General features: G+C 32.9%; 18 protein-coding genes, 1 long non-coding RNA gene and 1 pseudogene across 30 annotated transcripts; 6 read left to right on the top strand and 14 right to left on the bottom strand.

Annotated features, from left to right (window-relative positions):
- Window positions 1-4,254: 4,254 nt before the first annotated feature.
- Window positions 4,255-8,141, bottom strand: LOC123914554 (glucan endo-1,3-beta-glucosidase 5). The gene is made up of 2 exons (XM_045965758.1): window positions 6,731-8,141; window positions 4,255-5,418 (listed from the first exon to the last, which is right to left on the bottom strand). Exons 1-2 carry the CDS (start codon window positions 7,078-7,080, stop codon window positions 4,329-4,331), a joined length of 1,440 nt encoding a protein of 479 aa, XP_045821714.1. The 5' UTR covers window positions 7,081-8,141; the 3' UTR covers window positions 4,255-4,328.
- A 1,504-nt stretch (window positions 8,142-9,645) lies between these two features.
- On the bottom strand, window positions 9,646-10,245 carry LOC123893684. Its single transcript, XM_045943465.1, has one exon. It carries the CDS (start codon window positions 10,243-10,245, stop codon window positions 9,646-9,648), a length of 600 nt encoding a protein of 199 aa, XP_045799421.1.
- Window positions 10,246-11,434: 1,189 nt separating this feature from the next.
- Window positions 11,435-12,894, bottom strand: LOC123914548. Its single transcript, XM_045965753.1, has 7 exons — window positions 12,788-12,894; window positions 12,511-12,705; window positions 12,306-12,410; window positions 12,138-12,204; window positions 11,950-12,045; window positions 11,764-11,866; window positions 11,435-11,636 (listed from the first exon to the last, which is right to left on the bottom strand). The coding sequence occupies exons 1-6, from the start codon at window positions 12,880-12,882 to the stop codon at window positions 11,774-11,776; spliced, it is 651 nt and encodes a 216-aa protein (XP_045821709.1). The 5' UTR covers window positions 12,883-12,894; the 3' UTR covers window positions 11,435-11,636; window positions 11,764-11,773.
- Window positions 12,895-15,177: 2,283 nt separating this feature from the next.
- On the bottom strand, window positions 15,178-18,432 carry LOC123893674. Its single transcript, XM_045943454.1, has one exon. The coding sequence runs from the start codon at window positions 18,430-18,432 to the stop codon at window positions 15,178-15,180; it is 3,255 nt and encodes a 1,084-aa protein (XP_045799410.1).
- Window positions 18,433-22,671: 4,239 nt separating this feature from the next.
- LOC123893665 lies at window positions 22,672-23,836 on the top strand. The gene is made up of 3 exons (XM_045943441.1): window positions 22,672-22,749; window positions 22,884-23,098; window positions 23,581-23,836. Exons 1-3 carry the CDS (start codon window positions 22,672-22,674, stop codon window positions 23,834-23,836), a joined length of 549 nt encoding a protein of 182 aa, XP_045799397.1.
- Window positions 23,837-27,764: 3,928 nt separating this feature from the next.
- On the top strand, window positions 27,765-29,007 carry LOC123914532. The gene is made up of 3 exons (XM_045965735.1): window positions 27,765-27,854; window positions 28,353-28,573; window positions 28,710-29,007. Exons 1-3 carry the CDS (start codon window positions 27,765-27,767, stop codon window positions 28,948-28,950), a joined length of 552 nt encoding a protein of 183 aa, XP_045821691.1. The 3' UTR covers window positions 28,951-29,007.
- Window positions 29,008-30,492: 1,485 nt separating this feature from the next.
- LOC123914523 (protein arginine N-methyltransferase 1.5-like) lies at window positions 30,493-38,919 on the top strand. Its single transcript, XM_045965728.1, has 23 exons — window positions 30,493-30,858; window positions 31,100-31,226; window positions 31,606-31,715; window positions 32,340-32,429; window positions 32,526-32,588; window positions 32,933-33,012; window positions 33,097-33,172; window positions 33,266-33,355; window positions 33,737-33,788; window positions 33,949-34,040; window positions 34,127-34,162; window positions 34,407-34,475; window positions 34,882-34,950; window positions 35,054-35,107; window positions 35,186-35,260; window positions 36,049-36,141; window positions 36,226-36,329; window positions 37,019-37,067; window positions 37,148-37,234; window positions 37,475-37,580; window positions 38,313-38,400; window positions 38,482-38,575; window positions 38,673-38,919. The coding sequence occupies exons 1-23, from the start codon at window positions 30,721-30,723 to the stop codon at window positions 38,754-38,756; spliced, it is 1,926 nt and encodes a 641-aa protein (XP_045821684.1). The 5' UTR covers window positions 30,493-30,720; the 3' UTR covers window positions 38,757-38,919.
- A 2,889-nt stretch (window positions 38,920-41,808) lies between these two features.
- Window positions 41,809-47,160, bottom strand: LOC123914516 (serine/arginine repetitive matrix protein 2-like). The gene is made up of 3 exons (XM_045965721.1): window positions 46,960-47,160; window positions 45,729-46,078; window positions 41,809-44,373 (listed from the first exon to the last, which is right to left on the bottom strand). Exons 2-3 carry the CDS (start codon window positions 46,058-46,060, stop codon window positions 42,147-42,149), a joined length of 2,559 nt encoding a protein of 852 aa, XP_045821677.1. The 5' UTR covers window positions 46,061-46,078; window positions 46,960-47,160; the 3' UTR covers window positions 41,809-42,146.
- A 1,624-nt stretch (window positions 47,161-48,784) lies between these two features.
- LOC123914505 (protein arginine N-methyltransferase 1.5-like) lies at window positions 48,785-59,903 on the bottom strand. 2 transcript variants are annotated; one of them, XM_045965712.1, is made up of 24 exons: window positions 59,586-59,903; window positions 59,294-59,417; window positions 58,264-58,387; window positions 57,651-57,760; window positions 56,588-56,680; window positions 56,423-56,482; window positions 56,173-56,252; window positions 56,008-56,083; window positions 55,820-55,909; window positions 55,044-55,116; window positions 53,784-53,875; window positions 53,662-53,697; window positions 52,788-52,856; window positions 52,148-52,216; window positions 51,996-52,049; window positions 51,816-51,890; window positions 51,388-51,480; window positions 51,202-51,305; window positions 50,842-50,890; window positions 50,666-50,752; window positions 50,395-50,500; window positions 49,727-49,814; window positions 49,261-49,354; window positions 48,785-49,160 (listed from the first exon to the last, which is right to left on the bottom strand). In XM_045965712.1, the coding sequence occupies exons 2-24, from the start codon at window positions 59,357-59,359 to the stop codon at window positions 49,074-49,076; spliced, it is 1,875 nt and encodes a 624-aa protein (XP_045821668.1). In that variant the 5' UTR covers window positions 59,360-59,417; window positions 59,586-59,903; the 3' UTR covers window positions 48,785-49,073. The 2 variants fall into 2 exon arrangements, with proteins under 2 accessions (XP_045821668.1, XP_045821660.1); XM_045965704.1 differs by lacking the exon at window positions 59,586-59,903 and having other exon boundaries at window positions 59,294-59,434.
- Window positions 59,904-60,879: 976 nt separating this feature from the next.
- On the top strand, window positions 60,880-61,866 carry LOC123914496. Its single transcript, XR_006811835.1, has 2 exons — window positions 60,880-61,033; window positions 61,543-61,866. It is a non-coding gene; the product is annotated as an uncharacterized LOC123914496 (long non-coding RNA).
- Window positions 61,867-62,718: 852 nt separating this feature from the next.
- LOC123914465 (protein arginine N-methyltransferase 1.5-like) lies at window positions 62,719-75,280 on the bottom strand. Of its 7 annotated transcripts, none has more exons than XM_045965681.1 (26): window positions 75,021-75,087; window positions 74,867-74,936; window positions 74,695-74,787; window positions 74,314-74,429; window positions 73,780-73,903; window positions 73,338-73,447; window positions 71,975-72,067; window positions 71,822-71,884; window positions 71,288-71,367; window positions 71,086-71,161; window positions 70,906-70,995; window positions 70,004-70,091; window positions 69,522-69,625; window positions 69,401-69,436; window positions 68,369-68,437; window positions 67,390-67,458; window positions 67,235-67,288; window positions 67,069-67,143; window positions 66,070-66,162; window positions 65,884-65,987; window positions 65,430-65,478; window positions 65,257-65,346; window positions 65,024-65,129; window positions 64,036-64,123; window positions 63,292-63,385; window positions 62,719-63,173 (listed from the first exon to the last, which is right to left on the bottom strand). In XM_045965681.1, the coding sequence occupies exons 4-26, from the start codon at window positions 74,377-74,379 to the stop codon at window positions 63,087-63,089; spliced, it is 1,908 nt and encodes a 635-aa protein (XP_045821637.1). In that variant the 5' UTR covers window positions 74,380-74,429; window positions 74,695-74,787; window positions 74,867-74,936; window positions 75,021-75,087; the 3' UTR covers window positions 62,719-63,086. The 7 variants fall into 7 exon arrangements, with proteins under 7 accessions (XP_045821637.1, XP_045821645.1, XP_045821629.1 ...); XM_045965689.1 differs by having other exon boundaries at window positions 74,749-74,787; XM_045965673.1 differs by lacking the exon at window positions 74,695-74,787 and having other exon boundaries at window positions 75,021-75,280.
- A 1,574-nt stretch (window positions 75,281-76,854) lies between these two features.
- Window positions 76,855-79,739, bottom strand: LOC123914459. Its single transcript, XM_045965626.1, has 8 exons — window positions 79,585-79,739; window positions 79,357-79,441; window positions 78,469-78,699; window positions 78,157-78,265; window positions 77,864-77,909; window positions 77,509-77,594; window positions 77,246-77,304; window positions 76,855-77,153 (listed from the first exon to the last, which is right to left on the bottom strand). The coding sequence occupies exons 1-8, from the start codon at window positions 79,586-79,588 to the stop codon at window positions 77,039-77,041; spliced, it is 735 nt and encodes a 244-aa protein (XP_045821582.1). The 5' UTR covers window positions 79,589-79,739; the 3' UTR covers window positions 76,855-77,038.
- Window positions 79,740-80,232: 493 nt separating this feature from the next.
- Window positions 80,233-84,234, bottom strand: LOC123914450 (ribosomal RNA small subunit methyltransferase H-like). Its single transcript, XM_045965613.1, has 5 exons — window positions 83,824-84,234; window positions 82,504-82,746; window positions 82,170-82,238; window positions 81,664-81,859; window positions 80,233-80,755 (listed from the first exon to the last, which is right to left on the bottom strand). Exons 1-5 carry the CDS (start codon window positions 84,187-84,189, stop codon window positions 80,343-80,345), a joined length of 1,287 nt encoding a protein of 428 aa, XP_045821569.1. The 5' UTR covers window positions 84,190-84,234; the 3' UTR covers window positions 80,233-80,342.
- A 1,233-nt stretch (window positions 84,235-85,467) lies between these two features.
- Window positions 85,468-86,625, top strand: LOC123914440 (guanine nucleotide-binding protein subunit gamma 2-like). The gene is made up of 4 exons (XM_045965602.1): window positions 85,468-85,879; window positions 86,022-86,074; window positions 86,190-86,234; window positions 86,398-86,625. The coding sequence occupies exons 1-4, from the start codon at window positions 85,676-85,678 to the stop codon at window positions 86,483-86,485; spliced, it is 390 nt and encodes a 129-aa protein (XP_045821558.1). The 5' UTR covers window positions 85,468-85,675; the 3' UTR covers window positions 86,486-86,625.
- Window positions 86,626-87,748: 1,123 nt separating this feature from the next.
- Window positions 87,749-92,518, bottom strand: LOC123893660 (annotated as a pseudogene).
- A 2,320-nt stretch (window positions 92,519-94,838) lies between these two features.
- LOC123914429 (pentatricopeptide repeat-containing protein At5g24830) lies at window positions 94,839-99,628 on the bottom strand. Of its 2 annotated transcripts, XM_045965588.1 has the most exons (7): window positions 99,439-99,628; window positions 99,014-99,260; window positions 98,713-98,874; window positions 97,004-98,613; window positions 96,387-96,493; window positions 95,424-95,739; window positions 94,839-95,266 (listed from the first exon to the last, which is right to left on the bottom strand). In XM_045965588.1, exons 2-4 carry the CDS (start codon window positions 99,184-99,186, stop codon window positions 97,164-97,166), a joined length of 1,785 nt encoding a protein of 594 aa, XP_045821544.1. In that variant the 5' UTR covers window positions 99,187-99,260; window positions 99,439-99,628; the 3' UTR covers window positions 94,839-95,266; window positions 95,424-95,739; window positions 96,387-96,493; window positions 97,004-97,163. The 2 variants fall into 2 exon arrangements, with proteins under 2 accessions (XP_045821544.1, XP_045821536.1); XM_045965580.1 differs by lacking the exon at window positions 96,387-96,493.
- A 1,423-nt stretch (window positions 99,629-101,051) lies between these two features.
- LOC123914407 (uncharacterized protein At2g24330-like) lies at window positions 101,052-106,970 on the bottom strand. Of its 3 annotated transcripts, none has more exons than XM_045965569.1 (6): window positions 106,434-106,970; window positions 104,814-104,958; window positions 104,082-104,191; window positions 102,556-102,982; window positions 101,413-101,778; window positions 101,052-101,379 (listed from the first exon to the last, which is right to left on the bottom strand). In XM_045965569.1, the coding sequence occupies exons 1-6, from the start codon at window positions 106,710-106,712 to the stop codon at window positions 101,351-101,353; spliced, it is 1,356 nt and encodes a 451-aa protein (XP_045821525.1). In that variant the 5' UTR covers window positions 106,713-106,970; the 3' UTR covers window positions 101,052-101,350. The 3 variants fall into 3 exon arrangements, with proteins under 3 accessions (XP_045821525.1, XP_045821518.1, XP_045821511.1); XM_045965562.1 differs by having other exon boundaries at window positions 101,052-101,389; window positions 101,423-101,778; XM_045965555.1 differs by having other exon boundaries at window positions 101,052-101,778.
- A 2,490-nt stretch (window positions 106,971-109,460) lies between these two features.
- Window positions 109,461-114,623, bottom strand: LOC123914398 (putative RNA methyltransferase At5g10620). 2 transcript variants are annotated; one of them, XM_045965535.1, is made up of 7 exons: window positions 114,324-114,623; window positions 114,196-114,230; window positions 113,382-113,524; window positions 112,702-112,768; window positions 111,792-111,869; window positions 110,337-110,482; window positions 109,461-109,783 (listed from the first exon to the last, which is right to left on the bottom strand). In XM_045965535.1, the coding sequence occupies exons 1-7, from the start codon at window positions 114,391-114,393 to the stop codon at window positions 109,744-109,746; spliced, it is 579 nt and encodes a 192-aa protein (XP_045821491.1). In that variant the 5' UTR covers window positions 114,394-114,623; the 3' UTR covers window positions 109,461-109,743. The 2 variants fall into 2 exon arrangements, with proteins under 2 accessions (XP_045821491.1, XP_045821500.1); XM_045965544.1 differs by lacking the exon at window positions 113,382-113,524 and having other exon boundaries at window positions 109,551-109,783; window positions 114,324-114,622.
- A 3,185-nt stretch (window positions 114,624-117,808) lies between these two features.
- On the bottom strand, window positions 117,809-121,231 carry LOC123914389 (probable plastid-lipid-associated protein 8, chloroplastic). The gene is made up of 4 exons (XM_045965523.1): window positions 120,982-121,231; window positions 119,504-119,627; window positions 118,528-118,707; window positions 117,809-118,176 (listed from the first exon to the last, which is right to left on the bottom strand). Exons 1-4 carry the CDS (start codon window positions 121,186-121,188, stop codon window positions 117,989-117,991), a joined length of 699 nt encoding a protein of 232 aa, XP_045821479.1. The 5' UTR covers window positions 121,189-121,231; the 3' UTR covers window positions 117,809-117,988.
- Window positions 121,232-125,890: 4,659 nt separating this feature from the next.
- LOC123914381 (glycosyltransferase BC10-like) lies at window positions 125,891-131,428 on the top strand. The gene is made up of 11 exons (XM_045965511.1): window positions 125,891-126,290; window positions 127,115-127,587; window positions 127,774-127,872; window positions 128,611-128,711; window positions 128,805-128,876; window positions 129,025-129,115; window positions 129,249-129,329; window positions 129,457-129,519; window positions 129,604-129,726; window positions 130,678-130,716; window positions 130,818-131,428. Exons 2-11 carry the CDS (start codon window positions 127,189-127,191, stop codon window positions 130,944-130,946), a joined length of 1,197 nt encoding a protein of 398 aa, XP_045821467.1. The 5' UTR covers window positions 125,891-126,290; window positions 127,115-127,188; the 3' UTR covers window positions 130,947-131,428.
- Window positions 131,429-133,079: the final 1,651 nt, after the last annotated feature.

Raw genomic sequence — 133,079 nt, 5'->3', positions numbered from 1 at the left:
AGGAGAAGCAATAGCAATGCTAGAAGCAATGATGGAACTACATCAAAGAGGATTTCATAATGTTATATTTGAAACAGATGCTCAAAACATAGTGACTGCAATCCGGCATAGAAGTACCGGTGTGTCTGAATTTAGCTCTATCGTTCATAAGATTAAATGTATGTTGTCTTTAAATTCCGGCTTTGAGGTGAAGCCTATAAAGCAATAAACGAACATGGTTGCTCACACATTAGCTAGAGCGGCCATTTCTTGGTCTCGTCGCCATGTTTTCAATTTGATTCCGGCTTGTATTAACAATTTACTATATAATGAAATAATGTGATTTTCTTGTTGTCAAAAAAAAAAAGTTAGGCTAGAGATATTTAAGGCAAATGAACTGAATCAGATCTCAAATCCAAGTGGCTTCAAAAAAGAGACAAAAATACTATGTTTTTTTCGTACAAAAGCCCCACAAAGGTAAAAGATAAATTGAATTCAGGTTGTAAATGACTCATATGGCAATTCAAAATTTGAAGATGAAGATATTCACAACATTTTCCTAAGCTACTTTCAAGACATAAGCTAATAACATCAGTGATATCAATTCAATAGTCCTAGGTCCTGATAGAGTCACACTAGAGATGACGAGTTTTTTTCGAAAAAGATTTCACAGTAGAAATTGGTAGCCCTAGGCCTTGATAGCCTTCTAGCTATCTTCTACCGAAGGTTTTGGGAAATCACTGGTATATGATACTAGTTAACAAAGTTTTCAAATCAAAGTAAGTTTTAAATTTGCGTCTTAGTAGAATATGAATCAAATCCTATAAATAAAGAGGTTATGGTCGCAGGTCACACACGGTTTCTAGCTCTTATTGGTCGACATCCCATTATCACAAAGATACAGAGAGAATAACCGACTAAAAGTTTTCTCATGGGAGACTGAACCACGACATTATTCGTTCATCATTAAATTAGGTACGCTTCCGCTTATGATTGACATGATTGATTCTAAAGTTTAATAGTTCTAACAATATAATCATTAGATTTAATTCAACCGATGAGATATTAATTTTTCTTTGCCCTAACGTGTCTGTCCAACTCTCATTCTCTTCTCTCTTTTCATGTAAAAAAAAAAAATAGCACTACACTTTGTTTGTTTAGGTAGATTTACAAAAGAGAGAAATAAGAAAGAGAGAGATAGCAAAGAAATAGATTATTTCTATAGTTTGGATGAGAAGAGAAATAAGGAAAGAGAGAAATATAATTGGTTGTAACTGTAAAAAACAAATCTCTCAATATTATGAGCGATTTGTGTGGAAAGAAGTGAAATAAACCATTTTACAATAATACCCTCATTCAACTAGTTTATTTTATTGTAAAAAAGGATAAATTTGTTATTTTCCATTTTTATTAATTTCTCTCTTCTCATTTTTCTATTCATCCAAACCATATAAAATTTCTATCCAATTTCTCTTCTATCTCTCTTCTCTCTTATTTCTCTCTTTACTATTTCTCTCTCCACTATCTCTTTGGCATCCAAACATAACATAAGACTTTTCTAAAAAAATTTAAGAAAAAACGTAGAGAAGGCATATATTAATGTTGTTTGTGATTGTCTATTTGTTTACAAAAATTTCTAATTTAATTTTTAAGCTTATTAGTTGCTTTCGTAAGTTCTTCCAAAGGGTCTCACAAAATTTATGTCAATAGATATACTCAAATAAGTCAATCCAAACAACCCCTAATTTAGGAAATGTATTTATAGAATAGCTTATTTGAATTTAACTTAGGTTCTGTTTGGTTAAAATTAGCTAATGAACTTACAATGGAGAAGCTAGCTGACAAAACATAGCGGATAAGGCAGCAGGTTGAATTTGTAGTATTTGTTAAAATTTTGTGGTTGAACTAGCTAATAAATATAAAATGACATAATATATTTCTATTTAATATTTACGAAAATAATAAGGATAAAATTGAGTGTTGAACACTTAGTTACAATGCACCAATTACTTGTTGCACAAGTAATCTACTTGTAACTAAGTTAACTTCATGATTGAGAGAGAAAATGAGGAGCTATAAGCCATCAATTTAAACGTTACTTGAAATGACTTATCAAATAACGATATAAGTTGGTAAAAAATATTATAAGCTTGTGAGAAGAAATTGTTACCAAACAAATCTATTTTAATCATATGAGCATATAAGTTATATGCTATAAGCTCGAAAATTAGCTTTGCCAAACAAAGTCTCATTATACAAATACTTGCATGGTACTTTTGCAGTGTATGTGAAACATATAAGTTGCATGGTACTTTTGAAGTGTATGTGAAAATACTTATGATATTCATAGTTTTTCAGTTTATCTTTTTGTAATAAGTTTTATTAAATAAGTGCCTACAACCCAATATTTGAAAGATATTGGATTGATATTGTTAATTGGGTTTAGTGTATTCTTAAATTTTATCAAATACTTTAGTGTATTCAGAGAGCTAAATCCAAATGGCTCCAAAAAAGAGACAAAAATACTACTAAAGTAAGTTTCAAACCCACGTTTTTTGTGAAACGAGTCAAATCTTTATAACTCTATTTTTGTTTTTACCAATATAGGACAATAATTCTGTTTGCATGATTTAGTGTTTTCAACTCTCTTGTGTTTGCATAATTTAGTAATTTAAGTTGATACGACCCATTTGGTGCACATGATAAGAGACAGATAGGATAACTGTGTCATATCCTGTCTCAATCCAGTATTTGGTAACAAGACAAAATATGATAAGTTAATCCTGAAACTTATTATATTTTGTCTCTCTAGTTAAAATATTTATCCTGAATTTGAGTTGGATTACCAGCAAGATAGGATAAGAAAAAAAATTGCTCATTTATTCTATAAAATATATTTTAAAATAAAAAACTGAAAATTAATAAAATATAAATAATAAAATAATTTGATAGTAAATTAATAATAAAATAATTAATTTTTAAATATATAAGAGATTTTCTCACATGGGTAATTTTGTAATTTATATAATCTAAAAAATAAAATTCTACAAATTACAATATTTTAAAGTAAAATAATTATTAAAAAATTGCAAAATAGGGATATTGATTTAAATTTATAACAAATTAATTAATTAAATATAATTTTTTTTGCAATGTTAGTTTTATTATTTATGTATGAGATATATCATATATTTATTTAGCTTATCTATCATGTATAATTGAGTTATTTATTTGATCATGATTCATATAAAAAATTTAATTTGTTTCTTTTCTCGTGATTTTTATTTAAAATTTTATAAAGTTATTTGATTACTTATTTATATTTTTATTTATAAAATTCAAAGTATTGCAATATAATTTTAAAAAAATAACAATTGTTTTACAAGGATAATTTTGCCATTTAAATATATTATGTATCTTATGATATTGTTATGAGCAAGTATGTATTAACAATATGATATAATAGTTATCATGTTTGTTATCCTGTGTGCACAAAACACAGAATAGGATAACGAGAAAAACTGTTTTTCTGCTGATATCATATGCTATCATTATCATGTTATCATGTTGAAATTTGGAATCCAGATTTTAAGGGAATTTTGTCAAATATTGAAACACTGCACGTTCATCAACATGCTTTGTCTTCATCATGCATCCAACATGTTTTTTTTTAAGATGCAAAGACACTTCTATTAAATTGAAAAGCACACCCACAAAGCACAAGGATACTTGACTTGAGGGATACTAACAAAATTACATAAACCTGCAAAGGAGATAATCCAACCACAGCAGCCAGGCAAACAAAGCTAAAACAGCCTCTAGCACCTACAACTACTAGCAGAGATCACCTGAACGATTTACACAAATTTTTTATTTAGGCTCATCGCTGGTTCCCCACGAAGTGTCCTAATGCTGACGAGGTAAGACTAATATCCGTTCCCCCGGAGACTAACTAAAGGTTGGGCAATGGGCAACACATTTTTTAACTCTACAAGAATTGAATCTGGGAGCACCAGGGCGACTGACCCCCCCTCCCCCCCGAGTCCCAGGTTACTCCACCGTGCAACAGTGCAAAATCGGTGTTGGTTAAAGAATTCCAGAATGGAGTACAGTTTCTAATATAAGCCGCCCCAACTGCTAGCCGCCCACAAAACTGAGATCAAAACAGATACAGCCAGCCTAACCTCACCTCATCAAATCTGGATTTAAACAACTATATTCCAACGACCCAACCCAACATGAACGTTTTTGAGTTAATGCATCCAACATGTTGAATATGATAATCAAAATACACAGTTTACTTTATCCAAAATAAATAAAAAATCCAGAATCTTTATATTAAAGTTTGATTATAGAAAAACAAGAAAAAGAAATACAAACTGTATTATTCTAAGAGACCCCATTTTTCCAGCAGAATCAGTCTGGATCATGATTTGGAATGTGCAATCTGGGGTTGAAGGATCTCTGTCAGTAACAGTGGAAAGACCGGGAAATTTGCAAGCACCATCGACCTGATCATTCACCTGATAGTAGCTATTAAACGCATATGAGATATTACCGCGAACATCTAAACCGCCGCACGAAGTGCCATACCCAAGACTAGTGCAATCTGCATTCTGACAAGCATAAGACACACTTGGCGCAACTTGATCACTGTTCAGGTTCGCCGAGGGTTTCAAAATACACCACTTTTTGGGAAGATGTGCTACTCCGGTAGCACCTACTAATCCAGTGATTCTTGATCCAATGCTGAGCTGATATTTTGGTCGTCCGTCAAAGTAAAACAATCCCCAATGTCGTTCAAAGTTACCAGGCTGAATGCTTTTGTTGTCTTCGTCTACTAAACTAAACAGGTATGCGTCTAGCGGACCAGGTCTCATTGGAGTCCCCTTTCCAGCAATAAACCGAGTCATGAAGCCTTGGTTAAAACGTTGTGCGAGTTGAAGATTTCCGTTTCTGTCTCCGTCTGTAGGCCAACCAATTTCTCCTACAATTATAGGCATGTTACCGAAACCGTTCTTGTTCAATGCCGATACTAGAGTATCGTAGTTAGCATCAAAGACATTGTCGTAGATCTTTCCGTTGTCGTTTAAAGGCGCACTAAAACCGTTGAAAAATGCAAAGTCGGTAGGAAAATTGGGATCTTCATAAAGACTGATAAAAGGATAAATGTTCACTGTAAATGGAGCATTGTTCTGACTCAAGAACTTGACAATCTGAATCATGAGACCACGGATGTTTGCCCTGAAGTCGCCATCGGAAGGGTTACTTGATAGGCTCTCATACACATCGGCATTCGAAGGGACAGTGACTTTGACTGAATTTCCCAAACCAGCTTTTACAAGAGCTGATTGGATATTTTGAAGAGCAGGGAATGTTGTGGATTCGAAGGTGCCGTTGTAAGTCGACAAAAAAGGTTCGTTTCCCACAGCGACATACCTTAAGAAATTGCAAGGAATAATGTTAAAAAGAAAATACAAAAAATTGCAACACTGAAATACAAAAGAACGGTAATTAATTTGACAGAGTATGAACTCCGATAATACTATATGTTACTTTAAATCTTCATTTCATTACAAATCGGCAACAGAATTTCGGATCATACCTGAATCTCACCCTTATAAGGCTAATTTAATCTACTGAATTAAGTGCCGGTAAAAACATTTGTTTTAAAGCAATAATGCAGAGATAATGTGTAGCCAAAAAAGTAGTCGAAAAACTCTTATGCTTTAAATAGCACAGTCTATTCATAAATCTGTTCTTCTGTCATTTATATATGATGAAGGATAGGGACATGTTCATTTTGGCAGAGAGGGATTAACACTCAAATACCATTCATGAAGAAGCAAATAGAAAAACAAGAAATTTAGAGATAGATAAATCCTAGTCACTGATTCCAAATTTCCAAACACATTGCATTGAATTCCACTTAAGTATTCCAAAGGAGAAAGACAAGAAACTTCCATCCATTGGAAGTCTGTTCTAAATTCTAACTGCAATGCTATTTTCCAAAATTGATCGATACAAATGCCTAATGCACTGAACCAAATAAAACTGTCTTTAGTGCAATAAACCTACCAAACTCACAGCTCGACAAACAGAAGATAATTTCACAGCGTCAAATGCAGAAAAAGGACAGTAATAACAAGGAGCTGCAATCTAAACCAAAATAACTTCTTCCACAACATGAACATTTTGTTTTCTTGGAGAAACATAAAATGGAGGGAAAGTAACTGTTTTAAATCTTACATGAACCCTCCCCTCCTGACTCAAATTTTAAATGCACCAACAAAAATTCTTTACTCGAAATGTAAGAAAACATTTATAAGAGTGTAAAATGTAAATTTTCTCTTTCCAAATTCTCTCCTCCTCCTTGTGAACCAATCAACAAGAGGGTTACTTTTCCTCTACTTGCCACTCTTCTTCTCAACCTAACAAAACATCTAACTAAATCCCTTTCCTTGCATCTACTTGATGTATTCAAGATTAATGACATTAATAGAATGTGTCTGTGTGTGATTGACATTGCAGAACCATTACTTTATTTGTAAAAGTTAAATATGTTTTTAGTATCAAATTTTCAAGTTAGTCCCTACTCCCTACAAATTTGTCCATTTTTAATCCCTAAGGCCTAAACAGCATAACTAAATAGCTGAATCACTCAATACAAGAATTGAAACAAAAACTGCACCAACCAATTGTTGACTCAACACAAATCAGTCAACATTCAACAAAGAGAAAAAGGGTTTACCTGATATCTACTCCACCAGATGAAACATGTGCTGAAACATTCTTAGCAACCCATTTTTGAGCTGCTTGAAAACTATTAGCCATAGTATAAAGCAAATCATTTGGTATACCAACCATAACCTGAATCCCAGATTTCTTCAAAGCATCAAGAATATTAGGATCAGCATCAAAAAGTTTAACTTTTTGAATACCATTGTCCTTTAGCATTTTCACCACAGTAGATGGTGGTAAAGGGTGTGTTGATTGTGTTCCCCAATTTACTCCAATTCCACCAACTTCCAACAATGATGTATCAAAGAAAATAAGAACAACAAAACACATAGTAAATTTTCCACCTTCCTTCAACTCCATGAATGTGAAACCAAGATAACCAGATAGCTAGATATCAAGAACAACTTAAAAATCAAAACTTTACTAACTTTGTAACCAATATGAAGGTAAAGAATGCTTTTTTATTACTGGGTTTTGCATATAAAGCTAAAAGGTGACTTTTTATTCATGGGTTTTTGACAAAATTTGTGGATTTATTCCTAGGAAATCAAAGGGATGTTTTCTGGGAAACAAAAAAAAGAAATTGAATAATAGTTGAAGTAAAGACTGAATAGAAATTTAGAAGATACTGTAATAACTAGGTGAGACAGTGATGGAATAGTAGAATCAAAAGTAACTGAAGGAAAATATGAGAAGGACTCAAATGGAAATTCTCAAAAAGAAACAAAAGTTGAAGGATTTTTAAAAGGCTGTGAAAAAAACCAGAAAGAGAAGAAAAAGGAAAAACAGATCTCTTTGGATGGGAGGAACCTATTTTGTTGTTATGTGCTTTTTTCAGCTGCTTCAGCAAAACAGTGGAGAGATATGGACATAGTAGATAGAGAGGGAGAGTATTATTGGATTATTTGAATGGTTAATGGTTGATTTTTTTACTTTATAAAATTATTTTTACTTTTCCTTTGGATGAAGTGTGCAGACAAGCATGCTCAGCACAGCACAGTGGGCACTGGGCATGTTCGAGAAAAAAAATATAGCTACTCTACGATCGGAGACACACTTATAAAGATGACTTAACTCAAAAGGAATTTTAATATCGATTCTTACAAAACTCTTGGGTAGTGGTGTTGGCTTTGAGTCTTTCGAGTATGAAGCTCTCAGGTTCAATTCGTTCTGGTACCAATTTTGTTTGACTGGTCCATACAAAGCAAGAACTCTAGCTTTAAATGGGGTCACCACAAGTGACAATGAAACTGATCTCCTCAAATTAGTCAGTCTTAAAATCAAATACCAGTTTTCAAAAAAAATATATGTATTCTTACCAAAATCAGTTACTATATTAATATAATATTGGAGCGGTGTGACAAATTTGTGAATAAAAACAGGCTGTTTATAGATTTCCTATTGAGTATAGATTTTGTGGTGATATGAACATAGCTTATACTGAGTATAGATGATTTTGGAAATGTTATAGATTTTCTATTTAGTATAAATTTGGTGGTGATAAAAACATAACTTGGTGGATATCAGTGTTCTTAGTGTTCTTTTCATGACATAATTTGTTGGTAGTTGTGTGACCGTTTCCCAAACAGTACTTTCCTTCAATCCATAGTCTTCAGATGTCAATTGCTGAAGCTATGCTATTCATTTGTTCAACCAATATTTATTTGATTTATGTTGATTGTTTTTTTTTTAACCGAACAAACTTAGGAGGTTTATTGAATTGAGATTTTATGAGACAATTTTGCCAAAAAAAGTCTTGATGATTTTATGAGATTTTGTTGGACTATATTGATTTTGTGAGATTTTAAAGACTTTTTTACAAAGATTTTTTTACAATCAAGATTTTTAACACATGATTTGAATGAATTTTGAGAGATTTTTTCAAAAAACTTTTTTACAATCAAGATTTCATAATACTTTATATATTACGAAACTTTTGTATATTAAGAAAATTTTAAAAGAATCAATAAATTTTAATAAAAGAAATTATATTTTTTTGGGAATCCAAAGATTTAAAAAAAACCTTACATTTTTTTTTTACGTGTATGTTTCTTTTTTTTTGGCACATTTTTAGGTATATGTTTCTAATTACCAATAAAAAAGTTATCACCACTACCACCATTGATGGAAAATAGAAGCAGATGAATGTGTGACGAAAAAAATTTGTTTGTCGTTGTAATTAATCAAAACTTTGTAAAAAAGATGTAGAATTTGTTAAAATATTTTTTTGCAAAAAAACATATTTGATAGGTAAAGAAGAAGAAGAAAACCGGTATAATGATGATGAAAGTAAAAAGTCTTGAAGAGTTTGAAAAATTCTCAAGGATTTTGGGGAGATTGTTGAAAAAGTGAACAAAGAAAAGAAGAAAAAACCGGGTGCACTGATGATGAACTGTGAAAGTAATAAAGAAGAAGAAGAAATTTTATACACATGAAAGTAAAAAGTCTTGGAGAGTTCAAAAAAGTCTCAAGGCTTTTGGTGAGATTGTTGAAAAAGTCTGTCAAGAATCCATCAAAATCGGTAGACTTTTGAATACCAATAGACATTTTAAAAGTAGGAACAAATCTCAATTGAATACCAACGGATTTTGTTGCCCTGAAAAAAAAATCTTATTTGTCTTGATTGAATACCACAAGATTTATTTAACTTTTTTAAAAGTCTTGATTGAATATACCTCAAGATTTTTTTGTCATAAAAAGTCTTTTAAAATCTCATGAAATCTCAATCCATTACACCCCCTTAATTCATATCATTAATTAATAAATGTTCAATACATAAGAGAATAATCTCAAGTATATGGAAATTAGCGCAAACATTGGCCGCCCTAACAAGAGTGTGAGCAACCAAATTCGTTTGTCTCCTAATAAACTTAACCTCAAAGTTTACATAAGAAAATGACATAAGAAGAATAATGTCGTTAACAATTAAACTAAATTCTGAATTGCCTCGTCTTCTCGAATGGATAGCGTCAACCAACAACTTTGAGTCACTTTCAAATTAAACTCGCTGATTGGATAGCCTATTTCACGATGGATAGCCTCTTTCATAGCATGTAATAGTGTCCATGTTTCGCCTTCCACTATGGAATAAAAAGGTTGCTGCCATTGAGTCAAACCAGTCACAAAATGCCCATTGGTATCACGAAAGCAAAAACTCATAGAAGTAACACCAGACTCAACTACAAACGCAACATCAACATTACATTTTATCCATCTCACTCCTGGTTTCTCCCATCGAACCGGCCTAGGATCCTCAACATGAACAACATTATGACGCTGCAGTTGGTGGACGGTAAACCACTCATTCCAGACGACGAACGACATGCTTCCAACTTGGCTCGGGGACTGAATATTGTCATTCCAGATCTTGTCGTTTCGATTATGCCAAATGCACCAAAATAACGATGCAACCCGTCCTATCGTTGCAATGTCCTCATTTCTGCAAATTCGAAACACCATGTCTGCGATTGTTCCATGTTGGTAAGCTGTATTCTGCAGCAACTGTGACAAGCCTGCGACCGACATTCGCGGGTTGCTACGCATCCAAAAAACACATGAATATCATCTTCTACCTCAACATTGCACACAAGAGAATTTAGTTCACATTCTACATAACGTTGTGTTAAGCGAACCCCCGTCGGCAGACACCCCCTACACAACCTCTAGAGTAAGCGACGCGTTTTGTGAGGAGATTGAGTTTTCCAAATATCATTCCAATTAATTACCCTCTACATTGTGCCAATCGCTTCGAACAATCACTAGTGCAGAAAGGGGATTCCACTACCGGCCAAATAGGGATTCCACTACTGGCCGCGGCCGGTAGTAAACACACTCGTCGTTGTAAGTCAATACTTTCCACGACGGGTCTTTTTATACCCGTCGTGGTATGTCAGGTTTCTACTGTATTATTAATTAAATTTATGAGGATTCCACGACGGTTTTTACAAATACCGGTAGTGGTATGTATGAGATTCCACTACGGGTATTTTCAATATCCGTAGTGGTATGTATGGTTTTCATTTTTTTTTTTTAGAGTCTGGGATTCCACTACCGGTATTTGTAAATACCGGTAGTGGTATGTATAGTTTTCATTTTTTTTTTTTAGAGTCTGGGATTCCACTACCGGTATTTACAAATACCGGTAGTGGTATGTATGGTTTTCATTTTTTTTTTTTTAGAATCTGGGATTCCACTACCGGTATTTGTAAATACCGGTAGTGGTATGTATGCTATTCCATTTTTTTCTTTAGAATTGAGGATTCCACTACGGGTAATTACAAATACCCGTAGTGGTATGTTAGTTTTCACTACTGATTGTTATAAATATCAGTAGTGGTATGTTAGTTTTGTAACATGACCAAATTACAAATATCCTGTGCCTGCATATTAGTAGTGGTGTGTAGTTTTGTAACATGACCAAATTTCATCACAGACCCCAAAGAATGAGCCATTGCTGCTAGTGCTAAAGCTATATGTTAAAAATCAGTTGCACTAGCAACCAATAACCACACAACAATTGCCTTTAAATTTCCAACATCTTGATGCAAATTAGATAAGAAAGTAGCAAGATCATTTCCATCAAACAATTCATGTGCAGTTAAACTATGCTTCTCATGCAACAGCATCATAAAATTCCATCACCTGATAAACAGTCCTAATTAAAATACCAATTCCTAAAATACCAATCCTAAAATACCAATTCCTAAAATACCAATTCTAAAATACCAATCCTTCATAAAATACCAATTCCATCACAAAAATACCAATTCTAATACCAATTCCTTCATAAAACCATCCTAAAATAGTCCAAAATAAACAGTCCAAAACAGTGAGATGCACATCCGAGCCAAAATACCAATTCCATCACCTGATCTGCTTCCAAGACTCAAACTAAAGCTAATAACCAATTCATCACCCTGCAGAATCTCAAATTTGACAGAAACAAAGTTCAAATAAACAAGTGTAAACTAAAATTGCTGCAATGTATTGAATAGACCAATTTGCAAAAACAAAGTTCAAATAATTAACTATTCTATAACTCACCAGATAAATCTTAACCCTCCAATAACTCCAAAAAATATGTTGACCAACGTAATCGCAATTCATACATCTCCTCAGCTGTTAACTCTTTTGGGTCATTAAATACCTACAATAAGTAAATAATAATATAAAACTATTCTTGACTCGGTTATAAAAAATTATTGATGTATAAAAAATAAAAATTATTACCTCCATCCAAGAATCAGTTATCTTAGCAGTGACAATGTCCAACATATTTTTCATTACATAGTATCCACAGTCATTTGAATTATATTGTTTCCTCGCCTACAAATTATATATAGTAACATTTGATCAAAAAATACCACACTTACTTATCAAAAAAGTAAATATATATAAAGTTAGAATACCACACTTACTTGTGGATAAAGCCATACGGTATTGTTCTTTCTATTGCCATTCGCCATTTGATCAACCGTAAAAACACTAATTCATAAGAAAAAAAAGCCGCATAAAATCATATAAAATTTGTAATAATTTATGTTTATAGTATATAACCAAAACCCCTAAAGTATAAACTTAATTACCTTGAAACAATTTTCTCCATTATTGGATTAAGTTTCCAATGTAGTGAACAAATAACAACCACGGTATTTATCTTTGGACAAAGTATTATCAACTGCCAATGTCCTCTGTACGCGTGCGTGGAAGAACAGTATTATATTGTTAATAACTATGAGTTATAAAAAATAAATAAGTATTAAAAAAATACACAAATTCATACAAACTTACCCATGGTTAAATGGTAATAATTGACACTCTTTCTTTTCATTTTGTAACTTATGCTGGATGTATTTCTTGCATTTACTTTGAGATATTCTCTGATCACTTTTTTTCCCAGCATCACCAACAATGTTCAGAAAAGTTGGTTCCAAAATTCCATATACATTTGTGGTGTTGTTTTCAATGCATAAACGATGAATGTACCTGAATATAATTTTAAAGTTAGGAGAGATATATAACATATTAGCAGATATTGAGATAGTAGTAAATAAGAAAGTACACTTACGAGCACCAAACACTTAGAGTACTCATGTCGAGCCAAATAAAACCCACCAACAACTCTCTTATACACTTGCAAGACATGAGAAAATTAGTACACATTGAACAATGAATTAATTCTACATTCAAATGATCATCACCCCTTTTCAGAACCATCATTAACAATTTCTGAACATCGTCCATGTTATCTTGAGCCTCTGCTACCGGTGCAGGAGAACGACTTCCTTTTGCGCTTTCAGTGACAACAACCTCCTTGAGTTCATTTTGCATCTTGACCGGTGCAGGAGAACAACTCCCTTTTGCGCTTCCGGTGACAACAAGTTGTTCAGTTTGCGCTTCAGGTACCATGACTCTATTATTTGTATCAGAGGTTTGGGATAAACCCATGGACTTTAGTGTCTCCATAAGAGAATCTTGCATCATCTTACGCTCTTGCGCCAACTTTTCCTCAAACTTAGCTTCCAAATCTGCTTTAAATGCTGCTAGTTGCTCTTTGACATCTATACCTTGACTTTGACGTGAAACCTTTGATCTTCCCCAGTAAGTGGTAATGTTATGTTTTTTTCCAACACCACGAACACTACCACCATGCTCAGGTGTTCCAATGGCTTCTGTTAGGACATCGTGACGTCTCGTTGGAACAAAGTCACCCTTTTTTGAGTCTTCAACAATTTTCTCCTACAACATGCACAAACAAAGTCACAATATAGTAAATAATTGTGTTACTTGAAGCAAAAGCATGATTATAATGTTACTTACAATTTTCTCAGCAACTTTTTTTACAGGCTCGGATGTGAATTCTCCCCCTTTCTTTTGTCGTGCTCTCGTCCATGTCTCATAGCGTTCCGGTGGAGATGGATGACGATCATCATCAGTTAAGCCAGAACTATCTTTCGATAAGGACAATCTCTTTTCATTGATCATCTGCTCCTCGAGCCTCTTATACCCTCCACGGGATAATACATGTGGGTAAACATTCTTTGCATGATTCTCCCTACCCTTTTGACTTTTTTCCTATTATAAACTCAAATAATTAGTAATGTAAAAATCACATTCAGCAGTTTCAGCAGTTTCAGCAGACTTAGGCAATGTTAAAGACAGTTTCAGTCAAGTTTCAGTCAAGTTTCAGTTTCAGTCAAGTTTCAGCAGACTACCAACAATGTTAAAGACAGTTTCAGTCACAGTTTCAGCAGTTTAGGCAATGTTTTAACGCAGTTTCAGCAGAATCACAGTTTTAGGCAATGTTAAAGACAGAAACAGCAGTTTTCGCGCGGTTTTAGCGCAGTTTTAGCGCGGTTTTAGCGCAGTAGCAGCAGTCAAGACATAAAAATCACAAAATCACAAATCACAAAACACAATATTTAACACAGTAGCAGCAGTAGCAGCAGTCAACACAGTTTAATGATTTTGAAATTACACTAACCTTAAAATCAGAGGTCTGTCGATACTTCACAAACTCTTCCCATATATCTTTTTTGATGTAAGGATACTTGACGTATGGAGGAACGTCATCTGGTTTGGGGTCTGTGATATAAGTTCTAGTCAACCGTGATTTAAAATCTTTCCACCGCTCCGCCGCATAGTGAAACCATATTTTCTTAAAATGATCATTCCTTTTTGCATCATCAAACTCGGGTATAACAAAAATAGCCTAAAATATTTACATTAAAAAATTTGGTGTTAGCATAAGATGTATTTGATATGATAATAAAATATAACAAAATGTTGAATTTCAAATACCTTAATATCTGTCCACATAGCATTTTTTACTCCTTCAGGTATATGTTTCCACAACTCTTTCGCAATACTGCATCTTTCTCGAGTAAGAAGTGCTACGTAACTCTTAAAATGGGAGGCATTGTTACCATAACACTCTCCAGTTTCTAGATCAAACTGGAGAGGGATCTTTATACCCGTTTTACGAACGTTTTCAATTGCTTTCAACATAGTGGGACCTCTAACACTTTTTTTATTACGTTGACTAGTTTCAGCAGAGTTGTCGGTTGAATCAGCCATATCGTATCTGTTTACACAAAACACAAAAAAGTTATATTGTCGGTTGAATCAGATTATGCAGAAAAAATTATGCAGAAAAAAAAATTATGCAGAAAATGGTTCTAACCATTTTAAATATCAAATTATGCAGAAAAAAAAATAAGCACAAGCTCATAATTAAACATAAGTTATATTGCCCAGAATCTCAAAACAGATTTCTTAAGGTTCAAGTATTTAAACAATACAGCAGTAGCAGAAGTTTTTTTTTCAAAACATAAAAGCTAAAAACTAACAGTACATATTCAAAACATTACAGATGCATTACATAAACAGCACATCAAAACATAATCAAAATAAAAGGAGAAAAGCAATGATATGCTAGCATCTGCAGCTTTTTCTTCTCTAATCCCATATTCCTTCGTCATGATCTAAACGAATAGCTGCATGCACATCATCCTCTTCGTTTTCTTCAATGAAGGTAGGCACATCTGATGAGAAAGGAGGAATTTCGGAAATATCAAGCTCTTGATTTTCATAACTACCATGCACATTTTTTCCTTGTAGAACCACCGACCACCGTTCATTAGAAGGATCTTTGACATAAAACACTTGTTTTGCTTGGGATGCCATGATGAAAGGTTCGTCTTTATAAGCTAACTTGCAAAGATCAACTATTGTAAATCCTAATTCATCAATTCTCACACCATTGTTGATATCAATCCATTTACATTTAAATAAAGGCACTTTAAACACAACGTAATCAACCTCCCAGATCTCTTCAATCACCCCAAAGTAGGGTGTAGATGCCATAACCGGATTTTTATCTTTGGAACTAGAGAAGTGCATGGACTCTGCCACAATCATAACCCCACTATTTTGCATGGTACTGCGGTCATCCTTTGATTTTGTATAAAAGGAAGTTTTGTTAATATCATATGCACTCCAAGTCAATATGTTACATTTAGGCTCATAGGACAACCACTTTATTGTATCGGAAACACTATCATCTTGGCAGACCTTTTCTTTAAACCACTCTGAGAATTTCTTATTATGCTCTCTTAACACCCATTTTTCATTCATCTTATCGTGCATTTTCTTTATGATGCTTTTGTGAGCAGACAAGTAAGGTTGAACTTCATCAGTGTTATTCAATATATACAAATGCGCTTGAAGAATTATATCAATATGCATGCTCTTGACATTTAAACCTTGCGTGCCCACACCGTCACATCTTCCATCATGACGAGACTTGGGAACCCCTATAGCATCCACTTCTGACAAATAGTTTGAACAAAACTCAATAGCTTCTTCTGCAATGTACCTCTCAACAATCGAAGCTTCCGGACGGTGTGGGTTTTTTGTATACCCTTTTAGGATCTTCATGTATCGCTCTATTGGATACATCCACCGTAAATAAATTGGGCCACACAATCTAATCTCCCTTACTAGATGAACAATCAAATGAACCATAATGTCAAAAAATGAAGGAGGAAAATACATCTCCAATTGACACAAGATAACTGCAGCTTCGTTTTCCAACTCGTCTAACTTCAATGGATCAATTGCTTTACAACATATTGCATTGAAGAATAAGCACAACCTGCATATAGCTTTCCTAACATTATCGGGCAATATCCCACGAATAGCCACAGGTAGTAGTTGTTGCATCAAGACATGACAATCATGAGATTTTAAGCCGATTAATTTGAGATCTTTCATTGATACAAGGCTCTTGACATTTGACGAGTAACCATGTGGCACTTTGATACTTTGTAAACACTTGCAAAAACTTGTTTTCTCGTCTTTAGACAAAGTGTGACACGCGGGAGGCAAATATGTCTTGTCATTGATTTTTTGTGGTAATAACTCTTGTCGTATACCCATCAAATCCATATCAAGACGAGCATGTGCACCATCTTTTGTCTTGCCTTTAATGTCGAGAAGTGTTCCAATTACACTATCACATACATTTTTCTCCACGTGCATCACATCAATACAATGTCTTACATCAAGACTAGACCAATATGGAAGATCAAAGAACACTGACCTCTTTTTCCATATACTTTTCACAACAGGCTGCTTTTTCCTTTTGACACTTTCACTTTCGGCTTTTGGCACTTTCGCTTTTGGCACTCTCCCTTTTGGCTTTTGGCACTTTCCGAAGACAACATTAATGTCTCGTTGTCGTTCATAAACTTCCTCTCCAGTTAAGGGCGTTGGAGCAACACCATTCTCTTGGTCTCCGTCAAAAGCTTTTCGCAATCTACGATATGGATGATAACGATTTAGAAATTTTCGGTGGCCAAGATAAACAGTCTTCTTTCCATTTTTCAGTTGCTTATAACATGTTTCTTTTTCACATATGGGACACGCATTATGCCCTTTAACGGAATACCCAGACAAATTGCCGTATGCCGGAAAGTCGTTGATGGTGCAAAACAACATGGCACGCATGTTGAACTGTTCACCAGAATACGAATCAAAAACATCCACTCCTTCCTCCCACAACACTTTCAAATCATCAATTAGTGGACTTAGATAAACATCTATGTCATTTCCTGGTTGTCTTGGGCCTGAAATCATCATCGATAACATAATATATTTACGCTTCATGCACAACCAAGGAGATAGGTTGTAAATCATCAGGAGAACAGGCCATGAACTATGGTTAGTACTTTGATTACCAAACGGATTCATTCCATCAGTAGCAAGTCCAAGTCTAAGGTTTCTCGACTCTTTGCCAAAATTTGGAAACAAAGAGTCAATTTTCTTCCATTGCAAAGAATCAGCTACATGGCGAATTTGGCCATCACATTTTCTCTCTTCTGCATGCCATCTAAGATTCTTTGCGTCATTTGCATTAGCAAACAATCTCTTGAACCTTGAAATTATTGGTAGGTACCATACGACTTTCGCGGGAGGACCCGTTTTGGTCACCTCATCATCACTAGAATCACCATCTTTCTTTTTGTAGCGAGACGCCTTACATGTCGGACAATGATTATAGTTTACAAACTCTTTTCGGTATAATATACAATCATTAGGGCATGCATGTATCTTTTCATACTCCAAACCCATTGGACACAATACTTTTTTCGCCTCGTAATAACGATTTGGCATTACATTACCTTCTGGAAGCATTTGTATCAACAATTCAAGCAATTCAGTGAAACTTTTGTCGGTCCACCCATTTTTTGCTTTCAAATTAAACAATTTTAACACCGCAGACAAACGGGTAAAATTTGTGCATCCCGGATACAATGGTTCATCCTTGTCACTGCATAAAGTTTCATACACATGCGCCCTCTTAAACGAATCTTCTCCAATATCACGCATCATGTCTTCCAGTCGATCATCGATATCCACACTACCACTTTCTCTATGGGACACACTTGGCGTTGCAACTACTTCACCGTGCCATATCCATTGTGTATAATTTTGACAAATCCCGTCACAAATTAGATGATTCATGATTTCTTTCTTAGTACGTTTTGGTTCTTTATTTGCACAATTTATACACGGACATAGAAAAAGTGGAGGAAATTCAGGAGGAGGACGTTCTAGTTCAGCATTACTTTCCGCAAACTGTAGAAATTCCATCACTCCATGTCTGTACTCAGTACTTAATCGATTAGCTCTCATCCAACTACGGTCCATACCTACGTTTCGAAATTTATGCATTCTAAGTTAAAGGAATGACTAGGTTGTTACTATTGCGAAACATTCTCTCGCCCTATTTTAATAAAAATTCATAGCCTATAACAGAATGACTAGATTATGCATTCTATTTTAATAAAAATTCATAGCCTATAGCTTCTATGTTTTGAAATAGAATCGGTACCTGTAGATGAGACCGTGATTGAACCTTCTAACTTCAAACAAAGATGACAACACCAAAAAAGAGCAACACCAGCCCCTGCACAGCACAAGCAACACGCAGGAGCAGCAATCACCGCCTAACGCAGGAGCAGCAATCACCGCCTAACACAGCAACCCCTGCACAGCACAAGCATTGATAATTTTATAAATATGTTTATACAAAAAGAATGAAAACCCACACAAAAAAAACACAGACCCACAAGCAGAAGAAGAATGAAAACCCACACAAAAAAACACAGACCCACACAGAAATGAACATCACAGACCCACGAAAACGACGTGAATGAAAACGAATGAAAACCCAAGCGAATGAAAACGAATGAACAAGAATGAAAATGAATGAAAACGAAAACGAATGAAATTTGGAGGAAGTTTGATTTATTCATACCTTTACCGAATAAAAACGAAGAAATTTGGAGGCGATTCAAGCATTCTAGGGTTTGGAGAATGAAACCGAATGAAATTGGAGAGATTGGAGAATGGAGAATGGAGAATGGAGAGATTGGAGAATGATTGGGAAATTGGAGTGTTTGATTTGAAGAACTTGGGACGATTTGGAAGAACTTGGGACGATTGAGAATGGAGAGTTTGCAGTGGGAGGGAGATTGAACGCGTATGAAAATTGGGAATGAAAATAACAATATGAAAAATATAATAACACTATTAGGATTCCACTACCGGTGAATCCTAGATCGGTAGTGAAAAGTGGGAATATGAAAAAAATAATAACACTATTAGGATTCCACTACCGGTGAATCCTAGATCGGTAGTGGAAGATAATTAAAACAAATTTGTACGTAATTACGACATTGCCACCGTGTCTACTTTCCACTACGGATTTAGCAAAGCCGGTAGTGAAATCCCTTGTCTCTGAACTTTCCACTACCGTTTTAAAAATATCAGTAGTGGAATCCTTTGGTCAAATGTATTTCACTACTGGTATTCACATACCGGTAGTGGTATCTCCAAACCAAAAGTCATTTTTCTACTAGTGAATAGATCTCATGGCTAGATTGTACAGATTTAACTGAATAGCACTCATTCATTTCCTCCTCTCAAACCACGTTATCCTCTTTAACCGAACTAATAAGAGGGGTTGCAATAATCTCGTCCACTACCCGATCGACCTGTAAACAAATTATGAATTTAGCTATATCCCACACTTCATAATTCTCAAGTAACAAGTCTTTAACAACTAAATGATACACATCTTCCACTTGAGGTGAAGACACCCAGCGATCACCCTTTCCACGAAGCCATGGATCATACATAACACGGATTATGTTGCCACTACCAATGCGCCACCTACACCCACGTAAAAGAATTTGTCTAGCCTTCTAAATACTACGTCACACAAAGCTAGAATTATAACCCAAAGATGTTTCGAGTAACGATGAGCGCGGGAAATACCTTGCTTTAACTAGTTTAGCCGCCAACGAGTCCGGATTTTGAATGATGTTCCATGCTTGTTTTGCCACCATAGCCATATTGAACTCTTCAAAATTACGAAAGCTTAAACCACCCTTCGCCTTAGGGCATACAAATCTGTCTCAAACTAACCAGTGAATCTCTTTATTGTTGTTTCATTGCTTTTACTTTTTTTATTAGACAGTCTAGTGGTTAGAAATCTCACATTTAAAGTAAATAAGTGAGGTGTCTGAAATTCTAACCCTAACTTTTACATATAAAATACGATATTCAACCGATTAAGTTAAGTTCACGGGACAAGTTTGTTTATAAACAACAAATTTATTATATGCTGGAATGACAAGTTTGTCTATTAATTATTATTTAAATAATAATAAATAACAATAAGAGGAATAAAAGAAGGTCGTGTGAAGGACTGAAGGTTGATGGCATTCTTTCCAATTCTATATATGATGATGAATGAGACATGCTACGTGCATACATACAGTCATTTTCTTAATGTTTAAGACTTTTAAGTTGTTTTCCAACGCATCATTGTCCCAATGTTTTATCCAAACAAAAAGTGTCTTGCTCTGATCCAACACCCCCCACATTGGGTTGTATTTCCAGCACATCCAGACACCCCTTTTTGGATGTGAGAAATAAATCAGCTGAAGACAGAGATAGGTGTGTGCAATCTTAAGTTAATTTTTTATTTATTTTTGTTCAATCTAAAATTTTGAAATATAAAGTTAAATCTTCCAATTTTAATCGAACGACCTCAAATTTGTAGACCGCATGACTGCGTAGCTTTTTTGATAAGATGAAATTTAGTTGTATGCATTTTGTATACAATTCACATGTTTCACAATGTAAGACAGTTGATGGCATTTAATTTTATTGTTTATTTTCACTGCATCTTTAATACTTTTAGGTATTTTTATTTTCTATATATTTGAGAGAGTATAATTTTTTTATCTAGAGTACAACTTGATATAGGACCTGGATACGTTGAATTGTTGAAGTCGATCAAAGGTCACTCCATGAAGCGAGAGGGTAACATATACATGCAAATACTATGACGATCAAGTCAAATATTGGACGACAACATGAGATTTTAGAGTTTAGAGAATTAATGTATAACTTGACTCGAGTCACATGTTACCTTAAATTAATAGCTTTTGTAAGAGATAATTAGGATTTTCGAATATAGTATACTTAATTGGGTAATTGTTGATAGACATGTGTATGGATATCTGTATGAAAATCATGTTAGGTAAAGTTGTTTGTTTCTATTTTTAATTTATTTTTAGCATTGTTGTTACTTTTGAGTAACAGTCATACTCTATATTATAGATATATTTGAAAGATGAATGTGCACTACCTCCTATGAGAAGCCTCAACATGATAAGAAGGTTATAGACCTCAGAAAGATTCTGGGAAAGTTGAGAATGATAGTTTTAATTTCTTGTTCCTCTTGAGTATAACTCAACCGGTAAAAATGATATTGCATGCAATATGTAGTATTGAGATTCGTATCATAATACTCTCACTTATTGATATTAAAAAGTGAAATTCTACTTAACAACAAAAAAAGAAGATAGATATTACTTTAACTCTTAATTTTCCTCTTTACACTTTACTCACTTATCTCATCCCATAGATACATGTGTGTTTTTTTATTGAGCGTTTCATCGAGCTGCACATTGTTATTCATTATTCCCTCCGTTTTTTAAGTGTCTATTAACGTCGGATAATTTAGCGTTCCTATTTAACTGTCATTTTTTTATTTTAAGGGTACAATTTGTCGATTGTACTCTTTGTCAATTACTCTTATCTTTTTCAATAAAACTAATTAATATTATATATTTGGGAAACTAATTAATGCTAATTACTCTTATCTTTTTTTTAACATAATATAATAAATTTATTGAAAAAAGAAAGTGTATGCAAAAAAATAGAAATTTATTGATTGATTAAAGTTAAGGTATAATAAAAAAATAAAAAGCAAAATACAATTTCTTAATTTAATGTTTCTATTCTAAAATGACATGGAGGGAGTAACAATTCTTTGGTGAATATTTATTCAGTCATGTATATTATATAGCAGAGTTATTATCCCCCTAAAAAAAAACTGAGTTACTATCTTTTTTTTTTTTTTTTTTTTTTTGAATAACTGAGTCACTATCATTTGTACGTATTTGAATTTTTTTATTTTTTTGACGGAATGTATTTGAATTTTTTTGTACTAGGTTTGTATTTTTTTTTTTGTTGACAAAGTACTATATATATTTGAATTCTTTTTTACCAAATGTTTTGTATATTTCGATAGTTACCGGTATTTCGATAGGCACAAGCACAACTTTATTTAGGTGAAAGTTTCTCTAACAAACTTTGTAAATCATTATTTATCTTGTACCAAAAAGACAGAATATTATTACTAATCTTATTAAAACAAAAAAAACAAACTATCTCTATATTTAAGGATAAATTCAAGTTGCACTCTATATATAATAAACCAAATAGAACTTATAAATTCATTAAAACTCTATTTTAGAAAATTAAATGAGTTGAATAGCAAATTTTCTTTGCAGCATCATGGAGTTCACCATGACAAAGATGTCTATTATTGTTATAATATTTGGACTAATTTCTTTTCTTCTTGGCATCGTCGGTGAAAACAAAAAGGTACTACTATTTCATATATATACGGTTCAAAAATAACATTTTAGCTTCAAATTTGTATATAATTTGATTTTGGTAACCATGTTAAACTTTTATAGGATTATTTTGTCACTATTTTCTTATTTTAATTTTTTTAGCCTTCAATGGGAGTTCTCGTAAAAGGGAAAGATGCTATGATATGCAATTATCCCAATGATCCAACGGTGGTATTTGGATATTCTTCAATAGGATTTCTTGTGGCATCATCTTTAATGGGTTTGGTATCTATATTTTACTCATACAACGGTACCACTGTTCCTCCTTCAGTATTGCTCAAATACACAACTTTATCAATCTTCCTCATCTTAGCTTTGTAAGTTTCTCAAATCCCAATACTCTTCTTAATATTGCTTTGTATCTATTTATAAATATAAATGTTGTTTTATCATATATAGAAGTGAATGAGCTGGAATGATTTAATAAAATATAATAATTTTTATGTGTAATGTCCTACATCCAACTTTAGAATTTATAAGTTGTAGGGTAAAAAAATCTTAATTACGATGATAAGGAAGAAAATCGTACAACCTGTTCAATTTGTTATTATCGACACTTTTTTAATATGCATGTTTTCAAATTATATATATTTTTATGGATTTCAAATTATATATATTTCTGATAATTTTTTGCCAGAACATAAATTTAGTCTTTGACTTCTTTTTTTTTTAATCAATTTAGTCTTTGACTTAGTGTAATTATATTCACGTGTTATTTCAATTTGGGGTTCATAACAAAACATTATTTCCTTTATTTGTTTAGTCTAAATTGATTATGAATCATCTTACTATATTTCAGGACTTGCAGCACATTGGGTGGAGTAATGACATTATGGCCAACAGTGACTGAGCAACACTACCATTGGAGACATAATTTTTATTCAGCTAACGTCACTACTTCTACAAAGTTAAATTGTCCTACTGCCAAGACTGGTCTCATGGGTGGTGGGGCATTTTTGTGTCTTATTTCATCACTCTTCTGGCTATCATCTCTAATGCTGGTGAAAAATGCAAGAGAGGACTATCTTGAAGAGGTTGTGTCTCCCAATGTTTAGTTTTTTACTTCAATTTCTAGACAATAAACATATATTGTCTTTTATTTTTCATTGTTATGTATGAATATACAACATCATAACTTTCATCATTGTATTCAATTCCCGTGGATTTTGGAGTAATATAATTCATTCGGAATATATTGAGATGCTTGTATCTAATTAATTAGACATGTTTATATAATTAACCTGGGGAAACAATTGAGAAGTTATGTATTCAATGAGGGTTGTGAGGATGTCCAAACATATTTATAGACTCAATAGTTTGAAACACTCATTAATGTGAAACTCCAAACAACTTTTATATTCTTATCTAACAGGGTTGTTATGATAAATTTTCATCACTATGCCGCGTTCTCGTTTATGCTCAACATCTATCCACATATATAACTAGACACAAATCAAATAAGTTTTTAACTTTTTTTAATCTCTATTTAAATTTTTAAAAAATAATCTCTATTTACGCATCAAAATCACTTTTATTTTAATTTATAACAAGCAGACTCTTATATTTAGTAATAAGATAAGCATTTTCATAAAAAAATTAGTGCAAGTGTTACTCTCGATGTGCGGGTTGGATCTCGAAGGGAGCTTGAGGGACATTATACGGGATCAAGAACAACCATGCAAAGAGAACTTTATACTACATTTAAAGCATTAAATATATAAGTCTGCACATTCACATTTATATGTCGGTTAACGTTTATTTTTCTATTCAATGCGAGATTTCTAACTCACATTTAACACACCAATAATCTTCTATCAATATGGGTATGCTTCCCTTTAAGCAAAATCTATTTCATTGACATATACTTGCATTGTTGTTGGTATCCCATCAACGGGGCATACCAATGACCCAACCATTGTCAGGATAATTTTCTAAATCAAGAATCGTTAATTAATATTTAGTTGAATTATCAACTCAGACACTGCCGTTGAGAAAACATTAAGTGAAATTATAATTCTCCACATAAGAAACAAAAAATAAACAAAAGATACAACGATAATTTTTTTTTTTTTTTTTATGTTTAAGCAAATATTTATCCTTTTTCAAATGGTAAAATCAATAATTAGTTGTTAATATTTTCGCGTCACTAAGGCTTAAACTCTGGTTCTTTTACACTTTAAGTGTTTTAATCCTTAGTTCAAATTAGTTAAACTATCCGGTTTTTTATTTTTATTTGACAAATATTTTTATTTATTTATATTTATAAGTGACTAATATTTATTCTTTCTACAAAATAAAAATATTTGTCTAACTTTCGTAAAAAAAATTATTTGTCTAACTATTTTTTATATTTATTAGTGGTAAATATTTATTTTACGGTATTGATCAAGACAGAACTGGATTCCTTTTTCTCTCTATTCTATAGATGTTGATGTTATGTTGATATACTCACTACATTAGTTATTTTTTCCATTTTCATGGCTAGTCTCTCACTCTCCCTCTCTCTAGATCTGTTTCAATTTGGTACTAATTCCTTCATTATCCATTAATTTTTCCTTTAATTTTTTTTCCTCAAGTACTATTCTTTCATTATTATCCATTAATATCTCAACTTATTTACATTCACGTGATTTAGCCCACCAAAAAAAGGTATGAAGTCCCGCTAAGAAAAAGATTGATGTGATTTATCATCTACTTTCATTCTTCTTTTGGCCGGATTAATTAAATTAACCATTCACACTTTATAAACAACAATTTAATTATTAATTATTACAAGTCATGATATTATAGATTGTGTTTGTTGAGTTTCATTTATTGCATATTGATCCCTAGCTCCTTCTTTATATACTACTACGTTGAGCACGTTGTTAATTGCAAGTTTGCAACAACAACAAACGAAGAGAAAGAGGTATATGTTTTTTTTAATGGTTATATTTTCATATTTAATTTCTATATTTCTCAATGCATGTGTGTGTATCTCTACGTTGAAATTGTTCTATTCAGTACTTCATGCATAACAATATATACATGAACACTAATTAACATTGCAAACTTTCTTATTGATATAAACACATGCATGCAGGATCATTGAAGGAGAGAAAGAAAGAAATGACTCGCAAACAGAATTTTTTCATGGCAATCTTGATTGCAGTTCTTTTATTCTCAAATGGTATGTAGACATGTAGTCATGTAGATGTATATAATTAGAAGAAAAAGAAAAAGGTTTGATTCATTTATTAATTATTTTCTTTATATCCATATTAATTATGTACACTAATTAATTTTACTCTTGTAATTAGGTATGCGCAAAACTGAAGGTGAATCAATAAGTCTTACTTGCATTGATAGTAAGACATGTGCAAATCATCAATCTTCTGATTGTGATCTTGCATGCAAAAATGCTGGCTTTCCCAGCGGGGAATGTCTCCCACCTTCACTTAGTGTATGCTGTTGTGCTCATGATCATGGAAATTAGAGCTCTTTCTAGCTAGCCATAGCTATTATATATTTTGAAATAAAAGATTATGTTTGGCTATTTTGTTCCCTGCTAGTGCAGTGGCGTGTGTGTGCTCGTTTGCCTTTAATCCGGATATCTCTTGTGTCCGGATTATGACTTAATAATATATTTAGTAGTTTGGCGTGTGGGTCATTGTATTCGCCTAGTTGTTTAGGCTTGTATTTTCTTTTATATATCATCTTCTTTGATACTTCATGTACGATTGTTGAGGTTGATTAATAAAATTTTATAAATTAAAAATAAAAAAATTAGTAGTTTTAAAAAAAGTAAGAAATAAGATACTACGGTACATATATCATGAATATTTAAGCTTCATTGGTACTATGAAAACATGATATTAGATATACTATTGTCCATTTGGAAATCCAAATTATAGCAATCCTTCCTTTTATGTACATTAATGTGAGATTTAAACAATTCAACCATCTATTTTTAATATGCCCAATTAATTAGAACAAACAGATTGAGACTTGAAAGCAAGATTAACAAGTTGAAATTAAGATTCAATCTAAAGAATGTGCCAAACTTTTTGTAAGCTGATTCAATGACTATCATAACACCTGTCAATTATATTCAACATGAAGGAAAGTGGATATAACCAAGGTCACCACTGATTTAAAATTGGACGGATAAGATTAATTAATGTGTCATGCATTTATCGTGCAAAATTTTAATTCAAATTTTACGTGTTTGAGAGGTAGGTTTTGTTTTGTAAAAAATAATAAATGATGTATAAACTAATTGATAGTGAATAAACTTATAAATGATACAACGGTACCTCTTTTCCTCCTTCAGCATTGCTCGAATACACAATTTATCTATCTTCTTCATGTTATTTTTGTAAATTTCTCAAATCCAACACTCTTCTTACAATTGCTTTGTATCTATTTATAAATATAAATGTTGTTTTTATTATATATAGAAGTGACTGAGCTGGAATAACTTAATAAAAATAATAATTTGTGTGTAATGTCCCACATCCTATTCTAAAATTTATCTCAAAGTAGGTCAATGGCCTAATCTGTAGGGACATCTTGAGTTGCACGGGGTAAAAAAAATCCTAATTACAATGGTAAGAAAGAAAGAATGGTCGATTGGTCGAGATCATACATGTTTTTGAGAGTTTTTGGCGAAAATATTTGGCGTCACCGTGGAACTGTGATAAAACTCATCTTCTTCGATGAATTACAGAGACCAACAATAGATGCTATTTAATATGACAAAGAAGCATTACAAACACCGTGACAGTGACTATCATTTTTTTCTAAAAATATAATAAAAAATCACAAATTTAGTGTTTGGCGGAAAACACGGGTGATGTTTAATTAGTGTAATAATTCTTGTGTACATAAATAAATTAGTGTAAAAAAAAATTAGTGTAATTATTCCGTCATTTCTGTTCAACTAAATTGATTATCAATCATCTTATATTTCAGAGAGCTTGCAGATCTATTAATGCAGCCATAATGGCCGTCACGGTGAAACATATGGCTTCGATTGTATCGGCGTTCGGGGTCGCATCTTTCATTTTGGGGGTTATTGCAGAAAACAAGAAGGTAACAAACACAAGAATGTGAAATAGAATCTCATAACTAATACTACAATGGAAATATATTTTAAAGGATGAGATATTTATTTTAAAGTTGTTATGTTTTTGCTTGCTCAACTTAATATCAAAAAATGAAAATTTCTCCCATGTTTATAGTAGTTGAGAAAAAATTATATTTATATATGAATGTACCCAAAACAATACATATATTTCTCCCATGTTATGCAGTGGAGAAAATTTCACGCATTTGAATTAGTTATATGACCATCAGGTCAAGATTGCATACGTTTGCAACCCTGATCAGATGGTCATATCATCAAATGTATGATCACGCATTTGATTTTGACGTAGTCGCTTATTACACATCAATGACGCACTATAATTTTTTGAAGCATGTTATTGATTTCTATTACATGTTTTTCTACATGTTGATCCCATACATTGATTATCCTAATATATGCATTGATGTGTATACACATAGATGTTTATTTTTTTGTTGTTGAAGCCCGCAGCTGGAACACCGGTACCTAGTAACGATGGTGTATCGATCACGTGCCAGTACCCATCTGATCCAACTGTTGTGTTGGGGTTTCTTTCTGTAATTTTTCTTATTGCATCCACCATGACTGGGTATATGTCTTTGAATTACCCTTACAAAGGAAAGGCTATTCCACAAGGAGCTCTGTCAAAACACACTACTTTCACGGTATTCTTCAATATTGCATTGTAAGTAGTTTCTTCACTCTCTTTTCTTCAATTTTTTATATTTACTTTAATTTATTTATCTACAAAATGGTATTTACTTTAAGTATCTATATTTTCATTTTCTTATGTATTATGTGGAATGGTTTATTTACTTTAGGTTTACTACTGGATTTGCTGGAATGTTCTTATTATGGCCAACAATCACCGAACAAATTCAGTTGAAACACAACGTGCATCGCGATATCAACTACGCATGCCCTACAGCTAAAACTGGTCTCCTTGGTGGTGGTGCCTTTTTATCTCTTGATTCATCTCTGTTTTGGTTGGTTGCACTTATGCTAGCTGATAATGCTCGTGAGGATTATTTTGAAGAGCAAGAAGAAAATAAGGGTGAATAAGGGTGAAAATAGGGGTGCTGAGTAGCAATTCTGTGAAATATGATTGTAAATATGTTTTAAATAGTTATTCTTCAGCCCGACACAAGGGTAAGTCCATCAAAGTTTTTTTCTTAAGCTCTGTCTAGAGACGGAGCTCAGAGTTAAGAGCAATAGTATTAAAAGAAATTTCACAATTAATATTTTAGCAACGTCATTATATTAATAGGCTTGACCTAGAGAGGGTTCACGGGTTTAGACCTCCACGTTTGTAGGGCCATCCTTGATTGTTTGGAACTATGGATTTCGTGAAGTGGATCTTATGTAGATTATGAAGTGATTGCAAACAACTTGAGACACACCTTGATCGTGAAGCTAATTTTTGTACAGATACACTAACGAAGTAGTTTCTCCGGAATCTAATGAACAACGATTACTTAGAATCAGCTTGCGAATTTGTGACACCTCACGTTGTTTTGATGATTAATGAGTTTTGTCCTACTTTGATTTTTTTAATAATTTTGTTGAATTGATGGAGTTAGCTATCCCTAGGATGATTATTATGTAACTTTTTTTTTTATTTTTATTGTACTTCGACTCACTTTTATCTAAAATAATATTGAATATATCTATAAAATTTAGTGGTTACACACAAAACACACGTTAATTATATTACCAATTTTTTAAATGTGAGTAAAATATGAATAGAGTTTTATAAATATGGAGGGGGAGTACTTGTCTTAAATGTAAGGAGGTCAAATATAGAATCAAGACTCTTTTTATTATTTATTTATTTATTTATTTATTCATTATTTTGACAAATACTTATTTATTTGTTATTAGTTCCGCCTCTAATTATAAGACTTTTCTGTTTTTTTTTTTATATGTTAGTATATTTTATAGTTAGTTATTCTAACATAGATTTAGTTACCCCAAATAAATTTCTTTTACTAAAAATTAATACAAATAAAAAGGACAAACAATTATTATTTGATGGATAATTTGTTTCTTCTTGTTTTTTTTCGGCAAATAAAAAAAACTTCTAATTTTTTTTATATACGTAAGATAATTACACTTGAGTGAAAAACTATGTAAGATAATTACACTTGAATAATGAAAGACAAATGGTTAATAAATAAAGTTAATCAAGACATTGAACTCAAGTGGTTAATAAATTCATCTAAATCCAGACGAATCCGAATTCAATTTCTAGTGAGAACAATTTTTAATCAGTCTTTATCTATTTCGTGATTGAACTCTAAATTACCGGCTCTTCTCTCGAAAATCAAAGGTTGGATACCCAATTTTTTTTTTTAACAAATCAAGTCTTAAGTCAACCATGACTTAGGTCCGTTTGGATTAGCTTATTTTTTGGTTTATTCAAATAGTTTATGGAAATAAATAAATTTTTATGTATTATTATAAGTTAGTTTATAATACAACAACTTATAAAAATACAATTTTTATTAGTGAAAACTTATAAAATAACATAAAATTTATAAGCTGAAAAATAAACTAATTCAAACGGACCCTTAAAATGAGTAAATTCCGCTTTTAGAAGATTCTGGAATCTGAGCCGGAATGAAAAGCGCGCGTAACACTAACACCAATTGAAGTCTGTTTTTTTTTTTTTTTTTGATAAGCACCAATTGAAGTCTGTAGTTTGTTGTAACCGTAACAGAACGACGGTTAGTTAGTTTACAAAAGCGCGCGCTTGAAAAACCAAAACAGTTAGTTCATAGTGTTTCTTTCAATTCTCTTTCTTTTTCCTTTCTTCACACATTGCAAGTGAAAATGCCTCTCGAATCTCGTGAAGGAGATACTAGCAAAGCTCGTTTGTGTGGTGTTGAGATTGGGTTCAGCTACACCATTACAGATTCTATTCGTTTCAATATCGATCAAGGACCCTTCGATTTCATTCTTGTTCCTCTGGTACCTTTTCTTCATTTTCAATAACAGATTTAGGTTTTACTTTCTTATACTAGATTTATGCACTTTACATTTCAATCTCAGAGTTTAATTTGAAAACTAGTTAGGTTTTGCTCTTGAATCTTGAGTTGTTAATGTTAAGACTATAGGACTGAGACATTTAATTGGGGATTTTTATTTTTATTTTTCTTTGATTATATATGTTTCAAAAAGGACTGAATTATATGAAACTGGAAAATTTCAGATGTATCCTGGTTTTGTTCCAACAGAGGATAATGATCCTAATTCTCGGATTTTGGATCATCGGCTTCTGCCATATGCTGGCTCAGACTTTAACGTTTCTTGCAATCGATGGAATAAGCTTGCATATGGTATGAATTACTCTTTTTGTTTTCTTTCTAATTTTTGTTATGAAGTTCAAAATTTTCTTCTTTTTAAATTGTTACTCCTTTGATAGTTTCATTCAGTGAATCAGTACTATTTTATTTTAATATTTGGTGTTATTCATCCAGTATTAACATGTTTGATTGTATTTCATGAAAATCAACTTAAGTGGAAGTGAAAAATGTGTAATTTTTGTGTTGGGTTGATGATTGAAATAGGCTATAAACTTAATTTTAAGATAGATGTTTACAAACATGAATCATATCTTGTTCTTTATTTTTTATATTTCTCTGTCTTGTCAATATCTCCTTTTTTTTGGATGACAGATCTTGACAGCTTCTGATATGATTTATTGCATTTATTCAGGAAAAATTAGTCCGTGGTTAGACTTGGATTCAGAAGATGAAACTACTAGGATGGATGCTGAAATCATTCTTAAGAAACAAATAGAATGGGCCTCTTATCTCTCTATTAAGGTGTGTCATGACGGAACCAATCTGTAGTAAATTTCATATTTGTATTTCTGTCCTTGGTTTCAAATATTTATTGGTTGAGTTTGAAACCACTGCTTATTTTGCTGGAGTCATGAATGCTTGATTTTAAAATACCAAATGATAGGGAACTGCTAAAGTTTTGTGAATACATATTCTTTCACTTTAACTCCAGCTGATTTAGCCGCATCAAATACATATTGAACTTTAAAGATCAATGTGTTCAAGGGAACCAACCACACTGTTTTACTTCAGCTTCTCTTTGGTATTTTGACACTGTAGTTTGGGTACATATATTGTTGTTGTAGACTTTGCCACCGCTAGGGTATTTTGATCGAATTAGAAGATTCTGTTTGGTTGTATGCATGAAGTTGCTTCTTGTTTGTAAGACCTAAAGTAAACTTTGAGGGAGACTGTTTTGCTTTAAGCTAGAGCACTTTTTTGTATATCAAGAAGGCTTTAAGTTGGGTTTTTTTATTAACGAGAGACCTATATTATTTTTAGATAATTATTCATTACTAACTAATTTCATTTGAGGTCTAAAGTCATTACTTTATTAGCCTAAGCCTTGATCCGGCCATGTGTCCTACTTTTTTCATTGTTCTGCAGGCTTGTGTTCTTCCAACTCCTAAAGGAAATTGTTGTGCTAACTATGCTAGGTGTGTGAATCAAATATTACAAGGCCCAAATAACATGAAGGTGACACTTTAAGTTAAAGTTTTGTGACTGATTTCTTGTCCTCCACCATGTCATTTCAACACTTATACTTCTTATATCTGTTACTTTGCAATGAAGTTGCTGGTTAGGTTTCCATTTGGGATGTCTGATGATGACTACAGTCCAGGATCCAATGATTTGGTGAGTAAGAGTGCTAAAATGAAGCGATGAAGTTCTTGTTACTAATTCTGCTAATTTTTTTATCTTTTCTTTTCTGTTCGATCATGCTATCCTTCATGGTTGCACATTAACATTTATTCTCAAAAAGGGATTTGTAAAGTCAAAGCTATTGAATAGTGTGTTTTTGAGCTGATATTCAGCAAGACATGACACTGAAGATTCATATGTGTTCACCTGTGTCTATTCTGTTGATTTTCATCTGAGTATCAAATTGTTGACTGCCCGGAAGATTTAAGCGATTGCCAGACATGAAACTTTATTATCTCTAGTTTATTTCCAACCAATTCTCTAATCCTAATTTCTAGGTTGATTCATGGAAAACTTGGAATTCCTTCCGTCTGCTTTGTGATTATCATAATCAATTGATGGTCGTCCTTGATATCATGTGAGTAAGTGTTTTATGAGTGAGTGCTTTGGACTTGTATTCCTCAAATATCCTCACTCAAATTTTTCAATAATGTGTCATCAGGAGAGTACTGCCTCCAGAGAATTCACAGAAACGCTGGTATGGAGAGCCTGTCACTGCTGCTATATTAGATTCAGATGTAAGGAAATATTTTGATTTGTATGTCCAATATCAAGGATACTGCAGTTGGTTCTTGTCTAATTAGTAATGATTTTGATTGAATTTATGCTAGATGTTTTTAACTAAGACCCGTGGTAATACTTTGTACCTTCCAAAGCGTCATCAGAAGTTGATTGCTGATTTCTTTGACCATGATATACGGGTAAACATCCCAATTCTTTAAATCTTAAGACTTAAGACCTTATTATATTAATATTGAGCCGATAATAAGTGACTTAGGTTAGTAATTAATAAGTTATATGATGTAGTGATGTTGTTTGAAGAAAAAGATTTCACAAACTCTGAAATATGCTGATCACTATTCATCTCTTTCTCTACTCCCCTCCCCCTCTCTCGTTTTCATAAAAATAAGGTCTGAATGAAAAATGCAAACACAATTTCCCACAGTCATTCAATTTCACAGAATGCAATCCCTATATTTAGCATTTCATTTATCCTTTGTCTTTTATGAGCTAGAATAAGATTTAGATAAACTCAATTAGCTTTACATTCTTTTTTTTCCCTTTTTCAAACATGTATTTAGATCATTATATCTGGATTAAAAGTTCTTAATGAAGCTCAATTCACCACTGAAGGTAAGCTCCTATTCTTGTTATATTCTTTTTTCTTGTAAATTCAGAATACAATTCTTTAAATTGTAATACCTAGTATATGGCACTGAAATTTCACAGATAGTTTTAACCATCAGATTTTGATATTTTCTCTTGTTTTGTTTTATTTGTAAATCCATTTTAGGTTCAAAACCACATCCTTTGCTGCCATATCGGGACCAAGTTAGTAATATATACAAACAAATGGTCCCTCCTTCTGAGCAAGAGCGTCTTGAGGTATGTATCTTCACACTTCTCAAATAGAAAGGAATAACATTATCTGCTATTATCTTCCTCTTGACCCTTTCAATGTCTTATGCCAGTTTGGTATGAGGGACTTCTTGCAGCTACCTCTACGAGTACGTATTCTGTGTCCTGCAAAAAGGCACTTTTAAATCTCCTCTTCTAAGTCACCATGCAAAAAGGCACTTTTAATATCAAGTTTGGTATGAAGTCCTTCATACCAAACTTGATACAAAAGTTAATGTTTCATAGCATCCATTGACAAGAATTTTTTTATTGCATATTCTCGCATGTCCTAGCTTCGTGCACATCTTAGAATTTAGTATATTACTGATTTGAAATTTTACAATTCATATGCAGCCTTTGAGGAATTATACACAGGCGAAAAGCTATGACACTTGGGAGAAAGATAAAGTGAAATATATTAATGTATGGCAATATCCATCATCATTTCTCTATCTTCGTCATTTGTTTGTATGTTTTGTCTAACCCACAAACACATTTATGAAACTGTTACCATTTCCAAGTTGATTTGTATGAATACCTAGGTTAACTGGATGTAACTCTATATTGGGAAATTGAGGTGCTTGTAGTGCTTGTTGAAACATTGGACCTGCATTTTTATGTACTCACTTGCGTGGATGTAACCTGTGTACAATGGGTCTGTTTTTTCATATTTTGGGGGTGATTTTTTTAATTTATGTATGCTTTGTACATGATATTCTTATCTCGCAGCTAGTGGATTAGAAACATGTTCTGGGTAAAAACTATGTGAAAAAGGCTGTGGCCCTTCTGTGTGCACTTGCAATCTAATCAGTTGCTTTCTTTATGCTAGTACGAGATAGCAATTTGTAAAGCATTGCGGGATAGGGTTTCTAATGAAAAGGCGTCTGAGATAGCCACGGTAAAATGTTTCTTGCATTTTGTTTTTTAGCTCATGATAATATGTACCGCTTCAGATGTTGTGTAGTTCTGAAAGTTATTGTGTTGCTCTTGTGGCATGAAAGGTATTGGTGGTGGTTGGTGCAGGGCGTGGACCTCTTGTGCGTTCATCGGTACAGGTGGGATTTTATATCAGAATATGTGGCAATTGTTGATTTGGGTGATATATCCTATTCTTTTGGAATGATATTTTTCAGGCAGCTAAAAGAGCTGGGCGGAAGCTAAAAGTTTATGCGGTGGAAAAGAATCCACAAGCAGCCATTGCACTTGATGTTAGTTGTTCTATCATTTATGGTTATTCCATCTCCTTGAACTTATATGCCAATATAATGAAGAGAGATATATATTACAGAAGTAGCCAAATTCAATTTATTTGTAGCCTAATCTTCATTTTGTTTATAAAAAGTAAGTAGGTGTGTAATCTTACAAGTTAGGTCTTTAAGGGTTAACAAGGTTTTTTTTATCACTATACAATTGGAATATTTTGATTTTAGTCCCCGTAAAAAATTTAATTATTCTTATCCCTATATTTAACAAAACATAGTGTGTTTTGTCCTTGTTAGGGACATAAGCACACAGCTTTTGTATTCTCTATGGATTAAAAATGAATGATTTATTTGTAGGGACAAAAATAAAATTTTATAAGGGCCAAAAATATATTTAATCCATTTCTTAATATGTACACGTGTAGTACCGTCAAAAAAATATGTACACGTGTAGTTGCACATGTATGTATATATTTATGCATGGTTGCTAGCTAGTAAGTTAGGCATTACTGCTAGTGTATTGAGTTCTATTCTAGAACTTTAATCCAGAAGAAAATTTAGTTTTTGTATTTAAGTTTGACCAATGTAACATTTTCAGTGGAATATTTTTTATGATAGGGTAGTCCATAATCACTGAATAGAACTACTGGCACTTTTTTGACGTTATATTTAGCTTTTGTTCTTGAAAGTAGGGGGTAGATGTTATTTTATCGTTTACGTTTTTACATTGCTAATGTAAGCTTCCAATCTTTTGAATAATCACCGGCTTGACCATTTTTTATTTGTTGGAACAGGAACTGATTAGGACAAACAACTGGTCTAGTTTTGTTTACATAGTCTCAAGTGATGTGCGTGACTGGAAGGCCCCTGAAAGAGCTGACATATTGGTAATTCGTATAATCATACTTAATACTTAGTCACATGTTTAAAGTTTTCTTTAAGCTGTCTGATTGCTGTTATCTTGATTTTAGGTTAGTGATTTGTTAGGTTCTTTTGGTGACAATGAGCTGTCTCCTGAAAGCCTTGATGGCGCCCAGAGGTTCCTAAAGAAAGATGGAATTTCAATACCATCTTCGTATGTAAATTCTTTTCATTTCACAAGTTTTATATTTATGTTTGTTAACAGGTTTTCTAATTTTTGCATGGTCTTTTCTTTTATCTTTTAGTATAAATAAAGACTAACTTCTGATAGGTTCGCCTTAATTTAATATGAATGACTAGTGAATTTGAGTCACATGGTTTTGAGAGTATAATACATACAATTTTCTGAATATTAGCTCACCGATGCATTTTGGAAAGGGGTTTGATCCTCTAAGAATGTAATATCCCCAAATATGTATAAGTGATTTATAGGAGTAATACATTTATGCCCGCTCTATGATTGAATGCATTTCGTATACAATTATTAGCTTAATAGTTTTGGTAGATGTTTGAGTTAAATTTATCTGGTATAGTTCTGTTTGTAGTCAGTGAAAGCCTGAAAGGAAAAAAGAAAGTGCTTGAATTTTAGATAAAATGGAGTTCTATTATTAAAAAAGACTAGATAGATCGTCATAATACTTACCGAAAAATGATGAAATCACGCCAACAGTAGAATTATGCTTTCATTTTTATTAGTTTTGATTTTATTTCTTTTTCAAAAAGTAAGATATCGCCTCCATGTATTCATACCCATTCGTGCTTTTAAGTTTTCATACTGTTTAACTCCATTGCTCGCATAGTCACATGTATATTTGAGGCTTTGATTATTTGAATAATTTACAGGTACACAAGTTTCCTCCAACCATTGACAGCTTCAAAGTTATATAAAGATGTAAATTTCTAGTTCTCCCTCTATCAAATTTACGTTGTAAATTCAGTACGTTTAACAGGCTTTTATTGGTTAAACTTCAGGCTAAGGAAATAAAAGAAATTTTACATTCAGAATCTGCTTGTGTTGTGAATATGTACAATGTGGACCGGCTTGCACCATCTCAGGAGGTGAGGAACTTCCCATTCAGTTTGCTATCCTTGATTTTCCTTTTCATATTTCTTTGTTATTATCACAATTTTTTCCCATTTGACCAGAATTAGGTATCTTTATCTAAGATCCTATATAACTTCAGTATTGCTGTTTGACAATGCTTTTTTAGTAGTATTTCTGTTAGATTTAAATAGCTTCAGAATGTTGTGATCAACTAGCTTCTGCTGATTCTGTTCGGCTTTGATTAATTTTTTTAGGTTTTTACCTTTACTCATCCAAAGTCCTTTGTTGGAGAAAGCAATCAGCGGTATCAGAAGTTGTGTTTCATGATACCTAATGACACTGGGTCAGCAATGGTTCATGGTATGTAGGGTCTTTCTACTCCTATTGAGTGAATAAGTCTTCATAAAAATGATAAATTATAGTCTATTTTTTTACTCTTAATATCATGCCATTTCTGAGGTCCAATATTTTCTTATATATGGCCACTCTGCACACCTAAAGGTTGTTGATGATCTCAGTGAAGCAGAAGTTGTATATACTGATGTTGTCCTTGTTTGAGATGTATGAAGACCTTGGGGTCTATTTGTTTCATGGGAAAGTGGAAACTTTAAAATATCACAATCTCAGTGTTTTAATTTGGATATAAAGGATAAAGGGGGAAGGTAAATGATGATGCACGCATATACCTTTAAGATATAGGTATTTTATGGGTGTTTCAAACTGGAAATAACATAAAAAAGTACACGAGAATGGAAATATTTTTGAAGTGTTTTGTTTCCTTGAAATGAATCTTTTGATTAACCTTTTTTAATGTTGTGTAAGTAGAATGCCTTTGCTGTTGTCTGTCCAATTAGATTTCAGATGAGTAGGCATCTGATGTGTAAAAGTAACATACTGGATTGTTTGGGACCCGGGCATTCACATATCTTAGTTTCAGGATGCCAGTAATATACAAACTTCCAAATTATATCTATCAAATTCTCTATGCTGTGTTATAGTGCAAGTCATTTGTATAATTAGCTACTTGTGTGAAAATATCATCTGGTAAACCATGTTTGTTATTTTGATACTGATCTTTTGTGCACTTTGTAGGATTTGCTGGATATTTTAATGCGACACTTTATAAGGATGTGTTTCTTAGAACTGAACCGTCAACTGCGACGCCAAAGTTGAAAACTTGGTATTGATCATTGTTACCCTCTTTAGTGATTTACTCGTCTGGGATAAAAGAAGAAATTTAAATTTTGGGGTTTTTTCGCAGGTTTCCCATGTTTTTTCCATTAAGGACTCCAATTTGTGTGGAGAGTGGCTCTCGCCTTGAAGTTCATTTCTGGCGCTGTGTTGGTTATAGAAAGGTTGATTATGTGCCATATCATTTCCTGCATTATCTTCATAGATTTATTTTTCTTTTCATTTCATATTATTGATTTGGATATTGAAAATCTGAAACAGGTTTGGTATGAGTGGTGTGTTACATCTCCTTCTTCATCTCCAATTCACAATTGTAATGGTCGCTCATGCTGGATGGATCTTTAATAGAATGCAAATGATGTCTGAAAAACTACACCATACAGTCCTCATACTGATATTTTGTGAAATAGTATTTCAGTAGTTACCATTTACAAAATCATTTTTGGAAGTCATTTCAGTATTTCAGTAGATCATTAATATGAAATCATTTTTGGAAGTCTTTACAAAATGATGTTGAGATGATTTCTCTGTTTAGTATAAGATTCTTAGAATTGTGATTTTGAGACATGCAAATGGCATTTTCAATCAGGCGGTCAAAACTTTGAAATTTAAAGACTGATTAGCGGCTCGCGCGAGGTCTATCTGGATCTTGTGCAGTCTATATGGTCTTAATCAGACGGTTTAAAATTTAAACACTAAAACTTTACGTTTTATAAAATCAAAACATATGTTTATTATATATCATCCGAACAAGATCGGACGGTAAAAAACGTGTGACGGCACGACTGCATGCAGTCAGTGATTGCATTGGATCTGAGTTATTGAACCTCACATTGTAACTTAGGAACATAACTACTTATGTTGCTTATATTGACATTCATGACACAAGATTTATTTTACCATAATGTCTGAAACTTGGAGGATATGTATTCTACAATCCCCACAACTATCAATTTCGAAATATGTCAATGTCAACATTTTTCCACCTGCGATGAAAAAATTTAGGACTACTTTACACAAGAAGATAATTTGGGAGAATAGATCTTCTTATATATGTGACATGAAAATCAGTCTCCACAATTATGCGCAGATGATACCTAATTTACACAAAAATAAAATAAAAAGTTTACTGTACCATTGATTGGTCAATAGGAGAGATACAAAGGGCATGGACATTGATACTAATGAAACACTTGAGAAGATCAGATTTTTAATTCAAAGTACTGCTATTTTTATCTAAGACGTTATATCACTCCAATAATCCTGAATCCAAATAACATCAAAAGGAATTGCAAATTTAGCTAAACGATGAGTCATAACATTAGCATCACGCTTCACATAAAAAAAATTGGTTCAAACTAAACCGATTATACTGCTATAATTAACTCATGCTGGATTGAATCAGCGGTGTGGATATATTAAATAAATATGGGTCATCTGCGGGCAAGGGTCCTCTCCGGTGCAAATTCCACGGGAGACCCTGCAGTGCAAATCCACACCATCAATAATTTTTTAAATACAAAGTCTGCCAGCACCAAAAAAGTAATGAATGATCCAGATTTTACTGGACAAAAACTTCATGGAGACAATCCCTTCCCGTCATATGCCAATGACACTTGTTAAGCATATTAAAAAAGAAAAATAATAGATAAAATTAATGTTCAAAAGATGACTTTTTATGTTTTTAATGTGTTAAATGCACAAGTTTCGAGGCAAAACTTTAATATTAGTATGTTTAACAAGTGTTCCGAGGTCACCGTTTAACAGTTTCCAATAAATATTACTCATTTTAAAACGGAAAAGGTAAAAAGATGAAAGTACACCTCATAAATGTCGAAGGCGGCATAGTTTAGGGTGGCCCGAAACGATCTATACTTTTGAGAGCTCTGGTTTACAAGTTGAGAATTACTTATGTCATTCTACCAGTTACGTATTTTTCATTTTACTTTTATGCTACTTAAGCAGCAAACGTTATAAAAATTCTGGTAGGGTGTTTTTTCTCAAAATTTCTCATTTTTATAACGTATGTTACTTAAGTAGCGTACAGAATCCGCTAACTAGCTGACATTATAAAAATCTTGAAATTTCTCATTTTTATTAGCACGCTACTTAAGTAGCGGATGTTATAAAAATCTTGATAGGTGTTTTTTTTTCTCAAAAATCTCATTTTTATAACGTCCGATATTTAAGTAACGGATGTTATAAAAAAACATTCTTCTACGTATAATCTGTTACTTAAGCAGCGGACAGAGTTATATTGGTAATTCCCTAGAATTAGTAGATTTTTCTACAACAATGTTGCTAAGGAATCTTGCAGTGCCATTTGGTGTGGCAGTAAGCAGAGATGGATCATTTGTAGTTGTTAGTGAATATCTGGCAAACAGAATTCAGAGAGTGTGGCTGAAATGACCAAGAGCAAATTCATCAGATCTATTTATGCTACTTGCTGGAAGATTTTCAAGAGGAATTCAAGATGATAATTTTGCCAATATCATATCATCATTGTTTGAACATTATAGTCCAAATATATTAGTTACTCGATCTATCTAAAAAGTAAAATTTCTCTTATATTAAAGAACAAAGAGTAAAAACTATGAACTTAATTATTTCTTATATTAATCATTCTAAAAAAAATTGTTTTAGTTATATTAATTATACTGTGATTTTAAACAATATTAATAATTCTCTAAAAAAGTTGTTTAAGTTAATTTTAAGTTTTACTTTGTACTCAATTTTTTTCTTTCATCTTAGTGTCCCTTAAGTTATAAATACTATTATTATTTTTTTCCTTTCATCTTAGTATCCCTTAAATTATAAATATTATACAACTTGACATTTTTTTTGTTTCATTTTGATCGTTTAAGTTATGAATATTAGTAACTTTGATCTTTTAAGTTGCGATCGGAAGGGGATTGGAACCACTTGATGTCAGAACTGACCCCCGAATCAGATTAAACGGGTGGTGAAAACAAAAAAATAAAATCACAACTTAAGTAATCAAAATGAAACGAAAAAAATTTAAGACACCAAATTATCTAATGTTTGTAATTTAAAGAAGAAACCTAAAATTAACTTAAAGAAGAAATTTTTTTTAACATTTCTTTTAACCAACAGTTTTCATTATTCTATATTTGAACCTAAGTAGACAATCATATTAGGCTTGTTTTCATCTTCTGCATAAGACAAAGGTTCAACCCATTGTTTTGATTCACTGTCACAGTCCATTAGCATTCCTGTAGAACAGCTACTCAACAACAATGACTAAATATAAAAACCTGATTGCTTGAGTTGAACACATTTATTTATCATTATGGAATTTATGAACATTTAACCACCATCCTACTATGGTGGCCTTACCTGACTGACAACATTTCATTAAGCAAAATGTCTACTATCATTCATGAAAATAGCACGTTCAGTATTCCACTCTTGAAAATTCATTTAACTCTTAAGAGGAAAAACACCAACAAAATTGACTAGTTGGATGGAACTCAACTTGAAATCTGGGCAAAACATGAATAATAAATAGTTCAAACACACTAAAAAAATTACATGCTTTAAGCAACAGAAACGTAAGACAACAAATAATACTCAGGTCCACATTCAAAGGCTAATAAAGTAGTAAAGAAGCATTCTGAATCCATGGACTGCAGTATTCGGTTTCCATGCCTCTCCCTTGAACTAGAAACATAGTATTTGGTTTTCTCGGAGTAACCCTCATGGCTATCCATCTTCCTACTCCCTTCTGTACCTTCTTTCTCCACGATCATCATCATCCCTTCGATAATGCCTTCTTTCTCCATGATCATCATCATCCCTTCTGCGCTTTCTTTCTCCAGGATAATCATCATCCCCTCTGTGCTTTCTTTCCCCACGAACATCCTCATCCCTTGAGCTCTTTCTTTCTTTACGATCATCCTCATCCCTTGAGTTCTTTCTTTCTTTGCGATCATCCTCATCCCTCGAGTTCTTTCTTTCTCTGCGATCATCCTCATCCCTCGAGTTCTTTCTTTCTTTGCGATCATCCTCATCCCTTGACTTCTTTATTTCTCCACTGCCATCCCCATCCCTTTTGCTTTGTGCTTCTCTATGACGACCCTCATCCCTTAAGTGCTTTCTTTCTTCATAATCATCTTCATTCCTCAAGGTCTTTCTTCCCGTGCGATCATCCTCAATCCTTCTGATCTTTGTTTCTCTATGATCCTCCCCATCTCTAGAGCTCTTTTTCTCTCCACGACCATCCTCATCCCTTGAGGTCTTTCTTTCTCCATAATCTACTTCATCCCTCAAGGTCTTTCTTCCTGTACGTTCATCCTCAATCCTTCTAATCTTTCTTTCTCCATGATCATCCTCATCCCTCAAGTGCTTTCTTCCTGTAGGATAATCTTCATCCTTTCCATGTTTTCTCTCTCCACGACCATCCTCATCTCTTAAGCTCTTTTTCTCAGGATGGTCTTCCCCATCCCTTTTAAGCACTCGATCTTTTGAACCATCCTCATCCCTTAACTGCTTTCTTCCTGTGCGGTCATATTCATTCCTTCCATGTTTTTTTTCTCCATGGTCATCTTGATCCTTTTTATAATCATTATCATTTCTTCCTTTTGTTCTTGTGTCATAATCCTCCCTATTCCGATCAATTCGTCCAACAGATTGTGATTCAACATCCCTGTTATAATTTCTGCCTCTCCGCTCAGTTTCATTATCATTCCCTCCGAGCCTAGCTGACTTAGAATAATCATCTCTTTCTTGATTTTCATTTTGATAAATTCGAGATTTTGACTCAGACTCTGTTTTACCAAACTTCCTATCCTCTCCACCATGCTTAGCCAATTTGACAGTCTCCCTATCTCTGTCTTCATCAATCTTGTCACCCTTTGCCATTGCCTGACTTCTAGAATTTGAACCCTCTTTATAATCTCTCCTATAAGATTTTCTTAAAGAATCCAATCCATCAACATTAGCACTATTTTTCTCTTTTTCTGCAGCATTACCTCTGACATTTATTTGCTCCTTTGGTGGACCTCTCTTTGCTACAACCCCACTTTTTCTAGTTCTTTCATACCTGCGATCACTATCACTGCTGCCCGAATCACTATCACTGCGACTCTCATCAGAGGAAGAGTATGATCGCCTTTTAACACGTTTGTCTTGTCCTGAAGCATGCTTAACACCGACTCTACCAGAGTCCTCATTAATAGAACCATACCTTCTCGTTTTCTGCTTCTCAAGTCTACCATGTTTCTCTTCCTCACTATCAGCATCAGATTCCTCTTCGGAATCATAACGTTTGCTCATCTTCATATGTCCCTCCACTTCTTTAGTCTTATGCCTAGGTAAGACTTCATGATGATCAGAATCACCATCTGAATCATGCCTCTTACTAGCCTTTTCTGGTTTTTTATTACTTTTTCTTGCACGGATGCTGTCATCAGTATCAGAACTAAAATCAGTATCATCACTGTCCTCCACCCTGCCTTTCTTGTGGTGCTTAGATGTCTTTTGCTTCTTTTTGGCCTTGACCTTCCTCTTAGCATCACTATCAGAATCAGATCGATCACTACTGTCAGTATCAACCCTACTGTGCTTCCTTCTACCTGTCTTCTCATCATCCGTACTGCTATCTGAATCGGATGAATCATCCTTGTACTTTTTCTTGAGAGTCCCACCCTTCTTGTGGTGCTTTGTGTCTTTAACACCCTTTTTCTTAGTAGTTTCTTCTTTTTGAATTACCTCCAGTTGTTTCTTCCGACTGAAATCTCTGTCCAAAAAGGAATGTTCAGGTTTCAGAATATGTTTTGCATCAGCAAAAGAAACATCTTTCCCTTCATTGTCAGGCCCCTCATCATTCCCTTCTGCATTTAATTCATTAGCTTCAGATGAAACTATGCCAAGAGCAGCTTTCAATGTTTCCATCTGCCTTTCCTTTCTAGCAGCAATTTGATGAGTCTGTGTATCAGAAACCCTGAAAATCCACAAAAAAAAATTATTGTTCAGCTTTCAATGAGGATATGTATATTTCAGTTTTTTGTCATGAAAATAATTAATTCATTAATTCATAAACTGCCCCAAAAATGAATATGAACCACTTAATTCAAACCCATGGACAAAAACAATGTCATGCTGACCAACAATTCAGAGAGAATGGACAATTCAACAAGCAGTGTAAAGATCAAATCATCAGTCATACTCATACATGAACTAAAACAATCAGTAATCAGTTTTGCCAAATATTCAAGATTAAGACACAAGTTTCTATAATCATATGGAATAAGAAAGACTAGATAGCTGATATACACACAGAAGAAAGAGCGAGAAATTTAACTCAATTAGGATTGCAATTTGACTCATTTCTATCAGCTAATAATCATGTACAACCTATTCCATCAGTTTAGGTAATTTACATCTAAAGCAGATCCCTCATGTTTGGGCAGTCTAGGCTTTCCAGCAAAATTAAGAGTAGAAAAATTGTCCTTCCTTTTTTAGCTCATAATTTCCTGAACATAGGTTATTATTTATCTGTAACTGTATTCTGACTACAAAACCTTTTCTTCAAAATCTACATAAAGAAATCACAACCTAATAAGCCATCATCCAGGTTTAGCAAAAGATTATCATGTCAATGATAGGTCTGTGAAGTTTGTTTATAGGAGGAGGGGTAAAAAAGGGAATGAGGAGCTGGTGGGGACAGAGGGAATAACTAACAGCACACATGGCAGTCAAGAAGTGGAGGGAAGCATGGGAGTGAGTGAAAGAGAGGTGTTTAAAGGAGGAGGTCACGCATGATGCAAGGGGGATTGGATTGGAGTGGTAGCAGGGACTGGGAGTGAGAACCTTCCTCACACCAGTAGTGGTATTCTCATCTTGGGAATATTGTTTTCCTATTTCATGTAATTGTCATCACTGCCGGGAGTGATTACTCCATCCATTGTCTTAATATTATATAGCTATTGTAAGAAGTTGACACTTAATATTCAGATATTATATAACAGTAATTCTATCTTGAGCTTTCCATCCTTCTAGAGTCTATTATCATGTCAATAACAACAGCTGTGGTGTACCTAGGATCCTGCTCTAGGGGGTGCATACTATTCAACTTTAATTAATAATTATAATCATATATATAATCTCCTACAACAACAATAACACCAATAAAAATAATTTCTCCATAATCAAAAACAAAAAGCTATGCACAACAAAAACCAATTAACAATTAATACACTTCAAAAATTTTGGTAAAGCAATGACAGAACCAACAAATTCATCAATTGGAATCATATGTCATACTCATACACAAATATCTAAAATCCAAAAACTCACTTGTCCAAATTAGAATCATTTTCGTCAGCTGCAGCCTCCAAGCTATTGCGAGCCTCCTCGAGTTTCTCAGCGATCTCAGCATCAGTATAACCCTGATCAATTAACTTGTCTTCAAGAATAACAAGTTTGAGCTGAATCTGACGCTTACGATCATGCTCAAGAATCTCTTTGTTAGCCTTTCTGGAAACACCAGCAGTACCCTGATCTCCTTCAAAGCCCTTCATATTCTCAGCAACCTTGGAAGTTCTCGGCTTGACGAAGAACTTGTTGCTCTGAATGTAGCCATTGGTACCAGACCCTCTTGGAGTTTGTAACCCTATTCCGTTATACATATTGTGACAAAGCAACAACTGCAATTGAAAACCCAAAAAATCATATAAGAAACCCTAATATCAACTTAAATTCACAGATTTTAAATAAATAAATACAGTGGCGGAGCCAGGATTATATTGGAGCCTGGGCACAATTTTAACCGCAATATTTTTTTGGCTAGCATGAGTCAAATAAGAAAAAAACAGCAAAACATAATCAAATAAGAGAGATGAAATATAACATACCAATAGTATGCATATATTTCAACAATATAAATGAATGGAAACAGTGTTGTCCAGGGCCAAAAAGAAAGCAGTATTTATTAATTGGTCAAATGGAAGGGCTTTTAAATTTAAAATTACAACTTCTCATAAGTTACCATCTTCTCAAGCCTAACAGTGAGGTCAGAAGCTGAAACATAAACATCTATGGCCAGGTAATGGAAAGTCGTTCCAATCAATTTACCATTCAGTGCTGGAAGAACTTTTCCTACTGCCTATTTTTTTTCCCAAATTCAACACTCAATTGTGAGAAACAACAAAATTTACACAGTCTAATCATGTGTTACTAGGCCCCAGAATCAAATATGCACTTGCTTTGTTTATGAATATAAACAAAAGGAAAGAATCCCACAAAGAGGCCAAGAGATATTCTTTTCTTTTCTTAATAACAGGAGCATTAAAATCTCAATTTAGACCTTGAAATCCCAATTTTTTCTTAACAAATTCACCAAGTTTAGACCTTGAAATCCCAATTTTTTCTAAATAACCTAAAACATGAATCATATTTTTTTCTCATACTACAACCCAACATCAAAGGATAATGATTAATATCATCAAGTTAGACATAGAATAATAATTGGAATACCAATTTCTATGTATTTTATGCAATTTCTCAATTTTAGGGTTGCTTAGTTTACCTGTGTGCGCTGCGACTGCGAGAGAGAGGCTGAGAGCGGCGGCGGAGAGCGGCCTGAGACTGAGAGAATGAGAAATAGAGAGATTTGAGACCGGATTTGAGAGTGGTGCTGCGGTGCGGTGGTCGATCGCGAAACGAATGAAGGAAACAGAGAGAAGGAGAAACGCAAACTCGTTACTGTACTTCTTTTTCTCTTGTTTCTTTTATTAATTTTTTTTTTTTTTAAAAAAAAATAATAATAATTTGGGGTGGGGCAGCCCGGGCACGTGCCAGGGCATGCCGGGTGGCATCTCCGCCACTGGTAACAGTGGACTTGTCCAAAATTAACAGTTTTTTTTTTAATTGACGGAAAGGACCATTTTGATTAACGGAGATGTCTTTAAGGGACCTAGACAGAACTTTTTTTCTTTAAGGGACCAATATGAAACCAAAAATATCTTTAAGGGACCAAAATACTAATTAAGCCTATACTTATTTATGGTTCACGTTAAATAGTACACTATTTAACATTTTCCTATTGAAAACTATTGAAAAATATAAGTGTAATTTTTTTTTGGACTAAATATAAGAGTAATTGACAAATAGTACAATTGACAAATTTTATCCTTAAAACATTAAATGAACAGTTGATTAGAAACGCTAAATCTGATGAAATTAAATATCTATAAAAAAAACGGAGGTAGTAAATTAGTAATGAACATATATTTGGTTCATCCTCATCTTCATCATGTCCATTGTTTTGTTCACTAAATTATAACAACGCTGAACGCTCAAATATAAAAATGACAAGGTGAGTTCTCTAACAAAATTCTTTCCATACGTATGTAGGAGCAAAAAATCGAATCCCCTAACAACCTACTTAACGGGCCATAAGAGATATTTTATAAGTTGTGAGAAATTTTAATTTTTTTGACAATAGAAATCTCAATTAAATACCACAAAATTTATTTATATTTTTTAAAAGTCAATATCACAAGATTTTTTTAATCAAAGTTTTTTAAAAAAATTTAAAATCTTAATTCAATACACCCTCCTAAATTTTATTTTCAAATAGAACATTTTTTTAATCAATCTGGTGTACCGTGTACTATTTTAAAAAGATTCTGCATGCTAACATGCAGCCTTTTAAGTATTTGTCAAAGAAGTTTAAAATTTGAAGTTTTATGTTATCATTTTTAACACTTGGTTAGCATATGCCTTTTACCACTTGATTATGGGTTGGTGGAATTCATAAATTTTAACCAATTAAAAAAGAATGGTTAATGTGTTCTTGTGGGATAGTGGAAGTAATAATAATAATAAAGGGATTATTTGGTTGTCATGCGAGAGGCTTGCATGTCCCAAGGCTAACAGTGGTATGAGGTTCCTTAATTTTCCAGGTTTTAATTAGGCTATGGTGGCGAAACTAGGCTGTAATATTGTTCAAAATCCTAATACTTTGGTTGCAAAGCTAATTAAGGCAAGGTGGCGTATCAAAAGTGGTGATAACATCAGAGTTATGCAGGATCCATGAGACTACTATGCACATCATGACACATTCGCAACATTTCAAGGAACTTTGGAATGTGTAGTTTGGGTTCAAAACCTGGGACCATGAGCTACTTGCTTTACTTTCTTGCTATCTTGTATTTGGCATTAGAGCAACCAATAGTTTTTAAACAATCTACTGTGGTTTACCATGCTAAGAAGAAGACCCGAAAAACTGTAGAAATGAAGGCAAACAAGCTGATGTAACTCAATGCTCACAATATCTATCAGTTGATGTAACACACACAGACACAGATCACCTTAAAATAGTTAAAAAATTCAGGAGTAAAAGATCAAACTAAAAGAAAACTCACCAAACTTTCCTAGAAAAATCCATATTTATTTACAACTTTACACAGCGTACATAGAATGATCATCTCGACAATCTTATAATGCGGCATGATTTTATAAAATGTACTGACAATAAGAGAACTAACTCAGATGCTATGCTAGTTCTGAAAAGCAGATACATGATTTCCCAAATTGAATTGATACCGATACTAGTTCCAAAAATCAATTTATTGTCAGCTGTGAGGACTGAGGATGCTATGACTACTTGTTTGCAGACTGCAAATTATTGAGGTAAATTCAATTAAGCCATACACAGTCTGCACGTGCATTACAGTTGTGAACTAGAGATGTAGAAGGAGATGTAACACCCCACTCATACCAAACCTGTTTTAGATTCCACAAAATATTGAAATGCATGAAATAGAGAATAGATGCAAGGGTGAACAGAAATATGATGGAAAACAACAAATGATCAAAAACCAACCTTTGTAGAATCACAACAGCGCCAGAAATGTACTTCTAGGGTAGAGCCACGATGCACACAAATAGGTTCCCTTAATGGAAAATACATTTCATCCCTGCAGAAAAGAACAACAAAGTATAGGAGGGTTAAAAACCGTGTTCATCCTCGCAAGTCACAATCGTAATACAAGGTGAACATATAAAAAAAGTTTTGATCTTATGTTCTTGCGGTAGTAGATTTTGTTTCAAAATGTTGAGTTTACGAAGCAGGCCAGTAGAGGAGTGTGGACAGTTCTACGATAATATCATATGGTCTATAAAAACTGATGTCATGCTGAGAGCTGTGTGGCACTCTCTTACTGCATTTTAGAAAATATCTTATCCTCTGATCAACCACTTCTATTTTAAATTTTTAATACTATAATTATGAGCATTTTCTTATTCCAAAATAATAAACTAAATAACTGGGGGACACAAAGGTAATATACCAAGAGAACACGTCTGGCGTAGCTTTAGAGGGTTCAGTTCCAAGATGCACATCCTTGTAAAGAGTTGCATCAAAGTATCCAGCAAATCCTATAATCAAATCGCACGAGTGGATAGTATTAGTATAGAAATAATAAATATGGATCAAGGTATAAAAGAGCTGCACAAACAGATGACATCCAGAGCACAGTATAGAATTACTATGCAAGTCTGTAAAAAACACAATGGTATGTACCATCCATAAACAACATAGCAATTAGATTAAATTTCATTCCACGAAAATTCCAGCACTTAGACTAAATTTCATCACTTAAAATTCCAACACTAGATTCTACATTTGAAAGTCGTAAACTAATCAACAAAAATGAAAAACTCATGATTTACTTTCAAGGGAGGTTCCCGGGTTTGAAATCATAAACTTGTCATCAGAACTAAATCACTTTGGATTTTGGGTGGATGGGTTTTCGGATTCAACCCAAACTACGAGAAAAATCAAACAACACGCTTTGGGTTGAGTTGGGTTGTCGGGTCGACCTACACCCATGAACATCCCTCACTAGTGTTGCCAATATGGACCAGTTCCCCATTCCACCCAATAAGAGTAGATTTATGGATAAATCAGTTGCATGACGACTTATTGAGTCAATAAGAGTAGATTAACCCTGCATACCATGTACCATTGTTGACTCAGGGACATCAGGCATCACAAATTGCAATTTCCTATACCGCCGGTTGCTTTCTTTGATAGAGCGTTTTGGATGAGTAAAGGTAAACAGCTAAACAAAGCAAATATAACCAAACAAAATCAGTAAAAAATACATAAACTGGTTATTTTAAGAAAACTAGTAAGCAAAGTATAAATCTCAAATAACATAAAGATTAGATCAGCGGATAGATTGAAGTTAAAGCAAGATCAATAAAACGAATGAGAAGCTACTAACAGGTTGACATGGTGCAAGGCGAGCAACATTGTGCATCTTTGTTACAAAAGCAGTTTCGAAGGTTAAAATCTGTTCTTTTGCCTTAACCTAAAATATAACCCCAAGCAATTAAATTAAATGAAGCATATTATTTATATGCAAAAAATAACTTTGACAGGAGAATACAGGAAATATACTGCACTATATAACTTCGAAGATTTCACTGGCTGGAGGAAACTTGTATACCTGAAAAAGGCAATAAATCCATCAATGTTACATGAATATTGCTTATCCAAACTTCATTAACCATTTAATGGCAGTTTAGTATAATACAAAATAGTCCAAGGGCTATCTTGAATATTATTCAAAATGGTTCATCCAGTACCTCTAAATTGGGTTATTTACAAAATGAGTGACAACAATAAAAGCGCATCATGGTTGAATCATAAGGACCTAACATACCTTGGTGTAGAATGAAGAAACACGAAAGAAAACAAATTAAGAAATCCTTTTAACACAGACAAATCAATAACATGGAGTGAAAGGAATTTACATACGAAGATGGTATTGAAATTCCATCTTTTTTTAGAATCCTCTGGGTTCCGTCAAGGATTTCAGGGGCCAGCTCGTTGTCACCAAAACAACCTAGTAATTCACCAACCTAAATTCAAGACAACTGCAATCAAACACTATTTATTTAAAGAATAAAATTTAAGCAAGTGATCGTGACTGTACAAACATACCAATATGTCAGCTTTCTCCGGGGCATTCCAGTGTCGCGCATCAGTTTGGATTACGGTAACAATATCATTCCAACCCATTGATTCACGCTGTTTCTGTTCCAACAGAAAGAATGTTATGCCTATGATTATACCAAAGATTCTCCTAAATACAATGAGGACTGAAAAAGGACAGAAAATTGATTTATATACGTAATGAAGTAACATTAAAGACGAAAGGGACTCGAGAAAATGCAAGAACATGACGAACAAAGTAAGGTTCATAATTGTGCATTTCCCCAGAGATTGACCTCTGATTTTTCTCCTAATATTTTCTCTCATTTTTCTCGGGACAATTTCGTAAACATGCAACATCCTTCATTATTGTATCATATAACATCAGGAATCAATCACCTTAAGCATAACAAGTATGAGCAATATTTAAAACTAACATAAAGGGAAGCGAGTGCATTTAGATTCCTGTCCACAGCGTAAACTTTCAGCTTCCTCCCAGTTTCATTAGCAGCCTACATATGAAGGTGATATATAAAAGTCACTCCAAAGACCTGTGATGATATTATTATTACCTAAATCCATATTTGCCACATTCTAAGACAATAAATATTAAACACCTGTAGTGATGTCCGCACAAGAGCCCCACGACCTGCACCAACAACAACCAATACCTAACAAAAAGAAAAACAAAACATTAGGTATGCTACACAACATCCAGAGCGGATCACAAAATATGTGTAAAACACAAAAATCAATGAACAAATCTTACTGTGGTAATCACAGATGCCTCTTCATCGGGAACCCTATCCAACAAAGCTTGACAAATTGCTCTTTTGTACTAGAATAAGAAAAGCTACTGATTAGATACAAGTTCATTTTGAACTAAGGGGAACCAAATGAATTTTAAGCAGGAGATTCAAAGTTCAAATCCTAGGAACTAACATAATCAACGACTTGCTAACATTTTAGTTTAAAACAAACAAGTTCACGCCAACAAAACCAAAGCTGTTATATGTCGCATCCTTCAGAACAAGAAACAAAAAAAGCAACAATTATCATGATAGGTACTAATGTCACGCATTTTTATTTTTTACCAAGTAAGAACATGTTTCTATCATTCATGAGTTTATCACAAATCTAACACACAAAACACTCATAAATTTAAAAAACCTTTTGCAATTACCACTATGAAATACAATGCATGTAGATCACAACTCAATACATCTGTGCGGTAAAAGAAATCAGACAAAAGCAACTCAAAAATATGACAGCAGATTAATCAACGATCAAGCCATAACCATTTCATAAATCAGATTTACTGTGTTGTCCAGGGGATGGCAATAGTGAACAAATATACATTATTTGCACAAAGTTGAGAGTGTCTTGCATATGTTGGCAAATTGGCATACCTCCATGTATTTCTTCTCATCTTTCTCTTGCTCGCTATAGACCATAGACTGCGAAATTTCCTTAAAAGGCTGACGATGAATTATAAAATTTCAAATTAATAAATTAAAAGGTGTTTATGACATGTAGCAAGGCAATATAGTGCAATCACAAAAAAGAAGCATAAAGAATACAGGAGCAAAGAATTTTTTTAATTGTGATCTTAGAATATCAAAAGACTGCAATACATCTTTTTTTTTGGTCAAGTAGCATAATGGCTAGAAATTCACCCCTTGAGGTGAACAAGTGGGAAATCCCGGGTTCGAACTTCGGCCCCTGCATATATAATGCCATGTCCCTATCAACTGAGCTATGCTCACGAAGACAACGACTGCAACATATTTTATTCTAGCATAACCAACAGGAAAATAAACTACACATTCTCATTTTATGTATGGATTACTAAACTGAATGACTGAATCCACTTAGCACATGGACAGGAGCATAATATACGTGCTGCTGGATAAGAATAAAATAATATGCGATAAGTTTAAATCAAATCTCAACCATTGAGAATCTTACTCTCGGTAAGTAAGAAATTTTCGCAACATCAATATCAAAACTGTTATATTCCAAAGTTAATCCTTAGGAATTAGCTTCTCTCATTTGTTTTCAAATTCAAAATGAAAATTAACACTGCGAACATATTTGAAACTAATTCTTAAACTTGAAAAGTTAATGCCTAAACAACCTACAATCAGTGGCCGACTTGTTGCTATGTTTCTTCCACAAAATCATAAAATAATTTCACCAATTATGAATAAATGGAAACATATTTTCCTCTCTGGAAATCTACCAAAAAAAAAGGCATTGCTCAGTGGCACAAATGATACATACCTGTAAGATTGGATGTAAAACATCCCTGAAAGCAACCTGGCACAGAACACTGAAAGCGTCAAGAAAAAGATACTAGTAGCCAATGCGGTGATTTTCTATTTGATACACGGAAAGATAAACACCTGTGAACGTTCTTGCTCAGAGAGAGGGTCCATTTGTTGGTATATAGATCTAACATGATCAATATAAGGTAGTAGACGATGTATCCGTGAATCTAACATGTAAAAAAGTAGCTCATTACAACAATGTGTCAAAAAAATGGCTCATTAAAACAATATGTAAAAAACATTACCTATCATGTTATTAATTTTAAATTGTAGTTACAAAAGTAGAGTGATATGACAAAATAGTTTATTTTTATTCTTTATCAATATATAACTAATTTGCAGTAAGAGTGCATTGCATGGTAGTCAATCCCGGGCGATCCCAGTGGGATCCCGGTGGAGCAGAGCGGAGCGGAGCTCTGCCGGGACGGGATGGGATGGAGCGGCGCAGCTAAGCTTCTCGGTGGGATCCCAGTGGACCGGAGCGGAGCGGGTCCCGGGTTGCCATCCCGGGTTAGGACTGAGATTTTGTTTTCATGGGTTTTAAAGGCCATTTTTGAAATCTCACTCATTTTAGTAAGGGTAAAATTGGTTTTTTACCTTTAAAACTGTTACTTACTCCTAACTAAACCCTAGCCGCAATTCATTCTTTCTCTCACGCTATCGTACTATCTTCTCTCACTCTCAAGATCCAAACTTCTTCAACCTTCATCTGCTGTTTCTTCTTCAACCTTCATCTGTTGTTTCTTCTTCAACCTCGGATGATTAGACTTAGACTTTGATGATGAACTCGAGTTTTAATTTTTAGTTACTTTATTAATCTAAGTGTTGGAGACTTGACTTTTGCTTATTTATTTTGCTTGACTTTTGTTGGTAATTTTTAGTTACTTTATGATGAAGGTGTTTTTTTTTTTTTTGACAAAGATGAAGGTGTTGTAGACTTGAGATTTGTGTTTTTAATTTTTAATTTATGAATGTTTTATGGATTTTGAGATGTTTGTTTAATTTTACATTAATTATATGTTTATAGTATTATTTATGTAATTTATAAATAAATAAAAAATAATAGCGGCATCCCGGCCATCCCGCTTCCCGGGATGCCGCTATCCCAGTTTTGGGGCTAGCCGCTCCGCTCCGGGATCCGGGATTAACTACTATGGTGCATTGCATGCATATCTTTTAAATTCATAAAATAAATCATAACAAAGCATATTTTGACATTACTAAGTTGGAGAGACTGACAATGATTTTAACGGTGAATTGTCTTCTAAAATCATTGGTAACACTTTTACATGATTTTGGCATCAACACTTTTAAAGAAAAATCAATAAAACATACCTTCAGCAGAATTAGTTTCTAAATGAGATTCTTCATCTTTGCTGCAATTAAGTTGATTTTCGGATATAATGATCTGGATACATGTTTCAGAAAATTTTGTACACTTAATGCCGTTTGGTTCAAACAATGAGGAGAAAGGAGGAAACTTTTAAAGGAGGAGAGGGGAAGATAGGGGAGAGTTTTAATGAGATAGACGAAAATTGATTGAGCCATTCAGGAGAGACGATGAATTCTTTATTTAAGGCAATAGTACTAATTAAAATGTAATTAATTTTGGAATTTGGTTCAAGTAGTTAGAGAACAGAGTGTCGATTTTAATGATAAAATGGTATTATTTGCCGAAACACTCATATTTTATAGTTAGTGAAATAGTTAAGTGGAGTCGAAGTCAAAAGATAAGAGTATATTAGTGGAAAAATATAACAAATGTTTTATTGATAATCTAAAATGGCAGTTATTTTGAGACACTTTTTATGAAAGAGATAGAACTTATTGGTATAACATCACCAATACATAATGTGTGTTTAGGCAACTATGCATTAGGCTATAAATTTTATAGTTTTGAGAAAAATTAAAAATTGACACATTATGTAATGTTGAGAAAGATTAATATTGGGCCATGAATTTATATTTTTGAGAAAGATTAAAAAGATAAAGCGTAAAAAACATATTTTAGGCGAGAATGAAGCAGTTGTATAGTCCCACAAACTTTTACATGATCAACCTCAATAAAAACATTTACAAGAGATATGTGATTCAAGGAATTAGGATGTTACCTGGGTATAATGATTCAAGAAGTAAGTAATTAACTTTTGTATACCCTCTGAGAGATGCTTCGGATTATCCCCATCTCTAGTAAGAAATGACTGGTGAAAATTCAAATAAAACAATTGTTTACTAGAGAACAATATGTAGCCCCATACATGTTAGATGAATCCTTAAATAAATCACTAGAGGTCCTTACATCTGTGTGTATTATAAAGGCAGCAACAGGCTCCCCATACCAATGATTTAGTGAGTTGTCTGAAGGCATGGTATTCCTATAATAATAAGGTTCACGAGTTAGTTGAGCATCACAGGTCAAAAGGAACAAACTGAAAGATCAAGGTAAAATTTCTGAAGTACTCACAAATTATCAAGTGTAACCAACAATTTACTATTGTGATCAGATAGCAGTCGAAACGAATTCCATATTTTCCAATAATCATCCTGAAAATCAGGATTAGAGAAATGGTCAAGGACAAAAGAATATGATTATGTTATCATCATAATAATGTTGAGTTACAACCATTTGTTTGTGACCTGACAAATTACTTCACTAATCATTAAAATAACAAGTTAACGAACCAATGTCCACCTCAGTTTGCATTTTTACTCACCTGAGTTTGAAGGGTTTTAGAGTCATCATCTGGCTTTCCCAATGGAATCCTAAGCCACAGCTTTATGATGAAGTTACAGATACAAAAAGAAGTATAAGAACGGTGAAATGGCATTTATATAGGATAAACAAGTATTATGAAGTTCAAGTATTATGATAGTGGCACCTGCATCTCCTTTAGGTGTTCCTGTAGAAACTGGTTGGCGCATCTAGCATAATTTGTCCAGGTATCTCCTTTTGGAGTCGGAAGAATGCAAGCCTTGAGCACATTAAAAAAAATTAGAAAAATCAATTTGGTAACAAACAAGAAGCAACTTTACATAATATCGTGTAATCCAATTTGGTAACAAACATGAAGCGATTTTACATATACACCACAAGTCTTTGATTGAACCAAACTCTAATACCAACTTGAGAATAAAGTTTTTGGTGCTGAATAGCTTAAAAGATATATTTCAGCTTAATATTATTTATAATCAAAACTGTATAAGGAGAATTCCTTAACTAAGGCGATAAATCTATCAATAGACTAAACCAATCATATATCAATCCTAATAAAATCAGAATTATATACTATGAAAATACCTAATATTTACAAAGAACGGCATATCTTAATAATACAGAATTAAATAGTGCATATCTCAAGTCTCAACAAAACCAAACATTAAGCTTTGACCTGATTAGTACCCGAATAGGAAAGGCGGCTAAGTCAACAACAATGAAAAATGTCAAAACACCACATTACATGGCTGTTAGTAGCTGACATGGTTCTTTTGGAACTTTGAATATATAAAAACAGAATGGAACTAAATGAAATGCAGTTTACTGTCAAAGTGTTTGGATACTCCATCCCATATTCCCAAATTTAAGGGGAAGAAAAAATATTATATTTGTGGAGAATGGGATTTGGGATGGAAGCGTTCAATCGCAATTCATTCTATTCCATCAATGAATCAAGTGTACTTTATCAACTGAAGTAATATCTATATTAATTAGTATACAAAATCTTTTGACAGCAGATTTTTATGATAGTGGGGACCTTGTACCCAAAATTAATTTCCTAACATCGAAAATACATTTCTTGCAAGGAAATCTTTTAAAGAACCAAACACTTGATTTTTTAAATAATCAAACAACCTTGAAATACATTTCTCCTCGTATTTGTAACTCAAGCAAAATAAGGGGCCTAACTATGTGAAGAACCATTCAGTAAACTTAGAATTTCATACCCTTAAAGAGAGATAAGAGGCCCAAGCTAGTTCTTGTTTGAAAGCAGTTTCAGAGTTCTTCCTTAGCTTTTCATCTGGGGAATCCAAGTCTATCCACTCGCTAATTTGCCCTGAATAAATATAATAAAATTATATGTGAAGATTGCCACAGTTGTGAATCCAAGAGACAATCGATAGAAAGTAGAATATTCCAGAAAGTAACTTATTGCTACAGTAAACAACTTTTCCAAGATCAAAGGAAAATAAGCAGTTTGAAATTGTCTTGACTTCAAACAAGAAGTTTAAGGGAAAAAGAAGAAAAGACAACTTCAATGGACAAAATAAATAAAAGTAAACCTTTTTTCTATTTGATTCATAAACTATTACAAATTCATCAATTTAGTCCCTTAACTACTTTCAAAATATGGGAGAAAATGATAATTTAGGGACTAAATTGATAAGTTACCAATAATTCCAGGACTATTTGTTGGATTTATATAGTTTATGGATGAAATATGAGAATGTAATAGTTTAAGAAGTAAATTGAAAGTTTATTAAATTAAATATGCATTAACCTAAATCGTTTGGATTAATTATCAAGTGAAATTATGAATCATAAGAATAATACGCGTACCTACTACATGAGTATTCCATAGAGAAGGCAAAGGGTCCAAGTCTGACTTAGCAAACGGCAGCGACGCCTCTAAAGAAAATGATCCAAATTGTGGCACGACGCTTGGGCGATATGTAGGCGATATCTGAATTGTACCACAGAATCATTTCTCAGCACAAGGATCATTTATTAGCAACTTAAAAGGAAAAATAGACATAAACTTGAGCTCAAACAGTTCTTTATTGATTATCATCACATATTCTTATGAATAAAGTTGTTACAGTCTACAGAGACTCAAACTCAAGATTAAAATATAACTATTTCTAAGCAAAAGGACAGTTTCTCAGCAATTTACAGTTATTTTTCAACTATTTTTACCGGTTGCAAAATGGATTGAATGAATCAAGAATTATGCATAAACTTGTTCTTATTATCATAAACCAGAAAACTTTTATCCTAGATCCACAATTAACTTCATTGCAAAATTTCACCAATTGCAAAATAGACTGCATCAGTGACAAATTAATTAACCACATATTCTTAATTATGCATAATCTTGTTCTTATTATCATAAACCAGAAAACATTTATCCACAATTAACTTCATTGGTGGTTATCATCACAGATTGTAGCTACATGTTACTTGCATTGCAAAATTTCACCAATTGCAAAATAGACTGTATCAGTGACGAATTAATTAACCGCATATTCTTATCAAATAATTGAAATTGTTATACATAAATATTGAAATTCAACATTCACTTCATTGATTATCATTTGACATATTGTAGCTACATGTTAATTGCATCTCAAATACCGCATCCGTGAAGAATGAACTGCATACTTGTTCTTATCAACTAATCGAAAATTTTATAATATTCAACTTCACAACTTACTTCACTGATTATCATTACATATTGTAGCTACATGTACATGTTAATTGCACTGAACCGTTCAAATCTGAAAGTTGTTGTTCTTGCATGTTTCTAATACACAAATTAATGTAAAACGATGAAAAAGAAATGTGAAAGAATGAAGAAAAGGAAACGAACCAGAGGAACAACAACAAAATCAACGCCTCCTCCAATATAAAGATTTGTATCAAGGATATGCTTCATGGAATTGTTGAAATGCGTTTCAACACCACAAAACTGTGAACAGGTAGCATCTCCTTCTCTGAAGCCGAGAGGCATTTTCGCAGAAAGAAAGATAAAGAGTGAGAGAAAGTTGTTAGAGTGAAAATGTGATTGAAATTTTGAAGACAGAGTAAAACTGTTTATTTATACAAGTTGATTATAACTAACTAACTAGACTTAGATATGGATGAAAACGAATTGAACTAACCGTTTAGTTCAGTTACGGATTCTAAACTGCCTTCAGTAACAGCTCAGGATTCTAAACCGGAGAAAGTGCTTCGAACCGAGAAAAAACGGATGAACAGAGAACCGATGGTGGATTGGGCAAACCGTCCGGTCCAGAGAAAAAGAAAGATTGCATTGTTTTCTTTTTCTTCTCCCGCGATAATAATAATAATAACATTCGCAGTGCCTTTTACTTCGTTCGCTGCACAATGAAGAGAATTGGGAGAGACAAGGTCAAGGTGTATTAGTTATGGTCTATTATTTAATGTTTTTTCTAATTTACCCTTAATAAATTTGGGTCATTTATTGCTTAAAAAACAATTAGGGCATTTGTAGAGATTTTAAAAAATCTAAAGCTATTTGTCGTTTGTTTACGATCATTAAAATCTATTTTTTTTAAGATGGTGAGGGATGATGAATGATTAAAAAAAATGAATTTTGATAAAAGCAATTGAAAATAGATTCTCATTTTGATGAAAAAAATGATTTTTTTACTAAAATATTTTAAAAAAAATCTGAAACAAACACAAAATAAAAAAAAAATAGATTTTTTTTTGGTGAAAAATCTGAAACAAACAAGCCCTTAATAGCTCCTACAAAGAAAATAATGGGTTTTTGGTCCTAACAAAAAAAAATGTGTTCATTGCTAAAATACACCTTCACACATTTGCTTAGAACTTATTGGCCATGAATAGAAAAAAGTGAAAGCTCATAGGAAAATTACATAAATAGCCATCACTTTTCAATAGTTTTAAATAGGAGAGAAGTGGATATTTAGGTCAAAATAAAAAGGTGTGTCATGCTAACACACACCTTCTATTTTTTTAGTGGGTGTGTGTGTTAGCGTTACCCTAATTTATAAGGTTAAATAAGTTTATATCCCCTTTAAAAAAATTGCAGCAAGTTTTGTTCCTCAACTACTTTTCGTACGATTTTTTATCCTTACTTTTAAGTCAAGTTATGTATATTATTTGAACGAAACAGAAAATTGAACACATGACCTCATGCATACTACTCAAATCCTTCATCACTAAACTAAACTCAGTGGCTTCAAGTTTAGTACAATATAAAAACCTGTCTAAAAAAATAAATTTATAACAAGGGTTAGATTAAATATGAATTTTTGGTTTCTTCTCTATTATGAAGGGCTAAAAAGAAATAAAAAAATATAACAAAAGATCATTGATTAATTAAATGAACTAAAGAGACAAACATCTAAGATTTAATAATAATTATGATTTTAAGCATGGTTTCTTGTTAACAAAGCATGGAATTTATTTTTTTCCAAACAAAAAATTGTTTTTTTCACACTATAAAGTGATTAAAGAATCCCTAATTCTAGATTCATAAATAAAAATATGAATAAAGTTTATATGTTTATTTATGCTATGGTTATCTTTTTTACCATATTTATTTCTATAACAAACTGTGGTAAGTAATTTTTATGAACACTTTTAAATTTGATGAACATGGGTATCTCAAAGGTTAGTTTGGAACTGGTATCTCTATGCAAAAGTTAATCTCATGTCATATCTTTATATTAATTTATAGGGTTAAATAATTTTTTTGTCCCTCTAAATATTTTAAATTTCATTTTAAATTAATTCCTATTAGAAATTTTAGCAAGTTTGATCCTCAAATATCTTCCATTTGATTTTTGATCCTTCTTTTAAGTCACCTCATGTATTCATGTTAAACAAATCTAATTTTGCCTTTGCAGAAAAATTCGGTTCGCAGAAACCAAATTTTTTCTAGTGCAAATTCAGAGTAAATTTCGATTTTTAGAAACCGAAATTTGTTTTCAAGGCAAAAAAAACTTCAGTTTCTACGAACCGAAGTTTTTTCAAGGGCAAAATTGAAAATTCAAGAGAGATAAAAGATTCATTGGGTGGGAAGAGAAAACATGTTATTTTGACACTCCTAATTTGATACTATTACAGATTGGATTCTCTGCTCAGGGAATGAAGATTGTGGAGATCATAAGTGTATCCCTCCTAAAGTTCCATTATGCATGCCTTTTCCCTTTCCCGACCACCATTTTGGACAGTGTGAATGTGGTATCACCAGTGCACAATGGCCTTTGAAGCCTTTGAATGTGTGAAGAAGCAGTAAAAGTTACTTCCTCGGTTTTTTAAGTGTTTTTTTGAAATTAGAATAATAACACTAAATTAAGGAAGTGTCCTTATCAAGGCCGTTTGTTATAGCTTATTTTAGAAAAAAAATCATTTTTTTTTATAAAAATAATCACTTTTAATTGTTTTGTATATGTTTGTTACAAACTTTTAAAATAATTAAAAGCTAAAAATAATAAGAAAACAGCTAAAAATGAAAAGCTACTAAGAGTAGCTTATAAAATAATAGATTTTTTTTAGAGGAGAGAGAAAAAAAATGTTAAAAGAAGAAAATTATTTGTAATTAAAAAAATCACTTTTATAAGTTGTATCCAAACAAACTAAAGACTATTTTATTTAAAAAAAATGATTTTTATTATAATAAACAAACACAAATTAAATTCAACTTTTCTAAAATCTCTAAATTATTTTGCATCAAAATCACTATTTTTTTAATCCGTAACAAACGGACCCTTAATAATATTCCAAGTTTTACATCTATCATTGTAATTTTACTCTATTAATAATATATGCATAAAAATAAAAACAAAATAAAGATATGAATCTATGCATAAAAATAAGAAGAAAAAAAACAAAAATAATAAAAAGATTAAATAATTTTTAATCATGGCAAAATGAAATGTGGATTGGAGAAGATGAGGGATTGAATGAGTTTATGAGAATTGATAGAATAGGAAGAGATACATGTGACATTTAAAATCAGTCTTTATAAAGGAACACAGAACTGAAAACATAGAAGAAATTGAGAGAAATGAAGAAGATTATCAGAGAAGAAGAAGCATGGAGAAGGGGATCTGGAAACGCAAATGAACGAGAGAGAAAGAAAGGATTGTTTGGTTTGAGTGGTACATGACTCATTTAAGGTGTTTTAATCTCAGCCATTTATTTTTAATCTAATGGCTATTATTCATTCTCATATTCTCATATATTTTTACCATTCTTATAATATACATCCTCTCTCTCTCTCTCTCTCTCTCTCTCTCTCTCTATATATATATATATATATATTTTATTCTTAGTAAAACAACAAACTAAGAAAATGCACCATTGATTTAGAATTAGAAGGAAAAAAAGAAAGAAAAAAAACTCACCATATTTGTCTACATTATTAGACTGGAGATAAGCATACAGAGAATGATCATCTCAATGATCTTATATAAAATGGACTGACAATAAGAGAACCAACTGAGATGCTATGCTAGTTCTGAAAATCAGAAACATGATTTCCCAAATTGAACGATACCAATACTAGTTCCAAAAAATCAGTTTATTGGCAGCTCTGAGGTCACTAAGACTAGTTTTCAACAGAAAAAGAAAAACTTGTTTGCAGACAGCAAATTATTGAGGTAGATTCAATTAAGCCACACACAGTCTGCGCGTGCATTACAGTTGTGAACTAGAGATGTAGAAGGAGATGTAACAGACCACTCATACCAAACCTGTTTTAGATTCCACAAAAGAAAACATAAAATATGAAATGCATGAAATGGAATATAGATGCAAGAATGAAATATGAAAAGAAATACGATGAAAAACAACAAATGATCGAAAACCAACCTTTGTAGAACCACAACAGCGCCAAAAATGTGCTTCTAGGGTAGAGCCGCGTTGCACACAAATAGGTTCCCTTAATGGAAAAAAAAGTTGTTCCCTGCAGAAAAGACCAAACATAATATAGGGTTGTAAACCAAGTTCAAATTCCCTTTCATCTACGATTTCATACTAACCTTCGTCTTTAAATTTTTGAGAAAGAAAAAAAAAAAATCCTAACTGTAATATATAACACAGTGGTGGTTTCAGTATTATTCATGCAGGGGAGCTAAGGCGAAGTTCTTTGACAGACTGCAATGTATGGTGGGATTTGAGGAGCATGGTTACATGAATGCAAGAAAATTTTCAAGGATAAATTTATCCTTTCACTAGGTTTATTGGGATAAAATTATCTCAACTTTTTTAGTGGATGGACCGAAGTTAACAAGTTCTTTTTAATGTGTTCTCACCCTGTTAGATTTTTTGTTTGTGGCACTATATATGGTGAGAGAAGGCAACATATTTCTCACCTTGAGTAATTTAGTGTGGACAGTCTACCATATACCAAATGGTCTTTTTCAATCCAACTATAGAAACTGATCTTTTATGGTTGCACTCTCACTGTATTTTAGAGAATATCTTATCCTCTGATCAACTACTTGTATTTTAATACTTTTTTTTTTGGCACAACTCTATTTTAATACTTTAATTATGTGTATTCTATTATTCCAAAAGAAAAAACTAAAAAACTTGGGGACAAAAAGGTAATACCAAGAGAATACATCTGGCGTAGCTTTAGAGGGTTCAGTTCCAAGATGCACATCCTTGTAAAGAGTTGCATCAAAGTAGCCAGCAAATCCTATAATCAAATTGCACAAGTGGTTAGTATTACTCGAGGGATATCAGAGAAGCAGAAACAAAACTAGTATATTGTACAGATGACATCCACAGCAAAGTATAGAATTACTATGTAAGGCTATAAAAACACAATGGTATGTACCACCATCCATCAACATCCAAAAACTACATTGAAAGATTTCCACGAGTCAAAACATCTCTTTTACATATCAATTATTTATTGTCAAAAGTAAAGACCAATCGAAAATATCTGGACATAGACAGAGTGACAGACAACTAGAAGAGAAATTCTACATAACAATGAGCTACATGTGTACCCGGGTTGAGTTAGGTTTAGCTAAATATTCAGACAACTAATTTTACTTTGGTTCGGGTCAAAATTCCAAAGTTTTCTTGTCGAACTCGAATCAACACAACCATGTAATAAATGTGTCAGTTTGGATCGGGTCATTTGATCGTATCATATAGAATAGTTTTAAAAATTCTAGAAGAAGTATTCTTACATTTTACTTTTAAGTTAGACCTAACCCATCCTTACAAAACCGATTGCAACATGAGAGATGCCTCTTACTTATAAACACATTTTCATGTCCAATTGAGGAAGCAACTTGGTAAAAGAACAAAATGCATCATCCCAGGTTAGACTGAACAGAACAGCTTTGATATTGAGCTGAAAAATGAGTTTCAATTCGGTGAGGTTTTTCTCAACCAAGCACAACAATGTGTATATCTTATGAAGTATACAGCATACATTCTTTTCCTCCCTTAATTATGACCAAGACAGAGAACAGAAAATTGGAGTTAAAAAATTAAGTTATTCAAAGTAAAATTAAATATCTTATGAATAATTCAGTTCCATGATGACTTATTGACTCAATAAGAGTAGATTGACCCTGCATACCATGTACAATTGCTGACTCAGGGTCATCAGGTATCACAAATTGCAATTTCTTATACCGCCGGTTGCTTTCTTTGACAGAGCGCTTTGGATGGGTAAAGGTAAATAGCTAAACAATCCAAATGAAAACTGAACAAAATCAGTAAAAAAATAAATAAACTGGTTGTTTAAAGATCAGAACAGTGGATAGATTGAAGTAAAAGCAAGATCAGTAAACTGAATGAGAAGCTACTAACAGGTTGACATGGTGCAAGACGAGCAACGTTGTACATCCTCGTATTAAAAGTAGTTTCCAATCGTAAAATATTATCACCTCCTCCCTTAACCTGAAATATAACCCAAGCAATTAAATTAAATCAAGTATATTATTTATATGCAAAAATTTGACAGACGAATACAAGAGACATACACTATTATATAAGTTCGCATTTTTCACTGGTTGGAGAAAACTTGTATACCTGTAAGTTGCAATAAATATTAATGTAACAGCTAAACCAACAAAACCAGATGTCCAAAGTAATTTAACCATCAAGGTTCAGCTGGTTGACCACAAATAATAAATCCATTGACATCTAGCACATTACATGGATATTGTTTATCCAAAGTTGATGAAAAAAATTGATGACAGTTCAGTATTATACAAAATAGTCCACGGGTTTGTCTTGAGTATTGTTCAAAATGGTTCATCCAGTACCCCTAAATTAGATTATTTACAAATTGAGTGCAGCATGAAAAGCTCAGGCTTGAATTAGAAGGACTTAACATGCATTGCTGTAGAATGAAGAAACCACTAAGAAAAAGAATTAAGAAATCCTATTAACACAGACAAATCAATAACATGGAGTAAAAGGAATATTACGTACGAAGATGGTATTGAAATTCCATCTTCTTTCAGAAACCTCTGGGCTCCGTCAAGGCATTCAGGAGCCAGCTTGTTGTCACCAAAAGAACCTAGCAATTCACTAACCTGAGTACAAGACAACTGCAATCAAACACTCGGAGAATAAAGATTAAAATTTAAGCAAGTGACCATGACTGTACAAACATACCAATATGTCAGCTTTTTCCGGGGCATTCCAGTATCGCACATCGGTTTGGACTAATGTAACAATATCTTTCCAATCCTTTTCGTTGCACTTTTTCTGTTCCAACAGAGATAGAATGTTATGCCTATGATATACCAAAGATTCTTCTGCTTCAAAAAGCTACAGGTAATATTGTCATCAACAAACTTTCTAAAAACAATGAGGAAAGAAAATTGATTTATATATGCACTGAAGCAACATTAAAGACAGGGGGGCCTTAAGAAAATGCAAGAACATTAAAGTAATGCAAATCCCCATCTCTCAAGAATGACAGCTAAGATCAATGTCAGAAAAGTTTCAGTGTCTGCATCCATAACATTATGGACAGTCAACGCTAACTAAAGAAGCGGGCCAACAGTCAACACTAACTGTCGCAATTTGCTGTTATGTTAGGCATAGCATCAAACTTATGTATAAGAGAAGGGGTGCCGGAAAAGGAGTGAGCCAACAGAATGGGACCAGGAATGTGGACTTGCTTGAAATAGGAACTGGCCGAACTACTGAGGTGGAGGAGAGAATGGGGCATGAAGGGGGTATAACAGAATTGACAAGTGACCATCAAGGTCAGGCAAAGGAGGTGTCGGAATCATGATGGGGAGATAGATAGATAGAGAGAGAGAGAGAGAGAGAGAGAGAGAGAGAGAGAGAGAGAGCACTCTTTTCTCTCTCTGTTACAAACTGTTGGTTGACAGTTAGAGTATATTAACAGTTGGTCACGACTCTGTTAGAATAGAGCTAAGAAAGACAGTTAATTAAATACTTAGAACCTATCAGAAGATTCGGTAACATTTCATAATTGAGCATTTTCCTGGAGATTGATGTCTGCTTTCTTTTCTATTATTTTCTTTCATTTTCTCAGGACATAATTTCCTCATATGCAACATCCTTCATTATAGTACCATATAAAATCAGGAATCACCTTAAGCATAACATAAAGATGTAAGAGAAATATCTACAACTAACATAAAGGTAAGGAAGTGGATTTAGATTCTTTTCCACGGCATAAACTTTGAGCTTCCTCCCAGTTTCTTTAGCAGCCTACATATGAAGGTGATAAAAGTCACTCCAAAGACTTGTGGTGACATTACCTAAATCCAAATTTCCCATATTCTTGGATAATATCACACACCTGTAGTGATGTCTTCACAAGAGCCCCATGACCTGCGTCGACAACAACCAATACCTAACCACAAGAAAAACAAAACAGAATTAGGTATGCTACACAGCAACCAGAGCGGTTCAAAAAATTTGTGTAAAGCTAAAAAAGCAATGAACAAATCTTACTATGGTAATCACAGATGCCTTTTCATCAGGAACCCTGTCCAATAATGCTTGACAAATTGCACTTTTGTACTTGTATAATAAAAGCTACTGATTAGATATATGTTTATGCTTAACATAGGGACATCGAATGAATTTTAAGCAGGAGGTTCAAATTTCAAATCCTGAAAACTAACATAACCATTAACTTACAAACATGTTTCTATAGATAAAAGCAACAAATACAAGTTCATGCCAACAAAACCAAAGGCGTTAGCTATCACAACCTTCGGGACAAGATGGAAAGCAACCAATTCCGTAAGCACAAAGGCTTTCACAATTCACTTATAGTGAATGCACAAACTAACAGAAAAATTAGCTATAGACTCTCTCTCCTATAACCACCTTATATAATACTAAGAACCATGCCATCCATGCATCCCATGCATCATTCAATCGACATCATTCTTCTTAAACCCTTTCCCACGTTTCCTTTCATAAATCCTTTGTATCCTTGGTTTGGGCCTAGTGTCAAAGCTCATCTCTTGATCCATGTTTCTATCAATGGTTTTGGTAGGTACCAATGTCACAAATTTTAAATATTTTTGACCAAGTAATAACATGTTTCTAATCCAAAATGCTATACACAAAAGCATCCGTAAATTTAAAAACCTTCTGCAATTACCGCTATGGAATACAATGCATCTTTTTTATAAGATGAAATATAATGTATATAAATCACCTTAAAAGAAATCAGACAACATCAACTAAAAAATAGGACAGAGCACATTCTAGACTTCAGTAATTATTGAGGAGTTCAAACAGCTAATTGATTGACATGGTCACAGCTAGTTGACTCCGGTATTCACATAAATCAATGATGAATCTATAACCATTTCATAAATTAGATTTAGTGTGTTAGGCAGAGGATGGAAATAGTAAACAAATATAACATAAATATTTTCAAGAAGTTGAGAATGCCTGTGTTGGCAATTTGGCATACCATCATGTAGATCTTCTTATCACTCTCTTGCCTCTGATAGAATACAGACTCCAATATTTCCTTAAAAGGCTGGCGATGAATTATAAAATTTAAAATTAATAAAATAAAAGGTGTATATGACATGGGGCAAGGCAACATAGTGCAATCACAAAAAAGAAGCAGCAAATTATATAAGAACGTTTAGCATTGGAGGCCAAACTAATTTTTACCATAGTCATTTGCATTAGAGTCCACAATATTTTTTTTGCATACACTGATTACTAAACTGAATGACTGAATTCACTTGGCACATGGACAGCAGCATAATATATGTGCTGCTGGATTAGATTAAAATACTATACAATAAGTTTAGATCAAATCTCAACTTTTGGAAGGTCTTATTCTCAGTAAGTAAGAAAATTAGCTTCTCTCATTTATTTTCACTTTTAAAATTTCAAAATGAAAGTTAACACAGCAATCATATTTGATACTAATTGTTAAGCTTGAGATGCTAAACCCTAAACAAGGTTTTTCCTAAAACCTCTAATGCAGTTCTATCCTATTTTTCCCAATCAACTATACAAAACTATTGGTTATTGCTGGATAACAGTCAAGCAATGGCAGAGTTGTTGCTATGTTTCTTCCACTAAATTATTGAAATAACTTCACCAATTATGAATAAATGGAAACATATTTTCCTATATGAAAATGTACAACAACAAAGTACTACTCTATGGACTCAAATATAAGCAAAAAAAACGTCATATTTGGTGGTCAGAAATACAAGAAAAATCTAACTAATTTCATCTTATTCAATGCTATTATTCTCAAAAAATACCCTTCATGAAACAAGTTCTCATATAAAATTAAATGAAAAGAAAAAATTATTCAGGAAATGCAATTATATTTTGTTTACGAAAATTAAGCAAGGTATATATTAAGAAAATTAAGCGAGGTTTAAATATACTATACTTAATAGTTAACAGATTACATAGTTATTCTTAATAGATACACACATAGTTAGTATTGCTAAGTGGCACAAAGAATACATACTTGTGAGGTGTACTGTATAACATCCCTGACAGCAAGCTGGCATGGAACAATGAAAACGTCAAGATAAATATAATGTAGACAATGTAGTGATTTTCTATTAGATAAATCGAAAGATAAATACCTGTAAATGTTCTTGCAAAGAAAGAGGACTAGAAAGAGGACCCACTTGTTGATACAGAGATCTAAGATAGTGAATATGAGGTAGTAGATGACGTCTCCGTGAAGCTGACATGTACAAAATAATGTGTAAAACAATAATGTGTAAAAAAAAAGTTGTTTTTTATTTAAAGAAAAAGAAGCTCATTTACAACAATATATGTAAAAAAACTTAAACAAAGTACATGTGAAATAAAGAGACTAATTGGATGTCCATGTGAATTATTGAAATCCAATTATCTACTTTTTTTCATATCATATTATTAATTAAATTGTACTTGTAGTTACAAAATTTGTATTTTGGCATTATTAAGTCTGAGAGTCCAACAAAGATTTCAACAGTTAACTACGAAGCCATGAAAAAAAGCTGTATGAAATTATTGGTAAAATTTTCCTTTTCCTGCATAATTTTGGTAACACTTTTAAAGAAAAATCAATAAAACATACCTTCATCAGAAATAGCATCAACGTTTCTGTAATTATGTTGAACTTCAGATATTGACTCAGAAAAAAGTTGAACTTCAGATATAATGATCTGGATACATGTTTCACAAAGCTCCACACATTAAGCGCCGTTTGGTTCAAACAATGAGAAGACAGGAGAAAATTTTAATGACGGGAAAAGAGGGGAAAATTTGAAAATGATATGATATAGCTGATTCAGGAGAGATGATGGAGAGGAGGAAATAAATATTAAGGTGATAAATGTACTCTCCTTAGAAATTTGGATGCAGAAGAAGCTTTACACTTTGATTTATTTATATTGGTTTTTCTATCAAAAGTTAAAAATAGTAAGTTTGTATTGAAACTTGTGCATTTTATATTAAATGTATAACTTGTGATCTAATTCATTCTCCAGAAAATTGTGGGTGCAACTAATTTTGGCTAATTATCTGCAAGTTCACATACCCTTAATGTTCAACCTTCCAGTGGCACTTCATATGTGTGGTAGTTTATTCCCAAAACAGTGGCAGCTAAGTTTAAATTCAGAATACAAAATAGACATGTCTCAGCTTGGTATGATAGATGGCTAGATGGAGACCTCATTTTTAACCTATGTGCATATAAGTGATAGCCAGCTTGGGATGATGTGAAGCCGTAGCCGACAACACATAATTTGAGGAAAGCCAAAAAGACTAATATGGGGAAGATTCATTATACTGTACAAGTTAGTGATACTAAAAGAGTTCATTTGAATAACATATCGAACATAAATTACTAAAATAAAGTTTAAGAAAAAGATAAAGGGTCGCAAACATATTTTAGATGAGAATTAGTTAGTTGCAGAGTCCCACAAACATTTAACTCACATTTACAAGGTCATGTGATTTAAAGAATTAGGATGTTACCTGGGTAAAATGATTCAAGAAATAAGCAATTAACTTCTGTAGACCCTCTGATAGGTGCTTAGGATTATCACCATCTCTAGTAAAAAAGGACTGGCGAAAATTCAAATAAAACGATTATGTTTATTAGAGAACAACATGTTGCCCCATAATAGATGAATCATAAACAATATATATCCTCACATTTGTGTGTATTATAAAAGTGACAACAGGCTCCCCGTACCAACTATTCAGTGAGTTTTCTGAAGGCATGGTACTCCTATAATAATAAGGTTCATGATTAAGGAAATAGATAAAAAAACTGGTGCAATTAGAGAGATAGTTGAGTATCACAAGTAAAAAGGAACAAAATGCAAGATCAAGGTAAAAATTCTAAAGTACTCACCAATTATCAAGTGCGACCAACAATTTACTATTATGATCACACATCAGTCGAAACGAATTCCATATCTTCCAATAATCATCCTGAAAATCAGGATTAGAGAAATGGCCAAGGACAAAAGAATTATGATATATATATCATAGACTTCATGTCTACATCATAATAACGCTGACTAAATATTTGGTTGTAATATTTATAGAAGCATTTGTTTGTGACCCGGCAAACTACCCCTCAATACTCATCTGATTATGTTGTTATATGAAAACCAAAGTAGACACTGTGTGAATCACTACTTCATCTTTTGTTTAACGTGAAATAAACAAATCATCAGAAGCTTTTACTTTATAAAACAAGGATTATTTAATGAATAAGAAAGCAGTTTCATGAAGAATAAAAAGTAAAAATGGAAACAAAGTAAGTTTACTTCTTAGAAGAAACACACGAGTGCAAAAAGGAGTAAGAGATAGTAGATTTAAACGAAAATAACAAGTCAGTGAACTAGTGGCCACCTCAACAATATTTTTCACTTTAACTCACCGGAGTTCTATAGATTTCAACCGAGTCACCATCTGGCTTCACCAATGGAATCCTTAGCCACAACTTTATGATGAAGTTACAGATACAAGAAAAAGTATAAGAATGGTGAAATGGCAAACGAGTATTATGAAGTTCAAGTCATAAGAGTGGCACCTGCATCTCCTTTGGCTGTTCCTGTAAAAACTGATTGGCACATCTAGCATAATTTGTCCAGGAATTTCCTTTTGGAGTCGGAAGGATGCAAGCCTTTAGTGCGTTAAAAAAATTAGAAAAATAAATTTGGTATCAAACAAGAAGCAACTTTACATATACATATCTACATAATGTTGTGTAATTCAATTTGGTAACACACATGAAGTGACTTTACATACATACATCGCAAGTCCTAGATCGAACTAGACTCTAATATCATCTTGAGAATAAGGTTTTTGGTGTTGAAAAGCTTAAGAGATTAGATTTCGGCTTAATATTATTTATCTTGGAATTGAGTTTTGGGCCTAACTCATCCTTATAAAACCGGCTTGTAAAGTGAGGATGGCCTCTAGTTTATAAACACTTAGCCAGGCCATATCGCAACCGATGTGGGACTTCTTAACACCCCCGCTCGCGCCAAGCGCTATGGGCTTGAGGCGCGGATATGAATGGTGGAGGGCCCGATCAGAAACCTGATTGCAGGCAGCCCGACGAAGTGGCCCAGTGAATCGTGGATAGGCTCTGATACCAACTTGGAATTGAGTTTTGGGCCTAACTCATCCTTACAAAACCGGCTTGTAAAGTGAGGATTGCCTCTAGTTTATAAACACTTAGCCAGGCCATATTGCAACCGATGTGAGACTTCTTAACAATTTATAATCAAAACTGTATAACTAATAAAACTATCTATAAATATAAGATATATCAATCCTAATAAAATCAGAATTCTATACTATGAAAAGAACTAATATTTACAAAGAATAACATATCATAATAAAACCGTCAAAAAACATATCATAATAAATATAGAATTAAATTAGTGCATACCTCAAGTCTCAACAAATCCAAACAACAAATCGAATCCAAACTTTGAATGCAAAATAGAGAGCAAAATAGAACAGAACTAAATGAAATAAAGTTACTATCAAATTGTTTGGATATTCCATCCCATAATCCCAAATTTGAGGGGAAGAAAAAGTGGCGTATTAGATGAAATGGGATGAAAGCATTCAGTCACGTTTCACTCTATTCCATCAATCTATCAAGTGTGCATTTATATTTCAACATAGATTTATTTATCAACTAAAGTAATATTTATATAATAATTAGCACAAAAGATCTTTTGCCAACAGGTTCCTGTGATAGTATTAGTGGGAAAGATCTTGTGCGGCCCGTCTGGTCTAAATCAAACAACCCTTGAATAAATTTCTGACAAGTCTAAATCAAACAGCCCTTCAATACATTTCTGGCATTCATAACTCAAGTAAAATTATATGAGAAGCTTATTTTAATGTTCTCATATAGTTGATTTAGAATTTCATACCTGTAATGAGAGATAAGAAGCCCAAGCTAGTTCTTGTTTGAAAGCAGTTTCAGAGTCCTTCCTTACCATTTCATCTGGGGAATCCAAGTCTATCCACTCGCTAATTTTCCCTGAATAAGTGTAATAAAATTATATGAGAAGCTTGGCGCAGTTGTGAATCCAACAAGACGATCAATAGAAAGTAGAATATTCCAGAAAGTAACTTATTGCTTCAGCAAGTAACTTTTCCAAGAACCAAAGGAAAATAGGTAGTTTGAAATTTATCTTGTCTTCACCAAGAGGTTTTAGGAATAAAGAAGAAGAAAACTTCACTGGACAAAATAAATGATCATTTGCATTTAAACACTCTTACAAATGAGATTAAAAAACAATTATCCTAGTAATCACGTTAAAATCTTCAAATCCACTTATCATATGTTTATCCAATTAGTAATACTCGTACCTATTACATGATCCTGCCATAGATAAGGCATAGGATCCAAGTCTGACCTAGCACACGGTAGCGACGCCTCTATAGAAAATGATCCGAATTGTTGCACGAGGCTTGGGCGATATGTCGGCGACATCTGAATTGTACCACAGAATAATTTCTCAGCACAAGGACCATTAATTAGCAGCTTAAAGTTATTATTCACTTATTTATGTCACCAGTTGCAAAGTAGACAGTGTGTGTGCAAGAATTAACATAAACTTGAGCTCAAAAAGTTCTTTATTCAATATTAGCATCCCATATTCTTATGCATTGTTAAACTTCACCAATTGAACATGTTATATACCTAATTATTCAAATTCACGATTCAATTCATTGATTATAATCACCAATTACTTGAATTGAACCGTTCAAATCAACATTTGTAACAAATAAAAACCTAATCAGCATCTTTAAACTAAATCTGAAACTTCTTGCATGATTCTTATACAGATAATTCTAATTAATGTAAAAGAAATTGAAAACAATTAAGAAAACGAGACTAACCAGAGGAACAACAACGAAATCAAAGCCTCCATCAATGAAAACATTTGCACCAAGGATATGAGTCATGGATTTGTTGAAATAAGTCTCTAAACCACACAACTTCGATCTGCTAGTATCTTTTTCATTGTCCACGAGAGGCATTTTTGCAGAAAGAACAGAGCGAGAGAAATCAAAGAATCAGAGAGAGAAAGTTGTTATGGTGAAAATGTGATTGAAATTCAGAATACTCAGTGGAGTTCAACTATTTATACAAAAACTTGATGGTAGTAACTAACTCGACTTAGAAAACGAATTCTAAACGCGCGTTTTTGAATATGCAGAAAAAAAGCGCTTAAAAAAGTGATTTTGAGTAACCGCTTGGTTCTAGAATCTTCTGAGTACCCGCCAAAACATGAGAAAGGAAGATGAGGGAATTGGATCTTCAACGGCACTCACTCTGTTTCGCAATTTTTGCCCGATGGATTAAACCAACAGCTAAGATGTAAGAAGAAAAGTAAAAAAAATTATCAAAGAAGAAAAATTATCAAAGAAGAAAAATTATCAAAAGACTTACTTTTTTCAACCTATGCTTAATTACTTGAGCTGCTGAGAAGTCTGCAATCCCATCACAGATTGTCTTGTTCCTGAACACAAAATATTAGCACTGTATAAAACTCATATTAGGCTTTGGATCATGCTAAGCTATAATGAATGATTTATATATTTACCTGTTTGGTGAAGTTGAAGCATATTCAATGAAACCTTCATTTGGATCAACATATTTAAAAATTCTTCCATCTGAGGAACTAACATACGGTCCTCCACCGTTTAAATCAAATGCCAGTGACTCTGGTCCTGTCACTGGTGATGGTAGATGACCTGAATATCTGTTTATAAGTGAGGCAATCCTCACCTTACAAGCCGATTTTGTAGGGTTGAGTGAGGTCCAACTCTCAATTTTAAACACAATCATAGCCATATTCTACATATGATTAACTGCTGATAATTAACTAGCTTAACTTAATGATCTTTGATGTAATTAACTTTGTAATGTGTGAGTCCTAACTAAGAACTCAGTGATGTATCTATAGGCATATGGCTCCAGGCTATGCATGCCGTGCAAATGTGGAAAATGATATGCCAACAAAAAAAAAGTGCGAATAAAATTGCACAAAATCGACCGTATCTTTTCCTTTTATAGTTCTATAGTTTTACGTTTTAATTCACATGTTATGCTCTGTTTATAAAAACATAAACATTAAATCAATCAAGACATGTAACAAAGTGATAAAAACTTGTAACAAACTATGAAGGTTTCTTCTGACGGGCAAAGTGTTGTTTAATTTGCGTGTAACAAACTATGAAGGTATATATCTCCTGACAAGAAAAGTATTGCTTAATTTGCGTGTGACAAACTATATAGGTTTCTTCTGACGGGGAAAGTAAGAGTTAATTTGCGTGTAACAAACTATGAAGGTATAAAAGGAAAAGTTGATCGATTTTGAGCACTTTTGTTTGCAGATCCAGATATCTCGTGTTTGGGGATCATAAGTTAAAAACTCCTCTTCTTCAAATGTAAAGTACTAATATGTATTCAATGGCGTGAAATTATATTCTTTCCTAGTGTGTGAATGCACAAAGAGAATCGGCAAGTTGATCACATAAAGTTAATGTATTTTGTCTAAATTAGGGACTAAATCTCGATTTTTTTATACTAATTTTAGTTTATAACACCCGCTATGGATACCACGGGTATATTGTCATTTGTGGATCAATGATATTTGATTGGGGGGGGGGGGTGATTTTTGGGCAACGGCTTGTCATCGTATTTGTTTGTGGCGGAATAAAGAAATACATAATGATGCTTTTAGTAGACCATCAAATCAGGTATACCATGTGATGAATTATATTGAAAGTATTATATCAAGCAAGTATGGCTAGTAGAATTATAGTGAAGGTACCTCGAGAAGTTCGTATATATGATTGGTTGGAAGCCTCCAGCAGAAGGGAGAGTGAAGTTAAATACGGATGGAGCTTGTAAGAATGACACTGGGAGTAATGCGGGATGCAGTGGTGTCATTAGAGATAGCCGGGGTAAATGGTGTGGTGGATTTGCCAAGTTTGTTGGTAACTGTAGTGCTTTCATGGCGGAATTGTGAGGAGTATTAGAAGGGCTGAAGTATACTAGGATGTTAGGATTCCATGAGGTTGAATTAAACATTGATTCTTTAGCAGTTTCTCATGTAATCAGAACAGGTACGACAAGGAGTGGTATGGGTTACTCGTTGGTGAAGAATATTCGAAGATTGTTGGCTTTGAATTAGAATGTGCATATTTCTCATTCCTACATGGAAGCTAATCAGTGTGCAGATGCTATGGCTAATATAAGATGTGAGTTAGATTGTAATGTTGCTTATTTTGATGTTTGTCCGATTCAGGTTAGGCATATTATTGCCTCTGATGGTATAGGACATAGTTCCCCTCGTTTGATCCCCTTGTAATCTCTCTTTTTGGGGCTTTAAGCCGTCATTGATACAAAAAAAAAAGGAATAAAATGTATTGTGACCACAAAAAAGAAAGAAAAAAAATTGAAAAAGAGTAATGTTACATTACATGGATGGTCTTAATACAGACTTCTTAGAAACCAAATACTTACTATTCATTTTTCTCTCTTTTTCATAAACATGAAAAGATTATCCCTTCTTCTGTTGCCTCTACTATAAAAATAAGCTAAAACAAATATTCCCTAACTAGAAGACTGATTTACAGAATACAATTGCTTTTGAACCCATTCATCATAATCTTGTAACATTTGCTGAAGTAGCAATGGTACAAGCTTGTCCACCAAAGCTTGCATCATTCTGCACATAGCCAAACAATTATATATTATAATATCTGAGTAAACAAGTTCTTACATTGAGTTAGTTGTAAGATTATGAATTAAATAACTCACATGTTTCCAGGACCCTCAACAGCTGAAATAGGCATCATAGTAAATGGGCGTGTGTAGATCTGCAAAACAGAATATTTTTTTTAGATAAAAGGAAAGTGAAAAGTACTGTAATATCATACTGAAGCTTAGTTATATGGTAAGGTAACATTTTATTTAAATGCAGATAACAAGTTGAAATAGCAAAGACTTAAGGAGGAATCAAGTATGAATGTGACAGTATTATATTACTATAGTATTTTTTTTAGTTTGAGTATAAGAGTAACCTCGAGTGTGAGATTCAAATTGACATCAACTTCCAAAAATGATTCAGTATCATCATCATTCCATGTCATGTGGTTTTTCATGAATGCTGCAAATCCATGGAAATGATCAACAAACATTGCTGTGGACACAATATATCAACATTACATTGATCCGAGTGGATGTGGACTCGGATCCCTTAAGCAAGGTCTCGCGTTCGAGCTTTGCAGATGAAGAAATGTGATTGGGAGGGAAGATGCCAGTAAAGGTGGCCATCTAAGTTCTCCGGTAGAAATTATTCATCGCAAAAAGTAGTGGATATATCACACCATTAACATGTTTATTAAAAAAAAAATACTACGGACACAATATAAATACCTGAAAAGTGGTCGTTTTGCTCTTCTACAACTTGTGAACCCTCAAACTGTGAAAAACATAGTAAAGTATCCAAAAATCAAATGGGATAAATGAATAAGAATGTTGAAATTTTGCATGTTCAATAAAACTAAGGTACAATAGCATTTCTATCAAACATTCTCACATATAATTTTGATTTTCAGCGATGGTAATATATCCTATCGTGCGCATGTGCGTGCATGTGTATGTGTGTCTTCCATCTATTACTTTACCAAAAGAAAAAATAAAGGTGTCAAATCCTATAAAGGGAACACCTTACAAGAAATCATTTCAACCAAGCAATCTTCTTCAGTTGAGGTAACCCGCAGATCTATAAAAGGAGCAGCTTCAAAGTTCAAAAGTCGAAGTTTAGGAAGTTCGCACCTACACATTACAACATGTAATCGGTACTTCATTTCAGATTCAGACTTCTTCCACAGCATAATTGCAATAAGATAGTTTTAATTGCTAGAGTTCATAACAGTTTAAAATAAGTATTTGATGTCTAAACTCTAAAAGCATTGTCGAAACCAAATCATTGAAAGAACAATTGAAGCCACCGGAAAAGAATTGAAGATGTGACAAACCTGTATGTGTTAGCATCAAGAGATTGAAATGATTGTAAGGCCTTTGTGTTCAAAACAGCTGCAATTCCACTAGGCTGGTTTAAAAATTCACTGATGTGGAATTTCTTGCCTCCAATAACATCATCATATGTTGGCAATTTAATTCTTTCCTTTTTGGTAGCAAACATATTTGCTTTCTTTACATTTGAATCCGAAGAAGTCGTTGCTTTAACCTTGATGTCCATTTTTTTCCTGAAAAATCAAATTTATGAACGAAAGTAACAACTCTTAGAAAATGTACACAAAAAAAGTGCTACAAGAAGTTCTCACTATTGGACAAATAATGATGTATACAAATATCTAAAAACAGGAAATGTGACAACTTAGTAATAATAATAATTAAAAGTGAATACAGTAGGTAGCTCGGTTGATGAACTAAAGGACATTCAAGAAATTTTAGGAGAGAAGTTAAGGGTTCAAACTCAGAAAATTAACGTGATCGCCAACTTATTAATATTCGCCTATCCAAAAAAAATTAAAGTGAATACAATCATGCTTTAATATATTAAAGAGTGAAGACCGAATGTAATTCTTCGAAAAAACGTGAAATCCAATCTAGTCCCTGGAAAAAACATAAAAGCATTTTTTTACTACTTGTAAAATTAAACCAGACAAACTTAGTCCCTAGCTGAATTGAATTGGACTAGATGTGACAATGTTCATGCGGTGACTAAATTGTTCCGATTTATTTTTCTTGTATACTAAAAAAAATGGGAATTTACTATGTATGTATGAAAAGAAACTACTACATGTAGATGGAGTCATATTAGTAAATGTGAAAAATGATATGTAAATGTAATAATGCTAAGAATATTATTTGTAGAATGTAAGCAAGTTGAGGAAACAAACCGGTGGTTGAAATTTTGCAAGGAATGTGTGGTCCAGAAGTGTTGTCCATGTCCATACCATTTGTTACACAAAGGGATTGCTTTTGCTGCAAAAACAAAGCACCAGCAACAGAGATTAGTGGAAAGGAAACAAGAATTTAACAAAAGTAAAGAATCACATAGCTCAAAATGAGAAAAATCTTGAAATTTTGGTGTATGAAAAGAGAAAAAGAAAAGATTTGTTTCTTACCCATCAAAATTAATCCGTTTTTGGTAAAGTTGGGAGTTTGGAAGAAATGAAGACAAAGAAAGGAACTGTTGTTGAAATAAATGCCACTGTGGCACTGTCACTTATAACTTCATCTATCTGTCACTGAAAGTATTATTTATTCCCTTCAAAGGAGACAAAAACATGGTTATTTATTCACATTCACCACAATAATTTGATCCTGTTCTAACAATCTAACCCATTGAAAAATATTACTTACGTGAATGTTTGGAATCTTGGTGAATTTGTTGAAATTACGAAGAACCCCCGAGATTTTGCATAAAATTATAATGTGTCGGATTCTGCTGAATTCATCATGAATCTAAACATGCATTTTACTGTGTGGCTAGACTCGCACACTTATAATGTGGAGAAGTGGAATTCGGGGTTTGAACCCTCCAATAATATCAATAATAACTACCAATTGAGTGATATATATATACACGATAATTAATATATTTTATACATTAACTGATATATGTTCGTAGTTAAGTTATTAAATTGTTTTCTTCAGCCTTTAAAAAAAAAGTTACTAAAATGTTTTCTTGAGCCAGATTTTACGAGTCAAAAACAGGTAATTTGTTTTTCTTCTTTAAAAATTTGCAAGTAATTTATAAGCCTTTAAAAAAATTCCTACTAATGAAAATTTTGAATATATAGGACAGTGAAGGTACAAACAAGTTTATAAATACATAGATTTCTAAGAGCTCTACTCCAAACAGCAATCTCAACTTTTATCTTCAAAGCTTCTGAATAACTCTGAGCTTTGCACTTCTACATCGGCGGTTCAAGCTCTCTTCTTCTTCCGACGGCGTGATTGGTCGTTTTGTGAGAATTATTCCATCTGATCCATGCAGTACTTGTTTTATCCATGCTTCTTTTTCTTTGATTTCATCAATTATCTTCCTAAGATCACTATTGCAGCTCTCCCCTTCGGGAATGTCATCATTCCTTTTAATTATATTAAGAAATGTCTGCTTCACAATTCTGTCCTCCAAACTGTGAAAAGATATGACAGCAAGTCTGCCCCCAGGTGCAAGGCAGTCAAAACAAGAATACAGGGAGTCCTCAAGAGTCTTCAGTTCATCATTGACAGCGATTCTTAATGCTTGAAATACACGGGTTGCTGTTTTTATCCAACCTTGTCGTCCACCTGTTGCAATGTAATCAAAACTTGTTTATGATCACAAGAATCACAACTATCCATGAAAAAAATTGCGGTCTGAGACAAAGCTTGAGTTATGAATCCCTCAAATGACAGCAATATGTATGTCAAGAATGATATTGAAGAGAAAATTAACATGTTAGATCGTGTAATGTATTAGATGATATAAAATCTACTTGATTTTGATCTGTAATTAGTTACTGAATGTTTGTTGTCATTGTCCATTAATTGTATGTATTTTCTGTTATTTCTATCCTTTCTCCTTACCCTGCATAAATACTCGTTCATCTGGAATGAGAATCCAACTAATACATTTCTCAAATTCAAAATATGGTATCAGAGGTTTGTAAAGTAAGCAATAAAAGGTATATTTCCTTGTTTCAAAGAGGAAAGATCAACATATAGTTGAGAAATGCAGACAATATCCCCTTGAAGAGACCTATCTGTAACATCATGTCAATCCTCTGATGCATCATCAGTACATTCAACTCTTATTGCAACTTTAGTCAATATGGAATGATCCAACCAAGAACGAACAACCGTATTGCACCGCTTCCATGAACAGATGAGTGTGACTTCTACTTCATCAAAAGATTTCTTGCTTGAACCATCTATGAAATAAAACTTGTTCTTCATCTGTAAAGTCATAGTCATAGCACAAGCCCAACTATGGTAGTTACAGTCTTTGAGAATTGGGGACAATAGTACCAAGTAAGAACTTTTATTGGGATGAAATGTAATAGACATTTGTGGGATCTTGAGTAGGATTGGAATGTGAATACCATATTATAAATTTGAAAAATGCATTTAGATCAGAAATGGCATATGCATGAGAAATTATGCTTATAGTCCTTAAAAAAAACAGAGCTACAATAGGAAACTGAAGACGGACTTGCCTTTCATTGCAGCAGGAGTCACACGCCGAATAAGATCCAGCAAGTCAGTAGTGGAATGTAATCCACCTTGTAAACGGGCTTGGACAATTTTCTTCTGCAGAGTACGCCAATTACTTTCTTCCCCATAATCCCTTAGGATACGGCCCACTTCAGAATCTGGCCAAGAATTTAATATGTCTTCTGCTTTGAGGCTTGCCTGTCATAGGCCTGTCCATCAGTTTAATAGGAAAGAAAAATCATGTATTACTCTGCAGTAAACAGGTGGAAAAAATATGATTCCACAAGTAATTTATTTACTTGAACAATCCACCACTCAAAAGTAAGGCACCATACAACACTAAACAACATTCACATGATGCCGACATTTTTTACTGCCACTACTATTCTACAGGTAAACAATTTACAATCATATCGCTTAAAAAAAAAAATTACAATTATATCTATTCTTCCTACAAAGAGCATAAATATAAGTATTACATTGAACTCTGAAATGCGGTAAATTATACCTGAGGATCCATGCGCATATCAAGTGGTCCATCATTAAGCACACTGAATCCTCTTTGAGGATCGTCCACCTAAAACAAAAAATACAAGGAATAAACAATAAGAAAACTTCTCTTCATCAAGACATGATGAAAGATTCAAAACACTCAACCACAAATCCCAGCACCACAAGATTAGACATAATCATGGTTTTGAATTGAACTACATTCTACAAAACACAAAACATAGTAGTTCAATATGTTTTCAAGCAATAAACATGATTACAATTTAAAACCATGAATACGACACAACACAAGAGCGCAGGTCAATGTATCCTATATAATGCTGGAAATGAACCTGCATAGATGACATTCCCAGGTCCATCAAGATGCCATTAACAGACGATGGCTCTAAGTGTTCCTCGCCCGTTCCTCTAAGCACAGACTTGACGTGTCTAAAATTCCTTAACACTGTAAATACTTTCACACTAGACTTCCTATCGTCCAAAACTGAACTGATGCGTGATTTTGCGACGTCACTTGCCACAGGGTCCACATCCATCCCAACAAAATACTTCAACTCTGGATGACCTCTAATCACCTATTCCATTCATTCATTCAATAACAAGGAGAAGGGTGAGTTCAGCACATAAGCACAAGTAATAAAAAAATCAACAGATATGAAAATGAAGTGTTTTACTTTTACATAGTATTTGGTCGAAGAGAAATAGAGAGCAGCGGAATAATTTAAATCTTTAAAGCTATAAGGATATAGAAAGTAAAAAAAATCTGTGGTCTTAATCCTTCAGTTTCTAGGGAAAAGGGGTCATATAATAGTAATTCGAAGTTCGGTTGAGAGGTAAACAAATTCTAGCCAATAATTGTTTCAATCAAAAATCAAACTCAGATACTCCAGATCGATTCAAATTTAACTCAAGTTCATTAGCCACTCATGCTCAATCACTTGATCATACAAAGTAAATCAAGTTTAAGGATTATGCAATGTAAAACATTATGGTCAGATTTCACCATAGTGTCACTTTGTTACAATATTTCTCCTATAGTATAATTGTGTTTTACAATGTGAATGCATAGTACTTAATTAGACTCGAGTAAACTAGTCATAAATTTCCTTTGATAAGGTTAAGGGACTACTTGGATTGACTTATTTGAACTCATCTACCGACATAAGTTTTGTGAGACTGTTTCAGAGAACTAATGAAAACAAACAATTTTTGTAAGTTTTTTTCAACTTATTTTTATAAGTTCTCCAATACTATAACTAATGAAAACAGCCCGTGGTATACATATCTTTTGCTATAAAAATAGCTTCTGTAAGCTTATAGTTATACACATAGGGCCTGTTTGGATTTGGCTTATTTTTAAGCTTATGAAAATAGCTTATGCAAATAAATAAACTTTTATGTTACTTCGTAAGTTTTTACTAACAAAAATTGTGTCTTTATAAGCTGTTTTTTCATAAACTATCTTGAAAAAAATAATACATAAAAAATTATTTATTTTCGTAAGTTGTTTAGCATAAGCTCAACAGTAAGTCAATTCAAACAGGCCCATAAGCACATATGCTATAATAAGCTGTTTATCCAAACAGACCCTATATCTATCTCCTACTTATCTCTAAGCAAAATATATAATTTGAGAAATTGATGATACTAACATTGGTGGAGTGACCAGCAGCACCAAGAGTACAATCAACAAAAGAAGTTAACGAACAATTTGAGAAGACATCCAAAACTTCAGAAAGCAAAACAGGAATATGAAGATGCGAATTATTGTTGTAAAGTTCAACTATTGTATCTTCGTCAAGTTGTTTATCGGAACGAGTTCGTCTTTTTTCCTTTGCAAGTGCTGCTTCTGTTTTCTTCGTCTTTGTTGTTCTCATACCTCCGCCGCCGCCGGCGGTGGTGCTAAGGGCTTTGAGATTTGAAGCAGAGAGAAGAAAAGAATTGATATGATGAAAAATGAGTTTAGGTTTAGGTTTGGATGATGATAACAGTGACGATATCTTTGAAACTGTTGCCATTGTTTTTTTCGTTGCTACAGACCTAAACTAAACTCGATGTGTTTCATTTGGATTGGACTATTGCTTTCCATCATACTCTTAGAGAAGGCAACGAGTGTGCAGATTGGCTTGCCAAGAAGGGCGCTACCTCAGATGTCTCCCTAAAGATTTGGCATAGCTGTCCTCCTCAGCTTAGTAATGTTTTGATAGCTGATGCTTCAGGTGTTGCTCGCCTGCGAGCCTAGTTTGCTTTCTGTTTTTTGCTTTTTATTTTCTGATGTATCAAAAAAAAAATAAACCACAGTTTAAATAATTTAAAGGAAAACTCATTTTGGTAAAATATTGTGGTCAATTATGTTTCAAATTGTTGTTATTAACTTATTATTGTATATACTATTTTTTTGGTGAAATGAATTTTGTTTTTCTTTCGTCACCGGTTTAATTTAAGATGGTTCAGAGTAAGTTCTGACATCAAATGGTTCATCTCCCGATCGTAGTTGCGGGGGATCGAACTGTGGTCTCCCGATCGTAGTTGCGGGAGATCGAACTGTGGTCTCCCTTACAAAGTTCAGTGTCAATCACCACTTAACCAACTAACGATAGCTGGCAAAATGAAATTGTTGTTAATTACTATGTTTATTTGATAGTTAATGAAATGCAACACTTATTTTTATTTTGTTTTAGGTATCATAGCAACTGAAAATTTCACTTTTAAATGGATAAGTGAAGTATTCAGGATTCGAACTTCGATCCTGCATATAAAATGTAATGTCTCTACCAACTGAATTAAACTCACGGGATTCAACATTTATTTTTATTAGTCGTCTACTAAATATAATCAATCACAAAATTTCATTGATTTTATTATCCGTAGTGTTGAAATTTGTTGTCATAATTTTTTTAAAATAAATTAATACATACTTATCTTTTCATAGTCCACACTTTCTTTATGAAATGATGTTTCGACATCAAGTATTTGTTGTAAAATATTATGTCACATAAAGTGTACAAGATAAAAAAAAAAAAAAAAAAAAAAAAAGCATAAAAGAGATAAAAGATAAATATATACGGTGTCATATATAATTAGGGCGCTGGCTCAAGGGCCAAACAAGGCTTTAGGCCTTTAAATTTTATGTAAAAAGACTTTTATCTATGAATATTCATTAAACTATTTTTCATATGTCCGTGGCAGATTTTATCCGTGGATCCGCGGTTACTTTTTTTTTTTCTTCCTTTTTTCCATCCCTCCACACAACAATCCAAACCCCTATTATCATGTCACCCCTTGTCCCCTTCCTCTCCACCTCTTTTTCATATAATTGGTTATTTTAATATCATTTGGTCCACTCCCACTTGAAGTCTCATGTTCCACCCTCCTTTTTTGACCATCTTATAATTATTATTGACTCAATTGCTTTATGGAGGATGAGTTTTGAGTTTGATTGTAGAATCACCTACTTTTTTTTGACAATAATCACTAATTAGTGGCAGGGTGGTGCAATCCATCATGGATAGGCAGCAATCAATAGAAGTACCATCAGAAGATGTAGAAAATGGAAGAGAATCAGATGAATTCATCATAGAAAATAAAGAAAAGGTTCCTCTTCATCCATTTACACAAGTTGGAACTGTTTCTTTTCCTGGTTTCTATGGCAAACATAGGTTGCAAGCTTCCATATCTAACCTCAATAACCAAATCAATATTTTGCAGGTCAACCTCATTTCTCTTCTTTATATTTTACTAAAATATATAGCTTCTAATTGGTATATCTAATTTTATTTTTTTTATAATATGCATAATTAATTTAGAAGAAATTGATATTGAATAGTAGTTTGAACCTATGATGATGCAGGAAGAGTTGGAAAAACTTGAAACAATAGGTGAATGTTCCACAATCTGCAAGGAGTAAGCACAAAAATAAAACAAATACTTTCTAAAATGGATTGTTACTATTATTTTCATTACTTTTATTCATATCATTCAATATGGTCCATTCATTGTGCTTTTAAACAATTTGCAGTGTCATTTCAAGTGTTGAATCCAATCCAGATCCTCTACTTCCATGGTAAAATTAAGATCCTCTTGACTTTTCATGCTCACATTACAATTTAAGGATGCAATGTTGTGTATTTTTTACGACTTTGTTTGGACTAGACAAAATTTGAGCTTATAGCGGATAGTTTATAAGAAAGAAAGATTATGAATTGATGACATGTAAATGCTTGCAGGATTCAAGGTTCAGTTGATGCTGGTTCTGGTTGGGATAGATGGTTTGGAGGAGCTCACAACTCTCGAAATCATAAGCGATGGATTTAGAAATTTTGTTTTATAGTTTTTCTTTTTCTTTGGGTGATCTATGTATTCATTCATAATTTAAAACTTTCCTGCAAGAAAAGCAAAATTATAATTTACTACATGATAAAGTAATTAAAGTTTGTAACAGCTTTCTATGCTAAGTTTTACATTGTCAAAAAAAAATGCTATAGAAGTATCAAAGTTCCTCTTTAATTAGTGGATCATTCAACTCGATAGTTCTGAGGATTAGTTCATTCACTCCATATTACTTGTGAGTTATAGATATTGATGACAATGACTTCAAAGGGAGGTAGATTTTTGCATTCTTATTTTTCAGTTCTTGTTTTGATGAACTAAGCAGTAGATCAATGCATGCATAGCAAAAGTTTTGGCTAGTGGAGGGTATGATTTATATCCTTCAAATTAGTCGGTCCTTAGACCGAATACCGAATCTTACAAAAATAGATCAATGCATATACTTCACAGTTAGTAAGGGTAAGTTTATCTTTTTAGTCCTATGTGCAAATGATATTTTACTTGTAGTGAAGCTTCCAATGTCATTGATATAAAAAAAACAAAATTCATAAGGATAAATCTCTCATGATATACTGAGATTTCCTCAAAAGATGCACATTTTTTTGAAAAAAAAAAAAAGATGCACATTTTAAATGTTTGAAAATATATAATATGCAGAATTACTTCATTCATTAATATTGCATCTAAAGTTAAAGGGAAAGTTTTTATTCTCAATCAGTGTCCCCATACCAAGTGATTAAAGTTATTCCTTATTCTTCAAAAGTTGAAGTATCATGTATGGTCAAGTTAGCACTAAGACTGATCTTGCATTTGCAATAAATTGTGAAGTAGGCCAAATAAATTTTGAAGGTAGCCAAAAAATTGAGATATCTTCAAGGAATTAGAGATTACAGGTTAACATACAAGCATTTTGATATTTAGGAGATAATTGGATATTCTAAATCATAAAATTTGTTGGAAGCAAAATTCACTTGTTGCTACAAAGCTACACCACAAGCTATGCTTGTAAAATCGATTGACCATGGAGTAATTTGCAACAGTTGAACTAAAATTTTCTTTTTGAAAGAATAATAAAAGTGGGAGTCAAAGTAAACATATAGATATCAAAACTTCAGTTATAAAAGAAGAAAACATCAAGAGCACAATCAAGGTTGTGCGATCATTGTATTTGAAAAATTTAGTCATATTCGGCCAATGTGATCACAATCACAATTGCAATACAGTCATTAAGGCATCAAAAACATGAAATTCTGAACACGGTCACAGTCGTCAGCCATTTTTAAAAACCTTAATCAGTTAATCAGATACATGTTAGTTAGATTTTCTCGTGGTTAGTTACAGTAGGTTTTTCTTTACATTTTAAGAAAACCCTCATTCTTGAAATTTTGGTCATGTATAGAATCAACATATAATGCATTTCCAAAATTTCCCGTTACTGTGGCATAAAACCAAAACATCCAACGCTAGGTATGCCCCAGACATAAGGATTTACATGGTTGCATTCCACCATACCATTTCTTCTCTCATTCAATTTTTTTTCTTTTTCTGAAGAATATATACACATACAATAAATGTCACAAAAGATGATACCAATGAAAGAGGTTCCTAAACAACCCGAGATGAAACATTTGAAGTTAAAAGTGTTCCACGAAACCCTCCCTCGGTATGCCGTGTAAAAGAATGGAATTGCAACAACTAAATGCATTTACCTTAGACAATAATTCATCCCATGCTTTAGAAGACAATCGCTTTGCCGAGGTAACCTTTGACGCCGGGACTTTACCATGTGAACATTGGATAGATGTGTTGTCAATAGCACTGCATTAACATTAAAAAGTAACTATTCCTAAATTAAGTGAAATTACCCTACCCTAGTAAATGATACTTGAAATAACAAACAGTTGGTGTGATCATAGCTAGGAATACATAAAGCATAATGTTGGTTCAGTTACTGCACAAGACAATGATTGTCTTCCTTCTCATTTTTGTGAAGAGATTCAAAATTTCAATCCCTCATAACTTGATGCTTGCCAGCTGTACAACAATAGGAAAGAGGTAGAATTGAGTCATATCAATGAGGAGAGAAGTTCGATTTGTTTTAGCTGAAGCTTTTGTACGACCACTGGAACAACCATTTTTTTGGACTTAGAGTGACTGAAACAACCATTTTTTTGGATTTAGAGTGACTGGAACAACCACTAGAACAACCATCAAAATATGAGGCATTGAAATTTTGAAACTCTTCACAAAAATAAGAATGAAGACAATCATTGTCTTGTGCAATACCTGAACCAGCATTATGCTTTATGTATTCCTAGCTATGAACACACCAACTATTTGTTATATTTTATTTGTGTGTGGCTAAATTATTTCCTTGCCTTAGTTTGATGCACATTTCAAGTATCATTTACTAGGGTAGGGTAATTTCACTTAATTTAGGAATACTTACTTTTTAATGTTAATGCAGTGCTATTGACAACACATCTATCCAATGTTCACATGGTAAAGTCCCGATGTCAAAGGTTACCTCGGCAAAGAGATTGTCTTCTAAAGCATGGGATAGATTATTGTCTAAGGTAAATGCATTTAGTTGTTGCAATTCCATTCTTTTGATCTGGGAGCTCCTTTTAAATCAATATGAAAAATGTTGATCGAGATCTTTTATAATTGGTAATGGAGCTTGAGAATTCTTAGCAGATTTAGAAGTAGAGGATGAAGCTTCTTCGAAAAATGGAGAATGGCCCAAGTTAGTAACAACCTCATCATCAAATTCCCACCATTGCCCAGTGTTTTCATCCTTGATGTGAGCAATGTAATGACCACTATTAGCTGCAATTCCCTTGTGTATCAGTACAGCTGACAAGTCATATATCAATTCAGACTGAGATGGCACAGACAATCTGTGGTGCATACTAAGTTCAGCGGGGAATGAAAATGGAGAAGTAACTTTCTTCTTTGTTGTTGTCTGTCAGAGGAAACAACAAAAAATGGAAGACATCGTCAGAAAATGGACTAGTGATGCAGAAAATCAAAATATACTACATCGAATGAAGAAAACATAGAAGAGATAAAATCACTCGCATGAAGCTTGCCCAGAGAAAGAAAAAGCATGTAGCTACTAACATAGTTTCTCTCTTGAGAAAACTCATGTGTGATCACTACCCAAAGGAAAAAATTAAATTGTTTGAGAAATTAGCAATAATACACCAAACAGGTTTGCCGAGTAAAAAAATAATGGTCCTTTTTCTGTACAACCATCAAAAGTTATTTATGTTTCATCTTATAAAAAAGTTAAAGCAAAGGGATACAATCATACCAACAAATTAAGTATAAACAATGAAAAACAAGGAATTTAGTTGTAGTTGTTTAATGCTTACAAGTTAAAACAACACTAATAATAAAACTCAAACTTTACAGAATACCTTTGGAAGAAAGACATACTTAAGCTGAAAATTAAGCACGTCGGGTAATGTTCGTAGCTTGATGCTGCGAGTAGCGTCAACTCTTGTTTAACATGACTCACAAAAATATTGATTGTCTCCATTAAGCTCTTCAACAGTGAGGTAATCATCTAAGCTCTCGTCTAAACTTTTCAATCCCTTGACATTCAACTCCAACTCATAGAAGTCTTCCATTTTGGATGAAGATTCAGAGTCTTTTTCCACATTGTGAACACCTTCATAATAAAGTGAAGAAATTATAAATGTGTAGTAGTCATAAACATGACTAATGCTAGTGACACATACATCCAAATGAGAGTAGAAAGTGTAAGAAATTTATTTCAAAACATTGGAGCATAAAATACACGGATCAATTCTGACATATGAAACACAGAGACGGCCTTATTGGAAAAATGTCGGACAGTTCGATTAGACACAGCACAATGGGACAGTACAAGATATATGGCTACATTGCTGAGTCACCATGTGTGCATCAGTGTCATGTCCGGTGTCCATATCAGTTCTCATAGTCCTTAGCTTTTGGCCAATAATGAGAAAATGAGTCTGAACAAGCAAGCAGTAAGGATAATTACATTATCAATACTAACCAGTCCTCAAAGATGATGCAGCAGCCAATTTAGCACAAAACTATAATTAAAACATCGTTTGGTGATATCAAAAACATTTTTTCTGAAAAAATACTTCAAGGACGCCCAACAAACAACGGCGCTAACTTATGTTTTACATTGTTACAAACAGTTACATTATTCTGAAGATGTTCTCGTCTTTTTCTTTTATACAAGAGTGTGTTTTGAAGAGGCAGCAGATGGGTCAGAAAATTTTAAAAATAGTTATAACATATTTGACAAAACCTATGATATTTCACACCGGTCCCCACATATACAAATTTACTATAATACAATAAATTAGCAGGAAAAAATTATGCTGCACAAGTCAACAAGTTTCTAGCAGCCAATGATTCTTACGTTGTCACATGAGACACACTTCCACGGAAAAGATCTTGAACTATTGTTCTTGCCTTGGAAATTTTGGAATGCCTAAGGCAACGCTCAAGCAACGAACGGCAGAAGCAATGTCAAGAACTCATGGCTATCCTGCTGAACTTCATTGTCTAATTCCAGCGTTTTTACAAATCGAGAAGAATCTATGAAAGCCTTTTTACTTATATGGCCGTATTGTAAAAACGCTGGAATTAGATAATGAAGTAGAGCAGGATAAATGCAGCTGTGCAAAAAGCCGAGCCGGTTGATCCAACACCGGTTCCTGCTGTAAAACATCTGGTTCTACAGAAAACAATCCTTCTCGGAAATGTTTATTCATATACAAGCATTGTAGTATGCAATCAGCATAACACGTTGCACCAAGATTTGTGAGTCCTGCGGGTGAATTAGCAGATGCACGAAGTTCCGTGTTTGGGTCAAAGCCAAGACAATCAACAAAATCAGATATCTTCTGCCATATTCCAAACTTCCGCGTTCCACTTGGAGGTGGAACCAATGCACAAAAGCAATTTGGGTTGTCTTTAGTATTAACACGACAGCCTGAACAGACCGGCTTCGTAATCATATACAGTTGGTTCATATCATTATCAGTTGCAACACAGGTTTTGTGTATTTTCCGACACAAAAACATAAATAAACCAACAATAAGTTCAAACTCCATTTCATAAGCTAAAAAACCAAAAACAATCCCTTATATCATCACCAGCTAGTAGTACCTCCAGATTTCAGAAGTTCCACCATCATCATCCCGTTGTCTATGTCTTTTATTTTTACCACGAGTCATTGTTCTACTCATTGTATAATCCAAAACCTAACTCTGTAAAACAAGAAACTACTTTCCTTGAGAAAAAAAATAACTAAATGAATGAATCAAATCAACAGTTAACACTCCTTTTCCACACCCATTACGTAAACCTAATAACAGCAAAATTAACTAAGCTATATCTAGTTTCATATCAACAAAACTCGACAAATAATCAAATCCAAACTACAAATTGCAACCACATAATAACTATGTTATTGCAAAATGCTTTCAATAAAATGCATTTTGCTGTGTCATTGCATGATAAACTAATCACTTTAAAAACAAATAAAACACAAATTTCCACAGAAAATTGAACATGAAGCAATTGTAATCAAGCACGTTACCACAAGTTTCACTGTATGGTTATCATTACTCATTGCACAACATAACAAGTAAGAATCTAATTACAAAAAATTACAGAGAATCAAAGCCGAAGCTGAAAGAACCCTAGAAATTTCAATCAACAAATTTTCGGGAAAAAAAACGAATAAAAATTAACGAGAGTTTGATATGTTTCAACAAACAAAATATTAATAATAATATTAATCAATTTAAGAAAATAAAAAATCAACGAAGTTAGAAAAATCGTAGCAACGACATTACCAGAAGAGGGAAAAAAGAAAAGCTGCTTTGAACTGGAAGATGAAGAATGAATGAGTATGGAATCGGCGAGAAGAGAAGAAAAACAAAAATATACCTTTCCTATTTCTAATATGTAACCCTAATTTGCTTTGCACGTTGGGCAATGTAATAGTCTAATACCGTATATAACAAAAAAAATATATATATAATAAGAGTTTAATTGCGGTGCACCGTCGGTGTAATTTTTTTTTACACATACATCCAATGACGCGTTGCCACATCATTTAATGAATGTGACACATCATGTGTTTTTAATGACCATACATGATGTGTCTGTATATTATTGGACGCATGTGCAAAATATCTTTACACCGACGGTGCATATAAATTAAATTCATATAATAATTATAACATTAAAAATTATTTCAAATTTATCAAAAAAACAAGTTAACATACTAAGATTCGTAACTTTTACGATTTAGGGTTAATTTATGTTAGCAAATAAAAATAAGAAATATGTATTATTATATGAATTTAATTGGTATGTATTGTCGGTGTAAAGATTTTTTATACATATATTCAATGACGTGTTGCTACATAATTTAATGAATGTGACACATCATATGTTTTTAATTTTTTTTTGTTACATCATGTGTTTTTAATTATCATACATTATGTGTCGGTATATTATTGGACATATGTACAAAATAATTTTACACTGACGTTGCATATAAATTAAATTTTTATTATATTATAATTTAATATAAAATGTTAACTAGTGCCCCGTGATTTAGCTCAGTTAACGGGAACATTGCATTATATATGCAAGGGACCGGGATTCGAACTTCTGTCATCCTACTTATCCACCTTAAATGTTAAATTTTTAACCACTAAATTACTTGACAAAAAAATAATTAACCGGCGCCTCCAAAGTACTACCAGTTAAGGAGTAAAATTACATGAAAACTTACGTAATCAATATTTGTAAAATATAAAAAAGAGTTTAATTGTTCTGCACTATCCGTGTAAAGATTTTTCACACATGTATCCAATGATGTGTTGTCACATCACATCATTTAATAAACGTGACACATGTTTTTTAAAAAACAACACATAATGTATTAGTATATTATTGGACACGTGTGCCAAAAAAAGTCTTAAGATCTTGAAAGACTATGCTGAAATTTCAAGCCAGTTTCATAATCAAGACAAGTCGACGGTATATATAAATTATATTCTATAAATTAAGTTATTCTTAATATAAAAAAATTTATTTTTCGTATTAACTAGTTCACTTGAACACTAGTTAGCATCACCCTAATTTAAATAAGTAGAGGAGTGTTAGCAACACACTCTTTAACAAACACACTCTAACACACTCTCTTTTATTGGTTAAAATTTATATGGATCTCATAAAAGTTATATGAGTCCACATTTTTTATGGGACTCATGTGAATTTCAACCAATAAAAGAGAGTGTGCTGGAGTGTGTTTGTTAAAGAGTGTGTTGCTATCATTATACACAATAATTTTTATTTATTTTTGGTTACAAGTAACACAATAATTCAATAACACGATAAAACTAGTTATGCGCGACTCTTAAAAAAAATACTCCCTCCGGACACAAATATACAAATATAAGAAAAAAATACTTCAAATTTTGGACACAAATATAAGCAAAAGTCAACTACTTTTAAATTAATTAATACTACTATTCCTAATATACTCTTATTTAATCATTTTACTTTTCAAAAATTTATGTGATTTTCAAGGCATAAATCATTTTTCAAAGGGTAATATAGTAAACTTAACTCATGTTTTGCATTAAATCAAGAAAATTAACTATACTTAATTAAATTTCTTAAACACCGCATAAACGGTTATTTTTCTTATATTTGTGTCCGGAGGGAGTAGTATTAGTATAATTTAATAACAGTTTAAATGTCGGTTAGAAATAGAAAAGGCAAAATTCAGTTATTATCATAAAATACACACCAATAGTTGGATATAGTGTATTGGGTTACACTCCTATGGTAGTATGTGTATGTTGAATCAAAATTTGAACCCCAGTTAAAAAAGTCATCCACATTTAATTTGTAACACGCATTAAATATAATCACATTTAGTGAAAGAAACCCATATTTTAAAAAACAAAATGACAAATATCACTAAAATTTAGACACCGCAAGATCCCAAGTGAAAGCCATTTGCATAAGGTCTTAGGTTCAAATTTAAGTGCATAGTTTCATTGATAACGGTAAATATAAATGAGGAGTGTTATCATAGTATGTATGTAACACACTATTCTCAATTCATACTTTTTTAATTGATTGAAATTCAAATAAATCCTACTAAATTATGTAGGCTCGACATAAATTTAATGGAATTCATTTAAATTTCAACCAAGAGCATGTGTGTGCTAACATCATATATGGTCTGCACAAGTAATACACAGTAACTTGTTCAAAAAATACACAGTAACTAAAAAACTAAGAGAACAAAACACTAAATTGTATTGTATTATATGTATTCATCATATATGCAGATTACAAATATGTGCAAACAAAACAAAAAAATAACAATTAGAACAACCATGCAAATTTGCAGGATGAGTAGTTCAACATATTGAACCAGTATGAGAAGATCTATACAGAAATGAAAATGTTGACAAATTAAAACTCAGTTTTTATTGGAATACAAAGAGTGGGTAATTATAATGCAGTTAAAAAACACCATGAGTTTTTGTGCATCATTCATGCAAATACCTCTTCTTAACAAATAGCTTTTTCCTTGCCACGGCTTTTTGTTAGGTAAAGTTGACCAATTTGTGCAGGTGCCTGGCAGTGTACATGGCAATTTACTGACATTTCTTACATTACCTTCATGTAGTGAATCATCATTTCTTCCAATTGCTCCTTCTGAAAAATAGAAAATGCATAACGGTTATGACTATCACCAATACATTCCAATAAGACTATCAGTCATCATTGATGCAGTGCCTAACAAAGGAAGTGAAAGCTAACATAATCATGGTTTGATGTAAAGGTTTAAGCAAAAAAGAAAAAAGGAACTTACATATTTGGTAACGTGGTTAATAAACTCCTCGTGTTGACAGCAATAAAAGTAGAATTCCTCTTTATTAAGGAATAAACAAACCTTTTTCCCCACAAAACATGTTATTGAAATTGAATAGGATTGTGTTTAAGGGGGTATCTCTGCTGTCTTGCTCATGGCTGTCTCAATGAAGATACCCCCACTGCTTTGTGATATGCAGAGATGCCAGCCTATCCGCATTTTGAACATTTCAAGTTTCTTGTCGTATCTGATTGGGAAGGATCGTAGCCTCCCCCAAGTTGTATTTTCCTGCTCTTTTGCACAAAAAATTCTTTTTCTGTAATAAAACAAGAAAAAAAAACTTTATGAACACTTGAGCAAGCTCAAACATCAAATACTTTAAGGGTAAACTCAGTATCAATTATCAAATCATCCATGCTTTCTAAAGGCTCACTAAAACATTCTCATATTAACGGTTTCAACTCCTCCAAGACTAAAAGTGAATGATATCAGCCGGTCGATTCACAAATTAATGGTTGATATTATAAGCACGTGCATAATAAATCAAGTTGAAATATCAAAACTTGAACTTCTCACTTTACTAAGTACCCACTTTAGAGGAGTTAAATCTCTCATTAGTACTAACTAGAACATAATCCAATATACACTGCGTGTAATTTGTTACTATAGATCAACATGGGATATAAAAAAAAATAGTTACATTTTCTTCCCTCCCAATAATAAAATCTAATTATACAATACAAGTTGTTCTTAATTCATGCAGTAGTCACCAATAACTAATGATGCCCTCAAGCAGATAACTGCAATACTAACATAGTAAATATCACCTATTAACTATTGTGAACATGTTGACTGCTGTGTCATCAAAGCATGGGCAATGATTGAACCTCTAACTCTTGACAAGTAATTCTGAGAATAATTTTTTTTCATAATTTATCTTAATAATCAGTTCTTAAACCCAACCTGAGCGGAAAAGCAACAAGCTTTGAACTGGTTTTACACTTTTACTTTTATCCGCGGATAGCATCTTCTGAAAAGATGCTGCATGCCATTAAAAGATGCGCAAGTCACTGCACACCAAGAGAACAAAGCGATCTGAATTCGTTAAAAACACTGACCTAAAACATATGATCTATGCAGATATAATTTAAACATTATTCTCCTGAATTCAGAAAAGCTCCGGAAACAACAACCCGGTTCATTACAAACATAAACCAAAAAAAATGATATCAAGTAATAGAAGAACGCAGTTCATACTTTGCACAAAGAAATTTTCAAACCCAAAAAGACATGGAAGGAAGATTAGAAAAGATGAAAAACAAAACTTGATTATACAACTAGTTTGTGTTCTCTGTGGTTACCTTTTCTATGAGATCAATTACAAAATTGTTCAACCATACGAAGTGCAACTTATCCAGAATCAAGCAAGTTCAGAAGTGCAAAATATAACACATACAGCTAGAAAAATGTTTCCAACCCAATTCATTAAGTTTTAGGGTACAAATTTATCAAGTAGACTGAGACAGATGCAATTATCTCAATGAAAGTAAATGATGCTCTGATAAAATTTCAACACAAACCTGGAGAGTTCATTAGTCATATGTGCCACAACCTGAGAACGACCGGCATTTGAATGAAAGGTCGGAATTTTAGAAAAATAGTGACTTTCGGGGAAACATGGCTTTCTTTCCCAGAACTTGGAACTCAGTGATGTCTAAAGTCATAGGCATAATAGGGGTTTCATGAACAATTACTATCCTGTTTACTTGCCAACCAGTCTTGATAAAAGAGAAATGCCTTGACTGGTTCCCTTAATTTGCAGTACTTATTAAAAAGAATTTGAACTGGAACATGATCATTCACTATACCAGCTTTCAGTATCCTAGCATAAAGCCCTTCTGCGTCTTCCACGTGACCTCTAATACAATAATCCTTGATAAATTCAGTGAAAGTTTTTAAATCTGGTTCACAACCCCTATGCAGCATCTCATCATATAGTTGACGTGCTAATTCGGGACGTCCAAAATCGTAAGCACCGCCTATCAACAAATTATAAGTAACCACATCAGGATGAAGACCTTTTGCAGGCATCTCTTCCTTTAGACAGAGAGCATTGTGGATATTTCCACTCTTCAATTGTGCAAGAATTAAAGCATTATAAGTAAATACATTAGGGAGAACGCCAAAAGCCAACATCAGATTTCTTGTAAAAAGAGCATTTCTAAGATCTTCACATCTTCCATAAAAATCAATTATTAGGTTCCATACTATACGCTTCGGAGGCTTCTGCACCATAAAATTATTCAACATACGCAAAAGCAAGTCTTTTGCTTGCACAACATCTCCATTCAAACGAAGGCCTTTAATCATCATCCTGTATGAAATTTGATCAGGCATAATTCCCATTTTAGACATAACTCCAAGAATATAGGAAGCTTCAATAATTCTTCCCTCCTTGCAAAGAGCACCAATAAGAATATTATAAGTAAAAACATCAGGAATTAGACCTTTCTTAAGCATCTCACACGCATATCCATATGCAAGATTCATCTGTTTATTGAGGCAAAATCCATTGATAAGAACATTATAAGAAACAACATCTACTCTTGCGCACTTTTGAATCAACTCATTCCAAAGACCAAGAGCCCGATTGCTTTCCCCATTCTTAAAATAATCATCCATAAATATAGTTGAGGAAACTAAATCAGGTTTATCTTCATCATTATCATCATTTAGTATGTCTTCACGCATCTTTCTAGCTTTCTTTAGATGACCTTTCTCACACAACAATGCATGGACGAGTATGTTATAAGTAACCCTATTTGGCTGAATACCAGCATTGGACATGGTTGAGAACAGATCCAAAGCTTTTTCAATACTATTAAGAGCACAATAGCCCTTAATTAAAGTGTTGTAAGTGGCACAGTTGGGACGAGGACCAGATTCTAACATGTGTCTAAAGAGACAATCTGCCTTCTCCATAAAACCGGTTTTGCACAGCCGATTTACAATATGGTTGTGGGTATACACATCAGGAAGAATACCTTTTTGCACCATTCTCCTCCGAAGCCAAAGTGCAGCTACCAATTTACCTTCCAAGCACAAAAACCTAATGGTGGCTTCATTTTCAGCATTGTTATATTCACATGCATATCCATGAAGACCTATCTTTACCATAGATATATTTTCCCTGCAATATTCATGCAATAACCAAAAGTGTCATTCGGTTCAGAATCCTTAACATCTTTCTTCTGAATAATGATTACTACTTGATGACATCAAAGCTAACCTCATAATCTTCAGACGCTCTAGACTAGACTTTAGCATAGTATCCAACACATTGAAAACAGCATGTTGGCCCTTCTTATCACCACCAAAACTCTTGTCATTCAACGAACAATCTTGAGCATCTAGCTGGCACTTTCTCCCAACATCGTCTTCACGCATAATCCTACAACCATACAACATAAATTAAATCTAAGGTTGAAACTCAAAAAATGTGCTCGGAATCACGGTAACTACTTTGAATCAAAATTAATTTTAACTGCAAAGATGGATTAAATGTGATAATCTGCACCAATTTGAAGTACCTGACATTTTTGATGTCGTCGTCTTGGGAGCAGAAAATGTGAGCAAAACGTTGATTTATTGACTGAATAGTGCGATTTATATATCTGAGAAAAGCGACATGCGTCGCCATTGGCGTCGGCAACAAATATTGTTCCCCGCACGTAAGAAATAAAACTGCACTAGTTGTTGCCATTCACTCTCACACCTTGCTCAATTTATCATCATCAACTCATAGCATTTGAAATCATCTCTATAAATTATAATAAACTAACAAAACAAAACAACAATAATGATGAGGATAAATGTATTAGTATTGTAATTTGATGCGATAATAATAAATTAACATAAGATTCCTACATTTATCTAATAGTATATAATAATGTATTGAAATTGAAAAGAAAATGAAGAAAAGCGATTGGAGAAAAGATAATTGATGGGAATTTACATTATTGTTCGGAGATTCGAAGAGCAATAATGTTGCAGAAAGTGGATTGTGATTTGTGGCTAGGGTTTGTAGTAATTATTTGATTTGCCTGAGTTTGTTTTTTCCGATCGGATTCCGATGAGGTTTGAATCAATCTTCGGTGCGGCGGTAATAATAACAGTGTATTCATTAGTGCAGTGCAGTGCAGTGCAGAAGTGTAGTGTAATGTAAAGGACTTTTTTACTTTTGCTCTTTGGGCCTTATGCTTGTTTGGCCTTTTTTCCATTTTTTGGATGCTATCTGCACCACCTTAAAAACTACTAAGTCCTAAATTTGTTGTAGGACTCATTATGAACTTTTAAGAGTTGTACCAATAGAACAAAAAATAAATAAATAGCTTCAAAATGACGTGTCATGGTGGCCATGCTTAAAATATCAATAGTTGATAGGTTCTGTTTGGGAAGACATGTAAGCTAGCTTATAGCTTATAGTTTATAAGCTCATTTCGTTAGAAAAAACTCTGTTTGGTAATAGTTTTTCAAAATGAGTTTATAGCTTGTTTTTCAAATGTTATTTCAAGTAGCTTATAAGCTTACAACTTATATTTTTTTTTTCCAATTTTACCTCTATCATCTTACTTGAAAAAATTAAATACTAATTAAACATATATTTTTTTTATATCATTTTATTTATACTTATAAGCTAGTTCAACCACTAATTTCACCGTACACTATAAATTCAATCAGCTATCTTATTCGCCATAAGTTAGTTTATTAATTATCCGCTATTTTTTACTAAACAGAGTCATAGTGTATTGAGAGAGTGAGTACATCAATGAATTTGGTGACATCATTAACAAATGTAGAGCCATTCTCTCGGTGACGGGTCTTGAACCGAGTTCCTCGAGGTTGAAAATTCACTCCTCATCCTCAACCAAAGGGACCTATCGGGAGACAGGCAAATGTAGAGCCATTCTAATCTTTAAAGCAAACTTAAGGTAACTTTTATAAGAAATCGAGTTAATTGTGTCACTTATAGTGTAACCACTTTATCATGTTTTTTTCTCCTAGTCACTGTGACTTTGATTGTAGTCCATTATCAATCTTATATTGCAAGTATCAATGAAATAAATTAAGTTTATTCTGGTAAAAAAATTAACAATGATACGAAAGAACAATAGAACGGTTATTCAAGTGGAATTGTTCGTAGATAAGAGGTAGCAAAGGTGTTTTTCCACAGGAAAATTGATTTCTCACAGAAAAATTTAATTTCACTCCCATTTTGGATTCCATGAAACAATGCATCCCATGAGTTTTCTCTCAACTGTCTTATTAGTTTTTATCATTTTCTACCAATTTTAAATAGATTTATTGTATTTTTAAACCATCCTAATTTTTGGTTTGAACGAATAGAATAATACCTTATTTTTCAAAAGGAAAATGTTACGTAAACATATTTATTTGACAAAAATACAACAAATATACTTTTTTGATTTTTTTAATATTTTTTGCATACGTGCTTGTGAGTGGAAAGAGAATTGTGTTAATTATGTGTCTCAAAATTTGTGTTTGAATAACACACCTCTTTTCAAAAGCATGGGAATACTTGACTGACAGCTTAACGCACATTAACTCTTTACACAAAATAGACAAATTATTGGATTCAACTCTTGAGCCAAAACTGTCCTAACAAAATGAAAATCAAATCCCAAAATTTCTGTAAGTTACAAACAAGATAATGCTATCTACGTATTACTTTTTATATATTATTACAGGTTTCAAAGTAATACATCAACACTTTTCCTCAAAACCAAAGTTGTACTCCTTATAGTTAGTCTATTTCCCGAAACAAGGGGCAAGACGTGTATTCAAACAGCTCGTCCCCTTTGACCCAAAAAAAGAACAGCCCGCCCCAAAATAATGCTTCCTTTTCACTAGTTTTCTTCTTTCCCTAAACTAGCTCCTTCAGATATGTGCTCGACCTCGGGGGTAGCTCCTTCAGATATGTGCTCGACCTCAGGGATAGCTTCTTCAGATATGTGCTTGATCTCAGTTGTAGCTTCCTCAGATATGTGCTCGACCTCAGGGATAGCTTCTTCAGATATGGGCTTGATCTCAGTGGTAGCTTCTTCAGATATGCGCTTGATCTCCGGGGTAGCATCTACTGGTTTAATGTTTCCGACCAAGCTGTCAGAAGCAGTGATACTAGCATTTTTAACTGCCTCTCTATCAGTTTTTGGGGAACCAGTGTTTGGCAAATTAAAACCAGAGATGGGCTCAGCCGATAGCTTTGGTTTGTTCAGGGCGTGACAGTGTGGGCAGTAGTAAGTGATAAATGGAAACTCCTCTCTTCGAGCAAGGCCTGAGAAGTAGTAGATAAAAATAAAAATAAAAACACTTTCCCTGTCAATCCATTGAAACACAGGCACGCATGCACAGTTATAAATGTATGTGTCTAAGCATGTATCAAGTAAGAAGGGTATTGAGAGAAAGGATTAAACATTGATCAGTAGACCTTATCATCGTCAAAATTTGAAAAAGTATTTTTTTGAAGTGATTAACTGACATCCAATAACTATTAATCTACTCTATCTATTATGCATGAATAGTCAAAATGTATTTCTTAGTCTTGTACTCCCTCCGTCCCAAAATATAAGAGCTAGTCTGACTAATGCATGTATGCCAACACACAATTTTGATCACTAATATCTTTAATTCTCTTTTAGTAAAAATATAAAAATTTGATATTTTGAAAATACACATCAAAACAAATCAAACAATATCTTATATGCTAATATTTATATCTATATATTATTAAAAAAATATGGTCAAAGCAAGATAAATGAATAGTATAGTATCATTTAGCCAAATTAGCTCTTATATTTTGGGACGGAGGGAGTATAAAAAGCCCTCTCACTAGACATATCCCCCAACACAGGAGGCATATCAAGTGAAAGCACATGAGGTGAAAGGAGCTAGTATTGACTGAACAAACATATATGGGATGGTCAAGAATGGTTATACTTAAAAGTCAATTTTAACCATCCGTATATGGTTGTGCGATATCCCAACCTTTCATTTTCTGCAATAGATGCAAGCGAACAAAACCTATATGTAACATTAAACCTATTCCACTTACCATTATGCATATAGCAGTTACCACATATGAGTGCGTAGGACTGCATTGGATCTTCGCCAACCAGCAATGCTGCAATTCGAGCAACCAAACCTCCATCATACTTTGTTGAGCTTTGAGGTTGGTGATGCTCAACAACTACCGGCTGTTTCTGCACACGAGTCTGAGTTTGATCAGCTCCCCCTGAAGCAATTAATTGTTGATCAGGATGATTTGGGGTAGTTGTCCCCGGACTAGTGGATTGAGTTTGCCCTTGTTTGCGATTTTGAAGTCCACTAGACTGCACAGGTTCAACATTGTTGGGCTTTCCTGTTGGAGCACCAGATTTAGATTTATCTTCCATATACACTTTCAAACCCGAATCTGCACCCAGCTTGGATGCCAAAACAGTTGCAGCAGCTGCCTTTGCTGCTGGGTCTGTGTCATATTTCTGCAAACACAAGTAAAATACACGATAATGTTTGAGTAGTTGCAAACAATTATAATCATAATTTTCCTTCAAATATGCATTTCAAAGCACAAGAATCTTCTCAGGACATAATTAAAAGAAAATAGGATTCTAGTCGTAGAAATATGTGATTTCAATCATTTCTCCACTACAGAAAAATCCGATGAAGGAGAATAATGAAAAAATTTAGGGAAGCTGAAATGCATGTTCATGTAAAATTCATTCTTCTATAACTCAGTAGTCTCTTCATTAAAAAGTGTATCAACTCTTCTATTTTTTAACATTATATTTTCAAGTTTCAACAATGAAGTAATTTGAAATATTTTATACATGTCAAACAACCACTTCAAGTACAGTTAATAGTAATAAACAAGCACTGCAAGAGTTCTTTTTTATATATAGTGAGCAATTCTTTTTTATATAGTCAACATGGAAGAAATAATAGACAATAAACCAAAAGGCTTAATATAACAGGGGTAAGAGATATTTGGAATAACTAGTAATCATTGAACAGTGAACTAATAGACAAAATTTATCAGCATCATAAAAGATGGTTGTGTGTGTGTGCGCGCGCATGTAATGTATAACATATCAGGTAAGAGTATGCTCGAATGAGAAATAATAGCATAGTGAATATCAGGTGAAGTTCTACCCTTGTTCAAATCATCGACACTTCCCAAGAAAAAAGCACAGTTAGATTAGGAATGGCAAAGCATAACAATTTAATTGAAATCTAGCACGAGTTCAAAAAATATATGGTGCTACACGAGCCTTATTTTTTTTAAGGCTCCTATGTTGTAAGTTGAATCTAGTACTCATAATGAGGCGGTGGCGGTGGACTGGTAGCATTCACAGCTTGTTGCCAGTGAGTGGGATTCAAATTAGCACAAGGGCAATATTTTTCCCTTATTGGGTGATGTCAAGTGATGGGGGGAGTGAATGCTGGTTTATCAAAATGTTTGACTGGATTGAATTATACTATGAGATGCCAACATATCTAGTTATAGTAGCATATAATTATATTAACAGATTTTTTTTATATTGAAAGCCATGTAACAAACATTTTACATCAAAGAATCACCTGAATGAGTTGTTGAGTACTGTAATAATTTGTCTTCTCTTTGAGCTCGTCAATTTTTTCCTTCCTTTCAGTTCTCAGCCTTTCAAGAATTTTCTGGTCCCTGCGGTCACCTATAAAATCACACATTCAGATTAACATTTCAACTAATATTATTTGCACTTGGCAAATCAGACTCTAAACATGTGCTTACAGTCCAATAAATTGCACCATTAATTGAAATCTAATGTTGCAAATTCATCTTTAGAATTGAGAAACATAGCTTGTTACAATGTATGGCTGATGTTACCAAATTTCTTTGTAAAAATGCTGGCTCCTTCAAGAACTTTTTATTTACACAAGTTTCATTTGAGGTATTTGCCCTAAATTGCATCAATTCTGGGAGCTTCTAATAAATGTAATGACACATTAGGAACGTGTTTTTTATCGGCACTATGTGCAAAAGACTACACTGAGGCAATCAGTATGATACATAGAGAAAGAAGTTGGTTTTAAATTCCTAGCAGATAACCCACTTAAAGAACGAAAACAACAGAAATTCTACTGAAAATGCGAAACCTCAAATTTAATACTACCAATGACATACAAAATTGGTGGTTCTATTGACCTGGATGTTGACTGCAAACTCAATAGAACCCACATGATATAGAAAGAGGTGCTCTGATTTATAAAAAAATATAAATACACTAGCTTCTGCAAGATAATGTGTAATAATTGAAAATTCCTGACACCTACACATCCTTATGAAGCTTACAAATGTTGAATAAGTAGCATATGATAAGGCAGGAAAGAGAAACATCGGAAAAACTCGAATCGCCCTCATTTTCCAATTCATATCTATGGATCTTGTTGTCATAACCGCATAAGCTACAGCAAAGACCTGAAAAGGTTTAAACTGCTTAAGAAAAATAATTTTTCCCAACAATGCCAGAAAATAAAACCCTTGGTAGAACAATATTAATATATTGTCAAATTAATTTGAGCATGCCCGCTATTTTCATCCTACAAAAATACTTTTATTGTCAGATAAATGTTATAAACTACACAGGTGTTATAAACTTTAGTCTTTGAAGACTTTTATCATCAATTTAGTAACTAAAGTATTATATCCTTTTGTAACTCTCCCTTGAGTGATAGTAAAAATGGAAAGCAAAAGAATGACTAAAGGGCATGCATGGAATTTCATCACAAACTTATTTTTGGGTCTCCAAGCAAACACTATAAATACTTAGAATCCAAATGTACCTTCTCATTTTGCATATTTTCAAATGTAAATCATCATATAATAAAAGACGGAAACAGTTCAAATTATTACCAGACTAAATCATCTACAAAAATCTACCAAAAACCAAAGAGAAAAAACATTTGTATTTTCAGAGGACAAAAACGAGGGGTTTAGTCTTAAAATTTTATTTCCACTTGAATACTCACTATTGTAAATATGACCTCATTAGTAATTTATAATAAGTACTAGACAATACATTCCTTATCTTATAAGTCAATTTGTTTAGGGGTGAATTAGAAGCAACCTAAATTCCAGTCACCTAGGTCGCACTCCATCTAGTCCTGGATGTTAAAGGGTTTTCAGAGTTCAAATAGTGGCATGGTCTTATTAGTAATTAGTGGTGTTCATCCCTAATTCTGTGCAAAATTGAGTTAAATCCAATGTAATCGATGGTGGCCAGCCAAAAATCCGCCATATAAGCATAGCATTGCGTCCTATGGCGGATGACACAAAATCTGCCACACTACAAAGGCCATGGCAAAAAATCTCACACATTAAATGAGAAATTGTGGGTTCAAACTTGCGCTGTGTCTTGTCTCGTAAAATAACTTATGTATCTAGTTTATATTATATATCAAATACATCAGTTAATCAGTTGTTCCATGAATCTGAAAAGTCAAGATTTGCTTATAATCGTGACCCGGAGGGAGTATGACATATTTACCTTATTTTATTTTTGCTAAAAACATGTTATAGTTATGAAGTTTCCACTAAATAAATTTTCTCCATAGGCTCAAATCACCACTTGTAACAATCTTACATTGACCTAAATTATATTACTATGAATAATAATTATTATTTTATTTTTTTTTGGTTTTCACCCTGTGGTTTCCAGAGGAAGGGGGCCTAGTAGTCCAAAGTTCAGGGCGAGTTCTGACATCAAGTGGTTCCGGTCCCCTCCCAAATGCAGTTGCGGGGATCAAACGTTTGGTTGATAATAATTAATTTTAATTTATTTATTACAAGAGTATTGATTAATTAATAAACACAGAAAATAATGAAGAATTAACAAAAACCAAGAGTAAAAATCGGAATGTAATAATGTAATAATAATAATAATCAGAGTATACCTCAAATAAAATAGAAAAAATAATAATGTCGCGAGAGGTACGCCTCCATGAACGGGATCTGATGTTCATTCTACTCATAACAGAAGCTTCTTCCTTAGAAATACACTGAAGCCTCTTCTCAAAATCATCTTTATTAGACCTAAATACAAAATTCCAAATTCGCGAAATGAAACCTTTACGCTTCTTCTTTCCGCTTCCATTAGTAGTAGTAGTAACCGTGTCATTCGTCTTCTCTTTCTTCTCGGCGTCGGCGGTAGTAACCGCTTTCTCTTCCGCCATTGTTGGCGATTTCTTGTTCTCGAAAACGCGGTTTTGGACTTAAGAGAGAAAGCACGTTGAATTGGATCGCGGAATGGAATGAACAATGAAGTGAGATTTGAGATGGTTCGAGAAGGTTCCAGTCACGCGTGAGCACGTGACCAATTTGACGAAATACGAAGTGGGTGAAAGTGAGATATGATGGTGTAGTGGAAGTGGAATTGTATGAGAGGAAGAAAGAACCGATGATGCGTAAACGTCAATCATGATTCAAATTAATTGGGGGATTAATTAATATTTTTAGATTTTTTAGGGTAAGTGCCAGCATGTACTGCCTGAATAGTAGTAGTCCACTGTAAAATACTAGTAGTAGTAATGTCAAAAAATTACTTAGTTCCTAATTATAAGAATCCAATAAAAAAAATTCAGATATTAAGAAAATTGACTGTATTGTAATATTAAATTTGTTGACCATCAATATCATTTTTTTAAGAATAAAGCGAAGAATATATAACATATATTTCATAAGAGATTAAGACACTCAGTGCATTCTGTACAGATCGAGAGTTATAATTGGATTCTTTACTCATGACATATTGGGAAGAATTGCAGGAAATCGTTCGATAAGACTTCTCACTACTATTTGAAAATGATATCCGACGATCAAGACAATTCCCATGAATTCTTTCATTTCGTATCAGTTTATTCTTCTTCATGAACTTTTATATTTTTATAAATTGTTTTAGAGTAATCAGTCAATTTAGTCTCTAAACTATCACTCTCTCACCAACTTAGTCCCTAAACTATTAAAAACAACTAAAAGGTCCCTAATCTATTTTTCATCCGTCAATTTAGTCCCTAAACTATCCCTCTCTCACCAACTTAGTCCCTAAACTATTAAAAACAACTAAAATGTCCCTAATCTATTTTTCATCCGTCAATTTAGTCCCTAAACTATCACTCTCTCACCAACTTAGTCCCCAAACTATTAAAAACAACTAAAAGGTCCCTAAACTATATTCACATCCTTAAATTTAGTCCCTCACAAACATTATTTTATGATTCCTAACAAACCTGTTATAATATCTCAAGGCACTTTTTAACACACTAGCATGGATGAAAAAAGCTAGCTCCAACTAGTATTACCAATAACACAATCAGCCTGCAAAGATAATTCACCATACAAATGCTTGGAATTTAATAAGACTTTGTTAGCATACTAAAACAGAAGAAAAGGAATAGAAGGATAAAAAAACTCCCAGACCCGCAAGAAACAAGAGATCACAGTATAAACTTCAAAGGGATAAAACAAAATCACAAATCCTTACAAATTTACAAAAGTGAGAACAAAAAACAGACCTGATTTTAGCGTAGTCACTAACAAGAAAAGTAAATGCTTGAGCTTGAGAAGCTTCCGGACCTTCCGGTCCAGTGGGACTATAAAACTCACTAGGATAAGCAGTATTATTAAACCAGACAAAACAACAAGCTATAAAACCAAAAACGGTTGAATCATATCATTTTTTTTAATCTTTCTGTCAAAAAGTTGAATAAAAAAAATATTCTGTGTTAAAAAAAAAAGAAACCGACAATTGCCACTTTTTTCATACTAAAGATCTCTTTCGTTCTAAATGATTATTCTGAAAGAATGAATTGAGTTCGGCGACTAGATGTTATATTTGTGTTGCGAGCAAAACGGTTGTTGCCGGAGAGTGGAGTGGTTGGCGGCGAGCAGGGTGGTTGTTTTCGTCGAAGCACGTGGAAAAATAAAGGGTGATAATATTTTAGGGTTTTATAGACAAGTTAACCGAGGACTAAATTGACGGATGAAAAATAGATTATGGACCTTTTAGTTGTTTTTAATAGTTTAGGGACTAAGTTGGTGAGAGAGTGATAATTTAGGGACTAAATTGACGGATGGAAAATAGATTAGGGACCTTTTAGTTGTTTTTAATAGTTTAGGGACTAAGTTGGTGAGAGATTGATAGTTTAGGGACTAAATTGACGGATGAAAAATAGATTAGGGACCTTTTAGTTATTTTTAATAGTTTAGGGACTAAGTTGGTGAGAGAGTGATAGTTTAGGGACTAAATTGACTGATTACTCATTGTTTTAAAACACCACTAACCGTTTGAGAAGGTACTTACCAGACGACAAATTTTTATTTTTTGAGTTTATATGCTATAGCCTATAGGTACATTTTTTTCACCGGTGATTAATCTTTATAAAAAAATCTATCAAGCAAAACTACTAGGTTTGGTCTAGTGATGAGGGATTTGGGCAGTATGATATAAGTTCTGGGTTCGATCCTCAACTTATTGTAAACAAAAAAAAATCTATCAAACACATGGTGGATTTTTACATCTCAACTAATTTTTTTCTTTTCAATACACAAAATTCAGTAATCAATTCCCTTTACTATTTACTTAAAATATATATATATATATATATATATATATATATATATATATATATATATATCTTTACTATTTTGACTAAATAATTGGCGATTAAGTTAAATATTTAGAGAAGAACATAGAATAGAAAAGTGAAGTGATAAAAATGTCATAAGTTCCCACCAAGAAAATAATAACACTTTCTATAAGTTGGTTATGTATGTGCTGGTATTGTAATGGCGTTGAACTTGACTGTGACGTTACATAAATGAATACTGGCAGCAATTACCTGATGGAAACCATGTGAGGTGTTTTAATTTACCTAATTTTCAAAACTCTAATAAATGAAGATGTAAAAAAATTGAGATCCAGATTTTCTAGGCACACTCCTTTCTAGCGGATGTTTTAAAATGAGAAATTTTAGCTAAAAATGTCACCCACTACTTAAGTAACGGACAATGTTTGAGAAAATGGTAAGACGGCAAAAGTAACTCCCATTGAATTATACATACTGTGATACAGAGACATTGAATCTGTCCCCCTCAAAAAAATTTTAAAAAAAATATCTAGGAAATAGACAAGATATAAAGGTTTAGAAGAAATTGGACAGATCATAAAGAGAGTATATGAAAGATAAACAAAATAAGACAGAATATCTAATGATGGTACTTTTGTCCCCTTAAAATTGTCCATGACCTACAAATCAAGATTGAAGAGTGTGTTAGCCATTTAATTAAATAAAATACTCCAGTCTCGGGCACATGAACAAGTAGCAATTCTTGGAGATAATTACTCAAATTGTTAAAGTTATAGGATATACAGCACAAAAAATTATTATAAATCTAAACAGAAGCAATATTTTAAAGTTTAAGTGTTGTTTAATTTAATTTTTTCTCTCATACATTAAGAAAATCAATAAATAAATAAATGTGTAACAGTTTTATAAAAATTTGTTCTTATTACTTCTTTTTCTTGGTACAAAAAGAGGGTGACGCCCATATTTATTCTTATTACTAACTACTATGTTATTATCCTGATGCTACATTTTAAGAGGTTAAGAGCATCCACAACGGAGCACTCCATTTTTGAGTGCTTAAATGGTCCCACATAGACACATCATCAAGATAGTACCTAATAAGTACCATAAGTACCTAAGAGGTACTATATGACTATGTTATTATCCTGATGCTAGTACAATTTAAGCCAAGAGATTAAAGATAAAAACAGAATGCCATAGGAGATTTGTTACCTGTAAAGCTGTTCTACAAGAACAAGTAATGCTATTTGATGATTTAAGACCATTGAAGATAACTTGATTGATAAGTTAGCACGTTCCCTTATTTTTCTTCCATGACCATAGGGTCCACCAATACAGAAAGATATACGTGAAGCACCCTATGAGAAAGCATATATCAATAAAAATTAATTAAAAGAAGACAAAACTGGGGTATATACACACCTGACATGACACCATAGAGAAATATAGAAACATAAAATGAATTCAACCAGAAAATAATGCAGAGATTATAAGTAAGCTAAATTGCACTTTTACTCCCTCAAGTATAATGTTTGAGTGGTTTTTAGTTCCCTTTTAGTTATTTTTGCACAAGTTGAATCCCCGGTTTTCTTCATGAAACAAATATGGTTTGACCATTAACCTTTTATCCAACTGCTAAATGTTGGGTGCTGCTGACAGAGTTAGCGGAATGCTATGTGGGATAATTAAACGTCTTACATATGGTTAATGACATGCTTATAGGGTTACTAACATTTTAAACTCAATATTACAACATCTGAGCTACTGCTTGTGTTCATAACTTATCCCAAGTGAAAATCCTTTTAGGGGTCTGTATGGGAGTTTATGAGGGCAGGGGCTTTGGAGGACTTAGATAAATTCTTTGAACTCAATCGATATTGTTATAATGCTCTCAATTTAAAATATATTAATAATAAGGATTCATTTATCATTCTCTACAAAAGCACTCTCTCAAAAAACATGGAAGATTTCTCTCTTTTTCTCTCTACTCCTCTTCCCGCAAAGCCCTCCCCTTCCCATCAAACTCCCAAACAGACCCTTACACTTTTTCCTCGTTGTGCTAGATTTTTCACAGAAGGGGAAGAAGCTAGCGAAAAATTATGGAGCTTTCGACAGCACAGTTCCACCATTTTTATGAACCCCCTAAGGCAAGCACAACAGCATTCAAGATTGTTGATGGATCCAAAGGTTGGAGATGCAATATCCGGAATAGTTCAATCCAAATGACCCAAGGTTTTGAGGAGGTGAAAACTTGATTGACAGCTGAACATTCAGGTATGATGTTATACAGTTCAATCTAGATTGATATTTGATGCGGGTTAGGGTTTCCCATGTTAGTGGTTTCCTATGAGTAATTTAATAATAGCTTTGGATGATTAATATATTACTTCTTTAGGTTAATTGTAATGTAATTTTGTTTGTTTCTTTGTAAGGGGTTTGGAGTTTCTACATAGCCTGAACAATTGTGTATCTTCTTCCTTTGAAGACATTCACAATACATGTAATTAAATAAGTTAAAACTATTTTGAAACAATATAAGTTAAAACTATTGTGCATATTTTCATTTACTGTGGCAAACTATAATGGTGCACGGTCGATCAAAACTCAATTTGATCCATGCTACAATAATCCATGGAAGAGATCAGATCATTTACAATATCTACTTACAGTATTTCCTGCATCAGCCACCAACTCTGCCATTTGCTCAGACCGTAGATCTCTTCCGTGTTCATCCAACATCACAACCTAAAATGCAGGTATATGACAGACAGAACTTAGTTCAAAAAGAAGAAAATGCCAAGTCTTGCCAATAAGACAAAGTCAGTAAGCCTTGTAACGGTTACGGTGTTACACTCTATCTTCAAAAGTCTCAATTGCAAGTAAAATGGATTTCAACTTCTGAGCAACGACTTAAAGTAGACAAGTAAAATGGATTTCAACTTCCAAAGCAACGACTTAAAGTAGACACCATAGCAGTGAATTATACAGTAATCTTTGCAAATTGAGACTATGTCCATCATACTAATTGTAATTAAAACGTGAGACATAGATCTTCAAATATGGAACGATTGTGTGGTATGGAATGTGTTAAAAGTGGGTGCAGTAAAGACCATGGATAGGTTTCAACACCATGGATAAGTGCAGAAAGACAGTTAGAAAATGGCAACAAAAACATAATACAAAAATTTAGACCAACACCTACATGGGCTTAATGTGATTTTATTGTGTGTCATCAGCACACAATACTAAGTTAAAGAAGTATATACACATATTCAGTTACATTACATGACGAATCTGAGGACCAGCAAGGTATAGACTTTAGACTGAAGCACCTTGATAAAAGTCGGGTAAGAAAGAAAAAAACAAACAATAGAGAGAAAAAACTTCAGAGCTAAGCAGTAGAACAAATGGATGTTTGTTAGAAACCGACAAGCAGTATTTGCTCTGGACACTGAAATTTTACTATCCATCTCATCTCCAAGACCAAATAGAACCCACTTACAAGCTACAAGTACACATAAGGAGCACAAAATTATTTTTTACTGTAATCTAAATTCATGCATGTACAAGACTATACCCAATCATCAGACCTTATAAGATTCATCACTGCCATGTCTTCGTCGTCAACCTGAGCCCTTTGGTCACTGCAATGCAAACAAAATTATACACTCTTTTTAATTAGACAATTAAAGAAAGCAAGTCCTCATGTACATATGTACATCTATGCACCTCGAACAAGACATAAAGGGGTCTTCTCATGTGAAATTTTCATCACACCTTGTCATGTAAATTTTTTATTCTTATCAAAATACACATTATATCTCTTTGGACAAAATAGACAAATTTCAATAGAATCTCACTTATTTAATGTCTAAGAAAAGACAGACAACAAATTTTCATATAACAAGATCATGTGAAATTTAAACCTGACAAAATTCATCCGTGCCATGAGATCAGGGGTAGGTCTATATGTTGGGAACTAAATGAAAGGTTCAATCATGTGTGAAAAAATCCACGATGCAAATTTGAAAATCATGTTCCTCAATGAGTTGAATGGACATACACAGACTGTCAACCAATGAGAGACTACCATTTTCCATGTCATACCACCAAGTTCAAAATATTCTTACAAAAGTGGGGTGATGTAGCAAAATAATTATTTTTTATTGGACGACAGTGTATATCTTTTAAATCCATCATCATTCAAAAACTCAACAAAAAGAAGCAGCTAAAACAAAAGTGAGACAGTAAATTCACCGTGCATTTCTGGGATTTGATCGAATTAGAACATCCTCAACACTGCAATAGTATTTGATTTTTTCAACATACTCGTCAACCACGAGTTGCAATCCACGTGATCGCTTCTTTCCCACGGATAATATACGAATAGGAAGTGCTCTCTCCAAAAACCCAAACAATGAAATAAATATTATAACTATTAAAAACAACACACACAAACGCATAACTATAGGAATCAAGTAAACATTTCATTTGTTCCTTAAACTATCGCTATCGCTCTTATATTTGGTCTCTGAACTATAAAAATATAATAAACAATTCTTAAATTATTCTCAATTCATTAAGTTACTTACAAAATAATAGTAATAGTTCAGATATTAACATATTACATTTGATCGAAAATAGTTTAGAGACTATTTATTATAGAATAAACCCTCGATTTGGTCCCTGAACTATCAATGACTCTCCAATTCGGTCCATAAACTATAAAAATATACTATATAGTTCCTAAAATATATATTTTTATTTTATTTTATTTTATTACAATTATATAGTTCCTAAAATATTAATAACCCATCCATTTGATCCCTCGGCTATCAATTTGGAGACAGATTGATAGCTGACGAGACCAAATTGATGGTTTATTCTTTATTATAGTTGTATTCAGGTCCTGACAAGGAGAGAAAAACTAACATAACAATTAACATATTACTAGTTGTTTAGTTGAACTACTAGATAAAAGTAAATAGCAGAGAGTTATTGCATAGAGGTAGGGTTTTAAAACAAAAATCAGCATCTAATCCGCAATATGGATAATTGAATAGTTATTTACCACTGATTGAGGTGCGAACTTGGAATTGGTACTCCCTGAAATTGAAATCGGAGACGACGATTAGAAGAAGATTTTAGTGAGGAATTTGAAAAATGTGAAGATAGGATAAATGAAAGAAACAAAACTACCTTGAACATGAAGATGATTGGAAGCGCTTAAATTTAAACCTGCACAAAGCTGGAATGCGGCAGTTCCCATTTCGAACACAAAATTAGTGATAAAGCTGCTTCCAACTTCCAAGTTAGTAGTGACAGTCGACAATACAGATGACGATTATCAAAATAAGCTATGGCTCTTTTTGTCAAAACCAATAAGTTCGTACGACAAAAATTCAAGTAGTTTATACCTTGATAAGCTAATTCAAGAACTTTATCTAGTTTATTTTCAATACCCAGTTTCATTAAACGAACGCTACAAATTTAATCGGTCACCTTTGTCCGCTACTACAAAATTAGTTTATAAACTATTCGCCATAAACTCGTTACGAATGTATGTTTGTTTGGATTTAATTTGTTTTTTTAGCTTTATGCAAAAAAAATAAATTTTTACGTTAATTTATAAGTTTTTGAAAATAAGTCGATCCAAACGAGCTCATGCTTTAGAGCGACTATTTGGGGACTAGGATTGGATGCAATATCCATTTGACGCAATTATTAAAGCAATAGAAGATCTCGATCATTTTTTTGATATCGGACGGTTTCAATTATATAGTAAAAAAACTAAAAATGATTTCGGCCTTTGAGGTTGGACAATTATGGTTAGTTATTGCATATACTATTAGAGCAGGAAATCCATCAAGCAAAATTATGAAAATCGTAAGTGGTAAACCACTGGGTTTTGTTTCGTGAGAAGGGATTTGGGTAGCATGCATGAGGTCATAGTTAGGGATGGCAATGGGTAGGGTATGGGTAGGGTACTATAGTACCCATCCCCATACCCGCAGTTTGAAAAAATACACGTACCCATCCCCATACCCGTGTGGGTAACAACCTTTGCACCCGTCCCCATACCCTATGGGTACCTAAGTACCCATACCCATACCCGTTACCCGTATTTTTGCTAAAAATAAATCGATTGATTATAAAATATCATATCATTTTAATATAATTATTTTTTTTAAAAGATTTTAATGTCGACTCATAAAAATTATAAACAAAAACTTTATCAATCTCATGTTAAAGTTCATTTATTTGTTACCATATTCACATTGTGTTTGTATTATATTATAAATAAACATTTTTATTAAAAATGTGTAATAGTTTAATAGTTGTTGTATTTTTTTTAAATTGATATACATATCTTATTATAAAATAAATATATATACATTATGTGGGTATGGGGCGGGGTGGGTACTAAGGTACCCGTACCCGCACCCATACCCGTTCATTTTTGCGGGTAATTACCCATACTCGTGCCCGTACCCAATATGCGGGTTTTTACCCTACCCGTTATGGGTAATTTTTGCAGGTGTCCACTGGGTATGGGTCAAATTGCCATCCCTAGTCATAGTTTTGATCCAACATTGTAAACAAAAAAAAAATATAAAAATCGTTAGTTGGTTCAGTGGTGATTGGCGCAGAACTTGGTAAGGAGGACCATAGTTCAATTCGATCCCCACAACTGTGATCGGGAGGGGCTGGAACCACTTGATGTCAGAACTGACCCCCGGACCAGCTGGTGGTGAAAAACAAAAATAAATGAAAATCCATTAATATGACTCATGCATAGAGATATATTTATATGATTTAGTGACAGAAATATTAACTTTTAGTTAAAACCGTTTAAATGGTAACAGTCTTTGATCCTTATCGATCATTGACTCTTGTATATGAAAAAATTTGAGTTGATAGATGAAACACCACCTTATAAAAAAAAATTGTAGATTAGTAAAGCGTTGAAATTTCCTACTTAAGAGTTACCAGAAGATGCAAGATGTTCCTCCGAGTCAAAAGGATTATGGAGAAGGGATCAACTAGACAAATTACAAAATGTGGTTATAGTTTATAATTGGTGTTTTTTTATTGGAGTGGTGTGGTTTTTTTTTTAAATGGATTTTGCAAATTAAAATTGGATATGGATTGGTTAGTAATTTGGTTAAGGATAACCAAATTTTTTGCACACCCATACATTAAACGAACGCTACAAATTTAATCGGTCACCTTTGTCCGCTACTACAAAATTATTTTATAAACTATTCGCCATAAACTCGTTCCGAATGTATGTTTGTTTGGATTTAATTTGTTTTTTTAGCTTTATGCAAAAAAAAATAAACTTTTACGTTAATTCATAAGTTTTTAAAAATAAGTCGATCCAAACGAGCTCATGTTTTAGAGCGACTATTTGGGGACTAGGATTGGATGCAATATCCATTTGACGCAATTATTAAAGCAATAGAAGATCTCGATCATTTTTTTGATATCGGACGGTTTCAATTATATAGTAAAAAAAACTAAAAATGATTTCGGCCTTTGAGGTTGGACAATTATGGTTAGTTATTGCATATACTATTAGAGCAGGAAATCCATCAAGCTAAATTATGAAAATCGTAAGTGGTAAACCACTGGGTTTTGTTTAGTGAGAAGGGATTTGGGTAGCATGCATGAGGTCATAGTTTTGATCCAACATTGTAAACAAAAAAAAAATATAAAAATCGTTAGTTGGTTCAGTGGTGATTGGCGCAGAACTTGGTAAGGAGGACCATAGTTCAATTTGATCCCCACAACTGTGATCGGGAGGGGCTGGAACCACTTGATGTCAGAACTGACCCCCGGACCAGCTGGTGGTGAAAAACAAAAATAAATGAAAATCCATTAATATGACTCATGCATAGAGAAATATTTATATGATTTAGTGACAGAAATATTAACTTTTAGTTAAAACCGTTTAAATGGTAACAGTCTTTGATCCTTATCGATCATTGACTCTTGTATATGAAAAAATTTCAGTTGATAGATGAGACACCACCTTATAAAAAAAAAATTGTAGATTAGTAAAGCGTTGAAATTTCCTACTTAAGAGTTACCAGAAGATGCAAGATGTTCCTCCGAGTCAAAAGGATTATGGAGAAGGGATCAACTAGACAAATTTTAATTTTACTCTGTGTTTTGCTTAGACAATTTTCTAATTATTTCTAAATGTGACAGTGTATGGATGTTCCAATTCATTGTTCACTGTTGAAGCAATTTGGAGAGGCTTAAACATGTAGAACACTATTATTTTGGGATATATGCATTTATAGTCTGGTATATATGGTTCGAATATGCAGGTATTGCTTGCTCCAGGTCATTAGATAAACTCTCCTTTAACATTCATTGGAACTTTGGAAGACAAACTAACTTATGAGAAATAATCAATTGTACTTTCAAAGTTGAATGACAAGGTGTGATCCACTCAATTAGAATATTTGTGATGTGTACTTGTTAAGAGTGTTTAACTAGAATTTTTAGTACATGAATGATGAATGAATGAAACCCAGTCACGTGTTAAGTAAAATTTGACAAATAATTGTTTCAGATAGAGATCGAACGCAAGTACTCACGATTGATTCAACTTCAAATAAAATTCATTAGACCACTTAGCGCAGTTCATAAACGAATAATAATATTATCATACATGAACTTCAAATAAAATCCATTAACCACCTTAGTGCATTTTGAGGCAAACTCTGCAGCCATAGTCATGGAAAGTTTTTTCTAAGTTCTAACAAATATACACATGATAATCATATTATACATGAACTTGTGCCAAGTTACACACTTGCCAGAATTTTCCTAAAGGGAATTTGAATTCAATTTCATATTCTTTTAAAAACAAACAGGGAACCTCTTGATCCCAATCCTAACCTGATTTTTTCATCTACATAAGTGATTCTGAGTTTAACTTCACTCTGACCTCCATACTGTGCTTTCCATGATCCTAACTTCAACTCAGGTGCTTCAAATACAACTTGAATCCATTCAGTATCCAGAGCCTTCAGTTTTCCTGTTTCACACTTGCATTCATCAAATAAGCACAGAAACTTGCTATCCAAAGGGTAACATGTAACCTTAGATGACATTTAATTTACAATTAAACGATGTTGTTTGGCATCATATTAGTTTTAGGGATTAACCTGATAACACCCTACAACTTCAGAGACAAAAATGAGGCGCGTCATATTCATATTAGAGATATAGTTTGTTATTAGTTAGTAACTAACTTAATCTTGGTATAAGTGACTTAACCCCTTTGATGTGAACATAATATTTTCATTATATACTATTAATAAACCATTACTAACTACTACGAAGTACTAACTAACTATATCTCTAAATGATTAAATGACGTACATACCTTTTAGAGAAACCTCTCCATCCAAAAAGCCTAAAGCAGTAAACTCGATTTTGTTTCTCACAATATCAGGAGCTTCAACAACCTGAACCATTTGCTTTGTTTTGAAGAAAACTCTGCCCAATGCACTCCTATACCCACCTCCAGGTGATGTTGGCCGCGAACAGTACACTACATCCCACTCTGGAAAGAATATTTGTCGATATAATGAACAAGATATAAATAAAAGCAAGAACTAGATGATTCTCATATCACTGATTTTGATATTGTGAAAATAAAGTATATAAAGAATGGCAGAAGTTGAAAGTGGATTTTTTGGAATATATGAGGGGGCATTCGGAAAATCTTATTTTGTTTTTTTTTCTTATGATATAAATATAACCGTTTGTGCAAGTTACTGGAAGAATTTATGCATATAGTTCATGATATATTGTTATTTTTATAAGCTCTCCAAAATAATTTATGAAACAACGTTGCTATTTATCACGAACTTATTACTCATGAATATCACAAATGCAGAAACCAACAATTTTTGTAGTGGCATTCATGCGTTTCGGGATAACAATGCTTGTGGCATCTAGCATTTTTCTTTATAAAAACAGCTGATACAGCGCATGTGCGGAGTTTCCCTGATTTCATTTTTAATTGTAAACAACATATGTTTAAATGCTTCGAATAGGCGCATACTAAGCCGTTTACCCAAATACTACTAATATCTAATGCACTACACTATAGATAAATATAAGGCATGCCATTATAATAAAAGCACATTGTTTTTACTATATTGCACTTTGTTGTTATCACCTATTCATCGGCAAATCTTGAAAGATACAAAAAGAAAAGCAACATTGTGTAATATTAATAGAAATTGAAAATGAAACACAGGTTACAAATAAAAAGCACCCTAAGATTTATTTGATATGGTTTAGAAGATTCAGCAAATAAATTGGTAAGATTTAATTGCATGAAGTGGATTCACCTCCAAATATTAAAGGGCATTTCACAGGCTCTTTCACACAATACTTCTGCAATTCCTGAACCACTTCGGCCACTTCTTTATGTTCTTCCTTTTGTAGTAAAACTCCTCCATCTGTTTGCACCACCTGATTAAAAGTTAAAATTCAATTTTCAATATGGAAATAAATATTAAAAAGTCCAGTAAAATGTTAATGAAATATCAAATGTAACGACTATTTGTATGAGGGCTGTGACGTTTCTGCAACAGTGGCAGCTGGCTAATTCGGGTTCTACAATCTGCAATAACAGACCTGGAGTGCAGTACCGGGTCAGATGGGCGAAGCAAGCTGGGAAATTAAAATGCGACGCATCTTTTGGTCAAAACATGGTTGGAATCGGTATGTGTTTAAGAGGAGATTATGACAGGTTTATAAAGCCAAGAACAATGCATTTCAGCACCATTCTGTCAGTTAAAGAGGACGAAGCAATCGTTCTGCTTCAAGCCATGAAATGGATGGGCCATTTTCGATTGGAATACGTTATACTCTAGCTCGACTCCAAATTGGTAGTAGACGGCTTTAATTATTCGCGATTATATTCATTTCTCTAAGAAGAGACAAGCTACTCTAGTGGTTCACCTGTTAGCTAGAGTGGCTACATCTACGAAACAATGACTAGTTATCATGATTTTGATGTTTTTTTTTTGTTATGTCGGCTTGTATTGAACAATCGATTACTAATGAAATGACATAAGTTTGTTTCTTTCAAAAAATGAAGTATTTTTTATCAATTAAATAGTTTCTCACATTATTCATAAGACCTAACTCAATTGACAATGCTGATAATTTTAGATTGAACACCTTCACCTGGATTCGAACTCGGGACCAAACACGCTACTTGAAATAGCATCTCAAAAAACGCTATAAGCTAATTAGATAAGCTTGTTACCAAACACGTCCATTTTTATCAAACAAGCTTATAAGTTAATCCAATAAGCTATAAGCTAGCTTATTGGACTTACCAAACACACCCTTAAAAGTGTTTGTCATTTCATCTACAGACCCAAAAAAATAAAAATTTCGCGCCGCCTTCTTTGATGATTCATTTAAATTATTTATGAACTGTGTACTTATGAGACAACACATCATCAAAGACTTTTAGCATATAAATTTTCTTATATTTTAAGACATTATTAACAGCTAAATAATTTATTTTTTTGGACAAATTAACAACTAAATAATTGTCATACATATAACATGCAATGCAAGTTGATTATTATCAATGGTTGACATTAGCCCCCTTAAAAAGTCAGATTAAACATCACATGGTTACAGCATTACAATTTAGATAAACACTGTATATATAGTTTATTTAAACATTTTATTCAATAAATAATTACCATAGTATAAAAAAACATTATTTTGAGTATTAACTCAAAAAATAAATAAATAAGAAAGAAAAATAAAATATACATGCATCATACAGTAATAGAGTGTGTACCTTTGAAAGAAGAGAAGCTACGAGATCATTAGGGGCTGTTTGGACATCCGTGTTAGATATGGATACGGAAGTAGAAACGCATAAGCTGTTGTGACGGGGATGGAAACGGAGGTTGAATGATTTGGGGGTTGAAGGGTGATTATTATGGATTCTGAATTTTAATGAACAAGGTGATAAGCGAAACGCAGAAGCAGAAGCTGTAGCCATGGCGCTGTTCTAAACCCGAACCCAAACAATGAATAAACTCTTTTTCTGACTAATAGTTTACACGATGCCACGTCGGATGAGAATCGAGTTATTGGGTTTTTTTGATGCCACGTATACACAGAAACACTTTTTGCCTTATCTTCTTTTTTTTTTGCCTTATCTTCTTGAGTGTAAGCATGTTTAGTTAAATTTTTTATTAGACTACACTTTTTTGATTCGGATCCTCAATTTGCTAAGATTACTGTAATAAGACCAAAGTGAGAATTTTTTTTGGAGAGGATATAAATTCCATTTTTTCCTTATTCATTAACGATTTTATGGCTCGTTTGATGCGCAGGATATGATAGTAACATGATAGGATATAAAACAAGATAAGGATAGGATACGATATCAGCAGAATAACAATTATTCTCAGTTATCATATCCTGTATTTGGTGCACACAGTATAGCAAACATGATAATTATTATATAATGTTTTTAATACATACTTCCTCATAATAATATGATAACATGTATAACATATTTAAATGATAAAATTACCCTTGTAAAAGAATTGTTATTTTTTAAAAATTATTTTGTAATACTTTGAATTTTATAAATAAAAAATATAATTAATTAATCAAATACCTTTATATAATTTTAAATAAAAATCATGAGAAAATAATCAAGTTTAATTTTTTATATGAATCATGATCAAATAAATAACTCAATGATATATTACTTTTTTAAAAAAAAAAAAACTCAATGATATATACATGTTAGATAAACTAAATAAATATATGATATATCTCATACGTAAATAATAAAATTACCATTGCAAAATAATTATATTTAATTTGTTATAAAATTTAAATTAAGTAGAATTTTTTAATAATTATTTTACTTTAAAATATTGTAATTTTAGTAGAATTTCGATTTTTTAGATTATATAAATTACAAAATTGCCCTTGTGAGAAAATCACATTTTTATATATATTAAAATTAATTATTTTATTATTAATTTACTATCAAATTATTTTATTATCTATATTTTATTAATTTTCATTTTTTATTTTAAAATATATTTTATAGAATAAATCAGTAATATTTTTTCTCTTATCCTATCCTGTTGGTAACCCAGCTCAAATTCAGGATAAAATTTTTAACTAGAGAGACAGGATAGGATAAGCTTCAGGATTAACTTATCATATCATGTTATGTAACCAAACACTGGATTGAGACAGGATATGATATAGTTATCCTATCTTGTCTCTTATCATGTGCATCACACGGACCCTTAAGTCTTTGATTTTTAAATTGAAATTTTAGTTATGTCATTTAGAAAGAGAAAAATTAGAGCTTATCATTATCTCTTTCATTTTTATCCTTACTATTTTAATTAAAACACACTTTTACTCTTTATAATTTATTTTAATTTAAAATAAAATTCACTTGTTCATTAACCATTTTCCATTTCCAAGACAAAAAGACTGTCTACAAGAGACTTGGGAAACTCTTTGATAATGTCCTCATCAGACTCGGTCCGGACCTTTAACTTCCCTAATTCCATAGACAAGGAATCCACCTCATTCTGAGCATTGGTTAAGGAAGTCTGAAGCTCAACAGCCTTCTTAAGCCTCGACTCTTTGTCAGTCAAATCAGCCTTCAATGCCACAATTCTCGAAAGATGGTCATCTCTCTCTTCAAAGGCTTGTTAAACAAGTTAGTCATCTATCTTGTTTGCGATCATAGCTAAATGGAGCAAAGTCACCTCTAAAAGGGAAGGAAAACAAGTAGAAACCGCAGACCATAAGTCAGCCGACCCGAGGTTGTCAGTATAAGTTGCTTCAGAGTCATGAAGCAAATCCCTCATAGTCTTGTAGAATAGGGGTAAAGAAATAGTTTCCTGAACAGTAGGTTAAACAAGAGGCTCATACTCATGTACAAGACCAGTTCCATCATCTACAAAATTCCCCTTAACGTCTCTGAGGCAGCCTGCGAAGGGAAAGACTCCAAGACACGACCAGAAGGCCCGACGCCACCTTTGCCACCCTTAACATAGTTCAAATGACTATAGCGTGGCATGACACCTACAAATAACATAACATAGTTAAAGAAATTTAACAGAGAAGTCGAAAATAAACTTTTAAAAAAATATTGAACAAAGAGAGAATGGGTAACTAACAATCAAATATCAATATAATGAGGCTCGAGCACTATCCGTCACGTTTGCATGTCAAGACAAGAGCGCTTAACAAGGAATCAATGAAACTCGCAATACGATTCACCATACCTTGTTTTCTCAAAGAAATATCGACAAATTTGTAGGTAATTGACCGACGATCTTTGTCAAAATGCTCACGAGAGGGTTCAACCCCAACCAAAAACCAACTAAAGTCCTTACACGTCAACTTCCACCGTCTTATCACCCAAATCTCAAAGAAAATTCGTACCTATTTTTTTTATAAAAAAAGGTAGGTAATTTAGTTCTTTAAATTAGAACTAAACTTCAAATATCTCAATTTTGTAAAGAAAAAAAAACATATTTAATCCTGAAATTTTTGGAACAAAATAAAAAACATTGTGTTCGGTCTTTGATAAAAATAAAGCAGGACAATTTAAAAATTATGGAATAAATATTTGTCCTTAATAACTAAAAAAAACATACGATAAATATATAAAAACACATCATACATATTTGTTATTGATAAAAAAATACACAAAAATACTATTTTGCTACCAATATATAAAAAAGTTACGGAAATAGTTTTTCAAAAAGAAAAAATATTTGTCAACAAAAAATAAAATAAAATGAAGAATAACTTTTTTTTTTTTTTACGGGATGAAGAATAACTCATTTGAATACCACGCCAGCTGGAGTTTAGAGGTTACGTTTAGACATAAGCAATGTTTATACACGTTATTATGTTACAAGACAAGAAGAAAAGAGAGGAATAAACGACATAAATAAATGCTGTCAAACCATCGGTTTTTTTTTTCTTCTTTTCTTTCTATAAGTGTATTTCGTTGTCATATTTATCTCCGAATAAATAAGATTATACTACCTCCATCCTAAAATGTAAATTTTTTCGACAAATGCGCAGGAATTAAGATAAGTAATTTTTACATTAAATTTGTCAATAATGTATATTTTTTTCCCAAAATTATCGTTTAATTATTAAGAGAGAGAAGTGATGATCTTTTATTTCTCTTCAATCAATAAGGGGCATTTTTATGAAAAATTAATTAATACATCTTAAAGTTTGAAAAATGTCTTATAAAGTGGAACAACAAATTCGTCAAAATAAAATAAAATGGAACAACAAAATCTTAGAAAAAGGTCTTATATTGAGACGGAGGGAGTAATTAGGTTTATAATATCTCTATTTTAGTAATTATTTTGGTCTTCCAATCTACTTATATTGTAAAAAAAAGAATCTATTTATACGTAGTCTATTTGATCTTTAAATATGTATTTTGTTAATTATTTAAATTCATAAAATTATTAACAAAAAAAAGTAACTAAAAATATATTTACAATTTTGATACATTAAAAATTAAGGGTTAAATATGTTTCTGGTCCCAATAGTTTTCCAAAATTTTCATTTTAGTTTCTGAATTTTTTTTTTCCACACATTTTAGTCCCTTAAGTTTTTTCCGTCAATATTTTTAGTCCTTACTTTTCATTTCAACTAGTGTATACTTTCACATTTTTGAATGATTTTTTGTATTCATGTTTATAACTTATAAGAACATATTCGATAATAATTTAGAATATTTTAACATAAGATGAATTATTTATTTATTTATTTTTTGAAAACTTGGTATCCGGCCTTAGGACCGACTAATCCAAGGGGACCAATCCCATCGCCCACTTGCGGAGGCCCTGTTTAAAGCCAGAGTTTTTTGCTCTGTATGGACTTAGCCCACCGAAATTGTCACCAAGGGAATCAAACCCGAAACCTTGAGTGGAGCACACTCCAAGGACCTACCCAAGCCAACACTACTAAACCAATCCCAAGTGGGTTTATTTATGAATTTTTATGTGCAAAAAACTAAAAAAATTCATATATAGTTCATCTTTTGTTAAAAAAAATTGAACTTTTGTAACAGAGATTCATATAATGTACGAAACATGACTACATAAAAAAAAAATTAAAATGATATGCATAGGTTGAATGAAAAATATGAACTAAAAACATTGATGGAAAAAACTTATTGAGGGGACCTGACCCCAACCTAGAGTAGCTAGACGAGGTTGTAAAATTAAACTTTGTTTCATACATGGGCTTCTCGGATACAAAATGAGCTACTTCAAATAGGTCCATTGATCCGGCCCATAATACTATTAATTCGGCATGACCTACATAAAAATTGTGAAAAAAATCTTCAATGATTAAAATGAAAATCCTAAAAAACCAAAGACCAAAAACATGTTTAACCAAAAAATTAATATGACAGCGAATTACAAAGATTAAAATTATGACAAATGCTAAATAGTGTTCCGGACACTTTTTAAGCCCTTAAATAATAAGTTTTTTATAGAATTTTTATGAAAATACCTAAAATCAACGCATTGAAAATTAGAATATTTAATTTTTTAAATAAAAAATTTATTTTAATAGAATACTTAAATAGTACTCGGGAGCACTTTAGCAGGTCCCTAAAATTATTTGCACGATAAAGTATAGTGTCCAGGAGTAAGACATGACAACCTGAAGTTAGCACAACAACAACAAAGGGGGAAGAGAAAGAAACATGTAAAAACCCAAACAATCCACAAAGAAAGACACAAACACATTGTTTTGTTACTATTACTTAAGTAATCTTGAATTAATTAATTAATTAATTATTATTATAATATTTATTTGTATTTATTGTACTAATAAATAAATAATAACTTGGAAGAACACAACACCGGAATCAACGCTCTCCAATTGGCGTTACAAATCTGAACACCACCTCCGATCCAATCCAACCACGACACAACTCTATAACACCAACGTTGACACTGTTCATTCTTCTTTTTCACTTTCCCTCCGTCACTGCATTTTCTTCACACTTTCTTCTTCCGTTTCATATTTTTGCGGGGGTTTTCCTCAGATCCCTGCATTCAATCACAGGTATTCATTCATTTCTTCCATCTTTCTTTTTCATTGAGATTCACTTTTCAGGATAATTATTATGTTGTTTAGTTAAAGATCTACATAGTCAACTGCTTTTTGTCGTGTTGGATTAGTAGTTACTTAGTACCCAAATTCTTTGTTCATAATCAGAGATTCAGAGATCTCTGTTCTGTTCTGTTCATTGAATCTTGTTGTTTTGTTCATACACTTTGCTACTTTAAGTAATTAATAATAATTAGGCTTCGGTAAAGTTTTTATTTTCCTTTTTCAAATTAGGATAGGAGCCTAGGAAGAAGTACTCCATGTGATAAGATCTGAATCATGTTTCTTAATTATTATTCTCTCATGAGAACATAATTAATGGTGTTATTTTATTTACTTGTTTTTGTGTTGAGTTGACCCTCCAATTTCCATGAAAAAGGGTCGGTAATCCAGAGTTTAGCTGAATGCTAAGTAAAGTCTGGTTAAAAATTGATTGTTCTATCCGCAAGTCCTAGCTCAACTGGCAAGTGCCAAAATTGTTAGACCGGATAACTCGGTGTCCCAGGTTCGAACCTGAGATCTCCCATTTATGTGTGAGTTTCATGTGGTATTTACCATTTCATCTACATTTTTTTGTTCTAATATAATTGTGTTGGTTATTTAGCTATTGTTTTGCATACTTGAAAACATAATCCTTGAGATTTAGTGCCTTTGTGTGATTTCATCTACTACACTAGAGTAAATTGTTGGTAGTTAAAGTACTTTTTTTGTTTGTTTTTTGAAGAAGGTAGTTGGAGTACTTATTATGATATTTTGTTTTTGGGTGTGTGCAATGACAGGGTTGGATGTAAATGAATGTTGTTGATAGACTGCGGATGCATATGGGGAAGCTGAAGGAATGTCTTGAACTTAGATGAAGAAAGAACATGCATGGCCGCAGTTCATAAGAAATCTTCTGATCATGGTAGGATCAAGACAACGATCAAATTTGAAGAGGCCTACTTGGATTATTGTTTTAGTGTTCTTAGTGTGCTTTTTTCTAATTGCTGCTTATATTTATCCTCTACGGAGCCCCTCAACGTGTTCTTTGTTTAACTCTAAAAGTTGTAGTGTTGTTGGTGGTGTTAGTACGTTTATTCAGCCACCACCCGTGCAGACACGGGAATTAACCGATGCAGAGATTCAATCTCGGGTTGTTATTAATGAAATTCTTAATTACTATACTGTTCAATCCAAGGTCCCAAAAGTTGCTTTTATGTTTTTGACCCCGGGTTCGTTACCTTTCGAGAAGCTCTGGCACACATTCTTCCGGGTATATAGCATTCTTATTATTTAGACCACATGCTTAGATTTCATGTCTTTTTTTCATAACAATGGATGCTATATTTTTCATTTATTATGTTATTCTCGATCTAGTTTATTTGACTTTATGCTATTTTTTTTCCTTTGAATCTGATAGAGATATGGTAATGGTACTTATAAGTTATAACAAATGCAGGGCCATGAAGGAAAATTCTCTGTCTATGTACATGCATCAAAGGAAAAACCGGTACACGTCAGCCCCTATTTTGTTGGCCGAGACGTCCACAGTGAACCGGTATGGGGTAAAGCTCATGATTTGAATATATAGTAGCTCTTTATATGACATTTTCAAGTTCCAATTTAAGCTAAAATGCATATGATTTGATGTATAATTTTGACAAAAGATTTATCAATTGATTGAAATTTGAGGACAGTATCCCATAAGTCTCATTATTCTGTTAACACTCAAAACTTCGGAAAAAGAGTGGTTGCGTAAGACTTGCAATACAAAGAATAACATCCGGGTTATCATATCATTGCATGTGTTGTGTAAATGTTATCCAAGTTACAAGTAATAAGCATCAAGAAGTAATGTATAGCATCAGTCCTACACGAATTAAGAACTTTAAGCAGAAACTTTCGCATATCTTTGGGTTAAGACTTAGGTTTAGAACCTAACAAGATATTTAGTTTAAGTGAGAAATTCACTCAATCAAGCAAGGAACTACGGCTTTATTTCCCCTTATCTTATTAGAAATGATTCAGTTTACTCTAATATTAACAATAAGTCAATGATTTGTAAACAGTACATGTTCTTCATCTATGGTATTATGCTAGAATCTTTCTAATGGTACACTTACTTCATTGGTTGTAATAAAATCTCTTTTTAAGGGAAACCAAAACAAAATGGGCACTGAATAACCACAAACTTTCTTTTATTCTCATGATTATGGTACTTAACATATATCCATCCACTATTCATAAAGTCGTGCCATCTGTTTCTCAGTGCCAACTGATTTTCAATTTCTTTCAGGTGTCTTGGGGAAAAATTTCTATGGTTGAAGCAGAAAGGAGACTTTTGGCAAATGCACTTTTAGACCCTGATAACCAACATTTCGTCTTGTTGTCTGATAGGTATTCTTGTTAACTTGATCTTCTTTCTGATGCTAAGATTTGGTTGGTTTTTGAGATTCAATCTAATTATTTGTATGTTCATTTCTGCTTCAGTTGTGTACCGGTGCGCCGCTTTGATTTTGTGTACAACTACTTGTTATTAACAAGTGTCAGCTTTATTGACAGGTATGGAATTATAAAAAGAACCTTCTACAAATTAGTTGATAAAATTCTAGGAACTTTTTCCTTTCATTGAAGATTCTGCAGATTTTTTAGATGGAAATGTGGACTAATCTGTCTTTTATTTTCCCCTTTTCCTTTTTAAAAAAAAAAGCTATGTGGATACTGGTCCTCATGGAAATGGCAGGTATATAGAACATATGTTGCCTGAAGTAGAAAAGAAGGATTTTCGAAAGGGTTCACAGGTATATTTTTAAAATATCGAACCATAAACCATTAAAGTTAAGATTTAGGTGAAAAATTGCTTTGTATAAATTGTAGGAAACCAATGGTAACTTTGCTGACATGCAGCTGATTTTGATCTTGTTTGTAATGCAGTGGTTCTCGATGAAACGACAGCATGCTATAATAACTATGGCGGACAGCCTGTATTTTAACAAATTCAAGCATCATTGCAGGGTACTATGTTACTAAGATTTTCACTTGTGCTTTTTCTTGCTGGCCAAGTTATTATAGCCAGTGATAGATAACATCACAAATATAGCATTGCTGACGAATTCTACTATTCATATTTTAAATTTATCAGCCAAATATGGAGGGAAATCGCAACTGTTATTCCGATGAGCATTACTTGCCAACATTTTTTAATGTAAGTGCACCAATCTGTTCTCTTCTAAAGTGATATACGGCAGCTGTCTCTTTGTACCTACTAACTTGTTTGGTGCATGTTTAGATGCTTGATCCAGGTGGAATTGCAAATTGGTCGGTAACGTATGTTGATTGGTCTGAAGGAAAATGGCATCCTAGGTCATTCAGGGCTCGTGATATTACTCACCAACTCATGAAAAAAATAGCAGTATGTGACATATTTTACCCTTCTTCCCTTCAAATGGTTTTGTACTAGGAAGTCTAAATATTCCACTATAACAACGTCGATGAAAATTAAATGTTATTGATTGCATTACGTTCAAAGGTATAGTTGGTGAAAACATATCATGGATTGCTAAAGCACTCATAGTCTTGAAACAAATATTATTCATTACATGCAAGGGTATAATTGAAAAAAAATCAACTTAGCTATAGGATACATAAATAAAAGCCAAGATATGGAACAGAAGGAGTTTTTACTAAACCTTTAGCAATAGCAATTTGTGTTCCCCATAAACGTAAATAGTTTTGAAGAGTTGTTAAGAATGGAGAGAGAATATAACAATAGAAAAATTATTTAATAAGAGAATTCATTGTTCCATAATTTCACTGTGTTATAAAGTTGTTTTTATTTAATTATAGGATTGAGTCTCTACATAATTTCTTGGAGATTTGTTGCATAAGACTGCCTAACTAACTAGGCCTGCAGTCGAGATCGAGTTATAAACTACTATACTTGAATCTCCTCAACAGTGAGTTTTTAGTGTTTCAAGATTAGGGTTTGAGCATTAAGTGGTTACTCTTTACTCCTTTAAATTTGCATTGATCATTGAACTTGCTCTCCGTTGGACTTGTGATCCTTCTTTGTTTTCTGTCTTCCTTTTCTTCCTGTGGCAAATGCAATGAAAAGTATAAATTTTTATTAAAAAATTGTATTTTATGTTTCCAATGTAGTGAATGTTGTAGTACTTCATGTCTTCACGATAAAACTTTCTAACTTTTGAATCCTTAACCAGTGCTGTTAGGAAACCTGTTAGCTAAACCTCTTTTTTAGCTTGCATACTTATCTTTTTCTTTGTCTTTTCATTGTTTATTTGCAACATTCCAAAACAGCATTTATCTTCACTTCTACTTAATGACACATTTTTATTTACTGCAGTACATCGATGAAAGTCCGCATTATACAAGTGATGCAAAGGTGTGTAATATATACTTCATTCCTTCTAGTTTTGGTTAGATATTGCTTCTGTTTCTGTTGAAGGGACACTTATGATTTATGTGATCATTTTCACATTGCAGAGAACAGTGGTGATCACGCCGTGCGAATTAAACGGCTCAAAACGATCTTGTTATCTATTCGCCCGGAAGTTTTATCCGGAAACTCAAGACAAATTGATTAAACTTTTCTCAAACTCCACAACATTCTAAAGTATTTATAAAACTGTATCATTCTTTGGCGCGAATCAACACCATGTGGTCCCCAGCCATCTTTGCACATATATCTTATTTCGAGACGTTCCCGAGGCAGATGGATATATTTATTAGGAAGACACAGAAGATGGTTAGATCAAAACTTGATTTTCTGGGGGCTTGATGGAACTTCTGAGCTTGTATGGTTGGATAATTCGATGTTCCTATTTTACAATATTTGGTTTGTTGTATTTGAAACATGATAGATATTTATGGAGGATGGAAAGTTTTGATATTCTTGATAGGCTTAGGGAGGGTGGGATAAGGTTATGTTTAAATTTTGACTCTAGAAGCTAACTGTTGTTGCATTGAAATTTTTCTGCAGTCATGCATAAATATAGTTCAGCAGTTATGCAGAGTTTGTCTCATTTTTTTTATAAATGCTTAAATGTTTGATTTTGTATGATGATTGATTTATAAAATAGTAGTAATTGTTTTGAGCTTGTTTGTGTTAAAGTCAAAATGAAGATGAAAATTTATTTGTCTGTTTGATTTAGTTACATAATGTGCAAATAATGAGTCAGCATTGATATCGACACATTTGAGATGTCTAAATATTGGGGAGTTCCTCTTTTCAATCCTTCTCCTTCTTCTTGTTACTGGATATCTCGTTCATACACTTTCATTTGTTTCTCAATTCAATGAGTTACAGAAAGAGTTTGACCAGTCTTCTGACAATTTTTTATCGACTTGACTTATCTCGGGCAAAATCCAAATTTCTATGAACTCTTTTCCATATATAGGAAACTGGCGGTTAAGGTTTTATTTATTCTGCGATGTATTCAAATCTTGTTCTTTGGATCCTCACGACATGTAATGTGTATAAAAATCTAGGGCTTAAAGTAAAATGGTTTAATGATTTTCTAAAATCATTTTATCACATGATTAACCTTCACTTTCAAGCATCAATGGTTGCTTGTTAGTTGACAAACTTGATTCTCTGTAATAAGGATTTTGGATTTGAATAAATGCAAGTTTTTGTGACTGTTGAATGACTAACATGTTGCGGGTATAAGATTTGATAGATTTATTAGATACGTTCATTCTACTTTTTCGTCTTGAAATAAACGAGAATCTGAATGGTAGGATAAATACACACATTATCTTATGAATGGAGAATAATAACTAATAACAATGTTTAAGATGCCATGTAAAATTTAATCCTAAATTATATTTCAAAACATATGTATATTAAATGTTATTTGTAATATAATAAACGGTTTAAAATTATTTTAAAACTTAATTTAGAGTAAACATAACTCAACACAACTTGTATGTTACACCTACAAACTTGGCAACACAAAACAAACAGGACAGAGAAAAAGCAAGCCCCTCACAATAAGACAAAGCTTAAAACCAATAAAATCAGTAGAAAAAGCATAAAACCACTTAAACTAGTACATTAAGCCAAACAAAAAAACCAACTTAACCACAATTTAACCATAATCCATTCATTCATTAGCTGCGACGAGGGATTTTAGTTGCAAGCAAAACGGCCGAGAGTAGAGCGGTTGCCGGCGAGTAGAGTTATTGGCGGTGAGTCCTTAGAGAATGAGTGATTTAACAAAAAAGTTAACCGAGGGAATAAATTGATAGATTTGAGTATAGTTTATCGACTTTTTAGTTGGTTTTAATAGTTTAGGGATTAGATTGGTGAGAGAGTGATAGTTTAAGGATTAAATTGACTGTTTAAACCTTAATTTAATTACAACATACTCCCTCCGTCCTATATTATAAGCAAAAAAAATTATTTTTTCATGTCCCAAATTATAAGAAAAAAATCAACTTTTATCATTTTCAAGTTAAACTTTTACTTAATTTACTCTCTCTTTTCTTTTTCTCATAATCAATAACCAAATAAAAACTTTTTTTACATATTCCTATGAAACTTATTTCAACAAAAACACAAAAAGTCATCCTTAAAATTATATATTTTATTTTTCTTAATAAGTGTGAAAATATTTTTTTTATCTATATTATGAGAAGATGGAGTATATTATCTACACTTTATAGCAAGATGATTACCTTTAATAAATACATTGTTAGTAATACATACTCCTTTTAAGTTATAATAACCATCTCAGAATCGAA

Source organism: Trifolium pratense, linkage group LG1, assembly GCF_020283565.1.
Source record: "Trifolium pratense cultivar HEN17-A07 linkage group LG1, ARS_RC_1.1, whole genome shotgun sequence".
NCBI lineage: Eukaryota > Viridiplantae > Streptophyta > Magnoliopsida > Fabales > Fabaceae > Trifolium > Trifolium pratense.
The sequence above is the reverse complement of the archived record's forward strand: the minus strand, read 5'-3'. Positions and strand labels throughout refer to the sequence as shown.

Bases quoted from the DNA above. Each gene is read 5' to 3' on its own strand.
- LOC123893674 (XM_045943454.1), bottom strand. From the start codon at position 18,432: ATGGACCGTAGTTGGATGAGAGCTAATCGATTAAGTACTGAGTACAGA.
- LOC123914429 (XM_045965588.1), bottom strand. From the start codon at position 99,186: ATGGCAACAACTAGTGCAGTTTTATTTCTTACGTGCGGGGAACAATAT. The intron at 98,875-99,013 runs GTACTTCAAATT...GTATGGTTGTAG, and splicing joins GACGACATCAAAAATGTCAG to GATTATGCGTGAAGACGATG. The intron at 98,614-98,712 runs GTTAGCTTTGAT...TGAATATTGCAG, and splicing joins GAGCGTCTGAAGATTATGAG to GGAAAATATATCTATGGTAA.
- LOC123914465 (XM_045965637.1), bottom strand. From the start codon at position 74,454: ATGCCTCTCGTGGACAATGAAAAAGATACTAGCAGATCGAAGTTGTGT. The intron at 70,092-70,905 runs GTAACATCCTAA...ACATGTATCCAG, and splicing joins TCTTGAATCATTTTACCCAG to ATCATTATATCTGAAGTTCA. The intron at 68,438-69,400 runs GTATGTATTCTT...ATTCATCGCCAG, and splicing joins TTATACAGTACACCTCACAA to CCTTTTAAGGAAATATTGGA.
- LOC123914548 (XM_045965753.1), bottom strand. From the start codon at position 12,882: ATGTGTACTAATTTTCTCATGTCTTGCAAGTGTATAAGAGAGTTGTTG. The intron at 12,706-12,787 runs GTAAGTGTACTT...AATTATATTCAG, and splicing joins ACTCTAAGTGTTTGGTGCTC to GTACATTCATCGTTTATGCA. The intron at 11,867-11,949 runs GTAATAATTTTT...TACTTATTGTAG, and splicing joins TAACTGATTCTTGGATGGAG to GTATTTAATGACCCAAAAGA.
- LOC123914440 (XM_045965602.1), top strand. From the start codon at position 85,676: ATGGATAGGCAGCAATCAATAGAAGTACCATCAGAAGATGTAGAAAAT. The intron at 85,880-86,021 runs GTCAACCTCATT...ATGATGATGCAG, and splicing joins ACCAAATCAATATTTTGCAG to GAAGAGTTGGAAAAACTTGA. The intron at 86,235-86,397 runs GTAAAATTAAGA...AAATGCTTGCAG, and splicing joins CCAGATCCTCTACTTCCATG to GATTCAAGGTTCAGTTGATG.
- LOC123914505 (XM_045965704.1), bottom strand. From the start codon at position 59,434: ATGCCTCTCGGCTTCAGAGAAGGAGATGCTACCTGTTCACAGTTTTGT. The intron at 56,681-57,650 runs GTATGAAATTCT...AATGTGCTCAAG, and splicing joins CCTCTTATCTCTCTTTAAGG to GCTTGCATTCTTCCGACTCC. The intron at 56,483-56,587 runs GTGCCACTATCA...TTCATCATAAAG, and splicing joins AACACCTAAAGGAGATGCAG to CTGTGGCTTAGGATTCCATT.
- LOC123914398 (XM_045965535.1), bottom strand. From the start codon at position 114,393: ATGGGAACTGCCGCATTCCAGCTTTGTGCAGGTTTAAATTTAAGCGCT. The intron at 112,769-113,381 runs GTGAATTTACTG...TTTGCATTGCAG, and splicing joins TCAAATCCCAGAAATGCACG to TGACCAAAGGGCTCAGGTTG. The intron at 111,870-112,701 runs GTATAGTCTTGT...CCTGCATTTTAG, and splicing joins TTATAAGGTCTGATGATTGG to GTTGTGATGTTGGATGAACA.
- LOC123914389 (XM_045965523.1), bottom strand. From the start codon at position 121,188: ATGGCTACAGCTTCTGCTTCTGCGTTTCGCTTATCACCTTGTTCATTA. The intron at 119,628-120,981 runs GTACACACTCTA...ACTTTTAATCAG, and splicing joins TAGCTTCTCTTCTTTCAAAG to GTGGTGCAAACAGATGGAGG. The intron at 118,177-118,527 runs GTATGTACGTCA...AGTGTGAAACAG, and splicing joins TGGAGAGGTTTCTCTAAAAG to GAAAACTGAAGGCTCTGGAT.
- LOC123914523 (XM_045965728.1), top strand. From the start codon at position 30,721: ATGCCTCTCGAATCTCGTGAAGGAGATACTAGCAAAGCTCGTTTGTGT. The intron at 32,430-32,525 runs GTGACACTTTAA...TTTGCAATGAAG, and splicing joins AAGGCCCAAATAACATGAAG to TTGCTGGTTAGGTTTCCATT. The intron at 34,041-34,126 runs GTATGTATCTTC...GTCTTATGCCAG, and splicing joins CTGAGCAAGAGCGTCTTGAG to TTTGGTATGAGGGACTTCTT.
- LOC123893665 (XM_045943441.1), top strand. From the start codon at position 22,672: ATGACAAAGATGTCTATTATTGTTATAATATTTGGACTAATTTCTTTT. The intron at 22,750-22,883 runs GTACTACTATTT...TAATTTTTTTAG, and splicing joins TCGTCGGTGAAAACAAAAAG to CCTTCAATGGGAGTTCTCGT. The intron at 23,099-23,580 runs GTAAGTTTCTCA...ACTATATTTCAG, and splicing joins ATCTTCCTCATCTTAGCTTT to GACTTGCAGCACATTGGGTG.
- LOC123914554 (XM_045965758.1), bottom strand. From the start codon at position 7,080: ATGGAGTTGAAGGAAGGTGGAAAATTTACTATGTGTTTTGTTGTTCTT. The intron at 5,419-6,730 runs GTAAACCCTTTT...CAATTTCTTAAG, and splicing joins TCTGGTGGAGTAGATATCAG to GTATGTCGCTGTGGGAAACG.
- LOC123914381 (XM_045965511.1), top strand. From the start codon at position 127,189: ATGAAGAAAGAACATGCATGGCCGCAGTTCATAAGAAATCTTCTGATC. The intron at 129,116-129,248 runs GTATATTTTTAA...TTTGTAATGCAG, and splicing joins ATTTTCGAAAGGGTTCACAG to TGGTTCTCGATGAAACGACA. The intron at 129,727-130,677 runs GTATGTGACATA...TATTTACTGCAG, and splicing joins AACTCATGAAAAAAATAGCA to TACATCGATGAAAGTCCGCA.
- LOC123914450 (XM_045965613.1), bottom strand. From the start codon at position 84,189: ATGGCAACAGTTTCAAAGATATCGTCACTGTTATCATCATCCAAACCT. The intron at 82,747-83,823 runs GTTAGTATCATC...TGAATGGAATAG, and splicing joins CTGCTGGTCACTCCACCAAT to GTGATTAGAGGTCATCCAGA. The intron at 82,239-82,503 runs GTTCATTTCCAG...TTTTTGTTTTAG, and splicing joins TGGGAATGTCATCTATGCAG to GTGGACGATCCTCAAAGAGG.
- LOC123914407 (XM_045965555.1), bottom strand. From the start codon at position 106,712: ATGGCGGAAGAGAAAGCGGTTACTACCGCCGACGCCGAGAAGAAAGAG. The intron at 104,959-106,433 runs GTATACTCTGAT...AAACCTTTTCAG, and splicing joins TTTTTTCTATTTTATTTGAG to GTCTTTGCTGTAGCTTATGC. The intron at 102,983-104,081 runs GTGATTCTTTGA...TTGTGTTTGCAG, and splicing joins GTACTCAACAACTCATTCAG to AAATATGACACAGACCCAGC.
- LOC123893684 (XM_045943465.1), bottom strand. From the start codon at position 10,245: ATGTCGGTCGCAGGCTTGTCACAGTTGCTGCAGAATACAGCTTACCAA.
- LOC123914532 (XM_045965735.1), top strand. From the start codon at position 27,765: ATGGCCGTCACGGTGAAACATATGGCTTCGATTGTATCGGCGTTCGGG. The intron at 27,855-28,352 runs GTAACAAACACA...TTGTTGTTGAAG, and splicing joins TTATTGCAGAAAACAAGAAG to CCCGCAGCTGGAACACCGGT. The intron at 28,574-28,709 runs GTAAGTAGTTTC...TATTTACTTTAG, and splicing joins GTATTCTTCAATATTGCATT to GTTTACTACTGGATTTGCTG.
- LOC123914459 (XM_045965626.1), bottom strand. The intron at 77,910-78,156 runs GTGTTCCCTTTA...TGTTTTTCACAG, and splicing joins TTGAAATGATTTCTTGTAAG to TTTGAGGGTTCACAAGTTGT. The intron at 77,154-77,245 runs GTGAGTTATTTA...GGCTATGTGCAG, and splicing joins GTTGAGGGTCCTGGAAACAT to AATGATGCAAGCTTTGGTGG.
- LOC123914516 (XM_045965721.1), bottom strand. From the start codon at position 46,060: ATGTATAACGGAATAGGGTTACAAACTCCAAGAGGGTCTGGTACCAAT. The intron at 44,374-45,728 runs GTGAGTTTTTGG...GTGGATTTTCAG, and splicing joins AATGATTCTAATTTGGACAA to GGTTTCTGATACACAGACTC.